General features: G+C 42.2%; 3 protein-coding genes across 3 annotated transcripts; 1 reads left to right on the forward strand and 2 right to left on the reverse strand.

The window, feature by feature from the left end:
• Positions 1–44,426: 44,426 nt before the first annotated feature.
• SUCLA2 (succinate-CoA ligase ADP-forming subunit beta) lies at positions 44,427–92,135 on the reverse strand. Its single transcript, XM_058670771.1, has 11 exons — positions 91,828–92,135; positions 83,699–83,879; positions 76,784–76,883; positions 75,947–76,109; positions 65,421–65,549; positions 62,249–62,387; positions 53,873–54,034; positions 53,638–53,780; positions 50,528–50,648; positions 50,011–50,099; positions 44,427–45,182 (listed from the first exon to the last, which is right to left on the reverse strand). Exons 1-11 carry the CDS (start codon positions 91,915–91,917, stop codon positions 45,108–45,110), a joined length of 1,392 nt encoding a protein of 463 aa, XP_058526754.1. The 5' UTR covers positions 91,918–92,135; the 3' UTR covers positions 44,427–45,107.
• Positions 92,136–113,418: 21,283 nt separating this feature from the next.
• NUDT15 (nudix hydrolase 15) lies at positions 113,419–116,286 on the forward strand. The gene is made up of 3 exons (XM_004577664.2): positions 113,419–113,582; positions 114,939–115,135; positions 116,046–116,286. Exons 1-3 carry the CDS (start codon positions 113,434–113,436, stop codon positions 116,204–116,206), a joined length of 507 nt encoding a protein of 168 aa, XP_004577721.2. The 5' UTR covers positions 113,419–113,433; the 3' UTR covers positions 116,207–116,286.
• A 7,742-nt stretch (positions 116,287–124,028) lies between these two features.
• On the reverse strand, positions 124,029–139,622 carry MED4 (mediator complex subunit 4). Its single transcript, XM_004577479.3, has 7 exons — positions 139,464–139,622; positions 135,859–135,925; positions 132,792–132,962; positions 130,479–130,536; positions 127,877–127,963; positions 126,302–126,433; positions 124,029–124,273 (listed from the first exon to the last, which is right to left on the reverse strand). The coding sequence occupies exons 1-7, from the start codon at positions 139,586–139,588 to the stop codon at positions 124,101–124,103; spliced, it is 813 nt and encodes a 270-aa protein (XP_004577536.2). The 5' UTR covers positions 139,589–139,622; the 3' UTR covers positions 124,029–124,100.
• Between the last annotated feature and the right edge of the window lie 4,557 nt (positions 139,623–144,179).

Consider the following 144,179-nt stretch of genomic DNA (forward strand, 5'->3'; position numbering starts at 1 on the left):
TACCCAGACCTGGAACTCGCTGGAGGGAGTGGCACAAGTGACTGCAAACAAACAGCCATGTACTAACTGCAATAAGTAAAATCAAACTGTAGATTTGTGGGTGACACAGCTTAGAAACCTGCTCCAAGTAGAATAATCTGCTAACCAGAAGTACAATGACGAAGAGCAAAAGAAGAGACAAGACACAATGAATAATAATGAAGACTCCCCTGCAAAGGAACAAAACCCTTTGCCAACCTCAGAGTTAACTGAGGAAGACATCGAGAAAATGGGGCATACAGAATTTAAAACACTTGTTATAAAGCTTCTTATCAATGAGAAGCATGTAATACAGGCATTCAAGGAATTAAGGGAATGTGTTACATAGGAAATAGCAGCAATAAATCAAAGCTGATATATCAGAAATGAAGAATAGAGTAGAACAAATTAAAATTACAGTGGAGAGTCTCCAAAATAGAATGAAACAAGCAGAAGAAAGAATCTCAAATTAGAAGATATTTCTGTTATCAGGGGGAAACAAACAAGAAGCTGGAAGCAGAGCTGGGCCAGGCTAAAACAAGTATTCAATAATTGAAAGACACTATTAAAAGGCCAAATATAAAAGTTATGGGAGTCCCATAAAGCGCAGAAAGAGAAGCTGAGTTTGCAAATGTATTTGATGAAATAATAAGAAAAATTTTCCCTAATCTAGAGAAAGAATTGGGAAACAACATTCAGGAGAGTCACAGAACTCCCAATAGTGTTGAGCTAAAGCGATCTTCACCATGACACATGATAATCAAGCTCTCTTCAATTGCACCTAAGCAAAAGATCCTTAAACATACACATGGAAAAAAAATCAACTGACATATAAAGGAATGCCAATTAAACTCACAGGAGATCTCTCACAGGAAACTCTACAGGCAAAAAGAGAATAGAGCAACATATTCCAGATTCTAAAAGCAAAAAATATGAAAGGTTCAAATGTGAGAATGTGAAAAATAGTTCTTGCTCCCATCTCTGTCTCCCAGTAACCCTGTACTGCTCCAAGGGATTTTCTTTCTAAACATCAGAGATGGTCTACACATCTACAGGCAAATGTGTGCATATCTACATGCGTGTGTATACTATATCTGTTGTACATATTGCTAAGGTGGAAACACTGCACAAATTATTCTGCATATTATTTCATTTTTAGCTTTACTTAACAATAGATTTCAGAACTCATTTATATAAAGATCAGGCCCATTTTTAATGACTGCATAATATTCTATCATGCCTATCTGTGATATTTTATTTAGCCTTTCCTCTCCTGATGGACATTTGAGTTTCAATATTCTCTACTAGGCTGCAATGAGGGCTCTTGGATATTTATTCATTTGAAAAGCAGAAGGACAGAGATAAATCAAAAGAGAGAGAGAGAGAGAGAAAGAGAGAGAGAGAGAAATCTTCCATCCACTTGTTCACTCCCCAAGTATCTGCAATGGCCACGGTCATGCCAGGCTGAACCAGGAATTCCATCTGGGTTTCCCACATGGGGCAGCAGGAATGAATTATGTGTGACACCCCCTGGTGCCTTTTCAACACACACCAACAGGGACGTGGCTCAGACATGAGTCTCTACTCTAGGACTTCAACAAAGGATGCCAGCTTGGCCCAACCTCCTGTGCCACAAAGCAAGCTCCCAGCAATTTGTCATTTTCTACTTGTATGAGTGTAACTGTAGGATAAAGTCCTAAAAGTAGAATTTTCAGACCAAAAGACACATACCTTTGTGACAGTGATTGATGTTACGGCACATGTCTCCCATGGCTCTCCAACAGTGTGCTATCACACCTTCCCTCACATGCACTACACCTGATAAGTGAAAAAAGATGCACCAGTGTTGTTTCAATTTGCTTTGTCTTATTGAAAAAAAGGTTGAACACTTGTTTATGCACTTGAGCCTCTTCTATAACTTTTTTCTACTTTTCTATGAGCATACTGCTCTTTTATTATATTATAGGAGCTCCTCTTTTGTTAGGAAAATCAGTGATTCAGGCAGTGATATGAGTGGCAGATGTTTTTTTTCTCTTTGTTATTCGTCTGTTGATTTTGATTACCAAGTGCTTCGCTTGGCAGAAATGTTATACTTTGACTTGCTTCAATATATTAAGGATATCACATCTGTTTCTGCATTTTGTCTTTCTCATTAAGATGATTTTTTAATTCTTCCATCATTTTTTCAAAAACTTTCATGAATTTTTGTTCAAAGTTACATATTTGTTCCACTATAAATTGTTTGTGTACACCATTTGCTATTTCTAACTTTTCTCCACATTTTTAGTATAAAAACTAATGACTAATACGTTTAATGTTTAGAACCAAAACAACTCCATTTACATGTACAAGTTTCTGAATAAGTAGGCACTGAAAAGCGAATACTGCATGTTCTCACTCATATATGGACTCTATAGAAGTTGATCTCATAGAATTGAAGTAGAATGGTGGCTACCTGTGTCTGGGAAGGTGACAGCATGGGGAGCTTGATTAACAAGTTCAAAATTATAGCTAGTTAGGTGGAATAAGTTCTAGGGTTCACTAGTATAATACATGGACTGTGGTTAATAATAATCTATTACACATTTCAAAACCACTAGAAGAGGCGATTTTCAATGTTCATAACACAAAAAACAATTTTTGAGATAACGAACATATTTTTGCTCTAATTTATCACTGCATACTGTGCACATGTGTTGAAACATCACACAGTATGCCATAAATTTATACACTCTTCTGGGTCTCCCACGCAGGTGCAGGGTCCCAATGCATTGGGCCGTCCTCAACTGCTTTCCCAGGCCACAAGCAGGGAGCTGGATGGAAAGTGGAGCTGCCGGGATTAGAACCGGCGCCCATATGGGATCCCGGGGCTTTCAAGGCGAGGATTTTAGCCGCTAGGCCACACCGCAGGGCCCAATTTATACACTCTTAATGCATACTAAAGATCTGTTTGAGATGATCCCTTAGTAAACTGAACATGATACTAAGACAAGATAGTAAATATCTTGTCTTAGCACTCATCCCTTTCAAAGATCTGTTAGGAACCTCAACTACGGAGCCAGCAAGTTCTTCCCTTAGTAGCTGAGGGTCCCCAAGAAACGTGAACAGCAACCTCCCAGTTCCGCCTATAGCAAGACTCCCTTAGGTCCTGTTTCCAGAGATCTTCAACCAAAGGTTCATTCAAGCCAGAAGCCAATAATGTCACACTGTTCATGGACCACGTCAGTCCATAGTGAGAGCTACAGTGACACGCAAAGGATAGAAAGGGTCAAACTTGGGAATCTGAACACTTTGATGCTTCTGTCCACCCCCAAAGTCCTCAGAACTCACAAGAGAACTGAGAGATGTAGCTTCCGACAGGCAGAAAAATAGCCTTGCCATGGATTGTGCCTCACCTTACTCCCTTGCTCAACGGGACCAGTAAGCAGAGACCCACCTCACACCAGCTCAGAGTGTGAGTGTGTGTGTGCGTGTGTGTGTGTGTGTGTGTGTGTGCACGTGTGTGGTGAGAGAAAGAGATAGGGATTGAGCTGCACATGCACACAGAGAGAGAGAGAGAGAGAGAGAGAGAGAGAGAGAGAGAGAAAGAGAAAGTCAGAGAAAGAGAGAAAGGAAAAGAGCACAGTTTCTAATGTGGAGATTCCCTGAACATTTCTTTGCTGCCTGAGTTGGTTTGACTGGATCCCAACATGCTTTCCTTAGGGGATGTTCAGGAAGGAGTCAGAATAGTTAAATCGGACTGGACTGATTTTTCCTGGAGATTAGGTGACAGAGATAGGAAAAATACAAGTTTGCTTTCTTTCCTTTTCTTTCTTTTTTTTTTTCTTTCTTTCTTTCTTTCTTTTCTTTGTTTTCTTCCTTCCTTCCTTCCTTCCTTCTTTCCTTCTTGAATCTGAAATAAGTTTACTGCAAGAAGTGGATACAGATAAAAATTTATTCAAGCAATTGGGACCTCCTGCATCCATGTGGGAGACCTGAAAGAAGTTCCTGGTTCCTGGCTTCAGATCAGCTCAGCTCTGGCCATTGCGGCCACTTGGGAGTGAATCAGCAGACAGAAGATTTTTCTCTCTGTATCTCCTTCTAACTGCCTTTCCAATAAAAATAAATATTTTTTAATTTAAAAATTAAAAAATTGAAAACCACCTCATGTACTTTACCTCAGCCATTAAGACTAGATTATGTAGTCAGATTACTATTAGGCTCTCAAATGATCGACCAACTATGATCAACTAAAAAAAAATTAAGAGGCATGTCTTTTGCTGCAGGGAGGAGAAATCTTTCTGAAAAATCATTGGGCTGCCCAGGCCTGGCCCTGTTCTAGATGAAGTTCCTTGTTTATGTGAACAACCACCATGCATCCATCTGCAGGAACCCAATGGCCCCCTTCACACCACCCCGCTGATGCACACATAGAGAAGCCTGTACCAAGTCCTGATGGCTTTACCTCCTAAACTCACCTGAGGCTACCTGCGGCTCTCCAAGCTCTTCCAGCTTCATCCAAACTGCCATGCTGCCTCACCTGGTGACCACAGCTGCCTCCTGAGTTCCCACATCAACCCAGGCTCCCTTCCATCTGCTTTCCACACTGTAGCATTGGCCTTTTCAAAAGACAAATGCCCTTTTATCTTCTTTCTTCTTACCTTGTACAAAACCCATTAGACAGTATAAAGCGAGGCAAAGTACTAGCCTAAGTTATAAGAAGCTACCTTACAGGATATCCCCAGAATGCAATAACCCCTTACACAGGTGCATGACATCTAAGTCAATAGCACTCTGATCCTAACCTAATCAGAGTAGGAGATTTAAAATGGAGGATTTCAACAGTACTGCACCCTACTGACATGGCTGATGAGGCTCCAGTCGGGGCAGAGATCCCAAGACATGGTAGCAAAACCAATCTTGCAGACAACAGTCTCTAAGATAGTCCTTGGAGCCCCATCCCATTTTACTCTTCATTTCCTGCTCCTTTCTGCTGAGCTTTTTGCACTGCACCTCACCATGCCTTTCAACCCCTCATAAAGCTTTGTCTAAAGCCCACAACATCATCAATGCCTGTCTCCTCTCTAGTTCTAGGCACAGGCACTAGAAAATTATTGAATAAACGTTTGCAGCCCATGATCTACATCCTCAAGGCCTCAGTTTCAGGCAAGCACTAGTGAGCCAATCATACAGTCTCTTACATTTTGAAAAATTAAAGGCTGCTGTCACATACCTCTCAGTTTGGCCAAAATCCAGATCACTGACAATGTCAAATGCTGGCAAGAACACAGAGTAGCTGGAGCACTCACTCAGCACTGATAGAAATATAAAGCGGCACAGACACTTTGCAAAATCCTTTGGCAGTCTCCTATAAAACTAAACATCGTTACCATGCCATCCAGTCATCATGTTTGATAGTAATTATCCAAAGCAGCTGAAAACTTTTATCTACACAAACCTACACACAGATGTATATAGCGCTTTTACTCATAATTACCAAAACTTGGAAGTAACCAAGATGTCCTTCAGTAGATGAATATATAAACAAACTATGGCACCCCCATTTAAGGAATATAAAGGAAATGAGCTGTCAAATCTTTGGAAGACTCGAAGGAAGCATAAACGCATCACACTGAGAAAAAGAAACTAATCTGAAAAAGTCACATATGGTAAGTTTCAACTACCTACCTGACATTCTAGAAAAAGTACACAAATACAAAGATCAGACAATACAAAGATAAGAGGTTTCTGGGAGCTAAGGGGAGGGAAGAATAGGCAGAGCACAGAGGACAGTTTGGGGGCTAAAACACTGTGTATGATACTATACCAGTGGAAATGTGTCATTCTGCATTTATCCAAACTCCTCGAACAATAACATAGGGGTTAGCACACGGCAACAGCCAGCATCCCTCATGGGAACACCAGCTCAAATCCTAGATGCTCTATTTCTGATCCAGATCCTTGCTAACATATCTGAAAAAGCAGAAAAATATAGCCCACATGAACTTGAGTCCCTGACACCCATGTTGTGGGATGTGGCTAGAGTTTTAGGCTCCTGGCTTTGGCCTGACCCAACCCCAGTTATTTTGGCTACTTGAGGAGTGAACCAATGGATGGAAAAATCTCTTTGTTTCTCTATCCTTCTCCATGTCACTCCACCTTTGAAATAAAAAAAAAAAATTTTAAATAGTAAGCCCTAATAAAACTACGGGCTTTGGGGAAAAATGATGTGTCAGCATCATTTAACCAACTGTAAGAAACACAGCACTCTCTTTTAGGATATTGATGACAATGGAGGCTATGCAAGTCGGATGAGGACTATGGGGGAATAAAATTTCCATCTCCCATTCAATCTGTGTGAACATAAAACTGTTTCAAGAAGTGAAATCCATTAAAAGGATCAAATAAAAAAATTGAGAATTATCTAGAGGAAACTGATGAACTGCTGGGCTAGGAAAGAGGAATGTGTGAAAACCTGCCAATGTTTGCACTACAAAAGATGTGGTTGATTTAAATAGGAAAAGAAGTTTGATAAAAGGGTACTGGGTGTCATAGATATTGCCAAAGTCACAGCCAGGGACAGTGCCCCAAATCAGCACTTCCTGATGCAGTTGGAAATTAGCACTGCCTCAGAAGGAAGTAGGCTCCTCCATACTGCATGTGAACTTGTAGGATGAGAAGCCAAGAATTACAACACAACTATTCCACTCTTAAGACACCGAACTTTTCAGGTAGACCTTTCCATTCATTCCAGAAACATATCTGAATACCCACTGTGTCCCTGCAACTGTCCTACATCAAGGCACAATGGGAAAGGAAATGTTGTCCCTGAGTTCTCATTGCTGCAGTCAGCACACCTTTTTAAAAATATGTCTCAGATGCTTTGACATCTGCAGCCTTGCTGACACAGGCCTATCTGAGTCCTAGAGACAGTCAACAACATGACTACAAATTACCTTCCAAAAACTCCAGAGCCTAAACTTTCACCAGAGCCTCTATTCATCCCCCTGCCGCAATCACCACAGACTAGATATCAGAAAACCAGAGACAATTCCAATGATCCAAACCCACAGGAATCACTCAAGCCAGTCTTAAACATATGAAAAAATGCTCAAGTTCCCTGGCAATAAGGGAAATCCAAATTAAAACATCAATGAGGTACCACCTAACGCCAGTAAGACTGGCCCACATGAATAAAAGCACCAACAACACTTGTTGGCGAGGTTGCAGGGAAAAGGGATCCCTACTCCACTGCTGGTGGGGCTGCAGGCTGGTACAGCCTCTATGGAAATCAGCATGGAGAATATTCAAACAACTCAAATTCAACATACCGTATGATCCAGCAATAGCACTCCTAGGGATATATCCAGAACAATTGTTTTATGAGAAACCAACATGCACTCCTATGCTCATAGCAGCACAATCAGTAATTGCAAAAACATGGAAGCAACCAAAATGCCCATCAACAGAGGATTGGATAAGAAAGCTATGGTTCATCTACTCCATGGAATACTACTCAGCTATTAAAAAAACAAAATGCAGTTCTTTGTGGCCAAATGGGCCAAACTGGAAACCATAATGCTAAGGGAAATGAGCCAATCCCAAAAGGTTAAATACCACATGTTTGCCTTAATTTAAGATGATATGATCTTATGTATAACATGTTATGTTTTGAATGTTACATGTTGTGTATAAACTAAAATTGAAATGTCAATGAGGTGGTCACAGAAGGTGGCTGGGAACTCGCATTTACTTTTAACATATTGGTTACTCATTACTATGTCAATTAATTCCATAATGATGTAAATTTTTGCTGATGGTATATTGGAGCTTTCAATTGACTGGGATGATACTCTGCTGGCTCTGTCTTCAGACCAGAGAGGGTATACCTAAGAAGCCGTTGAACTTGACGGGACAATAAGATGTTGGACTCTATGTTTGGTATACGCTTGCAATGGGGGAATCTCAACTGAACTTGAGCTGTGGTTATGCAACAAGGTGGAGGAATCCACCGTGGTGGGAGGGTATGGGGGCGGGGGGAGAACCCAAGTATCTATGTAACTGTGTCACATAATACAATGTAATTAATGAAGTTAAATAATAAATAATTAAAAAAAAAAAAAAACCTTGTCTCACCCACCCTGCAACTGCCACTTAAGGGCAGGTGAGACCAGCCAACCAAAGCAGAGCAAGGACTAAAGAGAAAATGTTAAGCCCGCAGGAGGTGTCCACAGAGCAGGCCCAGAGCAGGTTCCACAGGAAAGAGGAGATACCCAGGGAGGAGTCAGAGTGAAGGCCACATTATGGTAATGCATAATCCACGTGGGCAGTGGGTGACTGAAGAGACACCAAACTTTTCAGGTAGACCTTTCCATGAGCATGGGAGGTCAGCTTGTTGTTATGGAAAGTACATAAGCTGTGCAAGGAGGCTGCAGGCGGGAAAAACCTCACCAAGGTACAGAGGCAAGGAACTCCTTGTGAAGTTCTCCTGCCCTTAGGACATGCTTGTAACTCAGAATGACTATTCTCAGAGGAGGGTGGCAGCTGCAGTAACATCAGCCTGGATGGGGCTGTGGTCTATAGAAGGAAGTCGTAAATGTATTTTTTTAATTCAGATTTTTAAAGGAAGGAGTTAAAGGTCCTCATTCTGAGTTCAAGTTCTTTATCCATAGACAGTGGGAGAGGCTTGAAGCCCACTCCAGTCCTAATGGTCTCTGACTCGTCAGTGCAGGATCCTTTCCCAGAACAGACAGTGTTATGGACTGACTTGCATTCTCCCACCCACAATATCCATAAGACACCCTTAAAAAGTTTATGGATAGGGCCCGGCGGCGTGGCCTAGCGGCTAAAGTCCTCGCCTTGAAAGCCCCGGGATCCCATATGGGCGCCGGTTCTAATCCCGGCAGCACTTCCCATCCAGCTCCCTGCTTGTGGCCTGGGAAAGCAGTCGAGGACAGCCCAAAGCTTTGGGACCCTGCACCCGTGTGGGAGATCCGGAAGAGGTTCCTGGTTCCCGGCTTCGGATCGGCGCGCACCGGCCCGTTGCGGCTCACTTGGGGAGTGAAACATCGGATGGAAGATCTTCCTCTCTGTCTCTCCTCCTCTCTCTATATCCGGCTTTCCAATAATAATAAAATCTTTAAAAAAAAAAAAAAAGTTTATGGATAATACACAGTGTGAACAAACGCTATGGCACCTTCAAAAAATTTTTACAGAAAAACAAACTCACTTTTATTCCATTCTCCACCGCTTTCTGGAAGTCCCCTTGTATGCAATACCTTGAATGTGACTGCATTTGGACATAAGAGACTTTGAAGAGTAATTTAGGTTAACTGCGGTAAGACAAGAGAGCCCTGATGCAGTCTGGGTGGTGTCTGGCCTTACAAGAAACTGAAACTTCAACCCACAAAGAGGAAGATACAGGATGTGCATACATGGAGAAAACTACAGGAGGCACACAGCAAGGAAGCCATCTGCCAGCCAAGGAGGAAGGCCTCTGGAGAAAACACACCAGCTAACGCTTCCACCATGGACTCGCAGTCTCCAGAATCGTCAGAAAACATATTTGTTGTTTAAGCCCTGCCATCTGTGATATTTTATTACATTACCCTGATAAACTGGCACATATGCTAACAGACCACTTATTTGAAACTTGAATTGGGAGCAGGTGTTTAGACCACTACTTAAGATATCAGTATTCCACAATAGCTCCTGACTCCACCTTTCTAGGAGATAGCAGATGACAGATCAAGTAATTGGGTCCCTGTCTGCCATGTGGGAGACCTGGATAGAGAGATCCTAGCTCTTGGTTCTGGCCCTGGCCCACCCAACATGACATGGATTTGGAGAAGTGAACCAGCAGTTGTACTCTGACTCTGTGTGCGTGTGTGTGTGTACACCTCTCAAATGCATGAATAAATAAATGGCTTAAGTTATCCAGAAAGAAGACCTCAAGAGGAAGTCTCAAAATGCCCTTTGGATTCTTTTGATGTTCAGCCAATTCACCCAGACTCTGTGCCATGACTAATGAGAGTCAGTTCAATAGAACAAACATTGACTGAATGCCAGTCACAATGTGAGGTGCTGGCAAAACACATCTAGTCCTCCAAGGTCATGAGGTTTGAGAAGGCAGCAGCAAAGAGAAGGTCTACCAAAAATCTAACTTCAGCCACAGAAGCAGAAGTTCTTCCCCTATCACATGTGACTGGAGCCTAAACTGATGTTCACCTGGGTCCCGTACTGCATCCATCCCTTCTAGAGGATCTAAGAGATCATTGTCAGATTGTTGTTAGAAGCAAGAAAAAGTAGACATCCACGCACTTAGTTTATTAACCCCTGCAGAGGTGAAACTAGGACTGACTGCTCCCTGTGGGAAACTCCCCAGGTCAGAACACGACAAAAGATGAAAAATGAACTAGAAAACCTTCCCGGGTTGGGGGGCAGGCATTTGATACTGTGATTCAAACACTGCTTGGGACACACACATCCCTTACTAAAGTGTCTGAGTTCAAGTCCTAGCTGCACTTCTGATTTCAGCTTCCTGCTAATAACCAACTCGGGAAGCAGCAGGTGATGGCTCAGGCACTTGGGCCCCTGCTACTCATGTGGGACACCAAGACTGACGTCTGGGCTCCTGGCTTCAGCTGAGCCTATCCCCAGCCTGTCCCCACCCTGTCCCCAGGTGTTGCAGGTAATTGGGGAGTGAATCCTCTCTAAAATAAACTAACGATAAAATTAATTTTGGGGCCATGAATACTCTATGGAGGACAGTTGCAAAACATTCACAAAATATTCTTGAATATACCTAGAAAAACAAGGCTATGGGAGAAACCCCAAATATAAGCCCTGTTTTTTTGATAGAAATATGATGAAATAACAAGAGAGAGAAGATAAGGAAATAATAATTAATTTAACTTAATTAATGCTCTGGCAGAGGTGAACACCTTTGAAATCACGGTTATCACCAAGTCTTTATGCCATTACCAATGTCAACATGAAAAGCAAAGGCTAAATACTCTAGTTGAAGTCCCACAAATGAACCCACACAGTATATAAACATTACCAGACACCCTGGGTAGCCAAACATCTACCAGGAGAGCCCAAAATGCTCATTATCCAAGTGATAAAGTTCTAAGCTTGATCCTAGAAGCAGATTCAACCAGGACAGTGCAGCATAAAGATGGTCCTTCTAGGGCTGGCACAGTGGCATAGCAAGCTAATCCTCTATCTGAGGTGCTAGCATCCCATTTGTGTGCTGATTTGAGTCCCAGTTGTTCCACTTCCCATTCAGCTGCTTGTTCATGACCTGGGAAAGAGCAAAGCCTTGGTCCCTGACCCATATGGGAAACCCTAAGGAGCTTCCAGGCTCCCAGCTTTGGACAGGCTGTGCTCTATCCATTGCAGCCATCTGTGGAGTAGATTTGTCTCTTCTTTCTCTTCATAATTCTTTCAAGTAAAATAAATCTTTAAAAGAAAAAAGAATTGTCTTTCTAAATGGTCCTTTTAAAATCCTTTTTCTTTGTTCACCAGGGTACTTCAAAAGTTTCTGGAAAATAGAATTTAAAAATAAGTTTATTTTGGTACAAAGAATTTGAAGGCCATCTTTTTCAATAATATGAAATTTTCATGAGTATTTTGAAGAGGCTTCATATACACAATCTCAAAACTTTTTGCATCAAGATAAACTTATCTTTTATTTACATTTCACAAACTATCTGGAATGCTATCCCTGTCCAGCAGAGAAAACCCAGGGTTGAGAGCTTCTAGAGTCCCCTCTCCTCAAGAAAAGCTGACAGTCGCTTCCAGGAACTGCCTCTGTGTTTCCCTTAATTTCAACCTTGCCCAGCAGCCAGGCCTGGGACTGTGAAATGCACAAAGCAACCTCAGGCCAAATTGCTGCCTGCCAACTTTCAGCTGGCTATTGCCCAAGATGACAGCAAGTGGGTAGCGGGTGTTCTGGGGACAATGCTCTTGGAGAACTGCAAGTTGGGTCTAGGATTTGTGCAAATGGAAAGCTGGTCTTCAGCCCAGAAAAAAAAATCCAATTGCTCAAAAATTTCAACTGGCCAGTGTGCTGTGCGGGGAAGAGCGTGGCCAGGGGTTTTCAGGGTCTCACTCTAAGTTTGAAATGGGATCTCAGACAGCACAGAATTTTCTGAACCTCTGTATCTTTACACTGGAAGAAAGCATGTACCAGGTCATCTTTCAGGCTCTATCTAGCACTAAAACTGCTACTGCAGCTTTGGTTTTTCACACACACACACACACACACACACACACACACACACACACACACACATCCTTAGCTCACATAAGATCATGATTACTGAGGCTGGCATGGTGGTGTAGCAGACTAATCCCTTAATGCTCTGCATGCAGTGCTGGCATCCTATATGTGTTCCAGTTCAAGACCCAGCTGCTCTACTTCCAATCCAACTTCCAGCTAATGACCTAGGAAAACAGCAGAAGATGGCCTAAGGCCTTGGGCCTCTGCATCCATGTAGAAAACTTAGAAGAAGCTCCTGGTTCCCAGCTTCAGACTAGCCCAGGTCTGGCTGTTTTGGCCATTTGGACAGTAAACCATAGGACAGAAGGTTCTCTGTCTCACCAGCTTTCTAACCCTTTCAAGTAAAATAAATAAATCTGTTTTTTAAATATGACTGTAATCAACAACAGTAGGTTATTAAGGTGTCCAGATTGGAAATATTCTTTTCTAAATGTATAGTAATAATGTTTACTTCCTTGTTGGTATTTGAAGGATTCCCCACCCTTGGAAGTGTTGTGGGATTAACTCTATTTCTGTGAAAATTCAGTCCCAACCCCAGGATTGTAGAATGTGAGCTTCTTTAGAAATAAGAACCATGTTTTCATTTAAAAGGGGAAGTCTGGGGACAGGCAGGCGCACAGGGAGGATGCCATGGGAAGACTGGAGTTCACTGTCATGAGCCAAGGAATGAAAGGAAGCTGGAGAGCGGCTGGCCTGGACAGCTCCCTCCTCTAGCGCCAGCAGAAGGTGCATGGTCCTGCTGACACGTTAACTCAAACTTCCAGCCCCAGAAGTCTAGGAAAATGCTGATTGTGGTACCAATTTGTGATACTTTGTTACGGTAGCTCTAGCAGAATAGGCCATGATGTAAAACCCAGAGGTAGCGATGGCAGCTCCTTACTTTCCCAGCATTTCCTGGGTTGGGGCTGATCAGACACACCTGCTACACCTAGGGATGCAGAGCAACAGCAACCTTGCAAATCGATCTAGATCAACAGGTGCTGCAGAAATGCCCCACAGCAGGGACCATGGGATGGCATGTCTCCCATCCCAGGATACAGAGGTGTTTGGGAGGTTGGGTGTGGCTTTTCCCAATATCTCTCCTCTTCCCTCAGATACAGGAAGGAAAGAAAGAGAATATGGAAATAAAAGTCTCACCTACTTTCTTCTAGCCCTTGACCTTTTGTACCCTAATGTACTATGTAAAAAACCATCAAAAACAAAAATAATTTTTTTAGAAAAGATGCTGCAGCAGCAGTAGTCAGCAGGAAACAACAGAAGTGTCTTTGTGGCTGGCACTGGGGCCTTATTCTGTCAAGTGAAATTCCAGAACCACCTGTGGAGAGCATGATCTGGGAGTGGGAGTGGCCCAGTAGGGGAAAAGTGGGCACCTCCCTCTTGGGCTACCACTCCCACTGGACAGCATGAAAACCAAGACTGGGGCAGGGGTGGCTAGACAGAATGACACCCACCAGCAGCTGTGTGGGCTGGAGAGTAGGGATGGTTGGGTTGATCTAAGCTTCAATGCCCACTGACATGTGTAAGAACTGAATGGGATGTGGGATAGATTGGACGAGCCTGCGGTACATACTGGCAATCACAGGAACCAAGATGGGGCAGGTGAATGGTGGTTATAGGGAGTCGCGTCGACTAGACTGAAGCTCCCACTGGTTTGTGAGAGGGCCAAGTGTGTGCTGGGCAGAATCAGGCTTAACTGCAACACCCATTGGTTCATGTGGAAGACAGGTCTGGAAACAGAAATGACCCAGCAAATGCAACCACCAGCATATGCATAAGCTGATTGGGGTGACGGACTGTCCTAGACCCTGTACTGGCATTCGTACACAAGAATCGGGTCTGGGATCACCTCAGACTAAGTTTCTTTGGGGATCCCGCGAACTGAACTGCTGATGTCAGAACCCCAACCATGAAGAGACTATCAACCAGTGGATTCTGAAGAAATTTCATCGTGGTTGGAACAGCGAGATTGGCAGCAATTCAGAACTGATCAACTATCAATACTGCATGAGCAAGACCCTCGGAGCATGTCCCACATCAGGGACCTGGGATGGATGAGAGATTGGGAGGGGCTTTTCCCTTTATCTCTCCCCTTACCCCAGATACAGAAAAAAAGAATAATATTAATGTGGAAACAATGGTCTTACCCACTTTCCTGTAGCCCTAGACCCTTTGTGCCCTAATCAACTATGTAAAGATTATCAAGATAAAAGAAAATTTCTTTAAAAAGTGTCTCTGTGCCAGTGGCAGAACCTGTCCCTGAGAGCACGGGCAATGGTGTCTCTACCAGACCACTTCTGTAGCCTAACTTTGCGAGACGCTCTGGGCCTGGCCCTTCTGGAGAGTCTGCAAATTGTCCAACAGGTTCTTTCAAGTTTCCTTTCTCTTTCAAGTGAGGAAGCATCAGCTGCTTGCCTAGAACAGCTCCTGACAGTACAGTGGGTCCTTGGTTCTTGCCAATGTTGAATAAACTCTGAACTCATACAAATTTATCATCTGCATCATACAACTTTCTAATAATTTCAACTTAATATACAAATATTTTATAAATATCAAAATAGCAGGTACTGGGACAGGCATTTGACCTAGCAGTTAAAATATCAAGATGCCTACATCTATCCATATTATAGTACCTGAGTCCAGGGCCCAGTTCCAGCTCTTGACTTAAGACCCTGGGAGGCAGCAGGTCATGGTTCAAATGACTGGGCCCCTTCCAAACACATAGCCACATGGAACACTTATTCTGAATTCCCCGTTCCTAGCTTGGGCCTGGTTCAGACCTGATTGTTGTAGACAACTGGGCAGTGGATCAGTAGGTAGGTCTCTCTCTCTCTCTCTCTCTCTCTCTCTCTCTCTCTCTCTCCATCAAGCAAATAACTTTTTATAAATAACAGTTATCTGCATTTCACATGTATGGCCCCTTGAGGAGCTTGTTCATTATTGTATCAACACAGCAGTGTCTTGGGGTAGGTCTTCCTGGTATCCCGGTTTTCACAAACGGCTCCAGAACTGGAGTTGCAAATGCTACAGGATGCTACGGTTGCATGCAGTTTGTTCCCTCTCCAGCTCCCACTGAAATATGATTGTCATTACCAAGATGTTGACAGATGGTGCCCAGTGGAGGTGCCTGGATCCCAGGGACAGAACTCTTGTGCATAGATAAATGTTACTGCTCAGCAGCGAGTGAGTTCTCAGCTATGAGGGACTAGACTAATGACCATAAGAGCGTGGGTCATAAAGCAGAGGCACCCCTTACATTTTGCTTCTTCCTCAATATATTCAACATGACCTTCTGCCACAAGGCTAGGCAGAGCCCTGTGCCACAATCTTGAATTGCCATGTTTCAGAACCATGAGCTAATAAATCTCTTTTCATAATCCACTCATAAAAATTACTCATTCTCAGCATTTTGTTATAGCAACAGAAAACGGACTAAGACCGAGGAAGGGAACTCAGGCACTCTGACTTTAATACGTGTGACAACAACTCTCTGCAACAACACTAAATAGAAAAGTTTTCAAAAGATGATGGCAGAGGAAAAATACTTCAAAATTCCTGATTCTGAATTAGCTACACAACAGCAACTTCAATTTATCTTGATGTCTGTCCATCTTGAGAAAGTTACATGCATCCTTCCCTGAAGAAAGAGAACCCAAATGGGAACTCCAACCCAAAGGAAACAGATGTATATAGTTGAACAATTTAGGGCACAAATTGCTCAGGCCACAGCAAAGCTGGGGACTTAATTTACTTGAGAAATGACATTGTGACAGCTTCACTTATAAAACTAAATTCATTTTCAAAAGTGTTAGCCATTACAAATTCTGAAATACTTCGTAAAGCTTCTGTTTGGCTAACGAGAACAGTTGAGAAAAATAAATCTGTGCAGTGAAAAGACCTAAAATATCTAGTTCAAAAAAGAAATGATGGTAACTGTGAAAACGAAGCATCAGAACAAATGTCCATTCCCAATTCTGGCAAAAAATGTCACTACCAGATTCAAAGCATCATTGTTTGAAAAATGTCAGGAAGAAGTCCAGGTCATTGGTGACAGTGACAATCTACCTGCTGGAACCCCTACTGAGAGGGCCACAGGAACCTGTCTCCACAACCCTAGGGGGCCTCCCTTCCTGCAGCATTTGCTGCTGAAAGGAAGTGTCGCCCTGTCAAATTTGTCCAGAGGATCAAGTTCTGCTGACTCATCACCTCCCACACTGAGCTTGGGATGGAGCCATGGGAGCTCTTTTCTGGCCTGCATGGGACATGTCACTTCTCTAGTTCTTGGCTTTCTCACAAAATTCAGGAGCTGCCTGCCTGACCCTACCTGACTTCTGACGGCTTTCAGTGGAAGCCAGGTTGCTCTGCATGTCCCTGCATGTCCCCAGAGACCTTGTGGCTCAGCTGTCAATCTGTCCCCTCAACACCTCTTAGGCTCTGGGTTATGAGGAAGTTGAGGGATCTGATGCTTGCCAAGACAAAAGTTAGAGATCAACAAAGTTCCAGTGAGGCTCAGGAAAATGATGTGATCAGAGCTGCAAAAGCAAGGTGCATTCCTACCCCATCACCCAGGGACTCCACTGCAAAGTATATCCCCAAGAAAGCTGAGCTCATCTCCTCCAAAAGTCATGTGCTCGGAACAGGCAAATTCCAGACACAAACAAAACATAGAACACCATACCAGGGGTAAGTAATTCTGCAATATTCATCCATAAAATGATTTAATATTCAACAATATGATATATTACATTTTAAAAGGTTTACAAATTTTTATTTATCTGGAAGATTAAAAAGAGACAATGAATCACTGATTCACTCCCACAAATACCTGTAACAGCTGGGACTGGGCTATGCTGAAGCCAGGAGCCAGGAGCTCCACATGAGTCTCCCACATGGTTAGTAGGAAGCCAACCAAATACTTGAGCCATCATTACCTGCCTATTCCCAGGGTGTGTATTAGCAAAAAGATGGATGGGAAATAAAGGTGACAATTAAATGCAGGACTCTGACACAGGATACAAGCATTCTAAGTGGCCATTTAATCAACTACTTCTCAATACCCACCCCTGGACAGACAGAATATATTGCATGAAAGGAGCTAGACACCACAAGTACACACTTTACGATACTATTAAGAGCCAGATAACAATGATCTAGTCCTTATTGTACTCCCACTTGAACCACACGGGTCACACAGTAGCATTTATTTCTGCAGGAAGATGTTGGACACTCTTTTTGCAACACCCTATCACCACACTGATATCTGTTACGAATTCAACAGCGCCATGGAGATGAAGACTCACTATTTTATTTTATTTTAGTTTTTTTTCTTTTTTCTTCGCAACCCGTGGTGGACTAAGGGGATGTGTAATGGAAGTATAGCAAAAATAAATATGTCATAGGTAGAAATAGAGAGAAGAATATCCCTGTACATGCAGTGCAAGGATGGACTCACAGCGAAACGACAGATAAGCCCCTACATTGTTGGGAGTCACCTCAATGGCAACATGATGGACTTCTGAGGGTACTCGAAAGACACCTGTTGAAAGACTGGAGTGAGAACAATGGGAGAATGAGAAGGGAAAACCCCAATGCCTATTAAACTGTGTCATAAAATAAAGGAAAAAAAACTAAAGAGCCAGAAACACAAATCTGTGGTAAAAGAGATCAGAACGGTAGTTAGCTCTGGGTGAGAGGGTGACTATTGGCAGGATGGGACATAAGGAACCTTCTGGAATGCTGCAAATTCCCTAGCTATTTATCCCAATAGTAATTATATGAGCATGTGCATAGGCAAGAAACATGTTTTTCTGTATGTAATTTTTGTATTTTAAATTGTTGATATAAGGTGATAATTTCATGTATTTTACAGTACAGATCTAGCAGCATTAGCGATATGTTGCACCCTCCCCTCCTGCTGCCCACATTCCCCACCCATCCTCCTTCTTCCCTATCTCATGTTTTTTTAAAGGCCACAGAATTTGGGTCTCAGGACCTCAGCGTTAAAACAATGAAGAGTAGGGCCCGGCGGCATGGCCTAGCGGCTAAAGTCCTCACCTTGAAAGCCCCGGGATCCCATATGGGCGCCGGTTCTAATCCCGGCAGCTCCACTTCCCATCCAGCTCCCTGCTTGTGGCCTGGGAAAGCAGTCGAGGACGGCCCAATGCATTGGGACCCTGTACCCGCGTGGGAGACCCGGAAGAGGTTTCAGGTTCCCTGCTTCGGATCGGCGCGCATCGGCCCATTGCGGCTCCCTTGGGGAGTGAATCATCGGACGGAAGATCTTCCTCTCTGTCTCTCCTCCTCTGTGTATATCTGGCTGTAATAAAATGAATAAATCTTTAAAAAAAAAAAAACAATGAAGAGTAAGAAGGATTCTAATTAAGAGTCAATTGGTCAGAGCTCAAGACAGCTCAGAATTCAGACCATAACTGAAATACCTGCAGGCAAACAACAATCACTGTCATAACCCTGACATGCTGGTTAAGATGCCCATGTGCCTTCACAGAGTGCCTGGCCTTGACTCTGCCCCATTCCCAATTCCAGCTTCCTCCTGATGTGCGCCATGAGAGACAGCTCATGATGATGAAGTACTTGGGTCTCTGTCAGCCATGTGGGAAACCCAGAAGGAAATCTGGGCTCCTGGTTTTAGTCTGGCTTAGCCCTGGCTGCTGAGAGCATTTGGGAAGTAAGCCAGCAGATGGGAGCTTCATTGATCAACAGACACATAGGTAATTTGTCTCTGGCATTCTCTCTGCTCCTCAAAAAAACAAACAAATAAACAAACAAAAAACCTGGAAAAAATTTCAAATAAATAACAACTACCATCTGTGTCATGCTTTAGATAATACATTTTACATCTTACAAATACAACCTCATTTATTATTCACCCCAGCTTTTTAGCGGTGAATTTATAAGGCTTACTATCGGTTTCACAGTACAATCACAAGCCTTTCTCACACTCACACTGCCCTAACTACAAGTCAGTTGCTAAGAGATCCTGCTAGAACAAAGGGATGGAATGGCAACAAGGGGTTGAAACGAATTTTCCGGTTTTCCTCACTGTGGACCTGACATTTCTTAGAGATGAACCAAAACTTCACAGACAGAAACTCTGCTTCTGCCCTGGCAACCAAGCAATCAGGACACTGAAATGAAGGGCATTTTAATAGAACAAACAAGGTCCAAGTGCAGAGTGGCTTCTGCTTTTGTCAGGCAGTAGTGTCCTCACATTTTAAGGAGCAAGATGCCACACCATCAGTGCACAGTGACCTAGCAGGGGCCCATAAGAAGCCACTTGTTGGCAACCTGAAGCCCCAGCACTGACATACATATGTAGGACAACCAGAACCAAGTCACTTCTTAGAAGCTTATAGCCAGGCCTCTAGACCTGCTTGTCATACCGGAACTATCTTATATACTTCCAAGGCAGGAACACAGCCAGCATCCTCACAGAGTCATCACCGTTGTACAGGCTAAGTCACCGCTTTTGACAAAGACATTGGCATCCAATATCATAACTGTGGTTAGAATTCCAGTTTTACTGCTTCCAAACGCAGCTTCCTGTTAATAAGCCTGTGAAGGCCTCAAAGGATTGCCAAAGTCCTTGGACCCCTGCCAACCGTGTAAGACACCAGTTCCTGGCTAGCTTTGGCCTGGCCCAGATTTGGTTGTTGTATCCATTTGGAGGAGTGATAGAGGATCTCTCTCTCTGTCTCTCTGGCCCTTTCACTGTGCCTTACAAATAAATAAATTTTTTTTAAAAAGTCCACAGCTGGACATATAGAGAACCTGGAAGCTGTATCACTCCTGCATCTCTCTGTGCATCTGGAATGGTCTTCCCTGTTATCCCAAACCAGTTTTATCCAACCCTTCTAATCACATGGTGGAAGGCAGTCACCACTACCAGCAGAATTTGTTCATTCCAGCTCATGTACCCAACAAGAAATCTATTTGCAGATGCTAATTTCAAACTTAAAATCTCAGGGAAGGGACTGATTCGTATACTTTGAATCAAATGCCCCAGACTTGAGAAGAAAAAATTTGCAGGAGGTAAAAGTCATATCAAACATGGCAATTCCTACCATAAGCGTTCAAATGGGTTGGACCAATGGATGATGGACAACATGGAGCATCTACCTCATGGCCTAACTTAACCCATCCTTTGACAAAGGGCAGAACTTGAGCTTTGCAGTCACAAGGATCAGCTCCATTATTTATCAGTTATGTGATCCTGTTTATGCAACACTAACACCTGCCTCCCAGTGTCATTGAGAAGATCAAACAAGAAACAATGTGCAGGGCCCGGCATGGTGGCCTAGCAGCTAAAGTCCTCGCCCTGAACGCGTGCAGTATCCCATATGGGCACTGGTTCTAATCCCGGCAGCTCCATTTCCCATCCAGCTCCCTGCTTGTTGAGGATGGCCCAAAGCCTTGGGATGCTGCACCCACATGGGAGACCTGGAGGAGGTTCCTGGCTCCTGGCTTCAGATCAGCTCAGCACCGGCCATTTGCGGTCACTTGGGGAGTGAATCATTGGACAAATCTTCCTCTCTGTCTCTCCTCTTCTCTGTATATCTGTCTTTCCAATAAAAATAAATAAATCTTTAAAAAAAAAACAATGTGCAAAGAACCAATTAGAGGGCATGGTATACCTCAACACTGCATAGCTCTAATCTTATTTTGAACATCAATCATGGGACTACGAGTTCTGTCCTTATAATGAACATTCTGCTAACTTGGAGGTTTTGTTAAGCTAGTCAAGCCTGCCAACTTACAGCATTTCACTAGGGCATTTCATACTTGCTAAAAATTGTATTCAGGGTGAGCATTTGGCACAGCAGTTAAGATATTATTTGGGATGTCCCCATCTCATAGCAGAGTACTTGGATTCAAGTTCTATCTCTGCTTCCAGTTCACCTTTATGACGGCAATAAGTGGCAGCTCAACTATTTGAGTCCCCGCCACCCACATGTGAGACCCAGACAGAATTTGGCTTCAACATAGCCCAACCCTTCTCTGGCTACTGCAGGCATTTTCAGAGCAAACCAACAGATGTAAGATCTCTTTTAGTTTCAAAAGCACACATATGTTGTTATTAGTTCTTATTGTAAGAAAAGTGAAAGGACAAATATATTTTTAAAGAGCTTTTCAGGGCCCAGCATGGTGGCCTAGCAGCTAAAGTCCTCTCCTTGAACGTGCCAGGATCCCATAGGGGCACCAGTTCTAATCCTGGCAGCTCCATTTGCCATCCAGTTCCCTGCTTGTGGCCTGGGAAAGCAGTCGAGGACGGCCCAATGCTTTGGGACCCTGCACCAACATGGGAGACCTGGAGGAAGTTCCTGGATCCTGGCTTTGGATCGCCACAGCACCAGCCGTTGCCCTCACTTGGGGAGTGAATCATTGGACAGAAAGATCTTCCTCTCCCTCCTCCTCTCTGTCTTTCTGGCTTCCAATAAAAATAAATAAATCTAAAAAAAAATAATAGACTCTTGTTTTAGGAAGTTCTGAACTTTCAAATACATACATTTCTAGAATTGATTTAACACCTTGAACTCATTGGTTTCATGTCACCTATATTTAGACGGTATTTTCAGAAAACAAAGAAACAGATCCTGAGGTTGAAGACAGCATGACAATTTCTGAAAGTGTATCAGATTGACACACCTTGGTTTAGGATTCCCAGGACTTCCTACTAACACCAAAGCTGAGGCTGAGGCTGAAGGAAGGCCAGAGAAATTGCTCCATCTACAGTGCTTGCTGGAAACTGTGCCTATGCATTTGTAACACAGATTTAAAGTTACATTTGTATTTGTCAAGATCTGTTAGCAAGAATCCATTTTTTAATTAAGCTCATCTTTTAAAATGTATCTATTTTGATTTATTTAGTTTTACTTAGACTGACAGAGTGTATTAGATCAACAGAGAGACCTTATATCCACTGGTTTACTTACTAAATGCCCAAAACAGCCAGGACTAGGAAAGGCTGAAGCCAACAACCAGGAATTCTCTTCAGGTCTCCCATGTGGGTAGCAGAATACAAGTACTGAGCCCCTGAGCCATCACTCACTGCCTCCAGGCAAGTTCGTAGGAAGCTGGCTCAGAAGTAGGAGGTGCTCTGACACAGGGTGTGGGCATCCCAATTGACACTGTAACAGCTGGACAGACAGACTGCCTAAACAATCCACATTTAATTAACATTGTGATTTGAAAATTTTTGCCTCTAATGAATTTATCTATAGGGTCCAGTGCCATGGCACAGTAGGCTAGGCCTCAGCCTTGGCACCAGCAACTCATGTAAGCACTGACTCAAGCTCGGATGTTACACTTCTGATTCAGCTCCCTGTTTATGGCCTAAGAAAGCAGCAGAGGATGGCCCAAGTCCTTGGGTCCAGGCATTCGCATGGGAGACTCATAAGAAACTCCTGGCTCCTGGCTTCAGATCAGTTCAATTCCAGCTGCTGTGGCCATTTGGGGAGTGAACCAGTGAGTGGAAGATCTCTCTCTAGCTCTGCCTTTCGAATTAAAAAATATATATTTTTAAAAGAATTTATCTATAAATACCTAAAATTTTAGTCCACATTTTATGATAAAGGAAGATTCAAGACTTCCTCCTTAAACCAAAACCTTTTATATCAACAGAGCAGACATTTCCTCTTTATAATGTGTTCATTGTAAGAGTCCTGAAACCTGCCCAGCACAGGAAGTCCCTTTCCAGCCCCTCACTCACAGCTTCAAGGCAAGGAATAACATCACTACCTGATAGGGAGTTCTCACTGTGATCTGCCTGATATGTATTCCTCCCCATAGGTATGTAGTATAGCTATTACGCTTTTGAAACAAAGCAGACCAAATCTGCCTTTTGTAATAAATGTGCTTCAAAAGAAATAACAATGATCATTACACCTTCACTATCTATTTGACATCTATCTAAACTTAGTCCCCTGGAGACACTTATTCTAGACTTCTTATAACATCTTGAATACCTTCCTCTAGCTGCTGTCGATTCCTCCTGAAACTCCCTATGGGGAATGGCATAATTCAGCTTCAGTCATGCAGGCACTGTCTGGTGACGAATACAGGGTGAGCTCCCTTAGACACACACCACAGAGCTGACTTCTGCTTTAAAATATGATAAAATGAACTATCTCATTAAGATATTGCACTTGCAATTTTATACATTATTTTCTCTTTTTTTTTTATCTTTTAAAATCACACTGAAGAATTTCTTCCATAGGCCAGCACTGATCTTGAACAGGACTGATTGTAAAATAGTTCATTTGCTGACACTGGTCAGGATATTTTTTTTTTCCTTATCAAGCAGAAAGGTCACAGGAGGGCTTTTATAGAAATAAACTAAAAAAAATGTCTTTCAAATTGGATATTTTCTTTGAGAAGGAGGAAAAATAAGAAAATCATATGAACAGCAACTTTGCACACTGAAGTAAAAATAATGAGCCAAGAAGAGATAAAGTCACCTAAAATTACCTTGGTTGTATTAAGTGACCAAAGATTGCATAAAATAAAAAGGAAAGCAGAGCAAAGGAACCTCCCATTTCTGAAGTTAACCTCCCGATGTGAAAGGAGAGGAGCACCCCAATTACCTGCTCGGCTAGACCATCTGCTTCCCACAAAGACGCCATTAGGGAGGCTGGTTTTGTCATCAGCTCTGGATAACATGCTTCAGAAGAGCTCTAGTGAGACTCACGCTCCTGGAAATGAGTCTCCCGGAGCTGCTAAGCTTCCGCCTGTGGCGCCAGCATCCCATAACAGCACCAGATCGATTCCTGGCATCTCCAGTTCCTATCCAGCTCCCAAATAATGTCCTGGAAAGCCGGTGGAGAAGTGCCTAGTCCTTGGGCCTCTATACCCACCTGGGAGACTCAGGTGCAACTCATAGCTCCTGGCTTTGGATCAGCTCAGCTCCAGGTTGTTGCAGCCATTTGGGAAATGAACAACAGCATGGAAGATCCCTGTCCCTCCTTCTCTCTGTGTTAACTCCGTCTTTCAAAAATAAATAAGCAATAAGTCAAAACATTCTCACTTTTTTCCCATTTCTCTCTAAGTATACTCAGCTATAGTGAGTAAAACTGAGGACAAGAAATACTCACCAAGAGTACCTGGCAAAACTCATGGGTGTGGGAGGGAAGTCAGAGTGACTGTTGCGTTTGTGGGTCAGGCAGTGTTAACGCCCTGTTGAAGAAAACTGAGTGTGCTGTGGAATGATCCAGAAGAGGACCAAGAGGCATGGCTGCTCTCCACACCCACAGCCCTCAGAAACAAGTGTGCAGCTCTGTAGCACCTAAGGAGCTCCTAATTAGTGTAAGAACATGGGAATTCTTCAAGTATTGGGGGAAATATATTTGCCCTCTCCCTACACACTGGTAAAAATCATTTTTAAACACTTCAAATAGGAAATATTTCCGTTTTGAGCACAACATGCATATGCTGAGGGATTTAAAGAAGTGAAACAAATGAAGTCACTTAGGACAAAGATGGTGAGCATGGAGTCCATGCTCTGTGGTCACTCTGAGAGGTCCTGGGGTTCCTTTATTTCTCATCGTCCTTGCCACTGACTCAGTCCTGACCTTCACTCCCCTCTGGACTGAACTTTCTATCCATATCATATGACATTTCTTGTGTCCTTGGAGGCCTACGAAATTAAACCAAAATATTCCTAGTACCAGCTCTAGTTTGAATAGCTATTTAAAACTGGCAATGTCAAGAACTCAAGACCTCTTGCTCAGCGATTCTAATTTAGTCAAAGGTCCTAGCATCATGAACCCTTAAACACTTCTCAGGTGACTCTAATCCATAATTGAGGTTTAAAATTATTGTTCCAGGACCTAGCGCGGTAGCCTAGTGGCTAAATCCTCACCTTGCATGTGCCAGGATCCCATATGGGCACAAGTGTAATATCCCAGCTACTCTACTTCCCATCTAGCTCCCTGCTGGTAGCTTGGGAAAGCAGTAGAAGATGCCCCAAAGCCTTGGGAGACCAGTAAAGGATAGCATCCACAAGGGAGACCAGGAAGAAGCTCCTGGCTGCTAGCTTTGGATTGGTTCAGCTCTGGCCATTGTGGCTACTTGGGGAGTGAACCAGCGGACAGAGGATATTTCTCTGTCCTTCTCTTTGCAAATCTGCCTTTCCAATAAAAATAAATAAATCTTCAAAAAAAAAAAAAAAAAAGGAAAAAATACCATTATTGTTCCAAGGTCCCAATATACCTAGACTGACTCTCTGCATCAGAAACAGGTCCTCGTCTCTGCAGCTGCCTGCACAGGCACACCCTCAGGAGTAAACGCAATCCAGAATTAAATCCCAGGGGAAGGAATTTGGCCTAATAAGTAAGACACTATGAGTGGATGCCCACAGTCCATACAGGAATACTTGGTTTTCAATTCCTAGCTCTTCTCATATTTCCAGCTTCCTGCTACCATGCACCCTGGGAGGCAGCAAACGACAGCGCAAGTCATTTGGTTTCTGTCACCTAGATGGGCGGCTTGGATTGAGTTCCTGTTCCCAGCTTTCGCCTGGCCCAGCCAAGGACGTTGTGAGCATTTGTGCAGTCAAGCAGCAGATGGGAGCTAGCTGTCTCTCTCTCCTCCATCTCTCTATTTCCCAGAAAAAAATAAAGACATTATTTAATATACTTACACATGTATTTAAAAAACGAACTACATTTCTAATAAAAGATGAACCTAAAGTTTAGCTACAAAAATAACACATAAGATTAGTTAAGAAAATGTGGGCACAGATGAATTCTGGGAATACCAGTCCAGCTTGATATTTAAAACTTATGCAAAGTCTCTACATTTACACCAGTGCAGTATAAAGCATGATGAGACAAATGGATTAAGGAAATAGAATGGGAAAATCCAGAAAGAGGCCCAATTACGTAGTAAAATTAAGTATAAAGGTGATAGGTTAAATCAGCAGAACAGAGGTAATCATTGGTAGTAAGTAGTGGTAGGACAACTGGTTAGTCATTTCAATAAATGCATAGTTAATTTTAGAAAGACAAAATAGTATGCATTCTTCAAGCTAGAGAAAGGAATTAACCTTAATGGGGCCAGCATTGTGGTGCTGTTGGTTAAACCACTGGCTGAAATTTAACAACCCATGTGGGTGCCAGTTAAAGCCTCAGCTGTTCCACTTCCAATCTATCCCCCTGCTAATACACCCAGGAAAACAGCAGAAGTTGACCCAAATGTCCAGGCCCCTGGACTCACGTGAAAAGCAGGATGGAGTTCCTGACCCTTGAATTTGAGTTACCCCAAATGCAGTCATTTCAGCCATTTGGGAAATGAATCAGCGATGGAAGCTCTGTCTTTCTTCTCCTTTCTCCCCGTGCTTCTCTGTGTAACTTTGCCTTTCAAGTACATAAATAAGTTTCTTTTTTAAAAGAAACATTAAATGTGCCAGCATTCTAATTGCAAGAAAATGGGAAAATATAAGTTCCTTCAACTCTAGAGTTGAAAAAGGCTTCCTAATTATGACTCAGCACTCAATAAAAGGTTCAGTCTATGAAATGCTCACCAATAATTTCCTGCTTGAATATCAACAATCTATTGGGCCAAGTGCTTCTCATGGGACATTTTATGACTGTTAGCAAGTGGCTCTTTGTGCCACCACTGGATGTATAAAGTCCAAAGACACCTGGAAAAGGGAAGGCCTAGGCTCAGAAGCAATAACTAAGACCTCAGGTCCCACTTGTTGTGGGATCTGCAAAGTTAAATTAACCTGCATGGGTGAGAAGAGTAGAAGCAACTGTCTTTTGCATCCTGCTGACATTCAAGAACAACTCTTCATAAAGCTCCTTTGGGTCCTGGCATTCCTGGCTGCCAAGAAGCTCACAGACCAACTGAGGAACACAGCTGCCAGCGGTGCTGCCTCCCCTCTGCCATCACAACGTTAGCATCCCCATGCACTTGGCACCTACTCACAAAGCTCACCTCTCCAGGAGGATTTAAGTCACTGCTTTGCTGGGAAACGCTCCCCAACTCAATGGCCCCTACTTGGCTGAACAAGAACCAAAGCCCTCCCCGACCTCCAAGCCATATCTTCTCTATGGCACCCTGAACACACTTTTATATTTGTGGAAACCACAGTCTAGTAAATGGAGTCCCTTTTCCCCCATTTTCCTCCACAAAGCTCATGAGAGGTCAGAGACAACGTATGAGTCATTCCTGTATCCCCTGTTCCTACTAGAGTGTCTGGCACTTCGTCCATCCAAACTGAAATGTCTGTTTTCAGAGATAAGGCACCAACAGTCCTTTTGTCAAATTAAGAGCATAAATAAAACTGATCTGTAAAATACAGAAGACAGGAAGCAGCAGCTTTTGCTCGCGAAGAACAACCAAAACTTTGGAAGATGCCCTGCAGTTGGCTTCTAGCGGTCCCCACAGCAAACAAGGAAGGACCCATAACCAGTCATGAATACATGATTTGACGTGAAGAAAATAAATAACTGATGCTGTCTTTCGGGTGACTGAGATTTTTCATGTGAGAAAAAGCAGCTAATGATTGGTGCTTAATTATAGCACTGTCTTGCCCAGGAACGGAAAAAGTTGCATATTAAGCAGTGCTGACCTAACATGACATTTTATATCCACATGCAAGCAAACTTTAAGCACAAGTCCCATTTCCCATAGCTATTCACTACCCAGATATATATTCTTTGTTGATTAAAGGGAAGGCAGCAGTGAGCTACTTAAGTCTCTTTAGCCCAGAGGCAGAGAGATTTCTTATCCTTGCAAATGAAGGAGTGAGATATTCCTGGGACTTGGCCTCCTCCAGGGAGCCCATATCACCCTCCTGGTGAGCTCTGGTTTTCCTCCTACTATGCAGCATTAACAGCTTTTCTGAAATGTGATTATAAAAGCACCACCCCCTCCCACATTTGGCATTTGGGTCCTAAATGAGTCTTCCCTCCAACTCTGCTGTAATTAACAGAGAAGCATATTTTGATTTTGTGTGACTTTTTCTCCAGGCCTCCTAAAATGGGGCATAAAAATTTATTGTTGGAACAATTTCCTCTATATCCCTTTCAATTTGGGGCCTTCCCTCAACAGATTCAGAGATGTTTAGAATCTGGCCCCTGTTGCTAGCGACTGAAAACTCATTAGTTCTGAGGTGACCAACATCTTTGGCCCCTGAGATCCAAGCCTAAGCATCAGCAGCAGAAAAAAGGCAGCAGAGGAAGGGTGAGCAAGAGCGGAAGAGGAAGGACTGAAACAAAGCACAGAGGAATTGCTCTAACATAACCTGTCTCCAAACATTTAGAATGGGCACCTATCTAGATTGAGTTCGGGGTTCTCCCAGCAGCTACTATCAATTGATAGCATATTCTAAAACTTAACATCACTTTCACTTTAAAGCCAGCAAGTACACAGTGGTATGTACATTGTGTAGTAGCATTGCATAAAAAACACGGAATCTGAAGGCAGCAGTTTGTGTCAGGACACAGCACGCTGAGACCTTGGTTAACTCACTTAACCTTTGCCTCTCAGCGTCCTATCTTGTAAAATACCTGCCAAACAGGATTGCCCAGAGTGCAAAATGACCATGCATATGGAAGGACAAGTTTTAATTTCAATCATGGGTACAGAGATGGCTAAACATGTGAACTTCATGAATTCTGAGGCCCAAAAATTCAAGATGCATTTGCTGTATGTTATTAAAGTATATCCATGTTCTCAAGCACCTACACAAATTTCCTATCAAACATGTGTCATGGAACAAAATGTTATTTAAAGAAACGAGTGATTTTCAAATATTTGGAAGGTTGCGTGTTATGCTTTGATTGGGATTTGGCTCCCAAAATCACGTAGGACTTTAAACTCCAAAATCATAAGCTAATGGGACTAAGAGGAAGTGACCCTAATCTAGTTATGGCATTGAGGAGGTGGGGCTTGTTGGGGAGTCCTTGCGTTGTTACAGCCATGCCCTCAGAAGGCAGTTCTCCCCAGAGAGTCCGTTCTAAGAGGCTGAGTCAGGCCTAACTGCTCTTTCTGCTTCCTGGCTCACCTTGTGACCCTTCCTCCACATCCTGCACCATTGCCATTGGCTACTCTCACCAGAGACACAACCAACCTATAGTCCATCCATCTTGGACTGTGAATTATCAGCATCATGAGCCAAGATAAATGTCTTTGCTTCATAAACATTCAGGCATTTTGTTAGAATAACAAGAAGCTGACCAAAGCAAGAGATTAGCTATCTCCAGGGTGTCTTAAAGACAGAACTTTGGTCTGACTAAACCCAGAGGAGCAAGAGTGGAATCAATGAAATAAACATCTTTCCAATATTTAGAGCTCTTTGAAAATGGAAGGACTGCAAGTAAGGGAATGAGCAAAAATATTTAGAGTCAAAAGGAATGACCAACTATCAGCAGTGGTTTAGATATTTAGTTGGATCTGCAGGCAAGCTCTGTGAGACCAGAGAGGTGTGCCTGTTTCTCTCGCTCTTTTTTTTTTTCTTCCTGTTGTAACCCTATGCCTACAATAGTCCCAGGTACACAGAATATATCCAGTTATGAAGAATAAAGAAAGAGCATACCTTGTGATTACCGTGGGCTGGCTCCCTGTGAGGTTTGGCCCAGGTGCTCCTCTCCATATGATAAAGAACTAATGGAACAGAGAGAGTGGTGAGCCCAGCAGCTATATTTATTTAAAGCAAAAGGTGCCAGTCAAGCTTGAGAAACAGTAACTCCAATCAACAAGGTTGGAGGCCTTTCTTTTAGAGTATCTGGAGGTAAAGGGGGATAGTGTGGGGTGGGAGCTTAAGAAAACAAGCAAAAAGAGGCAGAGCTATTTTTCTTACCTTCTCTTGGAAATATCAGAGGTTTCACAGCACCAAATGCATGATGGGAGTGCCTGCCATGGTAACTAAGACATTTTAATGACCTCAGATCAATGGAGGGGGCCCAGCCTAAAGTATTACTGGAGATTTCAAGTTGCAACTTGTTGGCAATGGTTGGTCCTACATACAAACGGGAGGAGGGTGGTTTGGCCATGACACAGAAAAGAGGTTTGGATGGAGCTAAGTGCACTATTGTGGGGACTGAGACCATCCAGGCCTGCTGAGGTCTTGGCCACACCTTCAGATGGGCGGCACCAGCATTGCCTACCCATTTTCTAATTAAGAGACCACCAATGGGGAACACCTTACCTGTAGGTTCCCCGCCCAACAAGGAGGGGTCAGGGAAGGCATAAAATCCCAAGACCCTTCCTCAAACCTTTGCTGTCTCTCTCTCCCTCCTCTTTCGAGAGGCACCCCACCTCCGGCTCTTCGGAGGTGCTTTCCCCTTCCTCTCCCTTCCCTGCTCACCTGGTCCCTTCACAAATAAACTTATCTGTTTGCAACAGATTCCCGGCTTTTTATTTCTATACTAAGCTGAGGAAAGAACCCACCGGGCATTTCTGGTAACAGGGACCAGGCTGATCTACCATGTGAGCCAGCTAGGGCTTCCAAGCATGCTGGCCAGAGCTGTCACACTGTTAGGTCATGCTACATGCACTGAGCCATGTTGCCTTACAAGGGAGCCAGTGACCACACTTCACATCATGTAGGATGGCCACACATCAGGGCTGTCAGACCTCTGTTCTTCTTGCTTGTGACCTCCCTGCTTACATCATGATTACTTTGAATCTAAGTGTATGATTTTATGATAAATATTCAACAATAATTCTCAGTTCTGTGTCAGTTCAACAGTTCAAGTTACTCAGCTCTGATCTCAAAAGTTCAAAACCATTTTCTTCAAGCCAAATTCATAAGCCCAAAAGGCTGACTTTACATTCCCAAATGGGTACCAGAAAGCCCTACTTCAGTGTTACATACTGAGTATGAGAAGTACAACAAATTAAATAGCAAACCTACTCACATCAACTCAGAAAATCAACTGGGAGTTGAGGAAAATTGGAGTTTTTCAGGTAGTTTCAAGCACATCTAAGGACAAGAAGTTTTTCCAACTCATCCTCATTGCTCCAATACTGAGCACAGTATTTAGCAGCAAACAGATATTCAAAAATCCAGCTGAAGTGAAATTTCTATCTGATCATTATTAAACTGTTGGTCTTTACTCATGAGGTTCACAGTTCAGAATTGCATTTTATTCATATGCTTACTTGAATTTCAGTGTTCAATGTCTACCTCCATGCTTCTCGCTGTCAATTATTATTTGTTGAATGAGTCCTGAAAATAGATCCCCAAAGTAATTATACTTCAAAGACTTCTAGAGTCATGAAATCTTCTATTAAAAGAGACTTTGGAAATACTTATAGCTGTTAATTTTTATCAAGTGCCCCATTTAGCACTTAAAAATAATACAATTCATGTGCCTCAAGGTGAATCCACTTGTAATAGGATACTTCTTAAAAATTGAGTTCAATGGTGGGGGTTATGGGGAGTCGCCCCAACTAGGCTGCAGCTCCCACTGGTTTGCATGAGGACCGAGTATGAAGTGGGCAGGATAGAGCTGGACTACAACACCCGTTGGTTCACAAGGAAGACAGGGCTGGAAACAGAACGAACCCAGCAATCCCAACGACCAGCATGTGCACAAGCTGATTGGTGTGACAGACGGTGTTAGATTGTGTACTAGCAAACTCGCGCAAGAATCAGGCCTGGGATCATCTCAGATGAAGTTTCTTTGGAGATTCCTCCAACTGAACTGCTGATCTCAGAATCCCAACCATGAACAGACTGTCAGCCAGTGGACTCTGAATAGGTTTCACTGCAATTTGAACTGAGAAACTGGCAGCAATCCAGAACTGATGAACTATCAAAACTGTTTGAGCAGGACCCTCGGAGCGCGCCTCCTGTTGGGGATATGCGATGGGTGGGAGGCTTGGTGGGGCTTTTCCCTTTGTTTCTCCCCTGACCCCAGATACAGGGAAAAATGATAATATTAGTGTGGAAACAATGGTATTACCCACTTTCACCCTGTAGCCCTTGACACTTTTTACCCTAATCAACCAAGTAAGATTAAAAAAAAAAAAAAAACTGACTTCAAAAGTGTCCACCAAAATCCTTGAGACTCAGCTTCCAATTCTTCAAAGGAAACATTTTCTGGCCCTCACAATCTCATCTTCAGATTTCACTGTCAACCCGGAGGCTGCAGACTAATGCAGCCGTCTGGACAACATAACTGGCCTTTTCTTTTTGCTGGCACTTCCATTGCCAGGCAGTCCAAATAGAGGAAAGCAATCAAGTCAAACTATGAACGTGAATCTAGGCAACTTTAATAAAACTCAGGTTAATATTCAGTGACTCTAATTCTTTCTGGTACTTTGCCACCCAGAGTCATGGAGACTTCCCTTCACTCAGAGCCACTCTGTTCAAGTATCTAGCACTCAAATGTTTGGTACAGCCACATTACTCAAAAGTGTCATCCTTGAAACCATTTGTCACTAGTCTGCAAGAAGAACCCACACCAGCAGAAGATTCAAGTTTTCTTCTTGTCTGGCTATTTAGAGAATAATATGTATCTGATGAACTGAAGTGTGCTTCCTAATGTAACTTAGAGCCTGTGAAAGAACCTTATCTGTTTGTAAATCACAAACAGCTTCAGAAATCGCACTTACCTCCTCAATATGTATTCTAAAAGGCAGAAGCTTCAGACCTAAGGAACAACTCTGTAAGTACAGGATCACATACACATGTATCAAGAAAAAAGTGGGCGTGATACTTGAAATTTGGGAGAGGTCCACTAGAATGAAGTGTCCTTCCATGACCAGGTCTGGTACACAGAAGGTGCATCAAGCTGTACCACTTCAGCTGCAGCTGCCCCCAGCTCCAACCTGGTATTGTTCCCAGAACCATCTGCATTAGCAACACTTAAGGAGTGTATTAACATGCATGTTCCCAGGCCAGTTGAATTAGAATCTCTGGGACAAGGAATAGGAAAATGCATGTTTATAGCCATGTGAAAGATTTTTTGTGTCCTGAAATTAGGGAAGCACTTGACAAATTTGCTGAGACTGCAAAAAGGATCTCCTGCAAAAGAAAGCAAAAATAACAGACAAAAAGGGCATGGGTAAGAACTTTTTGTCCCTGATGCATACCTTTCAAAAAGCATGAGAACAGCATGCGTGACCTACTGATGCAAACACTGCTAGCTATCATCACAAGGCTCCGTCCTGCACTGTGTTTACCATTTCCTGTCTAACCAAAACCACATGAATGGTGATTTCCTAACCCATGTTTAACTGCTCTGAGCTCACAGGATTCTGGATAGTAGGTAACTCGTTTCTCCATAAGGTACCAGAGAAATAATTACACTGGTTTGGTTCAACTTTTTTTTAATGGACCTTCCTCACCTGAAAACCAGCCTAGAACTCAATTAGCCTTTCTCTCATTAGGAAATTTTCAAACAATGGACTTGTTTTGCATTGCATTTCATTCACAAGGCTCCCAAATGAGTGGTTGTCAAATACTGCTCAAGTAGGCGGGCAGGGTGGTAACAACAAAAATTAAATTATTTGGCTGGCTGTGACAACGTAAAATTGCGTATAGATTTTTTTAAATCCCCATACTACTCTGCCTTCACGGCAATGACATCTCTACGAAACGGACACTGGGCTAAATCCCATAAATCCCTGCTGTGGTATTACTGTTCAGTGAAACAAATGGTCCTGGTGCACAAGCATCCAAGGGCAGAGCAGAGAGAGCAGGGAAGACCACTACGGAAAGCAACCACAACAGGCACTGAACATCACCAGCAATGCTGGGAGAGTCAGACACTGCTCCCTGTCTGTTGAGCTGTCTCCACAGAGGTCAGTCAAGGTCTGATGTTTCACATTGACTCAGGATACCAAGCACATCAGCACCCCTAACCAGAATAAATCAAGTCCATGTTCTAAATGTTGACCCATGATGATGACAGAGGAGAACTCAGAGGCTCTGAAATGGAGGGGTGGGGGGTGAAAGAGAGATAAGAGAAGCTGATTATTCTCAGTTGATCAGCACTGACTATACTTTCGCATAGAGATTACAGGGTCACACTGTACCCCAGAGGCATGTGTCAATACTGTGTGTTAACTTAAAAAATGTTCTGTTTCCTTTTTATAATAATAAATAATAAAATGACTCATCTCAATTGAATGGAATCACAATTTTTTAAAAGAAAGGTGTGACCAATTTGCTTAAAACTGTTCCGTTGGCTGTTCCTCTTTAGCACCCTCCCAGAGAAAGGGACACATATTACTTAGACTCAGCTCAACACTGGCTCCCTGCAAGAGTCAAGGCAACGAGGCATAGAGCAGAAAATCACAGAACTAGAGTCCAACGAATGCCATCTCAAATATCCAAAAAGTTCTTAGTTAACAGGAAGGAATGAAGTCAAGAGAAAAAGTCAAGAAATATGTTGAAGTCACATACATTCTTCGCAGTTGCCCAGTAAACATTAAGGTTATAGCTTTCGCTCAATGGACTAAGCAATGCAGTACCGTGAACCAGTGTTTTGCACTGTGAAAGGAAGAATAACAATTACATAGTTCTACGATTGCCATGATGCTAAGTACAGCTATGCTTTTGTGAAATATAATTCATAGGTTGATTTTCATTTGAAAGGCAGAGCAACAGAGACAGGGAGAAAGGAAGAGATCTTCCACCTGCTGGATCACTTCCCAAATGGCCACGACAGCCAGGGCTGACCCTGGCCAAAACCAGAAATCAGTAACTTCATGCTGGTCTCCTACATGGATGGCAGGGCCTAAAGTGCTTGTGTTATCAAGTGCCTTCTTCATGTGCATTAGCCAAGATGCTGGATAGGAAGAGGAGTAACTACAACTTAGCCTGTGCCCTGAAATATGATGCCAGCATTGCCAGCTGCAGCTTAATCAACTAAGCCACAAAGCCAACCCAAAATACAGCTATACTTTTACATAGCAATTCCACTTTTAGGTTTTTATCCTATGCAAAATGATCCATATGCTTAAAAAAAAATGCAGTGTCTTCGACTCTTAAAACGTAGAAAGAAGGGGCAAGTGTGATGGTTAAACAGGCTAATCCTCTGCCTACAAGCACCAGCATCTCCTATGGGCACCAGTTCATGACCCAGCTGTTCCACTTCCCATCCAGCTCCCTGCTTGTGGCCTGGGAAAGCAGTGGAAGACAGCCCAAGCCTTGGGATCCTGTACCCATGTGGGAGACCCGGAAGAGGCTCCTGGCTCCCAGCTTCAGAACAGCCCAACCCAGGCCATTGTGGTCATTTGGGGAGTGAACCAGCAGAGAAAAGATCTTTCTCTTTCCTTATGTAAATCTACATTTAAAATAAAATAAATTTTCTTCAGAAATATGTAGGAATTAAATGTCAGTAAATGCCAAGTCTGGGTTAAGTAAACTGGGAAGCCAAAATTGCCGCGTGGTCAGCTATTAAACACCAGGGGGAGACATTAAAATCTCCTATTTACACAGCACGTGTAGCCAGGGTCGTGAGAAGACCAGCAGTCTGCTTAGCAGACTGCTCACAGCAGCCATTTCTGGGTGCTGGCATTGCAAGTGGTGTGTACTTCTTTCTGCACTGTTTTTATATCTGCTCAATTTAGGGGTAGTTCTTCCTTGTTTTCATATGTATCATTTCTACCTAACAGCAACCTGTTTGGCTAAAATCATGCTACTTTCACCAATCACATCTATCAAAAGCAAAATTTTTAAAATTCAGCTTTAGGTTCTTCTCAAAAAAATAATCATGGAGCCCATCTTTTCCTATTTCCTTCTTGTTACATGCTCATCTGGCCACTCTGGAAGTGTCACCCTCTCAGGCCACCACTGGCCATTTCAAGGCATCCTCCAACTTGGTAAACTGACTATTGATTTCTGTTATTCTATTAGTACTGGCCAGAGCACAGTCATGTCGCTTTTCTGACTCACAGCAGCTAGTTCACAGATCTGCAAAGCTGGAAGTACCAGAATGGCAACTACAAGCTGCTCAGTGCTGGGCCTCTCCTCCAGATGTGTACAACCTACTTACAATTTGTGTGTTGACATCCTCAGGAATGGGGCGAGCTCTCTTCAGTCCTACTCAAAATGTGATCTGTAGACTGGTGTTTGTCCACAAACAGCTCCAAAAGAAAAAGGGATATTTAAGAGTAAGCATTTATTAAGTTTTTAGAACAAGTTGAAAGGGAAATTTTATACTATTCAATCAAAAATAAATAGAATTAGGGCTTATTCTTGTGTATGGCTTTTCAAATTTCTTTTTTTAGTAATTGTTTTTTATTGTATTTTATAAAGGAACCAACTTGTGGGTCAAGCACTGCAGTGCAGTAATTCTAGCCACTACTGTGACTCCTGCAACCCAGTATCAGAGCATCTCTTCGGGATCTGACTGCTCTGCCTTCAATCGATTCCAGGTGACAGACACACCTAGGAAGACAGTAGGGAATGAGCCAAGTTCTCGGGCCCCTGTTCCCAAGTGGAAAACCTGGAAGATTTCGATCTTGGCTTTGGTCCAGATATTTGCAGCCATTTGGGGAGCGAATCAGAAGATGGAATATCTGTTTCTCTCCATCATTCTCTCAAATGAATGAATGACTTTTAAAGAAAAGATAATCAATTTGTGACAGATTAGAAGTTTAAAATTTCCCATTGTAAATTTTGAAAAGGATAACCTTTCGAGGACAGCCCAAAGCCTTAGGACTCGGCACCCACATGAAAGATCTAAAACGAGCTCCAGGCTCTGGGCTCCTGGCTTCGGATTGGCGCAGTTCTGGCCATTGAGGCCACCTTTGGAGTGAATCAACAAGCAGAAGATTTTCCTTTCTGTCTCTCCTCCTCTCTGTATATCTGACTTTCCAATAAAAATAAATAAATCCTAAAAAAAAAAGTCAGGAGTCGGTTAAGTATTCACTTCTTCGTGTAGGAACTCTGAAAGCAAAAGCAAAAAGCATGAAAGCTACGATGATGGGAGGACAGGCAATGAAGGTGACACAAGGCCAACACCTACAGACAGCTGACCGATTGCTGGATGTTGGGATGTTCAGCTGTTTCATTTTCACACTTTCCTCTGGTCTCACCGCCTGCCTACTGAATAAAATTCCCTGCTAACTGCAAAGCCAGTGAGAATGCTGGCAGGCAAGTGTAGGCAGACTTCCATGGCACTAACTATAAAAGGAAGGCAAGGACAGAAAAGAAAGAAAGGAGTATCAAAGGGAAAATAAAAGGACCAAGGCTGACCATGATCTTACTCCCTGGGAAGCAGTGAAAAAAAAGCCCATAAACGTCTCCTGAGTGGAAGAGCTGCAGAGGTGAAAGGAACAAAGAAGACCATAACTTCAATCCTGAAGACACTCACTGGCCAATCCCAGTGCTCCCCAACATCTGGCTTGATTATCCGGTCTCTGCTGCATTAGACTGTTGCCGCCACTCTGGCTGCGGTGACACTAAAAACGCCGAGTCATACTCTTGGAAGTCCAAGAAAAACTGGCAAAAGCGGCTGCGTTTTAAAACCTTTTCTCCGCTGCTCCTGTCCCCGTCTAAGATTTCCTACCCGTTTCTTCGCCACCCTTCCTCCCATTTTCCACCACCCTTCTTCCCAATTCTTCCTGTTTCTGTATTCCCCCCGTAAGGGCCACCAGAATGTCACGAACCAAAAAGGAGAGACAAAACCAAAAAGAGAGGGCGAACCAAAAAAGGCGTTTATTGTCGAAAGTGAGCTGCTTATATACAGTTCTTCCACCAATCACTTCTGCCCGTGGTCCACGGGGCGCTATCTGATAGGCCAGCAATTGCAGCCAGGGAGAATTAGCCTATCCTTGTGACTTCCTGCCTGCCTCCTGGCGGGACAAGTCCTGCCTCCTGGCACTCAGCCAGCCGCCATCTTGAAGCCCCTCATCCATGTGGGGTCGGCCGCTCCCCACATTAGACATTTTTTTATGATGCAGAAAGTGGGGGGCCCGGCAGCAGCCTAGCGGCTAAAATCCTCACCTTGAACACATCAGGATCCCATGTGGGCGTCAGTTCTAATCCCGGCAGCTCCACTTCCCATCCAGCTCCCTGCTTGTCACCTGGGAAAGCAGTCGAGGACGGCCCAAGGCTTTGGGACCCTGCACCCACCTGGGAGACCTGGAGAAAGTTCCTGGATTCTGGCTTCGGATTGGCGCAGCACCAGCCATTGTACTCACTTGGGGAGTGAATCACCGGACGGAGGATGTTCCTCTCTGTCTCTCCTCCTCTCTGTATATCTGATTTTGCAATAAAAATAAATCTTAAAAAAAAAAAAAAGATGCAGAAAGTGAAAGAATTTTATTTATAAGAGAAGAAACATACACACACACACACACACACACACACACACGGGCACTGTGCAGTGACAGAGAGGGCAAGAAAAGGAAAAGACAGGGGCTGAGGGCAACACAGAGCTGATGGTCCAGCCACTCGTCCCGTGCTTGTCTGTAGACAGGCACACTCTTTCATCTCTCATTCTCCTCCACCCCAGGCCTGCAGTCCAGACACGCAAGTTGTCAGCCAACACTACTGTCTTACTCCTTCACTTCCACCTCCTTTAAAATCAAAATGAAACTTAATCAAAAATTTATTTGCCAACCTTCTACCTCCCCTCATTTTATATCTCATAGCTGTACATCTATTTTCTAGCAGCACATATCAAACTATAGACATCTGAAAATTGCTTTACCACAGGACCCTTCTCACCCACTTTTCATTTCAACATGACCAAAAGAGCATGATTTTAATTACAGCATTCCATATCCACCTCACTAGCATTCACATTCATGATTCCAAAACGTCTTTAAATAATTTATTTGCAAATCAGAAGCAAATCACCACAATTTTAAAGTTCCAATGTCCTAATAGAGTAGTGGGGGTCTCAGTATATTAGCCTTGGCAACAGTAATGTTTATATGAGTCAGAACTGGTTACCCAGCGTGCAGAAAGTGTAGCAGTCTACAAGGATCTACACAATTAAATAAAACTTAGACAATGTCAATGTTAAGCTAGACTTTTTCATATGAAGCAGGAAGGGTCCCAGGACAGGAAATATCAGCCCTGCATTAAGAATATTCAGGGATGTTATGTGACATAGGAATGAAGTGGGATGCTGGACAAGTGGACTTCAAAAGTGCATGCCAGGCTGTGGCATGGTGAATTAAGCCACTACCTGCAGCATCAGTGTCCCATCTGATTGCCAGTTCGAGTTCCAGTTGCTCCACTTCCAATCCAGCTCTCTGTAAAGGTACCTGCAGAAAATGGCCCAAGTATTTGGGCCCCTACACCCACATGGGAGACTCAGAAGCTCCTGGCCCTACCATGGCAGTTGCAACCATTTGGCAAGTAAACCTGGAGATGACAAATATGTCTTTCCTTTTCAAATCTTCAAAAAAAAAAATAAATGGTATGGTGCCATAATACCCTAATCCTCCACCTGTGGTGCCAGCATTCTATATGGACACCAGTTCATGTCCCAGGCTGCTCCCTGCTTATGGTCTGGGAAAGCAGCATAGGTTGGCTCAACACCTTTTGGCCCCTGCACTCACATGGGCACCCCAAAAGAAGCTCCGCAGCCATTTGGGAAAAGAAGCAGCAGATGGAATATCTGTCTCTCCTGGTGTCTGTAACTCTTTCAAATAAAAATAAATCTTTAAAAAGTTCATGAAACAATGGAATTAAAAAGATAATGCACACAGACCCTGAACATTTTGAAGACCTTTTGTAGCACATTTCTTGTTTTTCTGAGTACCACTTAAGACATCAGGTTTGAAACCAAGGCACACTCCCCTCAGTAGCCTTCCAATAGCCAAGAACTGGCCTACTACCCCAGCCCTAGCACATACTCATCTCCAGCTTGACTCAGGAGCCACTCTTTTCTCTCAACCTCCCAACATGTATTCTAATAGATTTCATTTCATTTTGGTTTTTACTTGAAAAGCAGAGATACAGAGAAGGAGATGGAGAGAGACACAGAGATCTTAAATCCACTGATTCACTCCCCAAATGATCTCCATTGCTGGGGCTGAGTGAGACAGGTGTCAGGAACTTTATCCCAGTAACCCACCTGGGTCACAGAGGTCTGAGTATCTGAGTGGACCATCTTCCATTGCTTTCCCAGGTATAGTTGTAGGAATCTGGATTACAAATGGAGCAGCTAGCACTGGAAAAAGCCACATAGGATGTCAGCATCACAGGTAGCAAACCAATACACTACACCAAAATATTGGCTCTTAACTGTAATAGTTTTAAATTTGCTAACAAATTCTTCAATACTTTTCCCTTCAGAGGGAATCAAGATGGTGGAATAGGGTAAGAACACGTTTAAACGGACGGAAAAACATTTAATCAGGATGAAGCAGAGAGGACATATTCAAGGAAATAGGAAAGGACAGAAGAACAGCAGAGGGATATCTGGAGACTGACAGACACGGGAAAGCAGTGGACACCACAGTGTGGTGTTCCAGTGACTGATACTCCAACAGCATTCAGCTAACAGCGATCTGAACTCCACCAGCAGCCGGAACTCCACCAGCAACCACATGGGAAGGGACTTTCACTGCGAGCTTGGGAGGTAAAGCCAGACAGAACTGTCCGTCCTGCTTGTCCGTTTGATTTGACCAGCACCAGAGACAGAGCAGATCTCAGACGGGCAGTGCGAGAACAGGGTGGATTTCACAGCCCAGTCAGCCACAGAGCTGAATTGGGCCCCATTTTGCTTAAAAGGCAAAGGCAAGGGAAAGGACTGAGCATACACTGAGCTGGGAGTGAACTCATTTCTGACTCAGTGAACTGTAGCAATGTGGCATTTTACAGGTTCCACCCAATACAGGTCTGGGTAGCCCTCAGATCTGATGGCCAGCAGATCAAGAACTCTAGTAGTGGTACATCAGGTGCCATTTTGCACACTGTGGCAATAGCTTTAGGACTGCAGGGGACAACAGTGAACTGTGCATGTGCTGAGCTCGCGAGAACTCACTGAGTTCAGCGCATTGCACTGGTCCCACAGGAAAATAATACCAAATGTGAATCGTACGGGTCAAAATAGGTCTGTGTGGCACCCAGACCTAATGTCCAACAGGTTCCAACAAGATCAGTGCCACCAACAACCTAACTATATAGGACTCCTGGTGTCTCTCTAATCCTGGGACCTGCTCCAACTGGAAGTGGGAGAAAGGTTGCAGAGACAACGGTACAGCCTCAGCATGGTATCAAAGGAGGTAGAGAGTGGTGAGCCAGGAGCTGGGGTTGTGGAGACTACGGTGGAAATCTAACATAAGAACCCAGACCTGGAACTCACTGGAGGTTGTGGCACAAGTGGCTGCAAGCAAAAAGTTGTGTACCAATCACAATAAGTAAAATCACATTGTAGACTTAGAAACCTGCTCCAAGGAGAAAACTCTGCTAACCAGAAGTGTAATGACCAAGAGCAAAAGAAGAGACAAGGCACAATGAATATTACTGAAAACTCCCCTGCAAAGGAGCAAAATGGGGCATACAGAATTCAGAAAACTCATTTTAAAGCTTCTAGATCAACAATGAGAAGCACATACAAGAGTTCAAAGAATTTAAGGAAGCAATAAAGCAAATGCAAGGCTGATACAACAGAAATTAAGAACACAGTAGAGCAAATTAAAAGTACAATGGAGAGTCTCCAAAATAGAATGAAGCAAGCAGAAGAAAGAATCTCAGAATTGGAAGATAATTTCTGTCATCAGGATGAAGCAAACAAAAAGCTGGAAGCAGAGCTGGATCAGCCCCAAAAAAGTATTCAAGAATTGAAAGATACTATTAAGAGACCAAATATAAAAGTTATGGGAGTCCCAGAAGGTGCAGAAAGAGAAGCTGAGTTTGCAAATGTATTTAATGAAATAATAAAGGAAAATTTCCCTAATCTGGAGAAAGAATTGGGAAACAAGATCCAGGAGGGGCACAAAACTCCCAACAGGCTTGATCAAAAGCGATCTTCACCATGACACATGCTAATCAGGCTCTCTTCAATCGAACATCAGGAAAAGATCCTTAAATGTGCACGTGAAAAAAATCAATTGACATAAAGAAATGCCTATTAAACTCACAGGAGAACTCTCACAGGAAAGTCTACAAGCAAGAAGAGAACAGAGTGACATATTCCAGATTCTAAAAGAAAAAACTTGTCGGCCTAGGATAACATATCCAGCAAAGCTTTCCTTTGTCTTTGAAAATGAAGTAAAATTCTTCCACAGTAAAGAAAAGTTAAAAGAATTTGTCTCTTCCAAACCTGCCCTACAAATGATACTTCAATATGTTCTCTTGACAGAGAAGAGAATAGCACCAAACAAAACCAAAGGCAAATGGGAAGAAGATCCCACTAAAATGACAACAGAAGACTAAACCAATGAACAACCCATTCCTAAAATGACAGGACCAAAGTACCATCCATACAAGTTAAACTCTGAATGTAAATGGCTTAAGCTCAACCAAACGTCGTAGATTAGTAGACTGGATTAAAAAACAAAACCCATCTATTTATTGTCTAGAAGTGACACACTTCACCAATAAAAATCAGCGCAAACTATATCGCATGGATTTTGCTGTTTTCTGTTAGTTTCATCTCTTCAAAACATTTTCTTCTGATTAAATCATTCAATGACTCATAGATCATGCAGTGGCATCATTTTCTGCAAGAAGGTTCTTGATTTTCATTTGTTCAGCTACACGTTAGGCATTTTGTAGCATGTTATTTAACTTCATGGTGTTGTTAATTTCTTTTTTCTCCCTGATGTTGATTTTGTTTTGTGGCTTTTCATTTAAGGGAATGTATAGTAGCTGTGTAATGGAGACTGTCGTATCTAGTAACATGTCATTTAACTTCATGGTAAATTTCTATTTTTCTCTTTATTGTTGATTTTGTATTATGACTTTTCATTTGAGGGGATGTACAGTAGCTGTGAAATGGAGACTAACATCCAGATGTAAGGATACAATGTAGTATGCATTTCTACTTCCAGACAAAGATGGACTTGAAATGAAACTGTGTGCTGTATCTTGACAATAGGATGCTGGACTCTCTGCCATTGTCCATGCCCGCAATGATGGACATATGACTGTGTATGAAGAACTATATTTTAGTAATAATATAGAGGAACTAAGTGGGGGGTGGGAGGGAATTGGGGAGGGGATAAAGGAAATGTCAGGAGCCTATGGAACTATATCATAAAATGATAATAATAATAATAAAATGTTAAAAAAAATAAAAATAAAACCCTATTGACATGAAAAAAAAATATTTCCCACTTCAAGAAGTGGAGCTTGATTACCCTGCTTCTGTAAGTTCCTTTTTTAAAGATTTATTTTGTGCACGGCAGAGTTGGAATGAGAGGAGAGAGAAATCTTCTATCTGCTGGTTCACTCCCTCAGTGTCTACAATGGCCAGAAATGGGGCAAGCGACATCCACAGAGCGGCGCTGTTTCAGGGTCTCCCATGTCAGTGTGGGAGCCCAAGCACCTGGGCCATATTCTATTGCTTTTTCCAAGCTATTTGGAGGGAGTTGTATAGGAAGTAGAGCAACTGGGACATCTTGCAAAGCTCTGTCCATTTGAGATGCTTATGTTGCAGATGTCAGCTTTACCCACATCACAGGCCCCAGTGCAGTGGACTTAAACATTCATTGCTAATAAAGTGTGGAAGAAGTAACAATGAGATTAGAACAAAAGACTTTGTGCCTTTCTCCTCCCTTCTTAGCACATGCTCAAGGGAAACCAGAAGCCATGTCACAAGGACATCCTAGCAAGACATGATGGACAGGCCATTCTGCGAGAAACTGAGTGAGCCAATGATGGCATCACCAGAACTACTCCCAGGTAAACTCATTCTAAATTTCTTACCTGCAGAAACCATGAGATAATAGATATTGTTATTTGAAAATCTGTTATTTGGGATAATCTTTATGTATTATTAGCAGTCTTTTTTAAGTCTTCTTTGAAATACCAAGCCAACTTTTTGAAGTATCTTCATATACACATATACATATAAGAACACAAAGGATGATGTATTTTCTTCACAGTATATACCAGATACACACGAACAAAATTCTACATGTAGCTTTATCATATGTATTGCGATTTCCAAGTATACAAACCTATAAATTGATTCCTTAAACTACTTTATTGAACATTACATCTTCTACTTCAGGAAAAAAAAAAAAACATTAACCCAAATCATATTGAGTAATTTTTATTACTTGATATTATTTTATCTATCAAGCCCTCAGTAAGATTCCTTATTTAATACAAACCTGCAGATGTTTCTTAATATCACAGAATCATGAAGACTTGCAATTATCCATGTTTTATAATGACTAAAACAAAGTTCAAAAAATTACCATGTTACTTCATTGGAATACTTAAGAGAATATTCTAAGGAGTGTTTGAAAACTCTGTTTATAAATAGTGATTGATACATTACTTATTTTATGTTAAAGATAAACATGTCTTATATAAAACATTGTTGTGATACACTGTTTCACTAATGAGGTTAGACATATTCTAACACTAAAGAATAAAGCTTTATCTTAATATTTTATTTATAGGAATCTTATCAGTAAAGAACTTTGAATCCAACAATAAACAGGCATATCGCAAGTGACATTCTGCAGAAGCAAAAAAGAAAAAAAGACAACTGCAAGAGAAGAAACTAAATACCTGCATTATACATTCTTTGTACAAACAGTCCACTGGGAACAGGATTAAATGCAGATCAAATATTTTTAAAAGTTTGTGCGGCCAGGTGGTAATTATCATCTCCACACATTAAAAAGAAAAAGGACAATAATACAGAACACAGTATTCTGAACCATTTCAACACATTTAAGACCTTCAGCCATCCACTGGGTTCCCAGATCAAATTGGTAATTGAAATTTCACATCCACATGGGCTTGTTTGGCTAAAGTCACTATTTCAGACAGCTTTACAACCTGGAAGGAAAGAACAAAAGTATTGTTGCATCAGTTTTCACAAAAAGGTAACTATAGGCAAATGTAAAATTAATGAACAGTCTTTTTCTTACTTAAAATATCTGGACTTTTTTGACACTTTTATAAATTGTTACAAATTCTTACAAGCAACCAACACTCCAAAAGACTACTCAAGGTTGATGCATTCCATAACCTATACTTCAAATAAACACTTTCTGATAAAGACACATAAATATGCACACATATAATCCAATCTTTTATTATATAAATTTTACTTAAGGACAGAAGTAGAATCACACTGACTATCTCACAATTGAAAGTATATCTAAATCAAAGTTTGTTTTGAAAAAAGGGTATAATCATAACTTAGAATAGGAGACTGGGTTTGGAAGTTAGCATTTTACTTTCCTGAGAGTTAAAAATTGCCAATGTGAATTTCAAAGCCCGTTCCAAGCTAAGAATATTCACCTGTTACCGTATTAAATAAAATATAGAGCAGACATCTCTAACACCAAAAAATAAATTCAGCTTCTCTTCTCTCTTACACGGTTACTAAGCAAAGCCCTGGAAGTCAGGCTTGTATTCAAATTCAAATTCTCACTCTGATATTTATGGCTTCTGCCTTAAGAAACTTCATTAATATAGCACCCTTCCTCATCTATAACAAAAAACTTTATCACCAAACTGAAACAAAACACCCTTGAGAAAAATAATCAGGACTGCCAGAACAGCAAACAATAAATGGAAATAGTTGCTAACACTATCATCCTCATTACTAACCTAATAAGCATTATTATTACAACTTCCACACTCTTCGAGTCAGTAACAAGCACTGCAACCACAAACTAAATCATCTATTCACTTACATCTTAGGTGCTATTTAATCAAGGTTCTACTGATTCTTATTCCTTTTCGTGGCCACTGAGCTTTTCTTAATTCAGAGTTTTAGTGTAAATAAACATATTTCAAGTATTTCTTCATTACCTTAACCGTACTTCCAACCTGATATGTGCCCTAGCTGAAATTCCCACCACAAACCCCTACCCCTCTCCAAGTTATCCCACATCTCAAAGTATAAACAGACTTTCTGAAATACTTTGTCATTCTTTTCCCAAAGTCTTTAATTCTACCTTTGTGTTAAATATAAATTCCTGTAACCCAACTGTTTAAATTCTTTTTTCTACTAGGTAATTTCCCAAAGAAAAACTTACATACTTCCATTATTCTTATAAAATGACATCATACTAACTCAGCAAACCACAAGAGTCCATTATTGCTTAAAACTTGTAAGCCCCAGAGGGTTCCATGCAAACAGTACATGGAGGACAATCAAGAGCTACTACTTAGAAACTTCCCTCTACCCACAAAGGAGTGACACATACTAGAAACAAAAAAAGCGAGGAAGGACACACACCTACATAAATGCATTTAATTTGCTTATATTTCTTTAAAAATGGAAGGATAAAGCAAAAGCTTTGACAAAAGTGTTTTTCTGTAGGACAAGCGGAATTGGTACAAAAGGTAGTTCTCTGAATATACTTTATTTTATAGTTTTGACTTTGGAATCATATAAATATTAATATAATATAAATCTAAAAGTTATCAGGGTCAAGTGAATGAAAACAACCTCTATAAAATCTAACAGTTTCATGCTGGGGCAAAACACTGGGTGAACTACTTCATGCAATTTTTCAAATCCACTTAAGTTTTGGGTAACACTCTAAAGGAACACAGAAACAATTCTGACCCTACTGTCAGTAATTGTGTTTCAGTGATTTTACTTTTTAAAAATTGGGGGCCAAGGTTGTAGCATAGTAAGTAAAGCCATCACCTGCAGCACTGGCACCCTGCTTGAGTACCAGTTCATGCCCTGGTTGCTCCACTTAGGATCCAACTCCCTGTGGCTGGCCTTGGAAAAGCAGTAAAAATGGCTCAAGTCCTTAGGTGCCTGCCACTCACTTAGGAAACCCAGGTGAAGTTCCCAGCTCTGGTCTGGAGCAGCCCCAGCCATTGCAACCAGACAGGGAATGATTTTCAAATAAACTAGTCTTTTCAAAGTTGTCATGCTTTGCAGAGCAAAGCAAATAAACAACTGTGACACTAAGGCATGGAAGAGAGATGTAAGAAACAGATGTCAGATAAAAAATTGGGGGGCTAGTATAATAGCTCAATTGGCTAATTCTCCACCTGCAGGCACTGGCTCCATTTCTACTCCAGCTTCCTGCTTATAAGGCCTGGGAAAGCAGTGGAAGATGCCCCAAGTTCTTGGGACTCTGTACCCAAGTGGGAAACCCAAAAGACGATCCTGGCTGCTGGCTTTGGATTGGCTCAGCAAGACTTCTCTCAAAAACAAAAGACCTCTGCTAATGACTGTACCCTTGAATTTATACTAGAAATTTTAGTATAAAACTCACAAATTTATCACTCTCCTCTAAAAAAAAGATTTATTTATTGGAAAGACATATTTTAAAGAGACAAGAGATCTTTCATCTACTGGTTCAATTCCCAAATGGTCACAACAGCCAGAGCTAAATTGATCTGAAGCTCCTTCCCAGTCTCTAATGTGGGTGCAAGGGCTCAAGGCCCTTCAGCCATTCTCTGCTGCTTTCCCCAGCCAAGGATCGTAAGTGGAGTATGCAGAACACAAATCAGCACCCATATGAGATGCCAGTGTTGCAGGAAGAGGACTGGCTTATATGCCACATGTCATTCATTTTCTGTTTGAAGAAGCCGGGCTGAGACTGCACCCACTTGGAATGATGATGTTGTAGGCAGCAGCTTAATTTGTCACACCACATTATGCAACAAGGTGGAGGAATCCACCATGGTGGGAGGGTTTGGGGAGGGGTGGGGAGAATCCAAGTACCTATGAAACTGTGTTACATAATACAATGTAATTAATGAATTAAAAATAATAAATAAATTTAAAAAAAATTGTTACACCACATCACCCCCAATATCTAGCTTTTATTTTTTTAATAAACTTAATACATTTTTAAATAAAATAAAATTTATTTTTATTGGAAAGGCAGATCAGATTTATGGAGAAACAGAGAACATTCTTCCATCCTCTGGTTCACTCTCCAAGTAGCTGCAACAGCCAGAGCTGAGCTGATCCAAAGCTAGGAGCTAGGAGCTTCTTCCGGGTCTCCCACACAGGGAACAGGGTCAAAGACTTTGGGCCATTCTCTCTTGTTTTCCCAAGCCACAAGCAGGGAACTGGAAGGGAAGTAGAGCAGCTGAGATACAAACTGGCACCCATACAGGATCCCAGCCAATGCAAAGCAAGGACTTTAGCCACTAGGCTACCGCACTGAGCTCAATTTTTTAAATTTTTAAATATTTTATTACTATTGTTTTCATGATACAATTTTGTGCGTATAGATATTCCCCCTATTCCCTCCTCTAACCCAGTAACCATGAGTACCCCAAAAGCACAAATTAGGCTCTCTAAATATAAAACTGACTCACTCCTGATGTTTGCCAAAAATGTAAAGATAACCTTGAAAAACCACATCACACCAGAAAATAAGCCAGAAGGCATGTCAGAAAGACTGGGAGTCATCCTGAAAAGGTCCCCACTGACCAAAGATTGGGGAATTTCAATCTTTAGCAATATCCAAATGAACTGAATCACTCAAATATGTTTAAATCTATGAATTCAAAATAGCATACTAGGTGTGGATGTTTATAATCCACACTCAATATCAGAGTGCCTATATTCAAGCCCCATGTCCACTTCCACTCCAATTTCTTGCCAATGCACACCCCATAAGGCAGCAGATAATGCTACAGGTACTGAGTTTCTGCCACCATGTGGGAGCATCCGGATTCCCAGCTCGTGGCTTTGGTGTGACCCAGCCCTACAGACATTTAGAAAATGAACAAAAGGTTGGAATCCATAAATATCCCTTTCTCCCTCTCCTCCTCTTCCCCCTTCAAACATATTTTCTGTAAATTAAAATGTGGCTACTTTACAAAGAAAAAGGTATAACCAGTGGAATGGGCATGCATTTCTACACAAACGAACTAGACATACAGACATGTACACTCTTAAAAAAAAGTATGTTACTAATATTACAAAAAGATAGAAATGAGACATTATAAACTTAACAAATCAGACAACACCAACTACAAATTACTCTTTCCCTCCTCAAAAATTAAATTTAATATGGTAAGTCTGTAGACTGGGTTAACAGTTTACAAGAACTGCATTTAGCAAATAATATCACAGGAACACAATTACAGAAATCTTGACTGTAGGAAATTCTACAGGATCACCAACCTAAATTTCTCAACAAATAAACTGCTGAAAAGCATTTAAATAAATAAATATATATATATATATATATATTTAATACATATATATTAAATGTATATATACAGCAAAAGTAACTATTAAAGAATATAGTGACCTAGTAAACAACCACAACACATTTTAAAAGACTAGAAAACTAGAGAGAGACATCAAGACAAATATAAATTTGCTTCTTTTTTTCACAGTAATTTTTCACCTACTAACTTCCCACTCTGTTCCTCTACTATAAATTCCTTCTTCTGCTTTATGCCCAGTCTTTCTCTCCTCCTGTAAGACCTCCTGTTTCAGTACTAATTCTCTATCCAAATAATCCTCTGAATAAAGTCTGATTTACTGGTCTTAACAACCTTTATAACTTTTTTTTTCATTTTCAGTTCATTTTACTCTCAAAAGTTAGACAAAGCACTAATTATTAGCTATAATAATTAGCCCATTTATTTCAGAATCTTAATGTTTACACAAACTTTAGACATTCTGCAAATTTGTTCTTAGATTAACATAGCCATTTACCATCCTAGCAGCTTCATCCAAGTCATCACAAGCAAGAATTTTAAGTCCACTGTCTGCTATCAGTGCCTTAGCATCATCAACTCGTGTACCTAGAAACAATTTATAGAAACAGAAGCAAGTTTTAAATATATATACAAACACACTTAAAATGCTTGTCACAACATATTAAAAGCATGAAACTTCAACACAGGAACAATTAAATCACATAGCATAAATACTTGTCAACTACAGAAAATATTGTAGAGGTCTGAGTTATCTGTATTTCCCTAATATCCATGGAATTCAGGAAAATCAGGATCTCAGACAAATCACAATAAATAAATCAACGCCAAAAACATTTCTGCCCCATGTTAAGAATTATTTAAACCCAGTTTTAAAACTTTTAGTGTACGATGCTTTCATTTAAGACAGTAAGACCCAGAACAGTTAACTGCAACTGTGTTTTAAATGTACTGAATCTCCTGGAATCAAATACTTTCAAGCAGCTAGGAACAATTACAACATCTTTTATACTCACCTTGTAACCGTACCACAACAGGTATTTTAATTTCCAAGTCTTTTACTGCCATGACTATACCTTGCGCAATAACATCACATCTCATGATTCCTCCAAAAATGTTAACCAGAATGGCTAGTACCTGTGCAAAAAAGATGGTTTTAATAGATTAAAACTGAAAAAGAAGGAACGCTTGTTCTTCCCTCTGGAGAAAATAGCAGTATCTGTGCCTCTGATACAAGTGAACCCGTGGAAACATTTTCCGACCACCACCTCTTCTAGTTTTCATTATGGAAGTGTGGCAACTGCCCACTACAACTTGTTCTTAGCCCTTGGAGTAATTCTAATACCTGGCTCAGATCATCTTTTCTACTGTGATCCATATGAACAAGACCTAATTCCATTTTTTTCCTATTAAAGATATGCATTCACCAACATGACTTAGATTACATTACAGCTTAAATGTCCCTTATCCAAAATGCTTGAGATAAAAACACTGTAGATTTCAGATGTTTCTGAATTTTGAAATATTCATGTATACCGAATAAGATATCACAGAAATAGGATCCGAGCACTGTAGGACATTGTGACCGTAGGTCAGCGAGCACAGGATTACAGTTGATGGGACAACTGAATGGATGTCTTGTGTGTGACTGATTGGATATCCTTTGCATGAGAACAACTGTATGGCTACCTTTTGTATACCTGATGAGATATCATTTGTATAAGAACAGTTGAGTGGGAAGTAATATACAAGGCAAAAGGACTTCCAAACTAAGGCATAGAAACAGCTGATGGTTCTGTTGATGAACTAAGTATCTCTACCCTAATCCTGTATGACCCTCAGCATATAAAGTCTGTTGCCCCTAATAAATTTTGGCTTTGAACATCAGTCAGGGTCCACGTGTGTTATTATCGGCTCCGTGCACCAAGTCCATCCCTACGGGACAGCGACAGAGCATAGATGGAAAACTTATTGGTTTCATACAAGATGCATGTAGGCCTGAAGATACAATATTTTTTGTTGACTTGTATTCTGACTACAATCCATCACATGAGGCAAGGTCTAGAATTTCCACTTAGTCAGTACTTCATAAATTATACATTTTTCAATTTAGGCTTTCAAATTTTTTAGACTAGGGATACTGATGTCACATACAAGATTTCTAACTTAGTGTTTATAACCCTTATTCCCTTTGTTTCCCCCATGCAACCAACTTGTCATACAAACCAGTCCCTCGAGAGCAACTCGATTTAGCATGGATGTCCATTCCTAGGTTATACTTAATCTTCCATACCTCAGGACCTATTGAAATTGGTACCCTCTCACCATCACATTGATAGCTATGAATCATTTATTCTTTCCAAAAACAAAACAAAACAAAAACAGACTTAGTTCATTCAGCTACTTAAGAACTTCTCAACAAGTAAGGTAAAAATGGGTTGTGGTTGTGGATAAACCAAAGTATGATTCCTCTTAGGGCAGGTAGGAAGGTTCTGACACAGCAGGATTCCCAGGCCAGTGTTTGCTGGACTGACCATAAGCACACTTCTCCATCTACCTCCAAGGTTTCCCCCTAAACACTTCTGTCAGTACCAAGATGTGAAAATTGTTGAGACATATTAGCTGTTCTACACTTTCCTTCCTTTGACCACTATTATTCCACACCCAAAACACTCATAGTAGACATCAGCACATTTTCAGGGAGCTGGATTGGAACTGGAGAAGCTGGGAATCAAACTGGTACCCACATGGGATGCCAACATTGCAGGCAGCAGTTTAATGTGCCACACAACAGCACCAGCCTCCTCCACTTTCACCTCCAATTGGAATCAACTGATTTCTTCCAAAAATAAATCTTGAGCTTGATCAAAATTAATGTCTCCTGAAAATCAAATGTATATCTGTCCAACCTCCTCCCCTTCTACATTTAATGTCTTTCTCGTCTAACTCCATCAAACCCAATCTCTTCCTCTTCAAAGCCTCTACTTCCTCAGTATCTTTCTAATCTCCCAGTCTATCAGTCCTCAACCAATCTGATTTTCTTCACTATACAGCCTGCAGTCTGTGGCTGAGCAATTCAATTGCAGTAACTTCACAGCTCAATTCCATTATATCCGATCCTGTCAAAGTCTAATTCAAGCTGAATCATCTTAGAGTGATTTCAGTTGCAGTTTACACATTTCAACTTCAAAAAAATAAAACCAAAAAAATGCAGTTATTTTTAAAAGTTAAAAACCTCTAACACAGAATAACCTAAAGAGGAATACAAAAATGATTTGCCAGTAACCTCCTTACCAGCCTGCCTAAGCCTTAAACTCTGTTCCTAAGCCTCATGTTCCACTCCAACTTATAATCTTCCTTTTTCCAAACACACTGCAGAAAAGGAGTTAAGTCCTCCTCAAAGCTAACAGTTATTATTCCACCTAATCATAGTATAGAGTGTCTCCTCCAATTCTTTGATTATACTATTTTTTATCTTCAAATCTATTCTCTTCCTCCAATGAGAAACAGCTCATCTCCTTACCTTCTAAACAAATGAGTAAGGAAAAAATCAAAAAGCTCTCCCAATCCTTATTTCCCTTCCAATAACACTACCTTCTTGCATATAAGCATCTTATCATTCAATCAACATACTGGTCTTCTCAGAACTCCTTGATTTTACTTATTTTCTTTCCCTTGCCTATTTTCAAGACAATGCAAGGTATCATCCATTCAATGAAAGCCATTTTGATTGACAGTTACCCTTTAATGCTAAGCTTTTATTGTTAATACCAAAAAAAGGTATACAGTTCAATAAAATCTATTTTTGAATAGTGATTTTAAAAAGGAAACAGTACATTTGAGTCTGCAAAATTAATGAATATGTCAAATCAGCCTATAAGCTTGAAGGAAAGGGCACATAATGTTCTTCACCTTGTTTTCCAAAATACATTTCACATTCATAAGCCAAATTTTCCTTGACTTAAAAATCAACCTACTTTTTATCTCTAGTTAACTTCTTATACACTCTCTTCCCAAAGTCCTGAGGCCTTTTAAATTATAATGCCCAACTAGCCTAACCACCATATGCAGTGATTAATCCAATTAATTCTCACCACTCAAATTCTAAGTACAAGCACTGCCTTACCTTTTTATCTGAAGTGATAAGTTTAAATGCCTCTGTTACTTGATGAACTGTGGCACCACCACCAACATCAAGAAAGTTGGCTGGAGTTCCTCCATGCAGCTTTATTATATCCATTGTGGCCATAGCTAAACCAGCACCATTAACTATGAAGAGAGGAATATGATTTGTATAAGCATAAAATGAAAAAAAAAAAATGTAGTAAGTTGAGCAAATCCAACGTGAAAACAAGTGGTACCTAAGCAGCCTATATTTCCATCAAGGCCAATGTAGTTGAGATCTGCCTTAGCTGCATCTTTGTCCCTTTCATCTTCCTGGGTCCAGTCTTGCAGATCAAAGATTTTCTTTTGGCGGTAGGCTGAATTAGAATCAAAATTAATCTTTGCATCCATACACAGCACTTTGAAGAGAGAAAAAAGAAACTGGTATTAATTTCAAGACAAGCACAATAACTCAGCCAATAACCTGATATTCTTCAGATAAGGAAGAAAACTTTGTTACTTATTCAAAATATTTCAATTCATGTTCACAATTAATTCAAATGATTTCTTTTAAAAATACATGGGAATTAAAACTGCCTCACCAAAATTACTGATTCTACATCCATCTTAGTCAATGAAGAAGCAAAGAAAAGGACCCTCAAATACAATTTAAATTTTTATGGGTCCAGCATTGTAGCACAACAAATGAACTCAACCCCGGCAATGCCAGAATCGGAATTCAGAGCATATGTTAGAATCCTAATAGCCCCACCTATCATCTAGCCTCCTACCAATGTACCTGGAAAGGCAGCCGAAGATATTTCAAGAACTTGGGGCCCTTCCATCCACATAGGAAACCAGGATGGAGTTCCTGACATACTAGCTTCATACTGGCTCGAACCTGGTTATTGTGGTCATTGGAGATTGAATCAATAGATGAAAACCTCAACTCTTTCTCTCTTCTTCTCCCCCTACTCTCAACCCTGTTGCTCTTTCAAATAAATCTTTTAGCACATTTTAAGGGCCTGGCACAGTAACCTAGTAACTACAGTCCTTCCCTTGCATGGCCCGGGATCCCATATGGACGCTGGTTTATATCCTGGCTGCTCCACTTCCCATTTAGCTCCCCGCTTCTGGCCTAAGAAAGCAGTCAAGGACAGCCCAAAAGCTTGGAATCCTGCGCCAGCATGGGAGATCTGGAAGAAGCTCCTGGATGCAGATCGGCTTAGCTCCAGCTATTGCAGCCACCTGGGGGGTAAACCAGCGGGTGGAAGATCTTTCTCTGTCTCACCTCTCTGTAAATCTGACTTTCCAATACAAATAAATAAACCTGAAAACATTTTAAAATTCTATGGAATTAGCTGTTCATGCTTCTAGTTAATCCTTTCAATCCAATCCCAGATCCCATTGCCTTTCAACTACTAAAACATTGTTTCAGTAATTCTTTCTATAGTATAACCCCCCATTAACTAACAGCCAACTGATTTGCAAAACCACTGTCATCGTCCCCTTAAAAAAAGAAAAAAAATCTTTTACCTCATGCCTCCCCCTTACTCTTTGCTTCCCATATAGTAAAACTACTTGAAAGATATGTCTGTTAAAAAAAAAAAAAAAAAAAAACAAGGATACGCAAAGTATGATTCATGGGTGATATTTGGCTTTTAATTATTTTTTATTTATATTTATTTTTATTGGAAAGTCATATTCACAGAGAGAAGGAGAGACAGAAAGGAAAATTTTCTCTCGGATGATTTCACTCCCCAAGCGACCACAATGGCCAGAGCTGAGCTGATCCAAAGCCAGGAGCCAGAAGCTTTCTCTGGGTCTCCCAGGCAGGTGCAGGGTCCCAAGGCTTTGGGCCGTCCTCGACTGCTTTCCCAGGACACAAGCAGGGAGCTGGATGGGAAGCAGGGCCACCAGGACACGAACCAACGTGCATATGGGATCCCAGTACATGCAAGACGAGGACTTCAGCTGCTAGGCTACTCCACCAGGTCCATTTTTACCTATTTTTATACGGCCTATAAGTTAAAATGTCAGGAGCCGTGCACTATAGCCACACTGAAGCCATTTTGAATATAGACCTATGGGACAGTTGGCTAGATGCTTGGGAAAGAAGTTATGAAACTAATCACACGCTTAGCTTCAATTGTTCCTAGCAACTGTTTCAGAATGTGATTGATGCTGTACTTACCAACATCTTGTTACTGATTACCTACGCTATTGTCGATATGTTGGTTACTATTGTTGATATGGTGGCTGCTCAAGAACAACCGGTCTTGAGACCATGGCTTGCGTCCCAGCTTCTCTTTCCCTGAGCCTTAGTTACTGAAGAATATAAAAACCCTCAGTTGAAATCAATAAACTGACAGCTTGATCAGACCTACTGTCTTGCTGTCCATTCTTTGTGTCTCTTGTCCCTTCATTCTCTCCTAGGTGGCTGCGACCCCGTTGACTGTCCTGCTGGACAGGACATTAAAATGGTTTTGAATTTTTAAATAATTGGGAAAAGGAGGGTTTACAAAGAGCTTCAGAAACCCAGGGACAGTTAAAAAAAAAATACTGTGAAGAAATGGGCAAAGGAAATGAAGGGACATTTTTCAAAAGAACAGATTCAAATGGCTAATAGACGTATGAAAAAATGTTCAGACTCCATAGCCATCACGCAGATACAAACGAAAACCACACTGAGGTACCACCTAATTCCAATAAGACTGGCCTATGTTCAGAACTCTACTAACAATACCTACTGGTATGGACGTGGGGAGAAAAGTACCCTCCTTCACTGCTCGTGGGAGTGTAGGCTAGTACAACCACTGTGGAAATCAGTATGGAGAGTGCTTAGAGAATTGCAAATAAACCTGCCATATAACCCAGCTATTCTATTCCTAGGAATATATCCAAAGGAAATAAAAACTGCATATGAGAAAGAGATCTGTTATCCTAGATTTACAGCAGCATAATCTACATTAGCAAAGATATGAAAACAATCCAGATGTCTGCCCAAAGAGGAGTAATTAAAGAAACTGTAGTACATTCACTCCGTGGAATATTACTCAGTCAGTAAAAAGAATGAAATTATATCAGTTGCAACCAAATGATCCCAACTAGAGACCATTATGCTCAGTGAAATAAGTCAATCCAAAAAGGACAAATACCATATGTTCTCTCTGATACAATGCAGCCTTCATGCAAATTGTAAGATCAATAATCCTTTCCATACTGTTTTTGCTGCATCCAAGTGTTTTGATGTTTTTTGTTTTCATTTTCATTTCTTCCAGTTTCTTTTCTCTTGCCAAATTCAACACTAGCTCATGGATCACATGGCGGCATCATTTTATCAAAAAACGCTTTTATGTTTTCTTTTCTTCACCCATGCATGGGTTACTTGGAGGTACATTTTTCAACTGTGCTGCAAATTTTTTTGCTGTTGACTTTGTTTCATGGCTTCTCATTTAAGGGAATGTATAGTGATGGAGTAATACAGACTATCATATTCAGATGTAAAGAGACAATGCAACATGCATTCCTGCTTCCAGATGAAAGATGGACTCCCAATGAAACTGTTGGAAATATCTAGACAATGGGATGCCGGACTATCTAACATTGTCTGCACCAGCAGTGTCAAGGTACACTTAAACAACAGACTGAGGGAATTATTAACTCCTCATGAAGTACTGTACTATACTATTGCAATAATATGGGGAAATCAGTCGAGAGGGAAGTGATCTCAGACCCTATGGAATTATACCATAAAATTTTTTTTAAAAGGCAAGCTCTTAGACTTCACCTTTTAGTACTTCATCCCTTCTTCATTCCAACCTAACTGCCGCATTCTTTGTGCAGTTCCTGAACAGACAAAAGGCACAAAGTATTAAGCAGAGACTGGTACTATGGCACAGCAGATTAACACAATGCCAGCTTCCCGCTAATGCTAATGTGCCTGGGAGGACAGCAAAAAGATGGCCTAAATATCTAGGCCCCTGTCACCCTTTGGTGACCTGCTAATTACCAGTAATAGCAAAAATCATTATTCTTTCAGAGGAATGTGAAAGAATTCAGAGTATCCCACTAACTCCCACAAAATACAGAATACAACGTGAAAGTTATTAAATCTATAAACAAACAACAACAGCTGACTGCTAGTAAAGAGAAAAGGCAATCAAGCAAACCAACTCCAGGATGACAGATTGAGAGAATCAAGACAGAAAAACGATGATTTTAAGTATATTTAAAGACTTAAAGGAAAGTGGTGTTATACTAAATGAGCAGATAGGACATATTAGCTGAGAATAAAACTAGGAGAAGGTCTAAAGGAAAAAATCTAGTACAATCTAGGACAACATCTGAAATGAAAAAAAAAAAAAAAATCCCTGGATGGCCTTATAAGCAGATTAGTATTGGGTCAGTGAATCTGAAGCTAGATAAAAATGTATCAAGTTAGAATCTAGTAAACAGCATGTTTCAAAAGGAAGACAAAATAAAGAAAGTTTCAGGCAAATGGAAAGCAAAATCATCACTGGAAGACCTACACTAAGAGAAATGCTCTATGTAGTTGAAGCTCTTCAGGCTCAAGGATTTAACATGCAGAAACCTTGAACTATAGCAGTGATTGTCAACGAAGGGCTACTGTGTCCACCAGGGAACACCCGTCAATGTTTTAATGCATCTTGTGTTGTCACAACCATGTGCTGGACTGGCATCTGATTGTTAATGGGTAATATCCCATTAAACATATTACATTATAATGCACAGGTTAGCCTACCCATAACAAAAACTCATCCATTATAGAATGTCAACAGTGCCAACATTGAGAAACCTTTATCTATATATGTAAAAGAATGCCAGAAAAACATGGGTAAATGCATAAGAACACTAAATATAATAAAAACCAGGTTTTTAAATATTGGACAAGAGGATTATAAACACAAAAAATAGAAAATACTAAAACAGAGTTTAAAATAAGAGTTGCAAAGCTATATGAAGTACACACAGGAGTTTGTGGTGCTATTTCTGTATCAAAATTAAAAAGCAGAGTGGAGGCAGATGTCTTATGCACTGATTAGAACACCACTTGACACACCCACTTGCCACGCTGGTGTGTCCAGGATAAAGTCCAGGCTCCACATAAGGTTCCAGCTTCATGCACACCCTCAAAGATAGCAGGTCATGGCTCAAGTACGTAGGTCTCTGCTATCAGTATGGGCGACATACATGGAATTGTAGGTTCCTGGCATTCATGCAGGCCAGCCATGGCTGTTGCAAGCATTTGAGAAGTAAGCCAGTGGGTGGAAGATCCCTTTCTCTCTCTGCCTTTCAAATAATAAATTGTTTAAATAAGTGAATAAGGGGGAGAAGCCAATATTGTATTCATAGTACACAGTGATCAAGCAAAGTACTACTCACCATATTAAATAAATAAAACTTATCACATTACAATGTTAATAACTACAACATCTATATTGGTTTGAGGTCTCTGCTGAATATGTATAAAAGAAAATACTGTGGAAAATGTAGATTTGTTAACAAAGCCAAAATTTGGACTTACTGGCACAAGCCCTTGGACTACAGTTACAGCTTTACTGGTGTTTACCGTACTTCAATTTCTTTCTACTCCAACATGGTCAACATACTACGCCCTGCTTAAAGTTAGCTGAAGTTGGTTCATAGCCCATCTAGACCAACAGCTACATGTCCAATGCAAGTTATTTAACCAATTGAAAACCAAATTTCTTACTCTATAAAACAAAGATAACAGTGATACTTATCATACAGGACTTCTACATATGCTAAATCTTTGTGAATGTGTTTACAACAGTACCTGGAGTACAATAATTGCTGAATTTTTGTTAAACAGAGAAACTATGTGAATTAAATTTGTTCTAAGGAAATCAATGTTCAGAATGCTTCTTTGTGAGATTAAAATTCAAAACTGAAAGAAAAACAACTGAGAAATCAAAACATGGGATTAAACTGAAATATGATAGCAATGTCTTTACAAGTCTAAGATAAACATAGGGGAGAATTAAAATATGCAAAAGAAGAATAAAATCAGTGGTCTCCGTAAGCTAACCACAAACAATTAACAGGATATAATGGCAGAGCTCGGCATAGTAGCTTAGTGGCTAAAGTCCTCGCTTTGAACATGCCAGGATCCCATTCGGGCACTGGTTCATGACCCAGCAGCCCAGCTTCCCATCCAGCTCCCTGCTTGTGGCCTGGGAAAGCAGTCGAGGACAGCCCAAAGCCAAAGCCTTGGGACCCTGTACCCACATGGAAGACTCGGAAGATGTTGCAGGCTCCTGGCTTCGGATTAGCTCAGCTCTGGCCTTTGCGGCCACTTAGGGAATAAATTAGCAGATGGAAGATCTCTCTGTCTCTCCTCTTCTCTGAAAATCTGACTTTTCAATAAAATAAATAAATCCTTTTTTAAAAAAGTTTTTAAGAGGAAGAGAGCACCCTGGATTATGTGGCTGGGTCCTAAGTGATACTCCATGTGTCCTAAAAAGACAGAAGCAAGGGTGAAATGGATATAGATGGAGGAGAAGACAATGAATGCAGCCACGGAGGCAGAAGCTGCAGGCCAAGACAGTCATTGGAAGTTAGAGAAAGAAGGTAAGGAAGAAGTTCTTCCCTAGAGTCTCTGATCCTGCTGACATCTTGAATTCATGAAATTTTGAACTTCCTAAAACTGACAGAAAAAGTTCCTGCTGTTTTAGATCATCTGGATGTATTGTAGTGGCCATAAGAAACTAACACAGGTTGCAAAGGACATCAATAGCAAATTCTAACATAAGGAAAACATGCACAAAAAGACATGAAAAATCCCCAACTAACTAGTCAAAAGAATTGAAAACCAATCCATGATATCTTTTCATTGTTTGTCTGAATGAGATTAATCATAATGTAACAGTAAACACTTTATAAACTACACTCAATTTTATACACTACCTATTATCACAGACAATATATTATTTCTTTGTACTAACAAATAAATTACCAATGAAATTTTTATATCTTTGAAAATTTAACTAACAAAGTATAAAAATAAAAAGCAGACTACAAATGATTAATATTAGAACTATTCAAAGAGACTTAAAACAAAATCAAATAAATTATACCACTTGAAGCAGTTAGTACAAAATATTAAGAAAAATTTAGAACAGAACCAAACATCTCAAGATTTAAAAACAGCATATGTAGACAGCAAAATGGTTTAAATCTGATCTACTTTTTAATCAAATGTAAAAATAGGGGTGTCAAAGTAACAAACTAATCTTACTTCTCTAGTAGTTAAAAATATTTTTTTCAAGACTTTTTTTTTTAAAAGAGAGAAAGAGAAATCTTCCATCTACTGTGGCCTCATATGGCCACAACTGTTGGAAATGAGCTGATCAGAAGCCTGGAACCAGTTTTCTCCAAGTCTCCCACATAGATACAAGGGCCCAAGAATTTGAGCCATCCTCCAATGCTTTCCCAGACCCTAAATAGGGAGCTGGGTCAGAAGTCAGAGCAGAACACTAACTGGTGTTCAAATGGGATGCCGGTGCTGCAGGGAGAGGATTAGGCTGCAGCCACTGCACCAGACCCATGGCAGTTAACAATACTTTGATGACTAATGTGTAAGTATGTTACTTTGCACCACCAAGATCCAGCTTAAAACTAATGAAGAAGCATATTCCTAATTCCCCAATGCTATTGTTACTTTGCTATCATCACTCTAGCTACTCCAACACAGTTCAACAGAACCTTCTGCAATAGTGGACATATCCTGCATGTCTCCTATCCTGAACGGTAACCATATTTGCCTATTGAGCCCATGAAGCATGAACAGAGTAACTGAGGCAGTGAATTTTTATTATAAGTTGTATAATTATATTTCCTCCTTTGACATTTTAAAGATATAACTGTTGTTTAGTTAGTTTTATTTCAAAGGCAAAGAAAGATAAAGCCCTTCCATCCTCCAACAGTTGGGGCTGGACCAGGCTGAAGCCAAGAGAATCATTACTTAACCCACATCTCCCATGTGGCAATGACTCAAGTAATTGAGGCATTATCTGCTGCCTCCCAGGTTAACACTTTAGCAAGAACCTGGAGTTGAAAACAGAATCAGAACTATAAAGCTGACATTCCCAAATGGTGGATCAACTACTGTGTCACATAATTTTAATTAATTTAATAGCCACACATCGTTTATTGGACAGTGCAACTCTAACTCCTTGTGTGCCTACATAAATACGCATACATTTTGCCGTGAGATGATCATTTTAATGGGTCCCGAAATTTTGTTCACATTCATTCTATTACAAAGGAAGTTTCAATATAAAAACTAGTTCATTGACTGGACAATAAGATGCTGGACTCTATGTTTGGTATATGCTTGCAATAGGGGAATCTCAACTGAACTTGAACTGTGGTTATGCAACAAGGTGGAGGAATCCACCATGGTGGGAGGGTTTGGGGAGGGGTGGGGAGAATCCAAGTACCTATGAAACTGTGTCACATAATACAATGTAACTAATGAATTTAAAAAAATAATAAATAAAATTTAAAAAAAGAACTAGTTCATTTCCTAGTAACATCTGAGATATGAATCAACATAACTCAACAACTGACAGAGGAAGATACTTTACCAGCTCCATCTGAATCTTCCACCATTGGATTTATTTCTACCATGGTTGCATCGTATTTCAAAAAAAGATTGTAAAGCTTGACCATGTTTTCTGCCGCAGAATCCACAATGTTAGGCGGAAATCCCATCTTCTGTGCAAGCTAGAAACAATTAATCTTTTTATTATAGGAAGTCTGAATATATCTAATCAACATTAAGTTATTGCAAAGAAAAAAAGTATAGTTTATCTCTTAGATGATAAGCATGTGTTATTTCCAATCAAATATTAATCACTGAAATTATTCATACATATTTTAATACATATGATTGAGAAAAGTCAAACATCTTCTCCAGCCTGGGGATTTCAGTTCCAATATTTATCCTACTGTCTCAATATCTAAACCAGAAGACACTTAAATTTTATTAAACTATCCACGAGAGGTGTGGTTACCTCAATGATCCCAAAATTTATCAAGTATCCACTGAGCAATGAGAACACATTCAGACCAAAAGGATCATTGCATTCATTCAGAAATCAACTGAGCACCTAACATATGATAGTTATTTACATTGTTTCTCTAATGGAAGAACTTATCATCTAGAACAAAGTTGCAATGCTAATTGCAGTACTTTAAAGCTTTTTAAGCAGCACAATATCAAACTCCCAAACTAGAAGCCCTGGTTCACATGGCTCTACAGTTGGAACTGCCATCTACCAATTTCAAAGTTTTACCAGAAATTCTGAAACACTGGTACAAAGGCTACACAAGCCTACATGTTTATTCTAACAGTACTGTATCTGTACAGGAACACTATGGAGAATTTTTCTTCCTCTCCTCTCAACTGCTAAAGCTATAATACATTCTCTTTGTTTTTGATAATAGAAAATTTGAAATTTTTTATGGGTTGAAAAAGTCATTTTTTTTTTATCCAGAACTTACACAGTAGCTTAAAATCTGTTGTTATTGTTAATGGTTGATAGACCTAAGATGGAGACTTTTAGTCAAATGGTGGAATCTGAAAGACAGGGTCAATGAGAGGTCCTTGGGTTACTGGAGGAATGCCCTCTGTGAGTGGTCCTTGCCAGGAGGTTGTGTATTTTGAGTTCAAGTTCAATCTACATTTTCTCTTTCTGTATCATGGCTCAACCTGTGAGTTTGCCCCCACATCCACCTTGACTGTTCCCATAGATGCCAGACTACGGCCACCCAATCCTGAACTGTGATCTTTAAACTGTAAGCTAAAAATCACCATTCCTTTCTATAAGAAGCTCCTTCCAGGTATTTTACTCAAAGGAACAAAATCTACACTAACATAGTTGAAAATGATTTTTTCAAAGAACCAAAGTCCAATAAGGAAACTGAATGATCAAGCTAAGGATTGTATGTAATTTTGGTTAGGAGCTATTTCAAATAAAAAATAAAGTACAATTTCACTACGAAAGGTTTCCCCTATATCCTATTTTTCAGCCTAAACATTTGAGAATTGCAGCATAATTTAGGTATATCTTGCATGACATTAACTAAGCACTATTTCTGAGCACTGTGGAAGGTGCTATGATCTTAGGTTACTCTTCCAAGTATTGTTTCAAAATCTGTAAATTTTACTCATCTAAACTTTACCCTCCAGTCATTCACTTCCAGATAACTACTTAATAAATCAAATCTCTCTGCAAGTTTCATAACATTCATTTTCTTGAATTATTTGTTTCAATATTAGGAAAAGTTCTCTACTTCCTGTCAAAATTCTTGCTTTTGCTGTACCAACACAGCTTATTCTGACATAGTTTTCTCACTAACAGATATTTCATTTTATTCAAAGTTTACTATTCAAGCTTTTTTTTTAGGATGAGTCATTTTATATCCAAACTAAACAATTTAATTCAGGAGCAATATCACAAATATAACTTTACAAGCAACTTTACAAGACATAATATTGATCTGTTTTTCTTTACTGGTTGTGGAAGGGGAGGGGACAGTAAACAAAAAGAGTGAAATTATAGACAAAATGTATTATGTCTATAATACATACAATAAAAAAATTCAAGGCATCATTAGAGTCTAAAAAGTGTCATCCATATGCCCTTAAAACAAAACCAATGACCTATTGCAGGACAGTATCCCTGCCATCCTACACCATTAAAAAGAAATAAAGGGAAAACAGAACATTTAAAATTATACCAAGCGAATATAAAACGTAGACTATGAGAAATGATTTTAAAAATCACCCCAGTTTCCTCAAAAAATAAAATGAAAGAAAAAAGGGTAGAGACAGCAATAAAATGCATAAAATACAGAAACATCTAGGAGACACATTAACACAACAGCAGTAACCTTTTGTAGATCCTAGTTCACACAAATTATCAAAGGGAATAATTTGAGGGGCTGGTATCATGGCAGAGTAGGATAAGCTTCCACCTATGGTTCCACCACTCCATATAAGCAGTGATTCAAGTTCTGGTTGTGGCCAGCTGAGGAGGGAATCAATACATGGAAGATCTCTCTCTCTCTCTGTAAATCTGTCTTTCAAATAGAAACGAATAAATCTTTAAAAAAATTTTTTTGAGACCAGGAAATCTGAACAATCGAACAAATGATGATTTTAAGGAATTGCTGTAAATTACACTAGATTTTATTTTATTTATTTATTTTATTGGAAAGGCAGATATACAGAGAGAAGGAGAGACAGAGAGGAAGATCTTCTTTGCACTGGTTCACTTTCCAAGTGGTTGCAATGGCCAGAGTTGAGCCAATCCAAAGCCAGGAGTCAGGAGCATCTTTCAGGTCTCCCACACGGGTAAGGGTCCCAAGGCTTTGGGCCGTCCTCGACTGCTTTCCCAGGACACAAGCAGGGAGCTGGATGGGAAGTGGAGCTGCCAGGGCTGCGATATGGGATCCCAGTACATACAAGGCAAGGACTTGAGCTGCTAGGCTACCACTCTGGGCCCCATACTAGAGACAGTAATAGTATAACGACATATTTTAAAGAATCATTTTAAAATATTTAACAACAGACATTGAAATATTTAGGATATAAAAACATTATACATATTCACAAGAATAATTTTAATTTACTTGCCTTGACACAATTTTTTTACATTTTAACAACCACTTCACTTACACAAAGTTAATTATCTTCCTTTAGTATTATAATGCTGTAAGTATGAACTCAAAATTTTTCAGAATATAGCATACCCGCACAGCCTGTTCCTTCTTAATTCCTTCTACAATATCAATAGGTTCTTTAACTATCGCATCAGGAGTCTCAGCAGCAACATCTTCTATGTTGACACCACCTTGTGAACTTCCTATTAATACAGGACCCTAGAAAAAAAGCAGCCAAAATATCCAGATTTTATTTTAGAACCACCAATAATTGTTAAAACCTATCTGTGCACACTATGAGACTGAAGCATTCATTATTCCCCATCTCTAGTTTAAAATTTAGTTCAGAATTTATCCTCATATCTCCTCACAATTGCATATTTAAAAAGCCTCAGTTGAAACAATCACACAGAAGATGAAGATTACCTGTGAGGAAGAAAGATAAAAAAAAAAATGCCAGATAAATCATACCAGATAAATAAACTTGAATATATACAAGAAATATAACCTATATATTTTTCATAACAAAGTATTTTTGGTTCAGCACCAGTGGGGAAATCTTTTATCTGCCAAGAACAGTTTGCTTACTTATAACATCATTCTCAAGCCATATAAAATTATCAGCTGAAAAATGAACCTGCTACAGATTTACCCAATTTTCAGTTGTGGCTGAGGCTGGCTTGCAGAGCCAGACCAAATGGTTTCATGGGTTCTACGTGGCCTGCAGGTCAGACATTTCCCACTGCTGGTTTATAGCACAAATACTGACAATCATGTAAACAGACTTGATATTTGAAAGGGGAAAAATCAAAGGAAAAAGTTTCAGATTGTCCAAACTCCAGGCTATTGTAAGTCAATAAAGGTCAACAGCCTGACAGAATAGTTCTGGCTATTCCCATCAACTAGAGAAAGCAAATGCAAGTACTGATGATGAAGTCAAGGACTTTTTAATACTTTAAAAACAATTAAGAGAAAAAACTTACAGCAAACTATTTAATAGGCCTGTTAATTTATACAAAGCTAGAAATAATATTAACATGCAAAAGTAGGTAAACAGTAAAACCATGTTACTAAAGATAAGTAACACCAGAAACCAATGATCTGTAATAGCTTATATAATCAGTGGTATATAATGTAATGTTATATGGGGAAAAATTACACAAAAGCCTAGATTCTATTATCTACAGGATTTTAAAACACAAGGTGAGTTTAAATGCGTACAATATTGAGAAAAACAAAACCAGAAAATAAAACAGCAAAAGATTTTTGTTATTTTAAATGACTACCTTCCAAAATGTTTTACAGAAAATTCTTCCAAAACTTTTTATCAATGAAGAGAACAAATTTCATGTACATCATACACACAATTCTAAGACAATCATTCTTTCTTATATTCAGAAAAAGGGCATAATTTTCACTCTAAAAAATATATAAAGATGAATTTAACTTTCCATCATGACAAGTAGAGTTTTAGTAACAAACTCACTTAAGAGCATAATTTAAATAGAGGAGTTCTCGCGGCGGGGGAGGGTGAATACTGCAGTACGCAGTTAAGACACCACCTGAGATGCCCCATAGCCCCTGTCAAAGTTATGGCTTTCAGTCCCAGCTTCACTTACAATCCTACCTTTCTACCAATGTACACCTCGGAGGAACTGGTATCGGCTCAGGCACTTGGATTACAAACAGCCACGTGGGAGATTCAGATAAAGTTCTGGGTTCCTGGCCCAGATCTTGCTGTAGCAAGTATTTAGGGAATGAGCCAGGAAATATAAGATTTCTTCATGTCTCCTTTTCAAATAGATAAAATTTTTAATTACCAGATTTGAACTCTTTACTTAAAAAAAGCCCAGAAAATGCATATCATCAAAAAACCATTTTGAAATCCATACAAATGAATTTTATACCAAAATAAATTTAGCTTTTAACTACTTTTACACAATATCTACAGTCACCACATTCACTACTGTCTGAAGAGCAAACAGTTCTTCGTATACTTTAAGCAATCACCAAAAGAAGAAACAAAACCTATTACTTTAAAAAGAACTACTATTTACAGGGAGGAAGGATTGTGTGGTACGTCATTAGATTTCAGCATAGAGGTGCAACAAACAATTTAGCTAACCTTTATCTTCAACATATATAAAATCACTTCCAACTAATCCTTCAGGTTATTCTAACAAAGAGACTCCCGGAGAGCACCTACATAGTTAACGCTAGGGATATGACTCAAGTAGCCAGACACTGTGCCAAAAAAACCAACCAGTTAAGAAAAATATCAGTAACCCAAGAAAGCTTAAAGCCAAGAACACCTGTACTGAAACTGGTAAGGAAAGTTCTCCACTTCATCCACAGCTCTCCCAAACTGACATAGCCTGCGATTTAAAAAAAAAATACAAAGCTTATTCCTTGAGAGTCAAACAAAAAAAGCAGAATATATGTCCAACGTTTCAGTTTTTCAGGTGACTATCCTAAGGACTTGTAGGGGGGTTGAGGTGAGAATAAGAAAACAGGCTTGTGGACTCAGTAGCACCAGGAAACTTGCAATTGCCTAGACAGAAGCGAACACAGCTCATCATCAAGAAAAAGCACTCAGCTCACTACTGTTTATTTACGCCATAAGGAACTAAACCCAAAGCTACCAAAAGAAAGGAAATCAGAGATAAGAGCAGAAGTAAAAGAAGAGGAAAAAAAGAAAAATGATATACAAGGACAAAATTTAGAGTTCACAGAAAACAGCAGCAAACCTGTTAAACTCAATTGCACTAAAATCAAACAACAGACACCAAAAATGAAAAAGACATTAGAACTGATACCACGGAAAGAACCCTGTGAGATTGCTATCAACAATTAAACACCAAAAAATTAGATAACTTAGAAGAAATCCTAGGGACACAATCTATAAAGATTTTTTTTAAAGATTATTGGGGCCTTGTATAGCAGCCTAGCAGCTAAAGTCCTCACCTTGCACCCCCCAGGTTGCCATATGAGCACAGGTTCTAATCCCAGCCACCCTACTTCCCATCCAGCTCATCTGCTGCTCACCCTACTTCCCATCCATCTGCTTGTGGCCTGGGAAAGCAGTCAAGGATGACCCAAAGCCTTGGGACCCTGCACCTGCATGGGAGACCTGGAAGAGGCTCCTGGCTCCTGGCTTTGGATCAGCTCAGCTCTGGCTGTCACAGCCACTTTGGGGAGTGAATCATCAGACAGAAGATCTTCCTGTCTCTCCACCTCTCTGTAGATCTGACTTTCCAATAACTAATAATAATAATAATAATAATAATAAAAGATGTATTGATTTATTTGATGGCTATAAAAAGAGATCTTCCATCTTCCAATTCACCGTGCAGATGGCCACAACAACCAAGGCTGGGCCAAACAGGAGCTTTATCCAGATCTCCTGTGTGGCTAGGAGAGCCCCAAACACCTGCATCATTACCCTGCTTTTCCTAGTCCATCAGCAAGGAACAGGATCAAAATTGGGGCAGCCAGGACATGAATGGCACCATATGGTATGTCAGCATCAAAGGTTATGGCTTTCTAGGTTATACTACAAAGCCGGCCCCAAAAACTTAAAAAGAGTCAATCATGAAAAGAGAAAAAACCCAAACAGACATGTAACTACAACTGAGACTAAATCAGCAAACAAAAATCTCCAAGGACAGGAAAGTTCAGGACCAGACAGCTTCACTAGAGAACTCTACCAAATTTGAAAAGAATTAACACCAACCCTTTTTATTAAACTTTGAAAAAAAAAAAAAAAACACAGAAACCTTCAGAACTCATCCTACAAAGCCAGCATTACCTTGATGCCAAAATCAGACAAAGCTACAAGAAAACTACAAGCTGACACCTGCCAGTTTGCATAAAAGCTGGTGCTGGTGAACAGATGAGCCAGGCTGGACCACAAACTCACCTGACACTTACAGAAGCCAGAGCTGGGAAGAGGCTGGCCTGGGCCAAGCTGCAGCACCCGCTGGCACATGCAGGGGCCAGGACTGAGGAAAGGGTCCTTGCCTCCACTGGCATGTTTGAGATCCAGATCTGGAGCAGGTTTAGTAAAATAACTTGGGGAACTACCCTATTAGGCCCCAGCTCCACTGGGGAGCACAAGAGCCAGGGCTGGGGGTGGGCCGAGCCAGACAAGGCGATAGCACTTGCACGACAGCATTTGTGCAAGCCAGGTTTGGGGACAGGCCAGTTGGGCCAGGCCTTAGCACCCATATGCGCCAAGACAGAGTATGGGTTGCATCCAACTGGGCTAGGCTGCAACACCCACCAGTGAGAGCTGAGACTGTGGGTGGGCCATGCCAGGCTGGGTGAAAACACACCTGCACACGCAAGACCCAAGGCTGGGAATGGGCCTTATAGGGAAACTCTGGCAACTCCCCTGAGTGAGCTGAAGCTGCCACTGGTGAATCCAAGAGCCAGGGCTGGGAAGATTTTCTCAGCCCTGGAGCAACAAAACCAACAACTTCTCAAAACCATTCAAGCAATATCCTTGGAACAGTCCCCACATCAGGCTCTCTAAGGCATCATCAAATGATTGACCCCCATCCCCAGGTGCTGATGTAGTTATACAGCAAAGAACAGTATTCTCCCATTCCTCTGTTGCGGACAAAGAAGGGAAAAAAAATTCTGCCATGTCATGCATCAAGAAGCCAGGAGGATGACGCATTTCTGAGAACAACGGAAGCTTCCCATTGGCTTCTTGACCTTCTAGATCCTGCTTTAAGTATTTCTCCATTTAGTTCCCTCAGATTATGTCCTTCAGCTGTAATAAAGTAGCAATCATAAGTGCAACATTTTCTTAGGATACATGAGCAGTTCTAAGAAATTATCAAAACTAAAGGGATAGAAAAGAGGAAAAATTCAAATTTGTAGACAAGTAAGCAAGAGTGACTTGGGGACCACAAACTTAGAATGGTTATCTGAAACAAGGAGAATCACATACAGGACCATGCCCATAACCTCTGAGGACTGGCCTCCCTCCAGGTACTCTGACAGAACTCATTTCAACACACACACACACAACACTGAACAAGAAAAGCACGGAGCCTTGTGAGATGAAAGGAGAGAACACTAGCAAATCTAAGCTAGGAGAAACATTTGAAATTATATTCTAACTTTAAATGCCCCTATACATTTCAAATGAAAAGACCTTCATTTCCTCTTTAGAGAGACTGTTCACAACTGTAAGCTTTTATGAAGATCTAAAAAGATGGAGAACACAAAGATTTAAGAAGAGCCTGTTCAAAATTACTGTCATGCTATTAAAGTAGAATATAGATAAATTCTACAAATAGCCACAAAAGTCTAATAAAAGAAGTAAAAATCAATAAGCCTTTAAAGTACTTGCACATTTTATTCAATTTTTACTTTCCTTTCCTTTTTTTTTTTTTTTAAAGATTTATTCATTTTATTACAGCCAGATATACACAGAGGAGAGACAGAGAGGAAGATCTTCCGTCCGATGATTCACTCCCCAAGTGAGCCGCAACGGGCCGATGCGCGCCGATCCGAAGCCGGGAACCTGGAACCTCTTCCGGGTCTCCCACGCGGGTGCAGGGTCCCAATGCATTGGGCTGTCCTCAACTGCTTTCCCAGGCCACAAGCAGGGAGCTGGATGGGAAGTGGAGCTGCCGGCATTAGAACCGGCGCCCATATGGGATCCCGGGCTTTCAAGGCGAGGACTCTAGCCGCTAGGCCACGCCGCCGGGCCCTTTCCTTTTTATGTAAACTGATAAAAGCCAGAGAAGGCAGCACATGGTGGAGAATGGGGAGGTGGGATATGGAATTAAGCCTGATTTATATCAATTAAGTCTCCAATAGCAGTCTATAAACTGGGATGAAAGCTGGGAAAAAATATGAACTAATACTACATAAAAGAAGAAACTTTGAACTAATTCCACAAGGTCCTGAAAAAGGAACCACTTGGATGAGGAAGCAGAGAAGAGCTGAAGTAGTAACTACAGTTTGCATTTGGTCATCCCTGCAGAATGAATAGCAGTTTTCTCCTCATATACTTTGACTTCCAGAACAATTTACCTTCTAAGAAATAGCTGTAAATGCAAAAAATTAATACTACTCATACTTTCAATTTTATAGCCTAAATTCTTTATTATCTTGCAAAACAACTTATTTTAAAATGTTTGAATTTAAATATACATGAAAAAGCAACCACTACATACAAAGATTTGTTTTTAAAAATAAAATTGTGAGACTGGTGTTCTGGCATAGTATATTAAGCTGTCACCTGCAGCATCAGCATTCCAAATGAGTGCCAATTCAATTCCTGGCTGCTCTACTTCCAATTCAGCTCCCTGCTAAAGCACCAGGGAAAGTAGCAGAAGACAGCTCATTCGTACCAGGCTGCAATGCTTTACCAGAAAAACAAAGCAGCACATGTGATTTGTTAAGAACATTTGTCTCAGCCCAAATGTAGGTACCTAACATACATTAGAAACCTGATTTCACAAGTGTCAAACTCAGTAAGTATTTAAATTGATTTTTCAGCACATCACCTCTCTGGTAGATATTGGCCCATGTATCCTTTAGTGACAGCATTAAAAAAAGACCAGTAGAACCTATGATATATCTCCCGAAAATAAACAAAAGCAATTTTTAATGAATTAGCCCCTACATACAGAATATAAATTTTTCAAAAGTCAATCCCATTAAAATGTTCTTTATAAATAATTTAGACTTTTGCTGTTTAACAGACTTTTATCCTCAGAATTCTCCACAAAAAAGACTGTCTATTCTCCAAACACTGACACCAACCAACTCCAAACTGGTCTAGCATAACATTAAAGATCATGTCTTTGGGCAAATGATTGTTCTAGCATTACAGTATTTTTAGTTTGAATTATTATACCAATGTATTATTTTGACAATTAAAATTTTTAAAAATTTCAGAGCTTCAGATTATGTTAGATTTTATTATAGACAAGTAAATAACAAAAATTAAAAAGTTATCTAATATTCTACCAGCTCTAACTTCGGACCAGAAATGGTCTCCCCAAGAAACTGTTCAACCCATCTGGACAGTAAGTAGCTGGACTCTATGCTTGGTATATGTTTGCAAGGAAAGAATCTTGATTGAATTTGAACTGTAATACTGCATCAAGGTGGAGGAATCCACCAGGGGGTAGGGGAGGGGAGGGGAAGGGGTGGGGGGATTCCCAGAGCCTATGAAACTGTCACATAATGCAAAATAATTAAGAAAAATAAAAATTAAAAAAATTTTAAAAAGTTATCTAAGAGTGAGTATCAGAGAAATCAATTTTATATTAGGAGTAAAGGGAAGGTCTTTCTAAAATAAATTACATTTTCACTGAGAAAGAAAAAATCAGAAGTCATTCAAGAAGGGAGTGGGAGGGATATGATGTAGGCAGAGAGAATAATGCATGTGAAAACAGAGTAAAAAGGCATGGTCCGTCAGAGTAACTGGAATAGTGAGGAAAATTACAACATTTTGTCTTCCATAAAACTCAAGCAGTTCCCTGAAAATACAAGTCCTGAAAATATTTCAAACTCAAATTTAATCCTTTTAAGAAAAGCTCTAACTTATTAAGTATGGTAGTAGATCACCAAAGTACAAGCTACGTCCACAGGACTCTTTCAATTTGTCTGGGCAGTTAGCTACTGCAACAGAAAGTACAAAACAGGGCTTGGCATTGTGGCATACCCAGTTAGGCAGCCAACTGTAACGTAGGCATCCCATATGGGAACACCAGCTCAACTGCTGGCTGCTCCACTTCTGATCCAGCCTCTTGCTAATGTGCCTGGGAAAGCTATGAAGGATACAGTCCATGCACTTGATCCCCTGTCCCACACATGGGAAACCCAGTTAACAGTTCCACGCTCTTGGTTTGGTCCAGCCCTGCTCTGGCTTTGTGAACATGTAGGGAGATGGAAACTCTCTGTCTTTTGTCACCCTATCTTTCAAATAATTAAAATCAATCAAAAAGAAGAAAATAGGTGCTTCTTTAGCACATAAATGGAAAACAAACAGTAAAATAAGTACAAAAGCATAGTTTCTGAAAATTTGTATACTATATAAGGTTATCATCTTTAGATTTCTAAAAACTTACAAAATGAAATTCTATAATACAGAAAAAAACAAATAATTCTCATCACAAATTCTGTACAGGTTTTTGCTACCATCTAGTGTTACATCTTAAGAAAGACTTCCTTGTAAAAACAAAAGCAGGAAAACACATTTTATAACCTTTAAACACTACCTAAAGGGACAGTGTGATGGTTCAACTGGCTAACCCTCTATCTGCAGGCATCAGTTCATTTCCTGGCTGCTCCACTTCCCATTCGGCTCCCTGCTAACAGTCTGGGAAAGCAGTGGAGGACGGCCCAAAGCCTTGGAACCCTGCAGCCGCAGGGCAGAACCAAAAGAAACTCCTGGATTCTGGCTTCAGATCGGCTTAGCTCTGACCATTGTGGCCATTTGGAAAGTAAACCAGTGGATGAAAGATCTTTACCTCAGTGTCTCTCCTCTCTGTAAATCTGACTTTCCAATAAAAATAAATAAATCTTTTTTATTTGTTTGTTTTAATCGCTTTGACAATCTTTACATAGTTGATTATGGCACAAAGGGTCAAGGGCTACCAGAAAGTGGGTAAGACCATTGTTTCCACATTACTGCTTTTTTTTTTTTTTTAGTATCTGGGATAAAGAGGGAGATAAGGGAAAAGCCCCACTCAGCCTCCCACCCATCCTAGATCCCTGATGTGGGGTATGCTCCGAGGGTCCTTCTCAAGTGGTTAATAAATCTCAATTTTTAAATGTAGGGGAAAAATGACAATGCAGAATATTGCTATTTTTTAAAATGTTCTATGTAAAAAATGTTTTCATGTCTCTCTTAATTTGTTTCTATAAAATCTACACAATTACCCAGCCTGCTTCAAAAATACTTGAGACCAGGGCTGTGATAGCAGGTAAAGATACCACCTGCAGAGCCAGCATTCCACATCAGCACTTGTTTAAGTCCTTAATTCTCTACTTCCGTTCCAGCTCCTGATAATGCATCTGGGAAAAGCAGTATAACATGGGAAACCTGGAAGAAGCTCCTCACTCCTTGCTTTGGATCAGTCAGGCTCTAGCCTTTGCAACCACTTGGGAACTGAACCAGCGAATGCAAGACTTCTCTTTCAGTCTGCCTTTCAAATAAATAAATCTTTAAAATACATATGTAGATATATATTTATAATCTATATGTTATATAGATTATTCATATATTATAAATAAATATAATATATATTTATTATTATATATTTGTATATAATATTCATATATAAATATATATTATAAACATATACTTATGTTATTTATATAAATATACAATATTCATATAAATATATAATAAAATATATAATGTGTAAACAAATATATATACATTCATATAAATACATAATATATAAATGTAAATATAAATATATAGTGGATATATAATATGAATAAATATGCTATAAATATATGAATGTTTATATGAATATTAATAAATACATTATGAATAAACATATTATTTATATGTAATATTTTTAATATTGCTATATATTTCTATATTATAAATAAATATATATTTTTTTAAATAAATATTTATATATATATAGGCTCACAGATTCAACTCCCAAAACTCAGAACACTGAAATACCAAGTAATTACTGTATAAAATGAATATCAATGTTCTTTCAAAGCATCAGAACAATGAAACAATGCCTCTTCTCTGACGCCTTATGTTTAATGCCTGAATTAGACTCATTAAGAACAAGTGCTAATACTCTTCAAAATTATATTGCTTGCTTTTTAATATTGTTTGCTGCTTTTTTTTAAAGATTTACTTATTTTTATTGCAAAGTCAGATATACAGAGAGGAGGAGAGACAGAGAGGAAGATCTTCTGTCCAATGATTCACTCCCCAGGCGACCTCAAAGGCCGGTGCTACGCCCATCTGAAGCCAGGAGCCAGGAACTTCCTAAAGCTCTGCCACGTGAGTGCAGGGTCCCAAGGCATTGGGCCGTCCTCAACTGCTTTCCCAGGCCGCAAGCAGGGAGCTGGATGGGAAGTGGATCTGCCAGGATTAGAACCGGTGTTCATATGGAATCCTGGCACATACAAGGTGAGCACTTTAGCTGCTAGGATACTGCGCCGGGCCCAATATTGTTTGCTTCTTAACATTATCTTTCAACTTAGCTAGTATCAAATCATGTAGGGAAATAAACCCTAAACTATATAAAATACTAAAAGACTAAAAAACATGAAGCAATGGATATACATTCTCTTAATGGTTCAGATTTTTACTTTGGTTACAGTGTCTTACCACAGCAGAATCTAAAGGTGACCCAGGGATAATTTTTGAACTATGAAGTCCTATAAAATTTATTATGGAAGAACTCCTTCTTCAGCTTTTGCATCATGTTATACATCAAACTTTATAACATTTTATATATCTTTTAAAAAATGACATAATTGCTCATGACACAAATACACTATAAACTGTACTTTTATTCTTTCCCATATAAACAGAAATAATGAATTCTGAAACTGACTATAGTAAATGCATCCTTAATACAGCATGTCTACAATTAACTACTCACTTGAAATGACCTTTCCATTGTTATTGCAAAGTAGTATTCTCTCCTGGGATATTTTCGTTCACAGATCAAAACTTGATTGCATATTCTGCCCTTTTCTCCCGTTTGCTTGGTAAACAACTTTTTCCCAATCATTTGTGAGGAAACAGCTTTTGCTTCTTCTGGACTAAAATTTTTAAAAAAACAGAATCCAAATTATTTTCTCCTCCAACTGAGTAAAACAAATCTACATAATTGTTAAAATCTTAACATTTAATCAGTATTTTCAACACTTCAATAATCAATTACAATACAATAATCAATACAATACAATAATCAATTACAATTACAATATGATTTCACTCCAGTGTGCAATCTAAAAAAGCTAGGCTGGCGAACTCGAGCCCAGCACAGAGGTTAGCAGGGGCTGAGGACAGCAAGGACAGGAAGATGTTGACAGGTACGCAGCAGAGGAACAAGTTCTGGTGTTCTACTACAAAGAAAAGAGCTGTACAGTTAACAATATTGTATCACATAATTCAAATAACTATGACAGCAGACTTTTAATGTTCTAATCACAAAGAAATGATTGTGCTTGAAATGATAATCTCAATATCCTAAGACAATCATTACACAATGAACGCCCTAAACATCACACTGTACTTCATAAAGGAGCAGTTATATCTATCAACTTTAAAAATTAAAAATAAATTTAAAGAAAATTCAACCTTTGATATTGATGCTTGTACAGCAGTGAAGACACTCTGCTTTCCAAATAAATGTTTTAAAAACAATACTTAAAAACGAAATCTTTAATCAGTGGTTAATAATGAATTTTTCTTTAAAAAAATTAAGACTTACGAGAAAACTATCTTTACTCCTCCTTTAAGGCCACTTTCAAATGTTCCTTTTCCTCTGCCACCAGCTAAAACCTGTGCCTTTATCACAACATCTTTTGAACCTGGAAGAAAAGCACTTGTATTAGATATGAGGTATGCAGCAGGATACATCAAGAATACATCGAGTAGAGACATGGAGTACATAGATATACCACATTTTCTTCACTCCTCTTTGGCGGGCATCCGGATTGTAGATTGTGTTGCTATAAATACAGGATTACAGATCCCCTTCCTATATGCAGTTTTAATCTACTCCATGTAATATTACTCAGGCATTAAAAAGAATGAAATTACACCATTTGCAACTAGATGGTCCTAACTAGAGACCATTATGTTTAGTGAAATAAGTCAACCCAAAAAAAGACAAATACCATATATTCTCTCTATTATAAGAAAACTATCACACAAATTGGAATGTATAGTGATGGAGTAATAGAGACTACCATATCCAGATGTGAAGACACAATGCAACATGCATTCCTAATTCCAAAGCAAAAGTGGACTCCCAATGAAACTAAACTGTTGGACATATCTAGACAATTGGATGCTGGACAGTCTGACATTGTATCAGCAATGTCGGGGCACACTTAAATAACAGACTGATGGAATCATAACTCCTTATAAAGGACTACACATATTGTAACAATATGGGGAAACTCAGTTGGGGGTGGGAATTTGAGAGGGTAATCCCAGACTCTATGGAATTGTAACATAAAATTCAAAATTAAAAATAAAAATTAAAAAAGAATACATCAAGTTATTTAACCTACATATTAAGAGTTTTTATTAACTTATTCACTGTGTCAAAAAATGAGGCATTCAGTGTATATAAAATTTTTTTTAAGATTTATTTGTTTTTATTGGAAAGTCAGATGTATTTAGAGAAGAGGAGAGAAAGAGATAAAGATCTTCTGTCTGATGATTCACTCTCCAAGAGGCTGCAACGGTCGGAGCTAAACTGATCCAAGGCCAGGAGCCAAGAGCCTCTTGCGGGACTCCCAAGCGGGTGCAGGGTACCAATGCTTCGGGATGGGAAGCAGGGCTGCTGGGACTAGAACCAGCGCCCATATGGGATCCCAGCACATGCAAGGTGAGGACTTTACCCATTAGGTTACCACGCTAGGCCCAATGTATATAGATTTTCTAAATTAGAACAGAGGAACATTCACTGTCTAAAACACCCATCCTCGTTTGAAAATTAGCCACCCATGTTAAACCATTTCTTGCTGTATATTGAAAATAACTTAACCATTTTGATACTTCAAATGTTTAGTACTCTTGAAGATATTAAAAAATAGTACAAAACAGGACTCAAATATATAACTCCATCCCCTCAACACCAGTCACATGTAAATTTGCTGTCTAGTGAAAATTTGAGTTACAAATACTGCTCTGAACTGGGTGGGACACAAAGATTAGTTACTCCTCACTGGGGTATTGAAGATTTCTCTGCACACCCCTCTTAAAACTGTTCACCTAAACTGTTGACATATGTCTTGTTAGAGTTATAGAGTTAGACTACCAGAAAAACAGCCAGGTTCAGCAAAATCATGCTTCAACGCTATAAACTGCTAAATACTGAAATTAAAATAGACATGAGAGAGCTGAATAGTAATCTATAGCCATTTTAAGGTATATAGAACCCGGCTGTATATAAACTAATAATTGAAATGTCAATGTAGAAATCATTCTTGCATTCTTTTTTTTTTTCTTTTTTTTCTCTCTTTTAACATATTGGTTACTCAATACCATGTCAATTAATTCCATAACATTATAAATTGTTATTGATGTAATGTTGGGGCTTTTAATTGATCGGGATGATACTCTGTTGGCTCTACCTTCAGACCAGAGATGGTCTCCCCAAGAAACCGTTGAACTTATCTGGACAATAAGATGCTTGACTTTATGCTTGGTTGATGCAATGAAAAAACCTCAACTGAATTTGAACTGTGGTAATGCAGCAAGGTAGAGGAATCCACCATGGGGGGGAGGGTTTGGGGAGGGGTGGGGGAATCCCAGTGCCTATAAAACCGTGTCACATAATGCAATGTAATCAATTTAAAAATTTAAAAAACAAAACAAACAAACAAAAACAAATACTGCTCTGAACAGGAATATGGCATCACTTGGAGAGTATGACCACTACTGATGCTGACTTGTACCATGCCTCTAACACAACAAAAAGCCCGCTTAATTAATATACATTCTTGAGCACTGCTGTTACAAGAACTACCAGGGCTGTAAAGCTATGGATGTCAACAGATGACAGAATGCATGCTTGTATGTTGTTTCATGTCTAAGCGTTTCTTCTTTGACAGGTAGACTGATGACCGTCCCTGCCTTCCTCTTTCTAATGTGATACAGAGAGCCAGCAAACAAGAAGTTTAACCTAGAAACCACTTACCAGTCATGATCAAGAATGTCTCTTAAAAAGGAACTATCTCCTTGACAAGCAAAATTTCTGAGCTGCTTCATTTTGCTTCTGATAGCACCCGCCCTACACCAGCAGTGTGGCATCACAAATTTCACTTTGGAAAAAAAAAATGTAACCTCTGAGGTCAGGATGAAAGGCCTTGTCTCAATCACAATACCCAAGCACAAGGCAATGAGAACTACTCAATAAGCATGCAACTGAACAAGCTGGAGAAATCACCCTATGAGACTCATACCGAAGCAGAATGAGGGAACTCCACCTCCCCATCAGACTGAACCAACAGAACTAAGTAAGACATGGCCTAAACAGTTACCACAAAAAGACGTGAAAAAAACCTAGAAAATGATGTAAATCAGGGAGGGAGCTAAGCCACTGCAGCACAGCAGGTGAAGTACTGAAGCCAGCAGCCCTTGTGGGAACCAGTTTGTGTCTAGCTGGTTCACTTCTGATCCAGCTCTCTGAAAAGGCCTGGAAAAACCAGCAGAAGTCTAGAGCACTTGGGCCCCCCAACATCCCGTGTGAGACCCGGATGAAGCCCTTGCCTTCTGACTTCATCTGGCCTAGCGCTAATCACTGTAGCCATCTAGGGAGGGAAACAGCAGACCTAAGATCTGTTTCTGTGTCTCACTGTTTCACTCTTTTCAAAATAAATAAACCTAAAAACAGTAAAAAAGAGAATGATGTAAACTAGCCTACATTGTGAACACTTCCACTACATTTTTTAAGGTTTATTTATTTTTACTGGAAAGGCACATCAGATTTACAAAGAAGAAAGACAGAGACCTAGAGCTGAGCCTATCTGACACTTACAAGCTGAGGATTTAGCCACTGAGCCATTGCACCAGGCCCAACATTTTCCCTACTTAAATCAAAAGATGCCCCTACGAGTCCTTTAAATTACTGTGAAAAAAAAGAAGAAGAAACCATCCTTTCTCACATTCCAAATCTACTCAGGAATATAGTGAGTTTTTTCAAAATTTATCCAGAACCTTAGCCACTCCTTACAGTCTCCAGCTTGGACCCCTGATCATATTCTCTCACTTAAATTTTAACTTGGAAGATCCCAGAGCGGTAGACTAGTGGCTAAAGCCTCGCCTGGCATGCACAGGATCTTACATGAGCACCAGTTCACATCCCGGCAGCTCCACTTCCCATCCAGCTCCCTGCTTGTGGCCTGGGAAAGTAGTCGAGGACGGCCCAAAGCCTTGGGACGCTATACTCCCATGGAAGGCCCAGAAGAAGCTTCTAGCTCCTGGCTTCAGGTCAGCTCACCTCTGGTCATTGTGGTCACTTGGGGAGTGAGCCAACAAAGATTTTTCTCTCAGTCTCTCCTCTGTGTAAATCTTACTTTAAAAAAAAAAATCAACTTGGTCCCCCACAGAACATTCTCAAAGCAGCAAAGTGAGCACATCACTTCTGCTTAAGACCTTACACTGGGGTCAGGTGTTGGGCACAGCAGCTAAGTACCAGTACAGTACCCACATTCCCTGTCGGAGTCCTGGCCACTTCACCTCTGACCTAGCTTCCTGCTGATGAATGCCCTGGGAAGTAGGAGATGACGGCAAGTACTTGTGCACCCCCCACCCTTGCGCAAGACCTGGGGTCAGGTCTGAGCTGGTTTCAGCCTAGCCCAGGCCTGGCAGTTGCAGGAGGTCAGAGTGGATGTAAGATCTCTTGCCATCTGTCTGTCTCTGCCTTTCAAAACAAAACAAAAATTAAAAACAGAACCTTACACTAAATACCATTTCAGTCATAGTAAAAGCCAGTCTTTATAATAGCCAATAAAGCCCTACATTACCACCCAACACCTTGACTCTTCTCTCCCAAGTCCTCCTCATCGCCAGCTCCACTCCAGCTCCACAAGTCTCACTGCCCTTGAGCACACGCTTGTTTCAGAACTTGGTACTAATGGACTCTGCCTGAAATAGTCTTCATCCAGTTCTGCATTTTTGGAAAATTCCTCCACCATCTCCCTCCAGTTTTTTTCTTCAAGATTTATTATTTTTATTGGAAAGGCAGATTTACAGAGAGAGAGAGACAGAGAGAAAGCACCTGAGCTGAGCTGATCCAAAGCCAGGAGCCAGGAGCCTCTTCTGAGTCTCCCTCATGGGTGCAGAGTCCCACGGCTTTGGCCCACCCTCTACTGCTTTCCCAAGCCACAAGCAATGAGCTGGATAGGAAGTGGAGCAGCCAGAACACAAGCCAGCACCTATATGGAATCCTGGTTCTTGGAGGTGGAGGATTAGCCAATTGAGCTATTGCACCGGGTCTCAATTTTTCTTTCATTCTCAAATTGTCAGCGAGGCTTATTCTGATCACTCTCTGAATACTACAAAATACCCCTAACCACCTGTGCCCAAGCCTCTGCCTACTCATTTTTCCCACAGAATTCATATGTTCTAACATAATTTTTTCATGCTTCATACCACTTTATTATTTAGCCCACTAAAAAGCAGGTTCTAGGAAAAGAGAATCTTTACTACATCCATTGATGTTTACAAGTTTATAAAAGGTTTCCTGGTACACAGCATTCTGGTCAACACTGAAAAAAAAGAACATGGACAGAATTCTTACAAATCAAGCTTTTCTACTGCTCTTAAAAATAGAAACAACTAGAACCGGAAATACTGGGCCCATAGTTCTGCAACTACAGTTCATTACAGAAGTGTTTTGCTTAAAATGAAAGACCCTTTTCAATTTGCCACAGTCTCCACCAATTACAAATGTATCACAACTACTATCAAGTGTAGCAGAAACTAGTTAGGAATACCCTTAAAACTATACCAACTTTCTTATTGGCAAGACAAATAGCCGTAGAGACTATGGCAAATCAGGAAGTTTGAGCTCAAACTCAAAGAAGCAATCACTATTTTCTGCTTGTTTCTGGTTACTGCCAAGTCCTGGTTGCCAATATTTAGTATTCATTTATGACAAAAGAAGTTAACTATAATGGAAACAGTATAAAAATTATGTCAAAAAATTCACTAAAGTATACTGTGGGATGTAGAGTCATCATATTTTCTGTAGTTATTTCCTGCTGTATAATCAGTATCTTCTAACATTAACAACTAATCAAAAGCATGAAAATATCTTCAGTTTCTTCCTAAGTTAGTAAATGTGAATTTTTAAAGTAACATTTTTGTTCCTCTGAGACTTAAAGACTCTTACTAGCCATCAGTCCCATTCCTGTACTATGATCTTTATTTTCAGTATTCTTTGACAATTATACACTTTATCAATAAACAAGATACCATCTGCTCCAAGGACATCAAAATCAGAGCTGCCTATATTCCTTACTGCCTGCAAGTCCTGGCCTCAGGGAACTTATCAGAAATACCTATGATTATAGCCTGCCCTGCACATATAAACTGCTCCTTCATCTGTACTTAATAATCATTGAAGGCAGGGCAGGGGTTAAGCAGCCACCTGCAATGATGAGGCTGGCATCCCATGCGGGCACCAGTAAGAGTCCCAGCTGCACCAATTCCTATGCAGCTACCTGCTAGTGTGCTTAGCAAGGGAGCAGAAGAGAGCCCAAGTCCTTACGCCCCTGCAATTGCATGAGAAACCTGGAGGAAGCTCCTGGCTCCTGGTTTCAGCTCAGCCCAGCCTTACCCATTGTGCAGCCACTTGGGTGTGAACTAGCAGACAGAAGATCTCTCTTCTCTTTCTCTCCCCACCTCCTCCTGTTCCTTTTCCTTCTCTCTCTTCCTCCCTCTCTGTGACTGAAATTTCAAATATATAAATATTCTTAAAAAAAAAAAAAAAACCCACATTGAGAAAGCCCAGCATGGTGGCTCAACAGGATAATCCTCCACCATGCCATATCAGCATCCCATATCGGTGCCAGCTCTACCCTGACTGCTCCACTTCCAATCCAGTTCCCGCCTTATAGCCTCAGAAAGCAGCGAGGATGGCACAAGTCCTTGGGAAGCAGCAAATAAAATTACTTTCCCCATAATTACAATCCTACTAACACCAGAACTTCAGCTTTCCTAAGAACAATATAAGTTGACTCCTAAGCACTCTAGCTCACAATCATCCTCTAATAATTTCAGAGTTTCAACATCATAAAGTTCTGCCATCTCTTGTAAGTGAATATTTTTTTAGTAAAAGTTAAAGACAGGTATTTAGCCAGAAGTTAAAACTCCTGCTTCCCATCTGGGTACCTGGGTACCTTCTCTAACTCCTGACTTCAGTTTCTTGCTAATGCACACCCCAGAGGGCTCCCGTCACTCACAGGGGAGACCTGGAATGCATTCCTGGCTCCTGGCTATAGAGCATTACAAGCAAACCAAAAAAGGAGAGCTCTGTCTCTCTGTGCCTGTCTTTGTATATATCCCCCTCCCCCTGCCAAAAAAAGCTAAAAGTTGCTAATAAGCTAAAAGTTCATATCTTATCAGAACTCTCATGTCAAGGTGATGTAAGTTTTTAATTTGGTACCTAATTTTTTGGCAATTGCATAAGCTTCATCTGGTGACTTTGCCACAAATCCTTTGGGAACGGAGACACCGGCTTCTTGCAACAATTCCATACTCATGTACTCATGCAGTGAAAGAGTCCTTTGCTGCTGCTGCTGTACCGGGAGTCCATGGTTATTAAATAATCCTGAATTTCCAAGAACCTAGAGAAATCAGAAACATATTTACATTAAAAAGTGATACAGCCATTACTCAAAAATATCTTTCAAAACGCTTTGTTTACAGAGTAACTGCATCTTTACAACAAAAGTGTTCCATTAAATTATCAAAATGTAACATCCAAAGTACATAAATTACAGCATAAAACTGCAAGCTAATCCACCGTCAACTGTTATTGTTGTAGTTGTATTTTCTTGTCATCTTTAGTTCTTATCTTACATTTGCACATTATTATGACATTTCCAGTGATCTACAGGGCATTTCTGCTTCCAGGTCAAATTCAACAAATCTAAAATCAATTCCATCGCTTCCACTAAAACAAAAATCCTTTCCAGCTTTTTCTACCATTCTACCTGCAGCTAACAAATCACCTGGCAGTGGGAGTGTGATAATTTAAGTCTCAAAATGCTACCTTCATCTACAGCACATGCTGCAGTACAGTGCCCAGACATCCTCTTTAGGACCAAGGTATTCCTAGTCTCAGCTGCTGCAAATGCTGATCGCTGGCAATGAACACAGCCCTCTCAGGAGCGCCTTCTTGCTCCAAGTCACACCTCCTCCTCACAGGCAGCCTACACTTCACTATGTCAATGAGGACAAATGGGTTATAAAATCACCAGTTCATCCCAATTTGGGAGAATTCAGAAGGGCCATTCTAGTTCCAGATGTCCCACAGGAATGGCAGGTGTCTGTCTCAACTGCAACCAGTTCTCCCTCTCATCAACTCTGCAGTCTTCATTCTTCTCCAGATGAAGATCCAAGGACCACATTCACACTCACACAACTCTTCACCTCATAATCAGAAAATCTTAGTTCAGAGAACTAACCTGACATGGCATCTTCAATGCATTCCTGCTTAATGTTTCCATTAACTGGCACCTGCTTTATAAACACAGTGCTTGCCCTTCGCAACTGGATACAAACAAAAGCTTCCAGGTTCCCGTTTTCAATCTATGTAGAACATCCAATCAACCAAATACACATATTGAACACTGGAAATAAGAGCAGTGAACTGAGCAAAACATCCTCTCCATCTAAAGCTTACATCCTAACGTATGTATGTATTAGGGAGCAGGAAGCAGTGGGAGAATGGATGATAAATACACATGTCAGATGATGGTAAGGAGGAGTAAAAAGAGAATGAGACTGAATGCTACTTTACAGTGGATGAAGGATGGCAGGGGTGGGGAGCAGGGAAGACTCAACGCTCCTGAGATGAATCAAAATTACTCTTAGAAGAACAATCAGGAGGGGCCCAATGTGGTAGCTTAGGGGTTAAAGGCCCTTGCCTTGCATGTGCCAGGATCCCATATGAGCACCAGTTCTAATCCTAGTTGCTCCACTTCCCATCCAGCTCCCTGCTTGCAACCTGGGAAAGCAGCAGAGGACAGCTCAAGCCTTGGGACCCTCCACTCACGTGGGATACCTGGAAGAAGCTCCTGGCTTCTGGCTTCAGATCAGCTCATCTCTGACCATTGTGGCCACTTGGGGAGTGAACAAGCAGACAGAAGATCTTTTTCTCTGTATCTCCTCTGTCTATAAATCTGACTTTCCAATAAAAATAAGTAAATTTTTTTTAAAGAAAAAAAAAACAATTAGGAAACATAAAAATAAGATGTCCCTCTACCAGCTTGCATCTCACTGCTGACAGGAAAGAGTGTGGGGGCTGGGCTTTCAGCTTCTTATGGCAGGGCCACAACAATGAGAAAAACCACATCAGTAGAAAGGAATCCTTAGGGAAATCAAAAGGCGTATGTAACAAAGCCACAGCAGGCCTCACTGCTCAACAACAGAACAGGTAAGTTGTGGTACACTGAAACAGCAGGGTACTACCGGGCAACAACAAAACTACCATTCATGTAACATGTATTAGCCTAACAGAAGGAAGCTAGACACATGAAAATTGTACAATTTCTATTTTTCCTATTCATAATCAGTCAAAATTATCCTATGGTATTAGAAGTTAGAATTAGTGGCTATATAACCTTACATGTTATATCTCAAAATTTAATAATACGAGTACCTAGAATAAGACAGAAAGACAATCATAAACAAACTCTTCTTTAAAAGATTACTATTTGAAAGGCAGAGTTAGAGAGGAAGACACAGAAAGATTTTCAAATGGCTGATTCACCCCCCAAATGGCTACAACAGCCAGGGATTGGACTAGACCAGGCCTAAGCTGGGCACCTGGCACCCATCTGGGTTCTCACAAGGGTGGCAGGAGCCCAAGTCCCTGGGCATTTCCCACTGCTTCCCAAGGTACATTCATTAGCACAAAGCTGCATTGGAAGTATAAGCCGGATTACAAACCCATCCATATGGGATGCTGTACCACAAGTGATAGCTTAACCACCCACATATGCCAACCACTCAAATAACTTTTCATCTTTCTCTAAGATTTTTATTTATTTATCTGAAAGGCAAAGTTACAGAGAAAAGAATGAGGGGGAGACAGATCTTCCATCCCCTGACTCAACCTCCTCCCGAAAATGGTCATTGGCTGAAGCCAGGAGCCAGAAGCCTGGAGGCAGCTTCTAGACTTCCCACGTGATTTAGAGGCCCAAAGACCAAAGCCACCTTCTGTTGCTTTCCCAGGAGCAGGGAGCTGGACAGGGAGGAGAGCAGGGGGACTAGACAGGGTGCAGGCGCCACAGCACAGGCCCCTTAAGTAACTTTTAAATGCCTATGTACTAGACTGTGTTGGTAAAACTAAAAGATTAAAACCAACTTAGTGCTAGCTACAGTTCAGACATGTAAACAGGCAACTAACTGAATTACATTTATGAGCACAAGGTCAACAACAAGTCTCAAGGAAGCACTTAATTAGCTGAATAGAAAAAATACCAAGTGTTTGATCCCAGTTTCAAAAAAAAAACAAAACGAGGAGGAGGGTGTAGGACATTGTGGCTAGTGATTTAAGCCACCACTTAAGACTCCCACATCCTGTCTCAGAACAGATGTTTCAAGTCCCACCTCTACCTCCCATCCAACTCCCTGAGAGTAGGCAACAATGGTAGGCAGTAGATACTGGTTTCACACAGGTGGGGCCCTGCTTCCTGCATAGGAGACCCACAGTGGAGCTCCTGGCTATGACCTAGCCCAGACCCAGCTGTTGTGGACGCGGGAAGCAGAAGAGCAGATGGAAGATCAGTACTTCTCTTGCTCTCTATTGCACTCTCTCAATGAAATGAGCAGATGGGGGCTCTGTCGTTTTCTCTCCATTTAAAAAAAAGAAAAAAAAAAACCTTTAAAAAAAAAACCTAGAGGAACCCAGTGCAATAGCCTAGTGGATAAAGTCTGCCTTGCATTCCCCAGGATCCCACATGGGCAGCCATTCTAATCCTGGTTGTTCCACTTCCAACTCCCCGCTTGTGGCCTGGGAAAGCAGTTGAGGATGGCCCAAAGCTTTAGGACCATGAACCTGCAAAGGAGATCCAGAAGAAGCTCCTGGCTGCTGGCTTTGGATTGGCTCAGCTCCAGCCATGGTGATCACTTCAGAAGTGAACCAGTAGATGAGAGATCTTTCTCTCTGTCTCTCCTTCTCTCTATAAATCTGACTTTCCAATAAAACACATAAATAAATAAATCTTTAAAAAGGAATCCAGCTGGGACCAGCACGATAAATAGTGGCTAAAGTCCTCATCTTGCATATGCCAGCATCCCATACGAGCACTGGTTCTAATCCCGGCAGCTTCACTTCCCATCAAGCTCCCCGCCTGTGACCTGGGAGGTGACCTGGGAAAGCAGTCGAGGATGGCCCAAAGCTTTAGGACCCTGCACCTGTGTGGGAGACCCAGAAGAAGCTCCTGGCTCCTGGCTTTGGATCGGCTCAGCTCTGGCCATTGCAGCCACTGGGGAGTGAACCAGTGGATGAAAGATCTTCCTCTGTCTCTCCTCCTCTCTGTATATCTGTCTTTCCAATATAGATAGATAGATAAATAAATAAATAAATCTTTTTTTACAAAATGGAATCCAGTTAAGATGTGCATGTCAGAGAGCTTGGACCACACCCCGAGCTTTAACCCACTGTTCTACCTTCCTGCTGCTGCTGCAGACCCTGGAGTCAGTGTAGATGGCCCAGGTAACTGGGCTGCTGCCACCCATACGGAAGACCAGGACTGTTGTGAACATTTGAGGGGTGAACCTGCAGATTGGAAAAAGTTCTGCCTGGCACACAAGCTGATCATTCCCAGACTTTAAAATAAATTAAAAATTTTAAATTAAAATATAATTAACAGCTATAAAGAATACTTTAGGACAAACAGAAGCATTTCAATCTCAGTATGTATTAGATACTTGAGTCATACCAATGCTGAATTTCCTAAATATGAGTAATAGAGACTACCATATCCAGATGTGAAGACACAGTGCAACATGCATCCCTAATCCCAAAGCAAAGATGGACTCCCAATGAAACTAAACTGTTGGACATATCTAGACAATGGAATGATGGACTGTTTGACATTGTATCAGCGATGTCAGGGACGCTTAAATAGCAGCCTGATGGAATTGTAACTCATTATGAATGTCTACACATATTGTAACAATATGGGGAAAATCAGTGGGGGGATGGGAATTTGAGGGGGAAATCCCAGACTCTACGGGATTATCATAAAATTCGAAATTAAAAATAAAACTTTTTTAAAAAGTAACATATGCTGAAACATCTAGGACTGAAGCGATAGGATGCTCACAAGTTAAATGCAAAAGTACTGAATACAGTGTTTTCACACTTACACCCATAAATAAACATATGCATAAGCTTATCAGCTATTAATATAAGACAGGGCCCAGCACCGTAGCCTGGTGGCTAAAGCCCTCGCCTTGTAAACACTGGGATCCCATATGGATGCCGGTTCTAATCCCATATGGCAGCCCCACTTCCCATCCAGCTCCCTGCTTGTGGCCTGGGAAGGCAGTCGAGGACGGCCCAAAGCCTCAGGACCCTGCAACCACGTGTGGGAGACCCAAAAGAAGCTCTTAGTTCCTGGCTTCAGATTGGTGCAGCTCTGGCCGTTGTGGCCACTTGGGGAGTGAATCAGCAGTTGGAAGATCTTCCTGTTTGACTCTCCTCTCTGTATATCTGACTTTGCAAAAAAAAAAAAAAAAAAGATGTAAGACGATGTAGCAAAATGTTAAATTTAGGAGAAGGCAGTACAGATGTTCACTATGCTACTATTGGACCCTTTCTGTCAGTTTAAAATATTTCCCCAAAACAATGACATTTAGCCTGGGCTATTCAGACACTCATTTCCCACATCAAAGTGCCGGAGTTTAATTCTCAGCTCCAGCTCCTAACTCCAGCTTCTTGCTAATGCAGATCCCGGAAGACGGAGGGTGGAGACTCAAGCACTTGGGCACCAGCCATCTACAGGAGACCTGCACGTAGTTCTCAGCTCCCTGTTTCAGCCCAGTCAGGAACCACTGGGGCACATGGCAACTGAGCCAACAGACAGGAGCTCGCTCGCTCTCTGCTCTCAAAACAATTTTTTTTAATCTGACAGTAAATGTGACACAAATTTCTTAAGTATATTTTTATGGTTCTTTCAAAAACTCTACTTAGAAAGAATTAGAATTCATAAGGTATTGCGCTTTTTATAACTGAATTTTTTTTAAAGATTTATTTTTATTGCAAAGTCAGATATACAAGAGGAAGAGAAACAGAGAGGAAGATCTTCCATCCAATGATACACCCCCCAAGCGGTCACAATGACCGGTGCTGAGCTAATCTGAAGCCAGCAGCCAGAAGCTTCCTCCAGGTCTCCCAATGGGTGCAGGGTCCCAAGGCTCTGGGCCGTCCTCGACTGCTTTCCCAGGTCACAAGCAGGGAGCTGGATGGGAAGTGGGGCCACCGGGATTAGAACCAGTGCTCATATGGGATGCTGGCACATGCAAGATGAGGACTTAAGCCACTAGCCTACAGTGCTGGGCCCATAACTGAATTTTTTTAATCTCTCAGTATTTCACTAATTCTATCCTTGGATCATCATGAGTCGTCACTTAGGACTTCAGCTTTAGATTTTGTTAGCATGACCACGAGGACTCTGAGTTAATCACAGTATTTATCTTTCTTCATTTTACCACTTTAAACACTCCTACTAGCCAAAGGGAGAAATTGTCAGTAAATACAAAGTTAGAGCCATTCGAGAGAACCTAAGTTCTCAATAAGGTGATGATATTTACCAATAATATACCATGAATTTTAAAATAGCTAGAAAAGAGGATTTTAAATGTCCTTACTACAAAGAACTGACAAGTAATAGATGCCATAATCACCCTGATTTAACCACTGAATTATATATATACAATTTTATATACATATAGGCACAGCGGACTACCTAAATGTATAACTATTAGTTTAAAAAAATAAAATGAAGGGCCTGGTGCAGTAGCCTAGCAGTAGCTAAGGTCTTCACCTTGCAAGCACTGGGATCCCATATGGGCGCCGGTATTAATCCCGGCAGCTCCACTTCCCATCCAGCTCCCTACTTGCAGCCTGAGGTCAGCAGTTGAGGTCAGCAGTTGAGGTCAGCCCAAAGCCTTGGGATCTGCACCCGAGGGGGAGAATTCAGAGTGAAAGAATGCAATCACTGAACCATTAATCCACTTATAACCTGAACCGTCTGAACAGAAGATACAGAAAAACTAGAAGAGGGTCAAGGAATCCAGTGAAATGCTGCACAGAATTGCTAAACTCAACATGGGACCCTCAACTCATTTCCCCAAGTACCTACGTGTCCCCAACTACAAAATTAAGTGGTTCCAAGCTATAAAGCTGGAAAAAGGAGCTGTCATTATAAAGACAATATATCAGGCGTCCAATACAGAAGCAAAGACACAAAAGCTAGGAATTTCCAACGATGTATTTACTCATCAAATAGTCATTTTCCAAGAACCAGACAACACTTTTTTAAGATTCCCTCGGCAAGTTCAAGATACAGAGATAAATATCACTTCTACTAGGAAACAAAATAATGGAATTCAGTGTCCTTAGCTGCAAACTATGAGTAGCTTTAAAAAATAAAAAGTGGATAAAATTAAAATGTAATGGGATGTCTGAGGAGTTACTTTAGAAGGTAAGCTAGAGTCCGGAAGGGATGTGGTCAACCGCTCGTGCTTGTCCACGGTTCTTGGAGATCAAACACTGGGAAGAACGAGGCTGTTGGTGTTCTTGCAGGGCCGACTCAAGCACTCGGGCTCTGAAGCACAAAGTTCTGAGCTAAACCTCACCTACTGGATGACCTATCCTAAACCAGCTGTTCTCCTAGCCTCCCCATCTTCATGCCACACCTCACAGTGCAGCCGAACAGGCTGCTGAGTGACTCCCTGTACAGCCTCTAAGACCGCTGACAAGCAATATTCGAAATCAAAACAAGCTGCTGGCCACTACGCTATCAGCATCTCAAAGATCATTTTCATCCTTGCCCAAAGTGGTAAGTCCAGAAGCGTGATCCTCTTAGCACGATTAACAGAACAAAACACTGCCACTCCGGAGAGGGGGAACTTGGCAGCCTCGCCCGATTACAGGCAGGTGGACAGGCCACTCCCGCCTATGACAGCTCCGGAGACAACAGAGCACGTAGGAAGGGCATTCCCCACTGCCCCATAGGACGCAGCCTCGACCCCTTCGTCACCTCCACCGGGAGCCCATCCGCTCCCCGCCATCCGCAGGGAAATCGAGCGCGCTGCCGCAGCCCGGGCCCTCGGAGCAGAGCCGCGAGAACCCGGTCGGGCTCGCGGTGCCGGCGGGCAGCACTCCCGGGCAAGCCGCCCGCGAGCCCAGCCCGGCACCCAGGAAATGTCACCGCCGCCGAAGTGACCCCGAGCCGGGCCCCGGTTCCCCTCCCACCTCGCCCACAGGAGCCACATGTCCCACCTCGCCCTTTCTCCTGCCGACCCTCGAGACGACAACGGGCTGGGCAGCAATACCTGGGCGGCGGCCCGCAGCGCCGGCCGGGGCCGGTGGCTCCTAAGAGAGGCGGCGGCCAACAGCCGGCTGTAGAACACGGAGGCCGCCATTTCTGACTCCGACCCCGTCCCCTCAGCGCCCGGCGCAAGCGCAGAAGCGCAAGTAGGCCCGCGGCCGCGCGGTCGGCGACGCGCTCCCCGCCCCCGCCCCACCTGTCGGGGGCGGGACCGAGAGTTAACTCCGCCGCTGCCGGACTGAACTAGCCGGTGGGGCGAGGAGTGACCTGCTGACGACAGGCTGAGACAACCAACTTTGATCTTTGGGGACTTTCAACGCAGCCTCAATATCCGCCCTGCGGCCAGAAGACAACGTGTACTGGCTAATTCCCATAGACAGGTGTCACTATCACTCGTGTGACCTCTGCGGTCGGTAACTATCTGTAAAATGGGCTTCCTTCAAGAAGTGTTTTGTGGAGCAGATGCACTAGCATGGGGGTAAAACCCTGGCAGGCAATGCTGGTGTCCCATATGGGTGTGTGTTGGTGTTCCAGCTGTTCAACTTTCCATCCAGCTTCCTGCTAATGCTCCTGGGAAGACAGCAGAAGATGCCCACAGTTTTTGGCCCCCTACATCGACATGGGAGACCCAGAAAGAAGCTACTGGCTCTAGACCAACCCAGCTCCTGCCTGCAGCCATTTGGGGCGTGAACCTGCAGATCTCTGTTTATCTCTCTCTCCCTTCCTCCTCGTGTGTGTGTGTGTGTGTGTGTGTGTGTGTAATTCTGCCTTTCTTTTTTACAGAAAGAAGAGACAGAGAAAAAGATCTTCCATCCACTGGTTCACTCCAAGTGGAGCTGAACTGATCCAAAGCTAGGGGTCAGGAGCCAGGAGCCAAGAGCCCCCTCAGGGTCACCCACATGGGTACAGAGTCCCAAGGTCTCAAGGTTTTGGGCTGTCAGGCCAGCAGGGAACTGGATGGGAAGTGGAGTAACCAGGATACAAACCAACATCCACATGAGATCCAGGCACATGCAAGAAGACTTTAGTCACTGGGCTACCACACCGGGCTATAATTCAATCTTTCAAATAAATAAAACGTAAACAATAATAATAATAATAATAATTTGTGCCAATTAGTGTATTGAGCAATTGGGATATAACAGTGAATAAACCAGGGCTTCCAAGGCTCCAAGAGAGACAAGCAGCCTGTTACTCCCGCCATGAACAGGATATCACCTAAACACATTTTTGAATACGCCATCCCCAGGCTCCATATTAAGTGTGGAGTGCTCAGAGCATTGAAAAAGGACTGGGCGTCCACTTTGCTCTGGGGCAGGGAGCTTTAAGCTGTGCGGTGGAAGCAGTTTCAGCGGGCAGGATCTTAACCTAGCGATGGGCAGGTGCAGCTGAGCTGGATCAGCCAGGTTTACCACCTAGGTAAGGTGGAGGACAGCAGCTCAATCACACCGGAACAGCACCCGGGAAAGGAAAAGCGGACCTGAGACAAGAGCCTGTTGGTTCAGGAAACGAAGAGGTGCTTTCCGCAGGACCTTGCTGTGGGGTTCTTAGCCCCACTGGGACCAGCAAGGAGAGACCTCAGACCTCCACTCGTCATTACAGACACTCTGCCAAGCTGGTCCAGGGAAGGAAGCAGGACACAGGTTTTGGCTGTACAGGGTCCCCTGCTCTGCCCTCCTTCTGGCTGTCATAGGCAATCAGGTTACAAAGCCAGCATACCACCTATCCTTTTCTGTTGGGAGCGCCTGTCCCATCAAATACGAATAAGGTGCCCTTACTATCAAGTGGCTCTATTTTATAGTTGATAATAATGACAGGGGTTGAGGAATCACAGCCTTGTGAGGCAAAGAACAGATATTTAAGGGACGCATGAGTAAACCCAGACCAGGGCTCTGAGCCTTTCGATGGCTCACTTAAAGGATACAGTAAGGTAGAACAGAGATGGGCCTCGCACTTGCTAACTCTGTTACGGCATTAGGCACCCAGTCTTCAAAACCGAAGCTTGCTTTACCTAGAGCTGCTTTTCTTCCCAACAAAAAGTTTTTTGCATTCTTCATAAAGGAGGCTCAAAGAAACTTGCGGTGAGCAGATGAGGCTAGCAGAATTACTGAGGCGCAGAACTGCTGCCGAGGTAGTAGCAGGGCCGGTGGGAGGGTGGGGTATGCAAGGAGGAGGACAAGGGGAAAACAATGGGATTCCACCTCCTCCACCTCTGCCTTCCACTAGAAGAGTGAGGCTGGTGGGGAGAGAGCAAGAATGAGACATTTCCTGAGGGAGAGAAGGGCTGTTGGCCCACTTTTTCTACTCCTTCGAAATGACTGAGCTTATATGTTCCACATTCTCATGCCTGGAGACAAAGTCTTGGCAAAAATGTCCTATTGTTAACTGTGGTATCGATCAAGTACAAAATGTTAAAGAAACAACATTTACTATATCTGCTTACCAACCTCTATCACAAGCTGAGATAAATAGCCACTTAGCATAGTACCAGACTCTTACATTTTCTTAACAACCCTCTAAGATCCTCTTGTATCCTGGAGACAAGCCTACATTTAACAGGAATAAAAAAAACAATGAACTGAAACTTAGATAGGCAAGTAACTTGCCCAGTGCCATAGCTTTTATTTGATTGCTCCAGTACAGTTTTTTTTTTTTTTTTAACTCATTCTGGGTGGTGGAATGAAGAACTGATATATAACTGAGATTTTTGCCCTGTTATAATTTTCTGGAGCTGCTTGTCTTTCACTTATTTTAACAGGATTCATCACCTCAAGAAAAGGATGACAGGGACCAGCCCTGTGCCTCAACAGGCTAATCCTCTACCTGCACTGCCAGCACTCAATATAGGCATTGATTCTAGTCCCAACTGCTCCACTTCTGATCCAGCTCTCTGCGTAGGAACTGGGAAAGCAGCAGAGAACAGATCCGGTCCATGGCCTTTGCACACACGTGGGAGACCCAGGAGAAGCTCCAGCTATCGTGGCCATTTAGGAAGTGAACCAGCAAATGCCATATCTCTCTCTATATGTCTCCTTCTCTCTATAAATCTACCTTTCAAGTACAAAAAAAAAATGAATCTTTTCTATAACGAGGAGAAAAATAAAAGAAAAGAAAACAGGCTGACAGAAGATATGTTGTGAGTTACAATTCAAGGGTTTTGAATCACAAGAGACTGAAGTTTGCGTTCAAAACTCAAAGCCTGGAAGGGCTTAAGGGACCTTCATTAGTAAACGCTCACGGGTCTGGTGTGGTGGCCTAGTGGCTTGAACATGCCAGGATCCCATATGGTCACTAGTTCTAATTCCGGCAGCTTCGCTTCCCATCCAGCTCCCTGCTTGTGGCCTGGGTCCTGCACTCCCAAAGCTTTGGGACCCTGCACCCGCATGGGAGACCTGGAGGAAGTTCCTGGCTCCTGGCTCCAGATCAGCTCAGCACCAGCCGTTGCAGTCACTTGAGGAGTGAATAATCAGAAGAAAGATCTTCCTCTCTGTCTCTCCTCCTCTCTGTATATATAACTTTCCAATAAAAATAAATAATTTTTTTTTTAAATTAATAATTAATCCTCCTTATAAAGGATTGGGAGAAGAGAATGAAAAGGAAATAAAACTATTGAGCCACAGTCCCTGAGAGATTTGAGTGTAAGGCTCTCTCATGCCTCCCACTCCCCAGGGCCTTCTTTGTCTAGGACAAAGGGCAAGTCCATCCCTGCAGAGATTTGAGAATCTAGAACAAAGAGTGCTACAGAGAGGAACTCAAGGTCTCAGAAACCTTTGGACACAGGAGCAGCATAGAAAAGCCGAAACCTCTAAAAGCCCAGGGCAGCCTGCAGGTGGGTCTGCATCACATTCCCAGATTCGTTCTCTGAGAACAAAGCAGAGCTCGGAGTACCTACAAGGGCATCCAGGCCCCTTGAGAGCCTTGTAGACAAGCAGAGAGCCAGCTGGTGGGAGGCTGAAGGACAGACCCTGCAGGTCAGCAACCCTGACCTAATGGGAAGAGTGTTGTCAACAGATGACAGCTTAATGCGGCAACATCAACAAGGAATGAATGTTTCCCATTGATTTGTGACAATGTATATTTCCTGGAACTAGAGAGGAGGAGGACGACAGCATCCTCATTCAGCAGAAATTCTAGCACTTGATCTAAGAAAAATTAATACTAGAGTTCAAATTCAAATGTAGAAAAAGGAGTTGTGTTTCTCATACATGTGAACACATGAAATGAACTTTGTTCTGTTGCATTACTGCTTCTCAATCCTGGCTGCACCCTCCTCCTCCTCCTCCTCCTCCTCCTTTTTCTTCTTCCTCTTCCTCTTCCTCTTCCTCTTCCTCTTCCTCTTCCTCTTCCTCTTCCTCTTCCTCTTCCTCTTCTTCTTCTTCTTCTTCTTCTTCTTCTTCTTCTTCTTCATTTCTTTCTATTGGAAAGTCAGATCAGCTGAGCCGCCACATGCAAGTCTAAGACTTTAGCCAATAGGCTACCACGCTGGGCCCTGAAAAGTTCTTTAATAATATACTTGCTGGGCCCAGCGGCATGGCCTAGCGGCTAAAGTCCTCGCCTTGAACACCCCGGGATCCCATATGGGCGCCGGTTCTAATCCCGGCAGCTCCACTTCCCATCCAGCTCCCTGCTTGTGGCCTGGGAAAGCAGTTGAGGACAGCCCAATGCACTGGGACCCTGCACCCGTGTGGGAGACCCAGAAGAGGTTCCAGGTTCCCGGCTTCGAATCGGCGCGCACCGGCCCGTTGCGGCTCACTTGGGGAGTGAATCATCAGACGGAAGATCTTCCTCTCTGTCTCTCCTCCTCTCTGTATATCTGGCTGTAATAAAATGAATAAAAATCTTTAAAAAAAAAATAATATACTTGCTGAAGACCCTTGGAGCATGCCTCACATCTGGGACCTGGGGTGGGTGGGAGACTGGGTGGGACTTCTCCCTTAAAATCCCCTTCTACATCAGATATATTAAGGAAACAATACGGAACTAATTGTCTTGCCCATCTTCCTGTAGTGCTTGAGCCTTTTTACCCTAATTATGTCAAGATTGTCAAATAAGTAAATAAATTAAATATATATATATATATATATATATAAAATATATATATATATTTGCTGGGCCCAGCGCCGGTTCTAATTCCGGCAGCCCCACTTCCCATCCAGCCATAAGCTGATAACTGGTTCAGAAGTGGAGTAACCAGGATTCAATCCAGTACCTATATGAAATGTTGGCACTAGCAGGTGGAACATTAGCTTACAATGCTACCACAATAGTCCCTGTCTCTTTAGTTCTCTAAATTTATAGCTGAAGCAACAACTCTAATATGGATAGACATAGCTACAAGTATATGGATAAAAATTTAAATGAACATATAATAGAAAGGGAGAGGGTTAGATGGCATCAAAGGATTTCAAATTTCTTTTTACTTTTTGTTTAAAAGCTTTTTAAAAGATTTATTTATTTTTACTGTAAAGTCAGATATACTGAGAGAAGGAGAGACAGAGAGGAAGATCTTCTGTCCAATAATTCACTCCCCAAGTGACTGCAAACAACTGGTGCTGCACCGATCCGAAGCCAGGAGCCAGGAGCCTCTTCCGGGTCTCCCACATGGGTGCAGGGTCTCAAGGCATTGAGCCATCCTTGACTGCTTTCCCAGGCCACAAGCAGGGAGCTGGATGAGAAGCGGAGCTGCCGGGATTAGAACCGGCACCCACATGGGATCCCGGGGTGTTCAAGGCAAGGACTTTAGCTGCTAGGCCATGGCGCAGGGCCCTGGATTTGAAATTTCTACACTTAACACAATCTTAAAAAAAATAATAATAATTAGTCCAATAAGTGATGTATGCATTGTACATATAATACTTTTAATAATACTTAAGTACATAGCATTACTTGTATTATATAATACTAGTTATTATAATAATTAGAGAAATCATTTTAAAATACTGTAACATGGGACCAGCACCATGGCTAATCCTTCACCTGCAGTGTCAGCATCCCATATTGGTGCCAGTTGGTATTCCCGGCTGCTCTACTTCCCATCCAGCTCCCTGTTTGTGGCCTGGGAAAGCAGAGGAGGATCATCAAGTGCTTCGGCCCCAGACCCAAAGGAGCTGCTCCATTTCCCTTCCAGCTCCCTGCTTGTGGTCTGGGAAAGCAGAAGCAAATGGCCCAAAGCCTTGGGACTCTGCACTCTCATAGGAGACTTGGAAGATGCTCCTGGCTTCAGATCAGCTCAACTCTAACCATTGCACCATTTGGGGAATGAACCAGCAGATGAAGATCTCTCTCTCTCTGTCTTTCATTTGTTTTTCAAATAAAAATAAATCTTTCAAAATGTTATAACAAAAGATATACTCAAAATTCTATAAATAAATCAAAATATAATTATAAAAACATGTTCAGGTAAATTATATGAAGAAAGGAAAAAACAAAGGGAAATGGAAATAAAGAACACAGAAAACAAACAGAAAATGATAAATTCAAGTTTTTAAAAGTCAATAATTACATTAAATGTAAATAGTCTAAATATACCAATTAAAATACAAATTGGCATGGTAAATTTAAATATACAACTCAATTATATGTTGTCTAGCAAAAACAAAACCCTTCAAATAAAGCGATATAGGCAAATTAAAGGTCAAAAGATCCATCATAAAAATAGTAATCAAAATAAAGTAAGACTAGCTACATCAATTTCAGGAAAAGCAACCCAGAGTAAAGAAAACAGAAAACTTGAATTAATAACTGAGTTTACAAAAAATTCAGGATACAAGAAAAATACAAAAACCAATTATTCTTCTCTATTGGCATTGAATGAAGGACACAAAAATAAAATACCATTTATAATTGCTCAAAAAATGAAACACACAAATACAGAAATTTAGTATAATTCCCATTAAAAAGCAAGTTATGAAAAAGCAAGTTATCAAGAAAGCAAGTTACCTTTATATAGATAATAATATCCTAGCATTTAAATGGACAGGAAAATAAAGTAAAATAGGTAACATAATTTTGAAAAATAATAAAGTAGGATGAAGTAGTCCATCCTGATTTTAATGCTTACTGTATTAAGTGTAGCTACAGTAACCAAGACTAATAGTATTGACCAGACAAGCACATACACCAATGGGACAAAACAAAATAAGATTTTTGACAATGGTGCAAAACCAGTTCACCAAGGGAATCATAATCTTTTAAACAACTTCTGAATAGAATACCTGGATATCCAAAGGCAAACATATAAGTCCAACCCTGATCAAAGTCTCACACATCATACAAAAATTAATTCAAAATGGATCATTTACTTAGGTATGGGATATAAAAATTGTGCAGAAATCCTAACTCTAAATGAGGCTTTAATTTATTCCTCTGTTTAGGAATGGTAAGTCTCCTTCACACAGTTTCAGCTAGTTTTATCATTTGAAATCATTCTTATCAAAGTAAATAATGCTTCCCTCACTACAATTCATGCTAACTGCACTTGATCTTAGCCAAAAGGTTGAGAAGTGATGCATAGTGATTGAATATTTCACTCCTTTGCTCATTAGTACCTTAAGCCAAAGGCACTGAAGTGAATGCTCAAATGTCCACTCCATCTTCTATGAATAGTAACAGTGCCCACTAGTGTAAGCCACAACTCTTTGGCTCAGGTCCTGCCAAGCATTAAGAATTCCAAATGGGGAAAGGTTAAGTATCTACACTAGGAAAGCAAACAGCCTCACTCAGCTGTTCTCAAATCTCCTGGTCTCAGAACTCTTACAATTCTTATTCAAGTTACTCAAGATCTCACAGAGCTTGTTATCAAGAGATATTAATAGGAGACATTTAGATTCTTTTTCCTGCTTCTGAATCCAGCATGTTGTAGGACCTGCTTTGGCTTACTTGTATAAAGAAAAAGGGTACATACATGTAATGGGGAAAGAAGGGAATATTTTATAAATATCTCAAACAATTAGATACTTATTTCTGGCACCAAAACTTGACAAGTAAGCAGCTTCTTAAAGATCTGTTGCATTGTAGATTCTGAAATTTTATTGATGAAGTCTGTATCCTGTGTGACTTCTACTTTAAGATAGAATTGCTTCCACATTAAGATAACCATCATCTTTCCACTGCAGAAAAAAAGTTCTTTATGAATACTTCCCACTGTTTTTCACAGAATATTAAAAATATGTGTATTCACAGGTATGTCAATGCCATTATTTTTATTGTTTCATCAGAGATTATCTTAAGGAAACTAATGTGCTTGTTTGTTAACAGCATGCATACTTTGTGAAAGCTACAATTGTGTCATGATGGCTTAGTATCATGACATCAATTTCTACTAAAGGTTGGCAGTTTTATCTATCATTGACATTGATTTTTCAAAATTTATTTTATCTGAAAGGGAGAGAGACAGAAATGTTTTATCTGCTGGTTCACTTCACCAAATGCCTGCAATAACCAGGGTTGGACAATGCCAAAGTCAGGAGCATGAAACTCAGTTTGGGTCTTCCATATGGGTGGCAGTGACCCCAATACTTGAGAAAACATTTGCTGCCTCCCAAGTTTTGAACCAACAGGAAGCTGGATTGGAAGAAGAGTAGCCAGGACTCAAGCCAGCTTTGTGACACAGGGTGCAGGTATCCTAGGCAACATCTTCACCTCTATGCCAAACACGATCTCCCACCATCACTTTTGATCATTAATGGAAATACCAACATAAGGTAAAAGCAGAACAAGACATCCTGTATTATTATGAAGTAGCTTTGGTCTTCCAGATCCTCTGAAAGGTCTCAGGGACCCCAAAGGGCCACAGACTGCACTTAAACAGCCATGAGATTAAACATGGCATAACGAAATAATAGTCAAGCTGTAAATGCTAGTTAAGCTATAACAATGCCTTCACCAAGCAACCCACACATCAATTCAACTGGACTTATATCATAGGCATTCTGTGGGATCTGTGGTACCTATCACCCTATCAGTGCCTCTCAAACACTTCAAAACCTGATTGCTTTCTATGCAATAATACCATGGTGAAACTGAGCAGCATTAACCTTTTAATTTAAAAAGTAAGACTCCATAAACTCTCCATAATAAAATGCCCTAATTAAATACATCAACATGATTTATTACCATCATTTTAGTCATATTAACATTAGTCTTTTTTCAAATTAAGTTCTCAAAAAATAGCTACCCATTAATCTCAGCACCAAAAGACAAAATTAGCCAAACATGACACTCCATAAGAAAAGAATGAATATGCTGGCTCAGTGGCATAGCGCACTAATACTCCATCAGTAGTGCTGGCATCCCATACAGGACACAGGTTTGTGTCCCAGTTGCTGCATTTCCAATCCAGCTCCCTGTAGTGGCCTAGGACGGCAGTAGGATGGAGGGGAAGGGAGTAGGATAAAGGCTTTAGGACACTGCACCCATGTGGGAGACCTGGAAGAAGCTCCTGGCTCCTGGTTTTAGATCAGCTTAGCTCTGCCTTTTGTGACCATTTGGAGAGTGAACCAGTGGATGGGTGGATGGAAGATCTCACCATTTCTCTTTCTCTCTGTAAATCTACCTTTATTTCAGATTTATTTAATTTTATTGGAAAGGCAGATCAGATTTACACAAGGCTAGCTGTTAGCTATCCAGCAGCGATGGACTTGGTGCACACAGCCAATAAGGAGATATGTGGATTACTGACCGATGGTCAATAGTTCAAGTTTATTAACTGTATCAGACTTTTTAAAGACAGGTGGTCATGTAGGCATCAGGGAGTGGGGTTTGAGGAAATTACATTTCAACAGTAAGAGGGATTCTCATAATCCACAATTTGTTTGTCTAGCAGGTTCCTTTCCTCAGTCAGTTAATTCCTGTTTTCCCACCTGGGAGGAAGCACCTCTCTTTCATCTATTATCTAAATCTAAAGACTAAGGAGTTTCTTGCCAGTTCATTTCTATATTAACTGCTGCTGGGACCCTCTGGCAAAATTGCAACTGGCTCTGGCTCCACCTTGGCAAGGGTTCCCAATGTCCTCTCTTTATCAATTCTTTTCCTACAGACCAATCAAATGTCCTCCTACAGCTGGTATTGTAATGCAACACATTAAGTCACTGCCTGCAATGCCAGCATCTCGTATGGGTGCCAGTTATTACTGGCTGCTCTACTTCTGATCCAGCTCCCTGCTAACGTGCCCAGAAAAGCAGCAAAACATGGCCCAAGCATGTGGGCCCCTGTCAGCTAGGTGGGAGACTTGGAAGATGTTTCTGGCTCCTGGCTCAATATAGCCCAGCTCTGCTAATGCAGCCAATCTGGGGAGTGAACCACTGAATAAAAGATTCTCTCTCTCTCTTTCTCTCTATGTAACTCTTTCAAAATAAAAAAAAAAAATCTTAAAAACAAACAAACAAACAAAAAACAGGTAGCAAAAGACATTTCAGCAGACTGCTCAGTGCTATACTATAAAGAGCATGACAATGTTGGTGGGGGGCAGCTGATGAAGTGACTGTGAGCTGTGTCCCTGGATACCCTCACACACAATTACTCCATCAGCCTCCTCCCATTGAGACTGAGATGCGACAAAGAAAAAAAGCAGACTCATTCCTCAAGTCACTTCACTGAACTTACTACCTCGGCCTAATTTTACCCTGATTATACGTAACATCCTGATTCCTTGCATACTTCAGCTGCATTTAAGGTCCATAGCTCCTCTCCCCATCACACATTCACTCGCGGTTCTTCATGATGGTAACAATCACACAGATAATCCTCTCAAAACCCCTCCATGCCATTTAAGCTTCTACCAAGATCACCTTTGATTTACACACTGATAAATCACCTGATCACATTTTGGTCCACGTTTCCTGCACCTGTCAGCAGTATTTGACATAAATGATCAGTGTTCCTGAAATACTTCCTGCACTTGGTTTCTGGAACACTAAAACCATCCTGGTTTTACTTTCAACTTTCTGGTTTTTCTCCAATTTCCTTTTTTGGTTTCCCCGATGCAGTGGTCTTGGTACCACTTTTTTTCTGAACATACTCATGCCCTCAGTGAGTTATTTCAGTATCTTAGATTAAAATATTGTCCATATACTCATGGCATCCATCATTGCTAACTTCAACAGTGTAGATCTCACTGTATTGATCTATTCGTGTGTTGGTGGACGGTTGGATTGTTTCTATCTTTTGGTAACTAGGAATGATGCCTTCACAGACATTAGTGTACAAGTATGAGTCCCTGCCATCAATTCTTTTGGATACAGACTAGACGTAGGATTTCTGGTTCTTATGTCTGCAAAAGGCGTGGACACATATAAATGTATGCATACACACAAAAAAAAAACACAGAGACACACATTGAGCATGAATTTAATGTGACATATAAGAAGAGAAAAAATGAGGAGTAAGGATCAGGAACAGTGAAAGAACACTGAACAAGAAGTAACCAAATAAACAGTAAGCTAAAATCTGGACCTGTATGGCTTTTATAGGCAACTGGTTATTTATGCAATTTGATGTTAATATATATACATACTATGTTAAGACCTTTTCATAAAGACACATGCACATACACACACACACACACACACACACACACACACACACACACATACACACATACACAGAAAACTTACTGCTGGCTCTTCCTTAAAGCCCATAATAATAGGGCCTACTCAGGGCCAAATCCAGGAGCAAGAAACACAATCCAACAGGAGAGCACAATAATCAGGGGTGGGGGCAGGCTAGCCAGGCAAGGCTGCAGTATTCATCAGCATCTGTGTGGACCAGGTCTGGAGGCAGACTAGGCTAAGCCAGGCTGCAGCACCTGCTGGCATGCATGAGAGCCAGGACAGGATGTGGACTGTGCCCAGCTGGGCTAGGTTACAACACCCACCAGCAAGACCTGAGATTGTAGGTGAACCTTGTCAGGCTAGGTCAAAGAACCCACAAGCAAGATCTGGAGCTGGGAATGGGCCTTCCTAGGGAACTTTGGGGACTCCTCTACTCAGCTGCAGCTCCACTGGTGAGTGTAAAAGCCTGGGGCTGTGGGCAGACTGGGTTGGGCAAGGTTGAAGCACCTGCTGGCATGTATGTAGGCTGGGTTTTGAGGCGGATTGGACTAGGCTAGGGTACAGCACCTGTTGACATACAAGACCAAAATGGGTGTGGAGCAGGGCAGGCTATGTTGCGTACCAACTGAGTCACAGTACAGCCAGGTTTGGGGGTGGGCCAGGCTGGGCTAGGCAGTAACACCAGTGCACCAGTAAGAGCTGCAATTGATGCTGGCCAGTTGGGCAAGACCACAGTACTCACTGGTGAGTGCCAGGATGGGCAGCAGCCATGTCAGTCTGGGTAGCAACAACTGCCAGCACACATGAGATCCACTCCTGGGAGAAGTCTTGGTAAGGGATATTGGGAACTCCCATGCTAGGCTGCAGCTACTGCTGGTAAGCACAAGAGCCAGGTCTGGGAGCACACACAGGACAGGCTGAGCTGTAGCTCCCATTGGCATATATGTGCGCCAGGTTTGGGGAAGGAGGGCAGACTGGGATAGTCCACAGCACACATTAGCACAAATGAGAGCCATGACAGGGTTCAAGTTAGGCCTGGTTAATACACAACACCCTCAGATTCACATGAGAGCTGGGGGGATTGACCAGACTGAGCTAGGCTGCTAGATCTGCTTGTGAGAGCTGTGACCAGGGGTTGGTCAGATTAAGCCAGGGGTAGTTCTCACTGGCAAGTGCCAAGACTAGAGACAGGTCATCTCAGACTGGGCGACAGAACCCACTGGCATATACAAGAACTGGGGCTGGGAATGGGTCTTGTAGGGGAACTGTGGGCATACCTCTGCTGGGCTGCAGTTCCCACTGGTGAGCATGACAGCCCAGGCTTTGTGTGCCAGGCTAGTCAAGGTATGCTGGCATGCACCAGCATATATGTGGGCCAGGTCTGGGGGGGTGGCAGGCTTAGCTGATCTGCAGCACCTACGGGTGTGTACAAGAGCCAAATGAGTTGTAAGACAGACCTAACTAGATTGTAGCACATTCCAGCGCATGTAGAAATTGGGGCTAGGGGTGGGTCTGGTTGAGGTTATTGGGTTTCGCTCTGACTAGGCTGCAGCCCCCACTGGTGTGTGTGAAGACCAGGCCTGTAGCAGTCTGGACTGGGCTGGGTTAAGTCACAACACCTATCAGTCCATGTAAGATGGACTGGGGGTGGAACTAACACCTGCATCCAGACAGCAGCATCCACCAATATGATACAGGTGATGGATTAAACCAGATACTGCACTGACTGGCACACACAAGAATCAAGTCTGAGGTCATCCCAGGTGAAGTTTCTTGGTGGGTTTCTCAACAATATGGCTGGACTCAAACTCTAGCCAAAGGGAAAATCACAATATATGTGGTCCAACCTTGGAGTGCATATGTCAGAACTGGGCCTCCTCAGTCACTGATGTCTATACAGCACGCATGCCCAGATGCATATGGGACATGACAGCCAGATCATCTAGGCCAGCAGGACATCAGCTGCCTCGTGCCTTGTTAGAGAAAGGCAAACAGAACATGTTGGACCACTGTCCTGGCCAAGCTTTGCACCATATTCCTGGATCTGTAGACTCACCTAAGCTAGACATCGTCAGCCCATAGTCCTTGGAAAGATTCTCTAGCCAACATTTCAAAAATACCAAAACGACTCAAGTAACACCCTTGGAACACTCTTCCCCACAATGAGGTTTCTAAGGAATCATCAAATGCTGTCTAGATGCTGATGTAGTTTGATAGCAAGGAGTGCCCCTCAACCCTCCTGGAACACAAGAGAAAAAAAATTGAAACATTTGTTCTACCCACCTTCCACCATATCTCAGCCCTCCCCACTCTAATCAAAGATCCACGTGATTGTATAACCCTCTCAACAATGCAATGTTAAAAATAAAAATTAAAAAAATAATACCTTAGTATAAGTATAGCATTAACACTTCCGTAGACCTATTTCCTACCATCTTCAACTCAATGACCAATTCCATTTAAGAAACAGAAACAAAATAATGAATGAAGTTGGGGGAGTTGGGGACAATAATGCATAAATAATACTAGTGGCTAACCCAATGCAGGATTATATTTCAGAGTATGGATTAGCAGTTAAACTCAACATAGGACTTTTAATCTGTTGACCTGAAATACCATTTTTAACATTAGTTAAATTTTCAAAGACACAAACCTAGAGATTTGACAGTCTGTCAAATCTAATGTCGACAGTTAGATAGCAAGTCAACCTACAAATTGTAAACAAACTGTGTTATACAGATCATCTCAGACATGTTCTGGAGACATTGAGTTCTTCTTTGGAATACTGCTCTAGTCTCCTCTATCAGAGACAGGAGAGTATCATATCTTAAACAAATGAAGATGGGGTCAATGTTCTACAAACTTTGTGAATGTTTGTGAGACTAAACAGGGCATTAACTGGAAATATAGTCTACACACACACACACACGCGCGCGCGCACGCCCTCAGTCTGGTTATTTCATCACCGACATCTATTTCGTAACACCCCAGGGGAATATGATAGAAATTGTTCAATAATAGGGGAACCCAAAGTCCCCAGAGTCTCCCAGCTGTGAGAGTCAGTGCAGCGCTACACAAGCTTCAGAGGTTCAGGGATATGGCTGTGTTCCCAAGAAGAATGTCCTTTGGTAGTTCCTGGGCATACAAGACCTCCTCCTCTCCCAGCTCCTGGGTGTCCTTATGCTCTGGAGACCCACTGAGCCACTAGCAAAGTTCACCGGAGTTAAAAGTCGTGGTGCTGAGCCAGTGCAGTGCTGAGCCAGTGCACAGGATGTTCCCTTCTGCTTCCCAACACTCACTCAACTGCATCCTATTAGATGTTTAGGATTTAATATAATGGGAAACTCTTCCTGGAACTCTATCAACTGCTTCTGCTTGTCTCTCATCATGCCCAGCTCTTCCCTGGCTCAGGCCAAAGCTGCTGTGCTGCTTATGACTTCCCCAGCACATTATACTGAAATCCCTGGCATGTTTGACCTCTCTCCCTCTCCGCACTTGAGCTCCTTGAAGACAAGATCTACGCTCCTGATCTTTGAGCCTTAATTTAGTCTTTAGCAGATGGTGGGAAATCAAATGCTAAATTAATGAAGAAATTCAACATCAACAAAAAAATACATACTGCTTCAATGCCAACTCTACTCTAGGAGTGTGGATCCAGTGGCAAGCACAAGCCGCCACAGCATTATTGCTCACAAGACTGGCCTCTATTGGGGAAGTAGACATGAGTGAGTATACACATTCATGAGTGGCTTACATGCAAATGTGCCTTTTATAGATGAAGACCACAGGTAATGAGAACAGCTTTTTTTTTTAAAGATCTATTGTCTACATTGGTTTCTTTTTACTCATTTTTCTATTTTTTTTTTCAGATGGAAGAGAGCTGGAATAATCCAGGTGAGTGGGAAAGGTGAAATATGAAGAGGAAAGAAAACAAATAATAGGCTATACTTCTTGACTGCATAAAAAGAATCCTGTAACCCTGATGGAAGGACTAATCTTGAATGAGACAACAGAGCATCTATAGAAAAGGTAGGGAGGGGATAGGTTTTGAGAGAGTAAATTGAAGGCAGTCCTGTCTCTTCCATTTCTCTATGGAAGAGAATTAAACTATATATTAGTAACAGTGCAGAATATGAGACTCAGATATTTGAAGAATGCAGAAAAGATTTGAAGTTTTCATTACAGAGTACAGGAAAACCAGTTAACAGAAATGTGGCAAGACTGTTGTGCTGTACTAAGAAGAACCTATCAGGTGGCCAGTGCTGTAGTATAGTAAACAAAGCTTCTGCCTGGAGTGCCAAAACTCTTACGGGAGCCAATTCAAGTCCAGCTTCAACATTTCCAACCCAGCTCACAGCTAATATAGCTGGGAAAAGAGCAAAAGATGGCTCAAGTCCTTGGCCACCAGCATCCACGTGCAAAACAGAGAAGAAACTCCTAGCTCCTAGTTTCAGAAAAGTCCAGCTCCATCCAGGCTCCTGGTCTCAGACCAGTCCAGCTCCCACCATTTTAGCTATCTGGGGAGTAATCTGGTGGATGAAAAACCTCTGTGTCTCTCCTTCCCTCTCTGTAAATTCGCCTTGCAAATAAAAATAAATAAACAAATGGAGGCAGTGGAGGAGAAGAGGGAAGAACAAGAACAACCCATCTGAGGCTGGTAGTCCTCCCTATACGGTGACAACATTCTGTCTGCTGTGCACTTTTTTCAGGTTCAAAGGCTCAGGGTCACCATAAAGAAAGCATACCAACATGTTCATTCAGCTTGGGAATTTGCCAAATTGCAGTGAGGAAGTAAAAGTAGGTCAAGGGAGTTAAGGGTATTTTGCAAGGATGTTATTGAGGCGCCAGTGCGGAGGCACAGCCAGTAAACCAGATGTCTGCAGCATTAACTTCCTTGTGAATGCTGATTTGTATCTTGGCTGCTCCACTTCTGATCCACCTCGCTGCTAATGTGCCTGGGAAAAGCAGCAGAAAATAGTCCAAGTCCTTGGGCCTCCGTCATCCAGGTGGGAAATCTGGCTTCTGATTCATTCCTGGCCTTCATGGTCACATAGAAAGCAAACCAGCAGAAGGAAGCGTGCTCTTTCCCTCCCTCTCTCTCTCTGCTTTCAAAAAAAATTACACAATTTTTTTAAAAATTAAAGAAGAGATGCTACTGAAATAAAAGATCACAAAATCCAAGAGGAAGAGCCTTACAGATTAAATGGCATTGGGAGGAGAGATGCTGGCTGACTGGGGTCCAAAAGTACAGTGAGAGTGGTTAGGCAGAAGCCAGAGGAAAGACAAGGGCACAGCCAGGGGAAGCAGCACGGCAGAGTCATCTCTGAACACATTCTCCAAACAGTTCTTTTCCAGCAATGCTGAAGATACTATAGTTGTGAGGCAAATATTAGAGGAAGTAACATCACAGCAAGGCAGTGAAAGCCAAGACACTGAGGTAGCAGTAAAAGAATCACGTCTCTTGAGCATCCTGGTTGTTCTTGCCCGGCCAACCACTGGCACAGCCCCAACCACCACCCACACTGTCTCCACTCACAGGCTCTGTCCTCCTGTGGCAGCCCCTGGCTTGTCCTATGGGAAGGAAAGGCACGCTTACAGATCAAAACGTTCAAATTCATTACTTATGAAATGGGTGGTTTCAGTTGATGACAAACTGCCAGTTTATCAAACACACCCTCTGGACTAGCTGTTGACTATGACCAAGAAAGGACTGGTCTCAGGAAGAGCCAACTTTAATTAAGAAGAGATAAAAGGATGAGGAGAAAAAGTAATTATGGAATAGCCAAAGATATGGTTGAAGAAATAAGTATCCATTCATGTAAAAGGAGAGGGCTAGTGCTTGCAGGACTGTGCTTTCCCCGTGCGCTGGGAGCCAGTGAAAGCCTGGAATGGGTGTCCTGCTCTCGAGCTTATGCTCAGGGCCCCACAACATCCTGAGCAGATGTAGGTCTTGAGGACATAATTGTCAGAAGTGGGAATGAGGCTTAGCGTGGTAGTTTAGTGGCTGAAGTCCTCGGTTTGCATGCGCTGGGATCCCATGTGGGCACTGGTTCGTATCTCAGCTGCTACACTTCTCTTCCAGCTCCCTGCTTGCTTGTGGCCTGGGTGGGCAGTTGAGAACAACTCAAAGCCTTGGAACCCTGCACCTGCTTAGGAGACCCAGAAGAAGCTGCTGGGCTCCCAGCTCCTGACTTCAGATCAGCTCAGCTCTGGCCGTTGCGGCCACTTGGGGCATGAACCAGCAGATAGAAGCTTTCTCTCTATAAATCTGCCTTTCCAATGAATGAATGAATGAATGAATGAATGAATAAATAAATAAATAAATAAGGATTCTTGTTGTTCTAGTTCTAGTACAGAAGGGATACACAGGGGTGTGAGATTATTAAATCTCCTTTAGTGGAAATACAGTAGATACAAAGCACAAGGTAAATTCAAAGTCTTTGCAAGTGTCCTTGTCACCCAATATCCAGAGTCATTGTCCTAGAAGAACAAGATACCCCGGAATGCCTCCACCGCTGTAGTAAGGTGGGCAGTAATAAACTAGGGGAGAGAAAGAATCACTGTGAGAAGGCCTGATGTCAGAAGAGGGCATAACTGTGCTCCCTGGAATTCAAGAGAGAAATCTGGCCCCTAATCAATGTTACCCTAAGTTTCAAAAGAAGGAGGAAGCCATGCTTAGACAAGATGCTTGCTAATTCTTAGGAGGAGGACAGGAAAGAAACACAGCATAATGTTGACAGGAGCTTTCTCTGACTGGTAGAATGATTTTTCTTTTTTGTGTATTTCTTCATGTCAGCATTTTCTATGATGAACACATCTAATTTTGGCTTTGTAAAAAAACTATAGAAAATATTTATGCCTTTTTTAAATTCCTCACAAGCCCAGAATAGTTATTTTTAGAGCAAAATTGATTGAAAACTAGAATTATCAATTTCAAAAGAAATAATTTCTAATAATTCCAGTGATAATGAAGTAATTGTGAAGAATTAACACACAGTGCATTTCATAAAATGAAAATTGCTGGAAAACCAAACAACACACAAAATACCAGCTGTGTGACTTAACGTTGCTACTTACCACAAAATGCCATCAAGAATAAAATGAAAGATTGGCGCTTCAAGAAAGCTTGTTGCCTATAATGGGAGACAGATACAAATTTTAGGAAACAGCATGACATGTTACTGAAGTGGAAATAACTAAATAACTATTGTTTTCAAATAGTCTCAAAGTGGTACTAGTCTGAAATTAGAGAACATTTAAAAAGGAGAATTTTTCTTCACTTAGATATCTGCAAGGATATATTCCCTGTCTTAATACAGCTAAGAACTAGAAATGTGTTAGTCTGCCTTAGATTGTGATTCATATCAAATGCTCCCCAAAACTTCAGTGGCTTAAAAAATGCTTATTTTTCATTTATGTCAATATTAAGGTTGCAAGTTGACTGCAACCTTCCTCACCCTACCACAAAGGCTGAAGGAGCAGGCTCTGCCCGCAGAGGCCGTTGTCAGACCAGAAGAAACAGAGTTAGTGAGGGGAAGTGAAGACTTGGAAAGCTCTTGCTAAGAGCTGACCTTCAGGACCAGCGTTGTGCTGAAGTAAAGCCACGACCTGCAATGCCAGCACATCATACCAATCTATAGCAGGCTGCTCTACTTGCTATTCATTCAGCTCCCTGGTAATTGACCTGGGAAGGCAACAGAAAATGGCTCGAGTGCTTAGACCCCTGCCACCCACGTGGGAGATTTAAATGGAGTTCCAGGCTCCCAGTTTCAGCCTGGTCTGGCCCTCGCCATTGTGGCCATTTGGGGTGAGTCCAGTAGATGGAAGATCCTCTCTCTCTATTTCTCTCTTCCTTCCCTTCTCACTCCCTCTCAAATATTTTTTTAAAAATTGACTTCCTTTGATCAAATGTTGTCCGATCCCGAAGGCAATGATGTATATTACATTCATGTCCATGGACAGGGATGTGTAACCATTTTATAGGGAAAGAAGCGATACAGATTTGGGAATCATAATAAATATATTACAAAGTATATGTTATTATTGAGCATTTACTATAGTGGTAAGCACTGGAAAATTCAGTGACGATTAAAAAAAAACCGGTCACTTCCATCTTTAAAAGCTTGGTAGATAGCTACCAAACCACCCTCACAGCGAGCACAAACTATACTAGATCCTCTACTTAGGGAATCCCATCGAATCCTTTCAGTAACTCCATAAAGTGCTCATGAGTACTGATGGTTTTTTTTCAATTTAGAAGAAAATTGAGACTAGTTCATTTACCCAGACTGTTCCTCCACTCTTACATGTGAGCTGGTCACTGGCTTGCTTTGACCAATGGCATCTTGGTAAATGTAACCAGCAAAGATTTGAAAAGTGTTCATATTCTGAGACTCACCCTTTTACTGCTCTTAGAATCATGCTTTCATGGGAACAAACCCAGGCTATTTGTCTGCTAATGAGTGACCTGTGACTCACTTGCCCTACTGACCTAGCCTGGCATTCAAGATAGAAGTGAAGGAGTCTGTCCTAGCAATCAAGTACCTGGAAACAGATGCATGCCAGGCCCCAGCAGGGGCCAGCTGGGAAGGCTTCCCAGTGGAACCTAAGAGAAGTCATTTATTCTGTTCATTTATGCAACATGCATCTGACAAACATTTTCTGGGTGGCTAGCCTGAAATGTATCAGGTGCTTTGCTATGTCCAGATGAGCCATATTAAAAAGACAGAAACAGTCTCCGGCATCAAAGTTTACAGTATTACGATATGGGGGAGAAATATAAAACAATACACACATAAATAATTCATTATTTTACATTATTTTATGTTGTGATAAATACGAAGACAATATAATTACGTTATGTAAACCTGTAGGATGGAAATTAGAAGAAAATGTTACATAGAATTTTAAAAATTTTACTTATTATCACTTTATGATACAGTTCCACAGGCCCTGGGATTTCCCTCATCCCCTTCCCAATTCCCTCCCCCCACACTGAATTCCCCTAAATCATTACTATAGTATAGTTCTTCATAAACAGTCATATGTCCATCATTGCTGGTATGGACAATGGCAGAGTCCAGCATCCTATTGTCAAGATATACTAAACAATTTCATTGGTAGCCCACCTTCAGTCTGGAAATAGAAATGCATACATAGAATTTTAAAAAAGATTTATTACTTTTATTGGAAAGTCAGAGAGAGAGAGAGAGAGATCTTCATCTTCTCTCCACTGATTCACTCCCCAAGGGACCACAAACGTGCAGGTCCCAAGGCTTTGGGCTGTCCTCTACTGCTTTCCCAGGCCACAAGCAGGGAGCTGGATGGGAAGTGGCGTCCACATGGGATCCCGGCATGTTCAAGTTGAGGACTTTAGCTGCTAGGCTACCGTGCTGGGTCGGAACCCAACTACTTTTAGCCTTTATCTGTCTCCCAGTCTCTGCGTTGGCGGGAAGCCGGAGGCAGAGCCAGAGAACTGCAGTCTTCTTTTTTTAATCGTTTGACTTTACAAATTATATGCATTATTACTTGGGTACAGGTAGAAAAAAAAAATATATATATATATAAAGTCAATTCTCCCCATCCAGAAACTAGTGCTTTATTCTAAATTTTACTTACAACTAACGCTGCCTTGGTTGGGAAATGTTTCCTTTTTAAAATTATATTCGATGCAACATGTGTCAACATCCTAAGTCTTACTTCTCGAAACAGCTAATTTATCCAGGCACAATTTATTGATCGTTTGTAATCACAGCATTTAACACAGGGGATGTTTTCCATTTCTACACGATTTATCCTGGTCCCTAATTTGAGCTACAGGGCTAAGGACCGCACAAGGGGACGGAGGTTTGTAAGAACTCAAGCGTGTGGACGCGTGGCTGGCACTCCCGAGGGCCGGGGCCACGGTCAGGCCACGCGGCGGCCGCGGTTCGAGAAGCGTGGCGGCCGCGGTTCGAGAAGCACGCCGCCCCGCAGGCTGAGGTCCCCGGAGCCGGCGCGGCCCCGCGCGATGGCGCGTCACTTCCGGCCGCCGCCCCTCCCTCCAGCGCGCCGCGAAGGCCATGGCGGAGCAGCGAGGGCAGCGGCCCGGGGTCGGCGTCGGAGTCGTGGTGACCAGCAGCAGGCATCCTCGCTGCGTCCTCCTGGGCAAGAGGAAAGGCTCGTTGGGAGCCGGAAGATTCCAGCTTCCGGGGGGTCATCTGGAGTTCGGGTGAGAATCACCTGGCCAACCCCGGGGCAAACGGCACATGCGCGGGAGAGACGTGCTCGCATGGTGCGTGCGTGCGTGTGCACGTCCGCCCCGACGCTGCGTCACTCTGTTCTTGCGCTTGGCCGGGAGAGGGCGCTGTGCTGTGGAAGGGAGTCACCTCGCGCAGCCGCGTTGGCGGTGTGCAAAGCAGCCCGCGGGTTTGGTGTGTGCGATGGTGCGTTTTGGTAGTGCTAACGCCCCTGAGGAGGACGGGTCTGAAAACGTCCACCAGACCCGTGGTGTCAGCTCAGACACTTGCAGAGCTGCCTGTGGTTCAGATGCAGTGTGTGCTGCTCTCCAGGCAGGTGGAACTTTCCAGAGCCTCCCTGGGTTGCTCTTTGCACGCGGAGGCTGGGCCAAGCGCTCTTTAAGGCTCCGCCTGTGCCTTGGCACTCTGCTGTGACCCTATGTCAGACCGAAAGCGCTGGAGGGTTTGCTGAAGGAAGCCTGGCTCCGTGCTAATAAGTGGATTCTGGAAGAAGGCTAAAATTGCTAACAGCCGAAAGCCTCCGGACCCAGGGCTCTTCCTCTGGTATCAGAATTTTCGCATGGACATCCACGTGGAGAAAATGCCCCCCGCGCCCCCCCCCCACAGAACTTGTTTTTGTTGCATCTTCACTGCCTTTTCCTCCCTTGCCAAAACCCAGACACATGCATACATACTCATTATTCCCAGCCTATCTTAAAAGACATGGCAGATTTCTATCATTACTAAACAGACCTGCGTTTTTTACAAAAACACAGAATCACTTCCTGTGTCTGCTGGTTCACTCTGAATGGTTGCAACAAGCAGGCCTTGGGCCAGGCCACGTCAGGAGCCCTGAGCTCCATCCAGTCTCCTTGTGCTTGGGGGTGGGCCCGAACCTGATCCCCGGGCTGCTGCCTCCCAGGGGGCACAGTAGGCCAGGCGTGAACCAGGCTTTCTGATGTGCAGGGCGGGCATCAGAGGCAGGGACTTGGCCACAGTGCGCAATGCCCAGCCCCTGCGTCATGCACTCCTCAGTACCGTCTTCACCGCCTGAGTACTCGTTGCCCCGATTGGTGGATCTGGAACATGTTTTCTTACTGTTTAGTACCCGTCAGGGTCCAAGGAAGGCATACAGAGACTTTCAGTCTGACAGTAACCCGCCTCCAGCCCCGTTCCCTCCCTCCCCGTACATTTAATTGCTCAAGAATTTGATCATTTAGTCTTGAACAGTTTCACGTTTCAGTTCTTTCTGTTTTATCAAAGTTCCTACCCCAGAATTTCACAGCCAAAAAAATAATTTTTTTTTATAAAAACACCATGCAGTTCCTTGATGTGTTTGTGTGTTGAAGTGAAACCTGGGAGGAATGCGCTCGGAGGGAGACGTGGGAGGAGGCGGCGCTGCAGCTGCGGAACGTGCGCTTCGCCTCGGTGGTCAACTCCTGCGTGCAGGCGGAGGGCTACCACTACGTGACGGTCCTCATGAAGGGAGAGGTGGATGTGGCTCAGCACGCGGAGCCCAAGAACGTGGAGCCCGAGAAAAATGAAAGTAAGAGAAGGAGCCTGTGATAATGTTCCCTGGGGCAGAGCCTCTTGCCGGGGCTGTTAGATTCTCTTTGTCTCTTAATATCTCCCTCCCACCCCCAAACATACACACACACAATTCATCTGTTGAAATCCCCAGGGAAGGTCCTGGCGAGTGAGTGGGGGACTTGGCCAGGTAATAAAGGAAGGAGGTGAGAAACCTCCCGCGTGGGATGAGTGCTTCTAAGAAACACATGGGGAGAGACCTCTACTGGATGAGTACCAGAGGGAAGGTACTGGAACCTGCAACCCAGAACAGGCACCCCAGTCGGCCCAGCTTCTAGAACTGGGGGTCAGGGGGCCTTCTGTGGTCCCTACGCCTCCTAGTTCATGACAGTCTGTGCCTGCAGCCTCAGCAGACCAGGACAATAGACATATTTAGAGGTGCTTGACTGCTGAGGGCTTTCAGGAACTGGGCTGGCTGGTTTGTATCCTGGTTACAGCCCCTTGGCATGGGGCAAGTTTCATAACGCCTGGGCCTCTTTGTTCCTGTGAGAGGGCAGTAGCCCCCTCGGATGGGGTGATGTGGCCATGGCATGGGGAGCGCACAGAACACCCTGTGAGGATTTCTAGGCAGACATCAAATCAACATGGAATAATTCTAAATCTGCATTTCACCACACCGTGAGCTTTGTCAACTTGGCTTTATATTCAAATAACGTTTTATGCATTCACTGTTCTCTTAAAATCTTCAACCTAAGTGTCAGGTTGCTTATGTGGCCACGCCAATGCAAAGTGTCACTACTCGAGTTTATCTTTTTAGTAGACACTCACATTTAAATTCAGTTCTGTTTTTTGTAAGTCTAGGTTGCCACAATACATACCTTTTGTTTCCTGTTAGCGAAATGAACTGACTTGGCATCTTTCTTGTCTAGGCTGGGCGTGGGTTCCTTGGGATGAATTTCCTCCAGCAGATCAGCTTTTCTGGGCACTGCGCTGCTTGAAGGAACAAGGCTACGACCCGTTCACGGAAAATCTGGATCATCTGGTAGGATACAAAGGAAGTCACCTCTTAGATGACCAGAAGATTTCTTGATATCTTTTTTTTTTTTTCCCTTGAAGGACAAAACTAAGGTTTTGTTAGAGCATGAAAAAAATATATACATTTCAGAACAACCCCATGGCATCTAAAGTGTTACCTAGATTTCCAGGTTATTTGCAGTCTCTTCATGTGCCCACAACCCTTGCAGTCAGTACTGGAGAGAAGTTTTCGTGGAATATGATGTTGGATCTTATTCACAGACTTTTCAGAGAGGGGTAGGCGCCTTCCCGTGGGTCAGGGAGCGTTCCCCTGCAGGTGTTCGCCGCCAGCATGTGTGCAGTGGGAGCCATCACATGTGTCTTAGTGTGGCAGCTCAGACACCTCAGTGCAAACTCTGTCATTCACACACGGTGCGCCTGTTGCAGGCTTTGTCCTCTTTGTTGATTTTCTTCTTCCGTTTTATGTGAAAACGGCTTTTGTGGTACTCGATGGGACAGCCTGAGCTGGACAGAACAGGACAGGCTGGCAGGGGGGCGTTTTCCAGGCTTCTCCCACGGGACTCCAGGCTGAGGGAAGAGAGGCAAGTCACTGTGTTTTATTAAAATTGGGAGATGTGTGTTATGACTTCTATTTTCTCTACCTCAAAGCAAGGGAAAGTGTCAAGTCTGCTTGCTTCTCCGGACACTGAATTTCACTTCTACTTACAGCATGGATTCCATCTTCCACATGTCCTTAATTCCAAATTCCATTCCAGATTTGCCCTAATACTGTGTTTAACCATGTTCAAATATTTGGCTTTCTGTATTATAATATTGCTTAATCAGCTCTATATGCAAATCTTCATTTCATTTACCAGAAAAGTGTTTCATAGGCAAAAAGAGCAAAGTAACACGTAACCAAACTTTTCGCCAACTTCAGTGTGCTCTGATGTTTCCTGCTGTCTACTTTTTCAAAGTGGATTCACTTTATGCCCATTATTTAAAATATATATGTATTAACCCTGAATGTAAATGGATTAAACTCATCAATCAAGTATCCTAGGTTAGTAGACTGGATTAAAAAACAAAACCCATCTATTTGTTGCCTACAGGAGACGTATCTCACCAACAAAGATCAGTGGGAACAGTAAAAAAAATACATAAAATAAAATATATATGTATATTTATTTATTTGAAAGGGAGAGTTTACAGAGAAGACACAGAGAGAGAGAGAGAAGTCTATCCTCTGGTTCATTCTTCAGATGGCTGCAGTGGCCAGGGCCGGGCCAGAATCAAGTCAGGCTCCAGGAGATCCATCCAGGTTTCCCATTTGGCCGCAGGGATCCAAACACAAGTGCCATCTTTGGCTGATTTACTAGGCGTACTGGCAGGGAGCTGGATCAGCAGCCAGGACTGGCATTCGTATGTGATGCCAGCTTAACTCGGTATGCTACAAGGCAAGCCCTTCACTCACATTACCTACAGCCCAGAGCTTTGCTGTGCTGCAGCCCCAGTCACACTGCAGGCCCCAGAGCCTGAGACTTTCTGCATCTGTTGATTTGATGGGTTCCAGACTGAACTTCCTCTGGCATTCCTCTCAGGAAAAGACTGCAGCACTGCCGCTTTGCTCTAGATTGGTTTTCTTCCCTACGCTCGCGCTCACTTTGTTTTGGCCAGTCTGTTCCTTTCATGTGTCTGACTCCTCCCCCATCATGTTGTCCCAACCCTCTCTCCCCTGGGCCAGGTCTTTACACTGCTCCTGCTCAGCTCAAAAAAATATTTATTTATTTGAAACGAATAGTGACAAAGAGAAGGAGAAACACATAGAGTGGGATCTTCCACCCACTGACTCAGTCCCCCAAATGGCCACACTGGCCAGCCCAAAGCCAGGAGTCAGGAACTCCATTTAGGTCTCTTAGGTGGGTGGCAGGGACCCAAGCACCTGGGCCACCTTTCATTGCTTTTCCAGTGCATTAGCAGGGAGCTGGATCAGAAGTGGAGCAGCCAGGACTCTGCCTGAAGCTTGCTCGTGTGGAATGCCAGTGTCGGTCTATGTGGTAAGAGCTTAATCGGCTGGGCCACAATGCTGCCCCTCCTACGGCTTTGAACCTCCAATTAATTGATGTTGATTTTTTATGTGGAAAATACACCTAAAACCTAGCATCTTGACCAACCAATTTAGTTTGGAAAGTACTTCTAAGTGACTTCAGAAACACATTTTGTTGTGCGTCTTACCTTCCCAGACTTCAGAAGCTGTCCATCGCCTATAGGTTAACACCCCTAGCCTTGACAGGAGGCCTGTCACCCTCTCCCTGCACTAACTTGTACCCCAACCCTTCCACAAACCCTCCTCACAAGGCACATCCGCCACGGCTGCCTCAAGTACCATGCTGTCTGCCGTCCTTTGGCCAGCATGCCACCCTTTGCCTTCACACAGCCTCTCAGGCTTTTGCATTTCAGCCCTAGTGTCCCTTCTTGTGAAAAACCATCTGGACTGAGCCAAGCAGACTTGGCATATCGCACTCAGTGACCTTAAAGTAATGTATACTGGGCGACAGTTTTACCGTAGCTTCTGAATTAGTAAGGCTCTGGGAAGACTTCTCGTCTAATGTAGCCAGATGGTGGCTAGGAATACTGAATGCCACTACATACTGGTTGAATGAGAAATGACCTTTCTTCACTGTTTCCTCTCCTGGACTAGAATGCGATGAGTAGCATTCAAGATATTCAGAGTAGAAAAACTGCATTCTGACTCTGGACTGAAAACAGAACCAACCCAGCAATTGCAACCACCAGCTGATCGGGGTGATGGACTGTGCCGGGCCCTGTGCTTGCTAGAACATACAAGAAACTAGTCTGGGAATACCTCAAAGTTTCTTTGGAGATCTCCCCAATCGAACTGCTGGACTCAGAACTCTAATCAAGAAAAGACAGAAGACAGAGCAGATCAATCATTCATCTCAGCTACATGTTGGCAGCGAAAAATGGGGCAAACGGAGACTTTATGATGGACCATATCAATCAGTGGACGACCTCATTGAGCGAAACTGGCAGCGATTCATAACTGGAGAACTATTAACACCACTAGAGCACATATCTCAGAGCATGCCCCACATCCGGGACTTGGGGTGGGCGGGAAACCGGGTGGGGCTTCTCCCTCAATATCCTCCTTTACCTCAGATACAAGATGGAAACAATATGGACATAATAGTATTGCCCACTTCCCTATCCCCCTGAACCCTTTTTTTTTCTTTCTTTTTCTTTCTTTAACTGTAATTAACTATGTAAAGATTGTCAACAACAACACAATAAAATAGATTATAAAAAAAATAAATAAATAAATAAAAAGAAAAAAAAAAAGAAAAACTGCATTCTGGAGAAGGGTTAGAAATAATCATAGAAGAAATGCCCTGGCTGAAAACGGGCACACAGTCCACAGCTAGGTGTGGCCACTGAACTCCAGTGCCAGCTCACTACTGGTGGGCATATGGAACAAGGCAGGTTACCATATCCTAGGGAAAGTATTAGCTATGTTACATATGTGAAATGTACCTTATAATGGATTCTGTATTTTAAAAGGCAAGTATGAGGGTACTTCAGAAAACTCATGAGAAATTAAAAGGTGGGGCCCTGCACCATACCTAGTGGCTAAAGTCCTCACGCTGGGATCCCATATGGGTGCCGGTTCTAATCCCGGCAGCCCCACTTCCCATCCAGCTCCCTGCTTATGGCCTGGGAAAGCAGTAGAGGACGGCCCAAAGCCTTCGAACCCTGCACCCACGTGGGAGATCCAGAAGAGCTCTTGGCTCCTGGCTTCGGATCAGCGCAGCACCAGCTGTTGTGGTCATTTGGGGAATGAATCATTGGACAGAAGATCTTCCTCTCTGTCTCTCCTCTTCTCCGTATATCTGGCTTTGCAAAATAAATAAATAAATAAATAATAAATCTTAAAAAAAATTAAAAGGTAAGCTTGTTTTGGTACAAAAAAATGTTGAAATCATGCATAGTGCTTACATGCTGTGCATTTTCCACAAATTTGATAAAGATCCTTCATGTGCATGGATTTCAAACTTTTTTTACACCAAAATAGACTTATCTTTTATAATTTCCATGATTTTTTGAAGCATCTTCATAATTATATGGCCATGATACTTAAGAATACTCTGAAGTTATACTCTGTTAGCAGGATTCATGTATCAAGTCAGAAGAATTAGATACATTTGATTCACAAAATGCTGTGAGACAGCTTATTCACAAGATACCAGGGATCCAGTGAAGCAGACTACAGGTAAGCTACTCCTGGCAGCCCTGTGAGGGAGCTCAGTTGGATGTCCAGCAAATAGATGCCATGAGCTCGCTCTTCTCACCTTGGGGGAATAGCTGGGTGAACTTGGGCCTTCAAGGTTATATGAGGAAGGGCTTCACTTGTCCAGTAAAGGAGTTGCAGTAAGCTTACAAGCTTGAGAGCCGTAGGACACCCACCTGCCTTTTTTTTTCTCTCTGTGCTATTTGCCACTTGTGAAAATAAACTAAGTGCTCTCAACCACACTGCTTCATGTGTGTATCTAATCAATATTGATGTGAGAACCCTGGGATGGCAGGACTTGGAAGCAGGCCTCCTGCCTTAACATCTGTGTTTGCCTGTGTTACCACCACCGAGTGGATTCAGTGGAAGAAGAAATAATAGGTGGCCAACAGGCTCAGCAAAAGGATGTCACATTGGGTAAGGACCAGTAAGGAGAATTAAAAGGGGTCGGAGAATGAACAAGCGGTTTGGAACCAGGGAAGTGGAGTGGGCCAGCAGGTGAGACTGGAGCTGTGTTGTGAGGTCCTGCACACTGCTCCTCCTACCCCAGCAACTGTACATGCTGTTTTCCCCACGGGCATCACAGGTGAGCAGTCTGGGCAGCTGACTGATTGACATAAATGGCTGAAAGTGAGGCAGCCAGGAGCAGTAATTGTTAGAACCATGGTACAAACACCAGGAGCTCAGTAACTAGTTCGATCCCTTCAGTTTGTTTCACTGGACATGACAGTCTCCACCACACAGTCACTATATGTCCTCTCAAGTGAAAAGCCACAAAACAATCAGCAATAGGAAGAAAAGCAAACTTAGAACTCCATAAAGTTTAATAGCATGCTACTAGATATGATATGGTAGGCTCCATTACACAGTTGCTATACATGTCCTTAAATGAAAAGCCATAAAAACAATCAACAACAGAAATGAAAGATACAATGTCATGAAGTTAAATAACATGCTACTGACTAATGTGTTGCTGAAGAAATGAAAAAAAATCAAGGACCTTCTTGAAGAAAATGATGCTACTGTATGAGCTATGAGTCAGTGAAGAATTTAATGAGAAAAAAAATGAGGATACGGGACAGTGTGCATCTCTACTTCCAGATCGAGGATGGACTCCTAGTGAAATTCTTGGATGTGTCATGACAATTGGATGCTGGAAAAATGGACTTATGAGTGTTTATGAACTACATGGTACTCTGAACCTGGTGCAGTAGCCTAGTGGCTAAAGTCCTCACTTTGAACATGCTGGGATCCCATATAGGCGCCGGTTCTAATCCTGGCAGCTCCACTTCCCATCCAGCTCCCGGCTTGTGGCCTGGGAAAGCAGTCAAGGACAGCCCAGAGCCTTGGAACCCTGCACCCATGTGGGAGACCTGGAAGAAATTCCTGGCTCCTGGCTTCGGATCAGCTCTGCTCCGGCTGTTGTAGCCACTTGGGGAGTGTACCAGTAGATGGAAGATCTTCCTCCTGTATTTCCTCCTTTCTGTATATCTGACTTTACGATTAAAAAAAATAAATAAAAAAAGAAATACTATCTTGGAGTCTTTCCTCCCTTGAGCTCTCTCAATATGCCAGCAGAGCTCTTTCTCTTAAATAAATCTTGCTTTGCACAGTGGAAAAAGAAAAAAAAAATCTTCACAATTTTTTTAAAATAACATGTGATTTTAAAATTTCACTTTTTTTTTTTTGAACAACAGAGCATGCAGGCTCTCACTAGCTGCTTTGCTGCCCATGTGCCCTCAGTGGCTGAGCCCGGGCCAGGATGAAGCTGGGAGTCAGAACTCCAGTATTTGAGCCATCACTTCCCTGCTGTCTCAGCATTACAAGGCAGCTTGGTTAGCAGTGACAACCAAGTTTTGAGATGTAAGGCATTCCAACATCTACTGTAAGCACCCGCCGGACATCTGGATGTTTTTTAAAGAAAATACACAAAAATGCTCATTAACTTTTGGTAGCATGCTACAATAATTTTATTTTCTCCTTTGTGCTATAATCTGTCAAATGGTCTCATAATAGATGTTGTAGTATATCTGCAACCAGAAAAATAATAGTCCAGAACAGATCAAAGTTGTGTAGGCTTATTACTGAAACATAAACTGAAGATTCTGGGAAACTATACCAAGAGGGAAAGTGAGGGCAAGAGATGGTCACTTCACATTCTAAAACCTTTCTTCTGAGTTTAAAAAAATGGTATTTGTTTATCTGAATGTTTCAGAGTGAGCTTGTTCGCTGTTTCTCCCTAGCTTCTCCCAGCTCTCCCATATGGGGACCTACGGCCAAGGCATTTGAGCCATCTTCCACTGCTTCACCCAGGACGTTAGAGGGGAGCTGGACTGCAAGCAGAGGACCAGGGATTCCAGCCAACACCTTCATACGAGTCTGGCATTGTAGGAACTGGCCTTACCCACTACACACAGTGCTGACCCTACAACTGAGTCTTGAAATCAAATACAGGGTTTAGCATTTTGGTGCAAGTTAAGGCTCTTGTCGGCAATGCCACCATCCTGTATCAATGCCAGCTGGAATCCCAGATGCTCCACTTCCAGTCCAGCTCCAATCCAGCTCCCCACAAACATGCCTGGGGAAGCAACAGAGAAGCCAGCCCACGTGTCTGCACGCCTGCACCCACATGGGAGACCCAGATGAAGGCGCCTGGCTTTGGCCTGGTCCAGTTCTCGCTGTTGCCACCATCTGAGGAGTGAACAAGCAGATGGAAGATCTTTTTCTCTGTCTCTCCCTCTAACTATTTCAAATAAGATGATTTTTTAACTTTTAAATTAAATAAAATTAAAACTAAACATAACTCTGGTAAACAATACAAATTACAAATAAAAAATTTATTTACAAAACTTACAATAATTACAAGTGGTACAAATTGAGACAAAGTCTCCTATTCACAACAAAAGCTGAGACTTCATTTTCTTTTTTTTTTTGAGACTTCATTTTCAAATGAGGATCTTTACTTTGAAACAAGATGCACATTCAGTAATCTGCTGCTTTTGAAAATGCTTTCTGGGCCCGGCGGCGTGGCCTAGCGGCTAAAGTCCTCACCTTGAACACCCCGGGATCCCATATGGGCGCCGGTTCTAATCCCAGCAGCTCCACTTCCCAGCCAGCTCCCTGCTTGTGGCCTGGGAAAGCAGTCGAGGACGGCCCAATGCATTGGGACCCTGCACCCGCGTGGGAGATCCGGAAGAGGTTCCAGGTTCCCGGCTTCGGATCGGCACGCACCGGCCGTTGCGGCTCACTTGGGGAGTGAATCATCGGACGGAAGATCTTCCTCTCTGTCTCTCCTCCTCTCTGTATATATGACTTTGTAATAAAATGAATAAATCTTAAAAAAAAAAAAAAAAGAAAAGAAAATGCTTTCTAACTCCAGGAAGCCTTTTAGTACATATCATGTCCCTCAAACGCAGCACAAATGCAGTACAAACAGAACAGAATGGCATAAACAGCAGGGAATAATGTGATTAATCCTCAAATATTTGGTGAATTAGAACTAAAGCCATGGTTTTTGGCATTAGACAGTCCACTTCAGATTTTAACGGGCTGCACAAATACTCCCTGGATATCCCTTTCAGACTTGAAATAATATTTCTCTGCTGTTTTTTAAGAAACAGAATTCTACAGGATTCAATTCTGTATAGTTTCTTCAATTTCTTTTTTAATCAGAGTCACTACTACTGCTTGAAGAGTCCGTTGACATAACCTCTACATCATCTTCATTTTCTTTATTATGCCCAGGAGGCTCCAACAGAAAGTCATTACTGTGATTTGGAGGCAACATGTTCACTGACATATCATTTGACTGCCATGGATACTGAGGCGCAAGGACATCTGCAGAAGAGAGAGGCACGTTAGGAACAGACCTACTCGGGAGCAATCAACCTGCTAGTTAGTCTTCCCTTTATGCAAATAAATGAGAACAATTTTTTAAATTAGAAATAGGAAGACATCTGGCCAAGTTAGTAAAGATCAAATCATTCAATATTAAACCAAAGTATGACGTAGCAGTTTTCTTTTTAATCATACTACTCTCCAAGAACCAATTCAATAGCTAGTTGACCCAATTTTCTATAAGACATTTATAATTAAAAATCCAGTGTTTCCTCTATGTATATATTCTATTTAAAACATAATTACATCTCATACATATTATACAATATATTAAATAGGTAATAATATCTTTACTACACAAAGTATAATAGATTTGAGCAATTTCTTAGGAAAGGAATTGCTATTTAATGATTCTGCGGCCTGGCACAATGGCTCAACTGGCTAATCCTCCACTTTCAAGCACTGGGATCCCATATGGACACTGGTTCATGTCCCAGCAAAGCAGCAGAAAATGGTCCAAAGCCTTGGGACCCCACACCCATGCGGAAGACACAGAAGAGGCTCCTGGCTTTGGATTAACTCAGCTCTGTCTGTTGTGGCCATTTGGGGAGTGAATCAGGAATGGAAGATTTTACTCTGTCTCTCCTTCTCTGTGCCTGCCTTTCCAATTAAATAATAATAAATAAAATTGCCTTATAGATTAAAAGAAAAAGATTCTGGTCAAAAAGAAGTTGGCTGACAGTATGTATATGTAAGTGCCCACTTCACATTAGAGCCTGTATATAGTGAAAATGAACAGTGCACACCAACAAGTGCAGTGCAGCTCAACACTAAAGTAAAGGAGGCACACTTCAAAAAGGTCAAAAGAAAAAGCCACGGTACTAACCATCCAGGTACTCCAGTTAGCGTCCAGGCTTGCAGCCCCCTGCTCCGTGGCCAGCAGAGGGCACCAGTGCCACACTGCAAGGAAAAGCCTTTTGTGACTTCCCTGGGCCTGGCTGGTCAGTGCACAGCATCGAGTGATGGCATCCCTTAGAGTGGTTTCTCAGCAGCTTTCATCATAAAACCAAAGGCCAGCTTCCCTGGAGGCCTCCCCAGAACCCCAGGGGTGCGTTCCTGTGTGCCAGCTCTGGCCTCTAGCTCCTAGGGGGCAGGCCAAGGCTACACTTCAGGAGCGCTGTGATATTAAAGTCAGCTACAGGACAGGCTGAGCAGGCATCCGGCCTGTCCTTCCTTGCTATCCTGTTTGGTTCCTGACTGAGGGAACTGGTCCCCGCATCTGTTACTTCTGAACTTAAGCATTCCTTGTTCAAACTACTGTCTCTTGACTAGCATCCAAGTATAAGCCAGTATAGTCAAACAGAACCATGAGTCATCTGCCTCAGAAAACAAGGATATGCACAGTGAGGTTCCCAATCTGTGCTCTAGGCAGCTAATAAACTGACTCATACAAAACATACTAAGTAGGGTCTGGTGCAGCAGCCTAGTGGCTAAAGTCCTCACCTTGAATGCGCCAGGATCCCATATGGGCACCAGTTCTAATTCCAGCAGCCCCACTTCCCATCCAGCTCCCTGCTTGTGGCCTGGGAAAGCAGTCAAGGATGGAGCAAAGCCTTGGGACCCTGCACCCACACCCACGTGTGGGAGACCTGAAGAGGTTCTGGGCTCCTGGTGTCAGATCAGCTCAGTTCTGGCCATTGCGGCTGCTTAGGGAGTGAATCATTGGACAGAAGATCTTCGTCTCTGTCTCTCCTCCTCTCTATCTGACTTTCCAATAAAAGTAAATAAATCTTTGTATATATGCCCATGCCTGAGGAAGACGCAAAAATAATCAACAGAGAAAGGCAGCTCGATCTAACTTCAGTCTCGTCTATACTTTCTGGCAGAATGGAATACAGAGGCAGAGTACCTTGCTATTAGAATGACATGGGGCTGGAGAGTCACAAACTTGTTAACAGCAGATAGCCTATCATTGTCAATGCTAAAAAATCGGGATCTGCTCACAAACATTCTTCCAATTAACATTACCTGGCAGTCTGCCCGCTGCAAGTGCGTCCCCTGGTAAGTGACCATTCACACCGTTGGCAGAAGGATTGTTCATCTGACCTAATAATCCACTTCTCATCTCCAAATCAGTTGGGTATGGCCTCCGTGGGTCCCCTGAAATAATAAACACTGCTTTTAACTCAATCTCTCTTGCGCACACACACATAAAGCAGTAACACTTTCTTGAACTATTAACTTCCCTCAGTACAAAATGAAAAGCTCAAATTACATCTTCAATTTTGAAATATACAGAAAATCCTCCCAATTGTTACTCAGAAAATAACACATCATTTTTAAAAATATACGTATACAGAGGTTGGGGTTTACCCTACTGGTTAAGATGGCAGTTAGGACACTGCAACCTGTACCACAGTTCCTGGGTTTGCACGTCCCAGCTCTGGTTCTAGTTTCCTGCTAATACCACCTAGGAGAAAGCAGCAGTGGCTCAAGCACGGGGCAATGTGTTCCTGCCCCCGGTGGGATCTGAGCTCCCGGCTTCCAGCTTTGGCCAGGCCCAACTGGCAAGTGTAGGAATTTTGGAAGTGAGCCAACAGCAGATGGGAATGTTTATTCTGTGTGTGTGTGTGTGTGTGTGTGTGTCTGCCTCAAATATAAATGAAGTAACCTGTGAGAAGTACATCAGTTTTTAAATTTTCTGAATCTCCTGGAAATGGGAAAAAAAAAAAAGAGAAAAAAGTTTTGTCATTTTAGCTAACGTTACAACTGCCAACTTAAGCAGATCATAATCTCATTTTTCCAAATTATCTGCATTTTCTAGTAAGAAAAATGGGAGGCAGGCTGTATAGCACAGTGCGTTAAGTCACATCAGAATGCTGGCATCCCATTATCAAAGCTAGTTTGCTTCTGATTCAGCTCCTGGCTGATGTGCCTGGAAAGCAGATGAGGACTTAAGCACTCGAGACCCTGCTACCCAGACGGGCTGCTCTTAGCTTTGCTGGCTCAGCACTGGCTGTCACAGGAATTTGGAGAGTGAGTCAGCAGATGGAAGCGTCTGTGTCTATCAAACAAATGTATTTTAAAATGAGGGAGAACAGATCATGGCATGAGATAAAAAGGACTATTTATTGGAAGGACTGTCTAAATTAAAACTTTAAGCAACCTCGTATGATCTTGCCATTTAAAGGTTAATTCCTGTAACTTTCTGAAGGGCTAGCAGGGTCAGGTAGTATTTATTCGCAGAAGGAAAGCATGCTAACTAGCAGCTGTGGGTTGGTAAGAATAGCCAAAGCCGAACCACAATCTGGTAACGTTTCTCACCAACTCCAGGTTATTCACCCCAGAGCTGCAGCTGCCCTAGTGCCCTCAGATGGTAAAATGTTCCTTCTGCAGCCGAGGCTGAGCCCATCTCCCATCCCTCCAGAGGGCCGCTGCTGTACTTTAGGTCTCCCATGTGGTATGTTATCTGCTGTCCACGTGAAAACACAAAACAGGTGTTTCTAAGGGTAAATATGTTGTATATTTAAATCTATTCTTTATACAGCCAGCTAAAGATGTTTGAAACCACACAGATCTACAACAAAAGAGAAGTATTTTTACCTGGAACCCAGGTCAACGGGGCACACACAGCATTACTTGCACTAATCCTATGTGCATATTTGATGATTTCTTCTGAGGAAATAGCACCTGAGAGAGTTAAAGGGACAGGGTAACATGTTAGTAAGTCTGGAACTACGTTCATCACAATTATACATCACACTTTTTAAATGTCTGGAATTATCAGGAAGATATCTGAATCATCCACTTTCCATAACAATACCCACATAAACAATAAAGCTAAATTGTTTATCGCCAAAATAAAGATGTTTATTCAGAAAAATCAGCTAGCATAAAAAAACAAATTTTGGGAGGCTCTATAGTCAATGAATAACTACAGCAAACACATCACTCTTCTGAAAGCCAACAGTGAATGCAAATAACAGAGAAAACAGTACTTCACCACCCCAACAACATCTAAGCTATGAAATCAGATAGTTCACGCCGTCCTGCCTGATTAACACAGCCTAAATTCTATCAGGAGTGGGCAACCTTGCTTTCTGCAAAGGGCAATTTGGGTATCTGCAATATCATTTGTGGACCTTACAAATTTATCAACTTAAAAATCCACTATAGATTTACTGAATTTCAGTCCTGCCTGTGGCTACCTTGTTAGGGCCACACCAAGGATTTCACACCAGATGTACTCGACCTTAAACAAATCTAATTTAAAAAGATGCTAGGGCCCTGCACCACAGCATAGCACATTTGGCCACCTCCTGCAGCACTGGCATGCCATATGAGCACCAGTTCATGTCCCAGCTGCTCCACTTCCAATCCAGCTTTCTGCTAATGGCCCAAAACAGCCTAAGTCCTCTGGCACTCATGTTGGAGACCGGGAAGAAATCCCTGGCTCCCACATTTGGACCAGCCTAGCCCTTGCCTTTGCGGTCTTTTGGGAAGTGAATCAGTCGGTGGAAGATCTGTCTCTCCTCTCTTTATAACTTTGCCTTTAAAATAAAAATGATACACAATCTATAAAAACAAACAAAAAAGATGTCTACAATATATTCATTAGGCAGGAAAACATTCTGCTAAGTGGCATGATTTTTGCTGTAAAATATATGCACATATGTATTTGTATTTTATATACATTCATGGATCTAGGAAGACACACTAAGGAAACACTGCGCAGTTATCTCTGAGAAATAAGAGTGATTCACTTTTTTCTATAAACTTTAGATGCTGTTTAAATGTACCAAGGCAAGGTATTTGTGTAGGTAAAATTTTGAAGACTCAAAAAAAGAGGCCAGCTTCATGTCAAACAGCCACAGAGCTGGCATCCCTTATGGGCATCAGTTTAAGTCCTGGCTGCTCCACCTCTGATCAGCTCCCTACTAAAGTGCTTGGAAAAGCAGCAGCAAATGGCCCAAGTCCTTGGGCCCTGCACCTACATGGGAGCCCTGGATGATGCCCCTGGCTCCAGGTTTCCGCCTGGCCTGATCCCACTTAGAGAGTGAACCAGCAGACAGAAGAACAATCTATCTCTAACTCTGCCTTTCAACTAAGTAAAATAAATTCTTTTTTTTTTTAAAAGATTTATTCATTTTTATTACAAAGTCAGATATACAGAGAGGAGGAGAGACAGAGAGGAAGATCTTCCGTCCAATGATTCACTCTCCAAGTGAGCGCAACGGCCGGTGCGTGCCGATCCGATGCCAGGAACCAGGAATCTCTTCCAGGTCTCCCACGCGGGTGCAGGGTCCCAAAGCCTTGGGCCGTCCTCGACTGCTTTCCCAGGCCACAAACAGGGAGCTGGATGGGAAGTGGAGCTGCTGGGATTAGAACCGGCGCCCATATGGGATCCCGGAACGTTCAAGACGAGGACTTTAGCCGCTAGGCCATGCCGCCGGGCCTGTAAAATAAATTCTAACAAAACATAGTCTAGATTTGAGATACTCACCATCGCCCTTCCTAGAGATGTGTCTCCTGCTACAGAAACCCAGTTCACCTCTCAGAGGATATTCACTACTCTTCATATGTAATGATTTAAACAAGGTTCCCAAAGGAATAGGAAAAGTTAGGCAGTAAACCCAAAATGACTAAACTTAAGTCATATCTACAAATTCTTACAAGCAATAACAAAAATATTCATTACAATTCCCACTTCCAATATACAGACTAAATGACGGTGCAATATCCATAAATTAAGACTTTTTAAAAAGGGAGAGCAGGGCAGGAAGGCAGGCTGGTTCTCTGCCCGCGAACAGCTGACCCTGGGAAGCTCCAGCTCTAACCCCGTGTGGCTGTCTAACGGATGTTCGTGTTCCTTCCCTCCGCCACAGACTTAAGGGTCCAGTCCCATCCCACCTGCCTCCACCTCACACTGGTCCCCTCTCTCAGTAACTTTATAAATCCACTGTTGTAACCACACATTTGAGTACAGAAACGTAAACTGTCTTCTCTCATTGCTTCTGAAAACCTGGCAAAGGACAGGATACTTCCACGTCCCTCACAACACCCACACAAGGCCAGAACGTGACACTGGACAACGGTCGTGCCTTGGGATCCCAGCAGCAGCAAGTGATTACCAGGAACATCCTTCCCAGGTGCTTGGTATCAGAACTCGGGTTTTTCAGGTCATCAATCTTCCCACGGTACTAACCTTTCCGTGCTTTTTCTATTGACTTGAGTTTTTCTTTTGCTTGATAAACAGCTGTTGCCTAATTGAAACATTTAAAAAGAAACATTTATTTACAACTTTATCAAGCAATTTTTGGCAAAATTCACAAAATGACTTTTCATACAGGAACAATTTATAAAGCTCAAAAACCTGCACAATTTATCTGCAAAGTTACAAATTATTATAGTGTTCTTTGACACCTGATACCATTACATTTAATGAAAGAAACCAGTCTGTCGTTTACACACAGTTGTCTGGCACATGATATAAAGTGAGTCCTTTACGGTTTCATGCCTTTCTTGCATCTAGCTCAAGAACAAAATACCTAGGGCTGGTGTGGTAGCCTAGTGGCTAAAGTCCCCACCTTGCATGCATCAGGATCACATATGAACACCAGTTCTAATCCCAGCGGCCCCCGCCTCCCATTCAGCTCCCTGTGTGTAGTCTGGGAAAGCAGCTGAGGATGGTCCAAAGCCTTGGGACCCTGCACCCACATGGGACACCTGGAAGAGATTCCTGGCTTCAGACTGGCTCAGTTCTAGCCATTGCGGTCACTTGGGCAGTGAATCACTGGACAGAAGATCTTCCTCTCTGTCTCTCATCCCCTATGTATATCTGACTTTCCAATAAAAATAAATAAATCTTTAACCTCCCCTTTAGGAATAAAATAACCAAAAATTGCATTTTCTAGTTTATAAAACACATCCCCCAATTGATATTTAATGTATCACCTCAGTACTTAATGACTACTGCCATGGAAATACTCCCCTCACCAGCCAAGGTACACGAAAAGGGCAAAATGAAGTTAACTGCCTATTATATCCTCAACTACAGCATTGTATTGTTAGAAGTACGGCCTCAGAAAGATCTAGATTTAAGTTTATCTCTGTTTTTAGCTTCCTTGGAAAGTTAGTTACATGAAACTCCGGTGTTCTCACCTAAATACTGGCATTTTATTTTATAAACTATATGGAGCTAGAGATAATGCATAAAAGAGCAAAAATCAAGGACAAAAGGCAGGGCCCGGGGCCTACGTGTACACTCAGCCTTGGCTGACACTATCCAAATCATAAAACTCACTCCTACTTTCCTGTATCCTGTCTTTGATTCCATAATTTTGGAAATCTAAAGAATATAACCCAAAATGAAGAAGAAAAAGCTTCTGCAAGGACATGTCAGATGGGTTCATTATTTAAAATACAAAGCTAAAAACCACAACACAGTGCAAGATGAATACACTGAGACTCAAAGGAAAAGAAACCGACCTGAAAGTCTAATATGTTTAGAATAGTGGAACCACAGACAATTTTCCCCCTTTTCTTCCCATTTTCCAAACTGATTTTGATAAGCAACTATTGCTTTCAAAAGGATAAAAAGATTGTAACAGAACTGTATTTTTTTAAATTTATTTATTTTTACTGGAAAGGTGGATATACAGAGATGAGACAGAGAGATCTTCCGTCCAATTGTTCACTCCCCAAGTGGCCGCAACAGCTGGAGCTGAGCCAATCCAAAGCCAGGAGCCTGGAGCTTCTTCTGAGTCTCCCACATGGGTGCAGGTCCCAAGGCTTTGGACCATCCTTGACTGCTCTCCCAGGCCACAAGCAGGGAGCTGAAGAGGAAGCGGGGGTCGCCGGGATTAGAACTGGCGCCCTAATGGGATCCCAGTGCGTGAAAGGCGAGGACTTTAGCCACTGCGCTATTGCACCGGGCCCAGAACTGTTTATTTTGTTTTGAAGTAACATCTCCTCTTCTTCAGCAGGGTGCTCCATTCCCCGGGACAGCTCACTCCCGGAAGTCACTGGACACCTCTGCAAGAGGTTGACCAGGGACCAGGACGCTAGCAACGCCTGATACACACGGGAATGAAACGCAGCTGCTGCTACAGACCATGACATCATAACTGCATTGCCTGTACAGCAAACTGCTGCTGCAAACAGGGGCCTAAAACAACATAGGAAATACTAGGGCTCTCAGTGGCTATTTAATCCCACACATTTTGTATGGAAGATATACAAGATATACTTTTACTGGTTTTCAAAGTTTAAAAACCAAGGTTTTAGATGATCACTTAAAACTCAAACAGGGTTCCAAAGTAAGGCAGACCATCTCAATCTGCCAAAAAGGGGAGCAAGTGATATGGCCTTTAACTTCCTGACAGGATGTCATTTTTTTTTAAGATGTCATTTTTATTCTTTGAAAGTTTTCTGCTCTTCAAAATATTGATAACAGACATTTTTCACAAAAGTAAACAAGCCCCCTTTCCACCTCAGAAACCCCCTTTTGCCATCTTACCAGTATCTGCTCTGCTTCCTTCAGCTGTTTCTGTAGTTGCTGAATATCACTGTCTCTCTTCTCCACTTCCTTTTCCAAGACCTGCATTTCATGATGGACTTTTCCCTGATTAAGTGCCAGTTTCATCAGCTCTTGAAATTCCCCATCTCTGTGAATCAGTAATTCCAAGACCTGTCAAATAATTAGTTGTGTTAGGTATGCAAAATTAAAAAGCTAAGTTCTAATAGGCACAAATTCCTACCTGAAATGGCTGGCTTACAGGACATTATACCTGCAGAAATTACTTACAACAAAAATAGCCTACTTAGCAATATTTGTGAAACAAATTAACATTAAGATGTTCTCTTTATTCTGCTCTCCCCCACACAAAACACATCTTTCAGAATCAGCAATAAGACAAAATAGGTTTATTCATTTTTCAGTAAGATAAAATTTTTAAATTTATTCTTAAAGTATAATGGAAGTTTTCCCAAAATTGAGGTGATTTTAGGTGGCCCAAGAACTTCAGGCTGGGTCTCCCCGCCCCTAGCTGCTGACCACGGTCGCAGCGCTCACGCTCTGCCAGGGGTCCCTCCACCACAGTGAGACCTCGATTCCAGCTCTGCTCACCCATCAATCTCCGGCTCACTTTCCTTTCTGCAGCTCAATCTTACACTGAAACCATTAAGATCTTTTCTCTCTCTCTCAAGATCTTTTCTAATTCTAGGATTTTATATAAAATTATGAATGTTCAAAATAGTGGCTATAAAAATACTTAAGAGGGCACATTCACTTCTAAATTTCAATGAAAACCACACAAGAATCAACAGTACTAACATATAAGACACAATTCACAATTTAAACAACAAAGCACAACAAGTAACGATTGGTGCTGTTTAAATACGACTTCATTATTGCTTTATCAGTCCATATGCTTGGCTCAGAGCCAGCAATCAGTAAGTAAATAAATGAAATCAAGTTTTGCATTTCGCTTCTTGCATATTTCGTCTAATATTTACTTAATCCGACAGGTGTTTACAGAAAATCTAAAATCAGGAGTTTTCTGGGCAGGAACCATGGCACAGTGGGTAACGCAGCTGCCTGCAGCTCCAGCATCCCCAGTGGCCACCAGTTTCAGTCCCGACTTTGCCAGTTACCCTCCAGCTCCCTGTTAATTTCCAGGAAAGCAACAGAGGACAGCTCACATTCTTGGGCCCCTGCTACCTATATGGGAGACTTGGAAAAAGCTTCTGCTCCTGCCTTCAGCTTCGCTCAGTAGTTGTGACTATTTGGGGAGTGAAACAGCATTTAGGGAGTGTGCCAGCATTTGGAAGATCTCTCCCTGCTTCTTCCTCTCTGTTTTTCAAATAAAAAAAATCTTAAAACAAACAAACAAAAAAAAACCCAGCAGTCATCTTCTAACATATTTATTCCTAGCCTTTCTTTTACTAAAAAAAAAAAAAGAAAAAAATCCTAATATTGGGCCCAGCATGGGAGCCTAGCAGCTAAAGTCCTCACCTCACACACGTGGGATCCCATATGGGTGCCAGTTCTAATCCCGGCAGCCCCGCTTCCCATCCAGCTCCCTGCTTGTGGCCTGGGAAAGCAGTCAAGGATGGCCCAAAGCCTTGGGACCTGCATCTGAGTGGGAGACCCAGAAGAGGCTCCAGGCTCCAGGCTCCGGATCAACTCAGCTCCGGATCAACTCAGCTCCGGCCATTGTGGCCACTTGGAGAATGAATCAATGGACAGAAGATCTTCCCCTCTGTATAGCTGACAGTCCAATAAAAATAAACCTTTAAAAATACCAAAAACAAAACAAAAACCCTAATATAGTGCCCCTCAAGTTAGCAACTCTTCGCAAGGTTTAGTCTTATCTGACTCCCCCTCCTGTGGTAAGGCGTTAACCCTGAGAAACACAGGATCCCTGACAGTTCTCTCTGCGAGTCCCTGGGACTCTCTCTGCCTTCTCTTCCCCGCCACCCAGCAGGAGACAGAGCGGGGTAGTGGTGAGGGGGAGGATGAGGACAGGCCAACACCGTGTCCTCTTCAATCTATAGCAGGTTTAAAAAAAATACTCCTCCCAGCACATTCCCTCTCAGAATTTCCTTTTAAATTTCTGCAGTAAATGGAAAAAAATATTCACTGCAAAAAATTAGAGCATAAGTAAAGTCAAAAACTACCTGATAATTCAACATCCGCACATGAAGACAGCATCTGTGTACTTATCACTTCCACTCAATCCCAAGCTGTGTAAGGCAGCCAGGCCTTCAGCTAAGAGCTAAGTTTATCAGAATGTAATTTTTTCTATTCTAAATGATGTTTTAATCTCCATTTAACAAGTCTTTTTTTTGTTGTTCATTCAAGACAAAAAAATCAATGTGTAAGTATAACTAATACTGCAAGGGAAAATAGTAATACTGTTAAAGATTGGGCAATTTTTTTAAGGATATTATTTAAAAAAAAATAAATCTTTAATTTGAAAGGAAGAGAGACAGAAACATCTTCTGTCCACTGGTCACTGCCAGAACCCAGGAGCTGGGAACTCGGCGCAGGCCTCCCAGGTGGGCAGTGTGCACCAGAGCACCAGGCCATCTCCTGCCTTCCAGGGAGCACACTGCTGGGAAGCAGAAACCCAGCATGCTGATATGGGAACTGTACATAAATGATACAAACACAAATTTAAAAGCTTTCATTAATGCCAGCACAGTGACGTAGTGGGTTAAATCTCTGCCTGCCGTGCCAGCATCTCGTATGAGCACTGCTGTGAGTCTTGGCTGCTGTACTTCTAATCCAGCTCCCTGTTACGGGCCGGGGAAAGCAGCAGACGATAGCTCAACTCCTTGAGCTCCTGCTTCTACACAGGAGACCAGAAAAACCTCCTGCCTTCCAATTGCAGCTGTTGCAGTCATTTGGGGAATAAACCAGTGGATGGAAGATCTCTTTCTCTCCTTCTCTCTCCACAGTTTCAAAAATAAATCTTCAAAAAAAAAATCTTCTTCATCTCACACAATGTAAATATGCACAGTAAACTGATACAAACTAGTTTTTCTGTATCATGTTTTAAATTTAAAAAAGAAACGCTTACCTGGTTTTCCTCTCCAGGCTGTAACAACTTTTGGTTTCTTGAAATTGCCAGCATTTCTATAAGTTCCCTATAAGAAAAGTCATCAAAAGACTCTTTCCAAACTGAATAAAATGCAAGCTTTCATCACAGCTCAAACATGGAAAACTACAAACCAGCCAAATCGAAAAGTAAGAGAATTTCAGTTTGGTCTCTGAAAAATTCACATAATTGTGCTATCTCAAATGAAGAGTACACGAGAATCGAGCACACACAACCCCACAGGTAGCAAGAAAACCAGCAGAATATACTGCCGACAGCCAGCAACGAAACGATTGAGCAAGCCCTCAGACTCCGGGTGGCCCAATGTCACAAGAAGCTCTCACACCGTTATTCTGGGTGAGGACAACCATTCCTGAACTTGGTCATAAGGAAGTGTTCAGGGTACTCTAAAACGTTCATGGAAAGCAGAAGTTTAAAATGTTTATTTGGGGCACAAGAAAGTTAAAACTCATACACAGTTCTTTCTAATACACACTTGCCACACACTTCTTGTCAGCCCTTCATATTCCAGGGTCACTCAGAGAAACAGCAAACTCACGCGTCACACGGAAGAGCTCCGAAAGGAAACTGCCTGGACGCGCTCCCGGGCAGAGGGCAGAGGGCACAGGTCGCGGACCGCACTGAGGTAAAGACTCGAAATTCAAAGACTAAGACCAACTCACAAGCTCAGCCAGCAGCCACTACTCCTAAAAGGGCGTCACCGCTTCACCAAGACAACATACACATAGAAAAATTAGCTGTTACCATCACACCGCATGGATGGGCAACAGAAACAAACTCTAACACCTAATTTCATTCTAACAGCACCAGCAAGACTGCTCAGCAATGATTTTATTAGGAGACAACCAGATTAAGCCTCTGGATGAAAATGCTCCCAGAAGAAATCTCTCGAGGGACTATTTCAAGAACAATGTGTAGAACTCCATGAACTAGAAAAACAGGCTCAGACACAGGCCACAGGGACTCTCAATCAGCCATCACCGAAGCCAGCGGCTCTCACTCCTGCCTCAGAACCACATGGCTACCTCTTCCCCTGGCATTCCAGAGACTAATGCTTCACTGAACAAGCATTCTAAAGCTTTCGTGAGGTTGAGCCCACCTAGTTTCAGAAATGAAAATTGCTCCTCTTGAGAAAAGCACTGGGCTAGGCAGCATTTAGGGGATGGTAACTTCGAGCTTAGGAACTTAAAAACAATTAGAACTCAGTAGGAACCAAATGAGCATTTAACCAGTTGTCCAAAGGCAGTAATGTTACACAGAAGTCACATGAATAATTTAACTGAAACATCATACTATGAATATTCTGTATTGCTAATGTTTCTTTTTTCAACTAAGAAATAATGTGGGGCCCAGTGCAGTAGCCTAGTGGTTAAAGTCATCACCTTGAATGTGCCGGGATCCAATATGGGCATTAGTTTTAATCCCAGTGGCCCCACTTCCCATCCAGCTCCCTGTTTGTGGCCTGGGGAAGCAGTCAAGGATGGCCCAATGCCTTGGGACCCTGCACCTGCATGGGAGACCCAAAAAAGGCTCCTGGCTCCCGACTTCTGGCTTCGGATTGGCTCAGTTTCAGCCGTTGCAGCCGCTTGGGGAGTGAATCATTGGACAGAAGATCTTCCTCTCTGTCTCTCCTCCTCTCTGTTGTATCTGCCTTTCCACAAAAATAAATCTTTAAAAAAAATCTTAAAAAATATTAACATGGAGACTGAGAATTAAAGAGGAAATTTATAAGCTTTCCACCACAAACTTCAAAACCAGCAAATATGATGAAGGAAGCAGCGCTTGCACTTATCTGTGTAAATATTCACAGGCAACACGCTGACGGCTGCCTGGTGCCCAAGTGCCTGGCTCACGCACTGACCCTTGGCTGACAGAAAATTCCATGTACCCTGTCCTCAGGCAATTGATCCTAGTACATGGAAACAGTGGATCACACACACAGGCACCTAGCTCCAGCTGTGTGTTCTTAGGCTTTTCTTACGTCACTTCATATGCTGCTGAGCTGAAGGCCCACACTGTGGCATGGTGGGTTAAGCTATGGTCTAAAGCACTGGCCTCCCACTTGGGCCCTGGTACAAGCTCCAGCTGCTCCACATGCCACCTGGCTCCTGCTAACGTACCCCAAGTACTCAGGCCTCTGCATTCACAGGGGGGCCAAGAAGCTTCCGGCTCCTGACTTCGCTCTAGCCCAGCACTAGCTGCTGCGGCCATTTAGAGTGAAGCAGCTGATGGAAGATTTCTCTGTAATTCTGGTTTTAAAACAAATACATTAAGATACATATATATTGTGCTGATCTGGTCACTTGGTAAGTACTGCTATGGCCAGAGCCAATACTCAGGGAAAAACAAAGCACTGATCTTACGTGTAAGTAGGTCAGAGTTTACATAAGGTTTTAAAGGTTCGGTTCCGGAAGACAACTAAATCATTCACCAAGCTGGAGATGGAGCAGGAATGGCACTAACAGTCATTTGTTATCAAGAACTATGTACACCGGGCTGCCAGTGTAGCACAGCCGGTTAATCCACCATCTGCGATGCTGCCAGCCCGCAGGAGCTCCAGTTCAAACCCTGGATGCTCCACTTCCTGTACAGCTCACCGCCAGGACACCTGGGACAGCAGCCGACGATGCTCCAAGTACTCAGGGCGCTGCCATTCAGGTGGGAGCCCTGAGTGGACGTCGAGGCTCCTAGCTTTGGCCTGAACTTTTGGGGGAGTCAATCAGCAAATGGAATCTCTCTGTCCTTGGAACTTTGTCTTCCAAATAAATAACCTTAAAAAAAATCTGTATGAACTGCACCTCCACACCAGCAGTGGCAGGCGGAGCCGCTCACACCCGCATCACTTATCACGCACACTTGGTGTGTCCCTGAAGAAAACCTTCCAGCGTGCCTGACTGGGCTCACGCGGGCTCCAGGAAGGGTAGGGCGAGGCAGAGCGGCGTGGCAGCCACTGCGAGGACGTGAACAGACGCCCGGCTGCCCCGCTAAGCCAGGCCCGACTGGACAACGGGAACCTCGGCAGTTTCTCAGCAGCAAAGGGACGTGATGCCCTGGGCCGGCGTGCAGCGGGCAGCAGAGGACAACAGGATCAGGGAGGGCCGGGCAGTGTGCAGCAGGGAGGCGGCGTGCAGGGACGTGATGCCAGCCTTCATCCGAGTTCACGTCAGGCTGAGGGGGGCTCCGACTGCAAGGACGCTCAGCCAAGGCCAGCCCGCCCCAGGCCTAGGCTGCCACACACGCTGCCTCTCCAGTCCCGAGACTCAGCTGCCCAGGGCTCCCGCCGCCCGGATCCCCGAGTCTGGATCCCCTGAGTGAGCACCCTCAGACAGCCTCCCTCACGGAGCCTGCCCTGACCAGCCCGCTCCAGGCCCCACATCGCACTCCTCACACTCCGGTCTCTCCCGCCGTCACCTCCCCACCCTGCCTCCCCCAGCAGGCCGCACACCCACGCTCCGGTGACCCCCTGAGCCCTCCGCGCCCAGAGCCGGCACGGAGCGCCACGAGGGCCGGGCGGCTGGTTCTGAGACCAGTCCCCTCCAGTCCAGCAGGCAGGCCGAGGCCTTTACCTCGACAGGACCTCGAGATCCTCAAGCGCAGACAACAGCCGCTCTCGTGTGCTACTCCCGCCCGCCGCTCCAGAGCCGCCCCCTAATCGTTCCTTTTCCTTCTCACCACTCGAAGACGCCGCCATGCTCCACAGGACCAGGAGCTGGCGCAAGCGCAGTTCCGCCCCAGCGGCAGGAGAGCGGAAGAAAGGGTCACCGAGACGTGAGGGGAGAGGGGCTCCGCGCGAGCGTCGCTGGGCACTTCGGGCGCTGGCGCCACCTGCCGGGCCGGCTGTCAGTCAGTCTGCAGGCCCAGGACGCTGCTCCAAGAAGCCGTAAGAAGTGTTTTAGCACAGGAACCATACCATGAGTGACCCTACCTTTTTTTTTCATTATAGTAAAATACACAAAACGTAAAATTTACAATTTTAGCTATTTTAATTGTATAGGTAGTGACATGATGCATATTCATACTGTTACTCCAACAGTCCATTTCCAAAACTTTTGATAAGGGGGAAACTAGGAAGAAAGATGAAGTAGAAATAGTTGAACGAGAATATTTTCTCACAGTTTCTGCACAGCCCAGGATTGCAACTCCTCCCCCTTACCTGTCAATCAAATGTGCCCACTTTCCCATGATTCATCTTTCTGGTTTCTACGAGCTGGGCTGTCTAGATCCTTCATGTGCGTCTTTTCCTGACTGGCTTTTTTCACATAGCAAAACATCCTCAAGTTTCATCCATGTTGTAGCATGTGCCTTTTTTGAGGTTGCCTGGTAGTGCATTACACAGATACCACAGTTTGCTTTGCTATTCCTCTATGTGTAGTGCACACAGATGCAACATTTTGCTTCTCCATTCGTCCAATAATGAAAACTTGGGTTGCTTCCTTTTTTTTTTTTTAATAATCCAGCCTTATAACACAATGTTCCAACAAAAGGTTTTGCTTAGGGTTTAAGATGCTTGTGGAGCCAAATGAATCTGCTGCAGTGTGTGCTAATGGATGAACACAGCTTAAGTAGTTGCTGTGGTACACAATTAAATCAGAGCAGTGCCGTAGGTAGGGGCCATGTCGGCTAGGACAGCCCACATATCCACCCTACTGAGGACGGGAGCCAAGCTGTCGGCTGAGTTTTGCTATAAAACAACAACTGGACTACGGACAGCAGCTGGCGTTTGGGCAGTAGTACCTGCGGCCTCTTCGTGCCAGGGTCTTGTTTTCTGGCCTGTCCTTTGGAGAGTCTGAGTCCTGCCGCTGAATGCCCAGGTTGTCACTTCCTTCTGGGACTCATGTTAAATGAATGCATGCATAGGAACTGCTACAGGAGCCACGATGCTGATTTATTAGATTAAAATGGAAAGTAATAGCACAAAACATATTTTTTTCCATGGACAAAATCAGACAAGAAGTCAAATTGTCATCAACGTGTTGCTTGGTGATTTGAGTGAGAACAAATACAGATTGGAAAAAAAAAAATGATGCGGGCCTGACATGGTAGCCTAGTGGCTAAACTTCTCACCTTGCATATGCCGGTGTCTCATATGGGCACCAGTACTAAACTCGACTGCTCCACTTCCTTTACAGCTCCCTGCTTATGGCCTGGGAAAGCAGTAGAGGATGGCTCAAAGCCTTGGGACCCTGCACCTGCGTGGGAGACACAGAAGTTTCTCTGGCCATTGCCACTTGGGGAGTGAGCCAGCAGATGGAAGATCGTCTGTCTCTCCTTCTCTCTGTAAGTCTGACTTTCCAATAAAGAAAAATAAATCTTGAAAAAAAAAAGGGAATGATGCAGTTATGAGGCTTTGTATCTGCACTGTGAAGGACGATTTGTGATAAGGTGATCCACAATGTTCATATTCATAACTCAGGAAATCTCTCCCCAGAACCCCAGACAATGCAAAAAACACAGACTCCTTTTGTTTCCTGACAGTCTCTTCTTGTGCAAATATAGTCAATTCTCCGGCCAGGGGTGGGCTGCTTGGAGCAGCAGTGAAGTTGCCACTTGGGTCGTCCAGATCCTATCCAAGTTACACTGTTTCCAATCCAGGATCTTGCTATGAAAACCCTTCCAGGCAGCAGCTGATGATTCAAGTACATGGGACCCTTGCCACCTGTGTGGGAGTCCTGGATTGAGCTCTGGACTGGGCTTTTATCTGACCCAGTCCTGTTGTTGCAGGCATTTGGGGGTTAGACCAGCAGATGGAGCATGGTTCTCTCTCTCTCTCTCTCTCTCTCTCTCTCTCTCTCTCTCTCTGCCATTCCCCCCTCCGCTTTTCAAGTAAAATGAAAAGGATTTTTTTGAAGTTCAAAACGTCAAGTCATAGCAAAGTCACTAAAAACAATTCTCAGGCAATGTAGTGAATTAAATTTACGCTTCCTTACTCATAATTGCATTCTAAGCATGTCTCCCATTACTTTAGTCAATGATTTCTTACATTGTTTCCAGGGTGCCAAACTCCCTCAATATGTTCTAAGTTTGTTTACTTAACCCTCACAGTCACCTTGGGCCACATTGCTGGTGGGCTGGGCAAGATCATATTCATGTAGTTTCCAACCACAATTTTAGGGGGATTCTAATTAGTTTTAAAAATCATTAATGCATCCTATTTTGCAGGGAAAAAAACATGTATTGCCTGAATATATGTTTTGTGAGCCACAGAACTCCTCAGATTTATTGTAAATTCTCAGGCACATTACAAAGTATATGAACAGCATGTCATCTCAGATCTCCATGGTTACCAAAATCCAAGGTTAGTCAAAAGCTCTTTACATAAAATGATGCAGTAATTACAAATACCCTACCCAATCCTCTTACATATTTTTAAATCATCTCTATATTATTTGATACCGAATATAATGTTGGTTCTATATAAATAGTTGCTGCATTATTTAGTATAGGTAGTTACAGCAAGGTAATGAGGTGTTCAGTACAGATGCAATTTTTAAAAATATTTTTCTTGGGCCTGGCGCAGTGGCCTAGTGGCTAAAGTCCTCACCTTGAACGCATCGTGATCCCATATAGGCATGGTTCTAATATCAGCAGCCCTGCTTCCCATCCAGCTCCCTGTTAGTGGTCTGGGAAAGCAGTCGAGGATGGCCCAATGCCTTGGGACCCTGCACCTGCATGGGAGACCCTAAAGAAACTCCCGGCTCCTGGCTTTGGATCGGCATAGCTCCAGCTGTTACGGTCACTTGGGGAGTGAAATCATCCGAACGAAAGATCTTCCTCTCTGTCTCTCCGCCTCTCTGTGTATCTGATTTTGCAATAAAAAAAAAATCTTTAAATTTTTTTTTCTTCTGCAGTCCATTTAACCCATGACTATGGAATCCACATATGGAGGGCCAATTGTACAATTCTAGCATCTCCCACAGATAGGCTGTGTTGTAAATTGTGCATTTTGTGGTATGCAAAAATGTTAATTAGTTTATATAACATTGCTGAATCCACAGTAACATTGGTTGTTAAGTACTTTCTAAATATATAGATTAAAAATAAAACTACCTCCTTGTCAAATTTTATTTATTTAACATGTTAGATACTTTTCTAAGCACTATAAAAATATTAACTTTTCGGGCTTTTTTAGAATTCTTTTTTATAAGATCTATTTATTTTATTGGAAAGGCAGATTTACAGAAAGAACAATATGAGACTGAGAGATGGATCTTCCATCTGTTGGTTCACTGCCCAAATGACCGCAATGACCGAAACTGAGCCAATCCAAAGCCAGGAGCCAGGAGTCTCTTCCAGGTGTCCCATGCGGGTGCTGGGTCCCAAGGCTTTGGGCCGTCCTCAATGCTTTCTCAAGCCATAAACAGGGAGCTACATGGGATGTGGAGCAGCTGGGACACTAACTGGTGCCCACAAAGGGTCTTAGCACTAACAAGATTAGGATTTAGCCACTGAGCCATCCTAACAGCTCAATAATATGAACTTTCCAGACTTGGCTTGTGGCATACCAGTTAAATCCCTGCTTGAGAGGCCCAGATCCCATATCTGTGTGCCTCGAGTCCTGGCTATGTCACTTCTGATCAATGCCATTCCCTTCTAGTGCCCACGCTGGGAGGCAGTGCTGATGCCTCTAGTACCTGGGTCCCTACTACCCTCTTGGACAGTCCAGAGGGAGCTCTGAACAGCTGGCTGCAGCCAGATGCAGGCCTAACTGTGGTGAGCATTAGAGGGGATCTCTGTCTCTCTTTCTGCCTTTCAAATAAGATGAAGAACGTGTATGTTAAAAATATGAACTCTTCCCATTTTCATAACGCTCCTATGAGTTCAAGGCCGTTATGATCCTTTATCACAGATAAAGGACTGGGGTGAGTTTTGGGTTGGGAACATAGAGAAGTTAAGGAACCGGTCAGAGGCCAAGTGGGGACCTAAACAAGTACTCAGCCTCTGGAGTCTGTGTTCTTTTTTTTTTTTTTTTAATTTTATTTTTGATAATTTTTACATAGTTGATTAGGGTGCAAAAGGTGAAGGGCTAGAAGAAAGCGGGTGAGGCCATTGTTTTCACATTCTCTTTTTTCCTTCTGTATCTGGGGAACAGGGGGGAGATAAGGGGAAAAGCCACACCCAGCCTCCCAACCATCCCAAGGTCCCCAGTATGGGGCCTGCTCCAACGGCTCCGTTCAAGTGGTTTTGATACATCAACAAATCTGTATTGCTGCTGATCTCACCACTCCAAGCACAATGAAATCTCTCCAGAATTCACTGGCTGGCATAGTCCACCTTAGAGTCTT

The sequence above is a fragment of the Ochotona princeps genome, chromosome 12, assembly GCF_030435755.1.
Source record: "Ochotona princeps isolate mOchPri1 chromosome 12, mOchPri1.hap1, whole genome shotgun sequence".
NCBI classification, from domain to species: domain Eukaryota; kingdom Metazoa; phylum Chordata; class Mammalia; order Lagomorpha; family Ochotonidae; genus Ochotona; species Ochotona princeps.

Bases quoted from the DNA above. Each gene is read 5' to 3' on its own strand.
- SUCLA2 (XM_058670771.1), bottom strand. From the start codon at position 91,917: ATGGCGGCCTCCGTGTTCTACAGCCGGCTGTTGGCCGCCGCCTCTCTT. The intron at 83,880-91,827 runs GTATTGCTGCCC...TGATTTCTCTAG, and splicing joins CGCTGCGGGCCGCCGCCCAG to GTTCTTGGAAATTCAGGATT. The intron at 76,884-83,698 runs GTACCAAATTAA...CTTTTCTTCCAG, and splicing joins TGCAATTGCCAAAAAATTAG to GTTCAAAAGATGTTGTGATA.
- NUDT15 (XM_004577664.2), top strand. From the start codon at position 113,434: ATGGCGGAGCAGCGAGGGCAGCGGCCCGGGGTCGGCGTCGGAGTCGTG. The intron at 113,583-114,938 runs GTGAGAATCACC...TGTGTGTTGAAG, and splicing joins GGGGGTCATCTGGAGTTCGG to TGAAACCTGGGAGGAATGCG. The intron at 115,136-116,045 runs GTAAGAGAAGGA...TTTCTTGTCTAG, and splicing joins GGAGCCCGAGAAAAATGAAA to GCTGGGCGTGGGTTCCTTGG.
- MED4 (XM_004577479.3), bottom strand. From the start codon at position 139,588: ATGGCGGCGTCTTCGAGTGGTGAGAAGGAAAAGGAACGATTAGGGGGC. The intron at 127,964-130,478 runs GTTAGTACCGTG...TAACTCTCTCAG, and splicing joins AATAGAAAAAGCACGGAAAG to GTGCTATTTCCTCAGAAGAA. The intron at 124,274-126,301 runs GTAATGTTAATT...TCTCTTCTGCAG, and splicing joins TGCAGCGGGCAGACTGCCAG to ATGTCCTTGCGCCTCAGTAT.